This window comes from Mesoplodon bidens, assembly GCF_964165515.1.
Source record: "Mesoplodon bidens genome assembly, chromosome: 10".
NCBI classification, from domain to species: Eukaryota; Metazoa; Chordata; class Mammalia; order Artiodactyla; family Ziphiidae; genus Mesoplodon; species Mesoplodon bidens.
The window spans coordinates 105,649,956-105,792,917 of record NC_138172.1 but is presented as its reverse complement, the minus strand read 5'-3'; the positions used below and the strand labels follow the sequence as shown (position 1 = coordinate 105,792,917).

Below are 142,962 nucleotides of genomic sequence, written 5' to 3'. Positions count from 1 at the left end.
GACTGGGGCTAGGGCTGGGGCTGGGGCTGGGGCTAGGGCTAGGGCTAGGGCTGGACCTGTGGCTGGGGCTGGGGCTTGGGCTGGGGTGGGGGCTGGGGCTGGGGCTAGGGCGGGGACTGGGCCTAGGGCTGGGCCTGGGGCTGGGGCTGGGGCTGGGGCTGGGGCTGGATCTGTGGCTGGGGCTGGGGCTTTGGCTGGGGCTGGAGCTGGGGCTGGGGCTGAGGCTAAGGCTAGGGCTGGGTCTGGGGCTAGTGCTTGGGATGGGGCTGGAGCTGGGGCTGGGACTGGGGCTAGGGCTGGGGCTGGGGCTGGGACTGGGGCTGGGGCTAGGCATGGGGCTGGGGCTTGGGCTCGGGCTGGGGCTGAGGCTAAGGCTAGGGCTGGGTCTGGGGCGAGTGCTGGGGCTGGGTCTAGGGCTAGGGCTGGGGCTGCGCCTAGGGCTAGGGCTGGGGCTGGGACTGGGGCTGGGGCTAGGGCTGGGGCTTGGGCTCGGGCTGGGGCTGGGGCTAGGGCAGGGGCCAAGGCTGGGGCTGGGGCTACTGCTGGGGCTGGGGCTAGGGCTGGGGCTGGGGCTGGGGCTGGAGCTTGGGCTGGGGCTGAGGCTAAGGCTAGGGCTGGGTCTGGGGCGAGTGCTGGGGCTGGGGCTGGGGCTAGGGCTAGGGCTGGGGCTGGGGCTAGGGCTGGGACTGTGGCTGCGGCTGGGGCTGGGGCTAGGGCTGGAGATAGGGCTAGGGCTGGGGCTGGGGCTGGACCTGTGGCTGGGGCTGGGGCTGGTTCTTTGGCTGGGGCTGGAGCTGGGGCTGAGGCTAAGGCTAGGGCTGGGTCTGGGGCTAGTGCTGGGGCTGGGGCTGGGACTAGGGCTAGGGCTGGGGCTGGGGCTGGGGCTAGGGCTAGGGCTAGGGCTGGACCTGTGGCTGGGGCTGGGGCTTGGGCTGGGGTGGGGGCTGCGGCTGGGGCTAGGGCTGGGGCTTGGGCTCGGGCTGGGGCTGGGGCTAGGGCAGGGGCCAAGGCTGGGGCTGGGGCTACTGCTGGGGCTGGGGCTAGGGCTAGGGCTGGGGCTGGAGCTGGGGCTGGGGCTGGGGCTGGAGCTTGGGCTGGGGCTGAGGCTAAGGCTAGGGCTGGGTCTGGGGCGAGTGCTGGGGCTGGGGCTGGGGCTAGGGCTAGGGCTGGGGCTGGGGCTAGGGCTGGGACTGTGGCTGCGGCTGGGGCTGGGGCTAGGGCTGGAGATAGGGCTAGGGCTGGGGCTGGGGCTGGACCTGTGGCTGGGGCTGGGGCTGGTGCTTTGGCTGGGGCTGGAGCTGGGGCGGAGGCTAAGGCTAGGGCTGGGTCTGGGGCTAGTGCTGGGGCTGGGGCTGGGACTGGGGCTAGGGCTGGGCCTGGGGCTGGGACTGGGGCTAGGGCTAGGGCTGGATCTGGGGCTATTGCTGGGTCTGGGGCTGGGCCTGGGACTGGGGCTAGGGCTGGGGCTGGGGCTGGGTTTAGGGCTAGGGCTAGGGCTGGACCTGTGGTTGGGGCTGGGGCGGGGGCTGGGGCTGGGGCTTGGGCTGGGACTGGGCCTAGGGCTGGGCCTGGGGCTGGGGCTGGATCTGTGGCTGGGGCTGGGGCTTTGGCTGGGGCTGGAGCTGGGGCTGAGGCTAGAGCTGGGGATGGGGCTGCAGCTGGGGCTGGGACTGGGGCTACGGCTGGGGCTGGGGCTACTGCTGGGGCTGTGGCTGGGACTGGGGCTTTGGCTGGGGCTGGGGCTGGGGCTGGGGCTTGGGCTCGGGCTGGGGCTGGGGCTAGGGCAGGGGCTGGGTCTAGGGCTGGGGCTGGGGCTACTGCTGGGGCTGTGGCTGGGACTGGGGCTAGGGATGGGGCTGGGGCTGGAGCTGGGGCTGAGTTTAAGGCTAGGGCTGGGTCTGGGGCTACTGCTGGGGCGGGGGCGGGGGCTGGGGCTGGGACTAGGGCTAGGGCTGGGGCTGGGGCTGGAGCTGGGGCTGAGGCTAAGGCTAGGGCTGGGTCTGGGGCTAGTGCTGGGGCTGGGGCTGCGGCTAGGCCTGGGGCTGGGGCTGGGGCTGGGGCTACACCTGTGGCTGGGGCTTTGGCTGGGGCTTTGGCTGTGGCTGGAGCTGGGGCTGAGGCTAGAGCTGGGGATGGGGCTGCAGCTGGGGATGGGGCTGGGGCTGGGGCTGGGGCTCGGGCTGGGGCTGGGGCTAGGGCAGGGGCTGGGGCTAGGGCTGGGGCTGGGGCTATTGCTGGGGCTGTGGCTGGGACTGGGGCTAGGGCTAGGGCTGGGTCTGGGGCTACTGCTGGGGCTGGGGCTGGGCCTGGGACTGGGTCTAGGGCTGGGGCTGGGGTTAGGGCTAGGGCTAGGGCTAGGGCTGGACCTGTGGTTGGGGCTGGGGCTGGGGCTTGGGCTGGGGTGGGGGCTGGTGCTGGGGCTTGGGCTGGGGCGGGGGCTGGGGCTGGGGCTTGGGCTGGGACTGGGCCTAGGGCTGGGGCTGGGCCTGGGGCTGGGGATGGATCTGTGGCTGGGGCTGGGGCTTTGGCTGGGGCTGGAGCTGGGGCTGAGGCTAGAGCTGGGGATGGGGCTGCAGCTGGGGCTGGGACTGGCGCTACGGCTGGGGCTGGGGCTGGAGCTGGGGCTGGGGCTGGGACTGGGGCTGGGGCTGGGGCTGGGGCTAGGGCAGGGGCTGGGTCTAGGGCTGGGGCTGGGGCTACTGCTGGGGCTGTGGCTGGGACTGGGGCTAGGGCTGGGGCTGGGGCTGGGGCTGGAGCTGGGGCTGAGTTTAAGGCTAGGACTGGGTCTGGGGCTACTGCTGGGGCGGGGGCGGGGGCTGGGGCTGGGACTAGGGCTAGGGCTGGGGCTGGGGCTGGAGCTGGGGCTGAGGCTAAGGCTAGGGCTGGGTCTGGGGCTAGTGCTGGGGCTGGGGCTGCGGCTAGGCCTGAGGCTGGGGCTGGGGCTGGGGCTACACCTGTGGCTGGGGCTGGGGCTGGGGCTACACCTGTGGCTGGGGCTTTGGCTGGGGCTTTGGCTGGGGCTGGAGCTGGGGCTGAGGCTAAGGCTAGGGCTGGGGCTGGGGCTGGGGCTGGGGCTGGGGCTGGGGCTGGGACTGCGGCTAGGGATAGGGCTGAGGCTGGGGCGGGACCTGTGGCTGTGGCTGGGGCTGGTGCTTTGGCTGGGGCTGGAGCTGGGGCTGAGGCTAAGGCTAGGGCTGGGTCTGGGGCTAGTGCTGGGGCTGGGGCTGGCGCTGGGACTGGGGCTGGGACTGGGGCTACGGCTGGGGCTGGGGCTGGGGCTAGGGCTAGGGCTAGGGCTGGACCTGTGGCTGGGGCTGGGGCTGGGGCTTGGGCTGGGGCGGGGGCTGGGGCTGGGGCTAGGGCTGGGACTGGGCCTAGGCCTGGGGCTGGGGCTGGGGCTGGATCTGTGGCTGGGGCTGGGGCTGGGGCTTTGGCTGGGCCTGGAGCTGGGGCTGAGGCTAAGGCTAGGGCTGGGTCTGGGGCTAGTGCTGGGGATGGGGCTGGAGCTGGGGCCCTGACTGGGTCTAGGGCTGGGGCAGGGGCTGGGACTGGGGCTGGGGCTAGGGCTGGGGCTGGGGCTGGGGCTGGAGCTTGGGCTGGGGCTGAGGCTAAGGCTAGGGCTGGGTCTGGGGCGAGTGCTGGGGCTGGGGCTAGGGCTAGGGCTGGGGCTAGGGCTGGGGCTGGGACTGGGGCTGGGGCTAGGGCTGGGACTTCGGCTGCGGCTGGGGCTGGGGCTACGGCTGGGGATAGGGCTAGGGCTGGGGCTGGGGCTGGACCTGGGGCTGGGGCTTGGGCTGGTGCTTTGGCTGGGGCTGGAGCTGGGGCTGAGGCTAAGGCTAGGGCTGGGTCTGGGGCTGCGGCTGGGGCTGGGGCTGGGGCTGGATCTGGGGCTGGGGCTGGGGCTGGGGTTGGGGCTGGAGCTTGGGCTGGGGCTGAGGCTAAGGCTAGGGCTGGGTCTGGGGCGAGTGCTGGGGCTGGGTCTAGGGCTAGGGCTGGGGCTGGGCCTAGGGCTAGGGCTGGGGCTGGGACTGGGGCTGGGGCTAGGGCTGGGGCTTGGGCTCGGGCTGGGGCTGGGGCTAGGGCAGGGGCCAAGGCTGGGGCTGGGGCTACTGCTGGGGCTGGGGCTAGGGCTAGGGCTGGGGCTGGAGCTGGGGCTGGGGCTGGGGCTGGAGCTTGGGCTGGGGCTGAGGCTAAGGCTAGGGCTGGGTCTGGGGCGAGTGCTGGGGCTGGGGCTGGGGCTAGGGCTAGGGCTGGGGCTGGGGCTAGGGCTGGGACTGTGGCTGCGGCTGGGGCTGGGGCTAGGGCTGGAGATAGGGCTAGGGCTGGGGCTGGGGCTGGACCTGTGGCTGGGGCTGGGGCTGGTGCTTTGGCTGGTGCTGGAGCTGGGGCGGAGGCTAAGGCTAGGGCTGGGTCTGGGGCTAGTGCTGGGGCTGGGTCTGGGACTGGGGCTAGGGCTGGGGCTGGGGCTGGGGCTAGGGCTAGGGCTAGGGCTGGACCTGTGGCTGGGGCTGGGGCTTGGGCTGGGGTGGGGGCTGGGGCTGGGGCTAGGGCGGGGACTGGGCCTAGGGCTGGGCCTGGGGCTGGGGCTGGGGCTGGGGCTGGGGCTGGGGCTGGGGCTGGATCTGTGGCTGGGGCTGGGGCTTTGGCTGGGGCTGGAGCTGGGGCTGAGGCTAAGGCTAGGGCTGGGTCTGGGGCTAGTGCTTGGGATGGGGCTGGAGCTGGGGCTGGGACTGGGGCTAGGGCTGGGGCTGGGGCTGGGACTGGGGCTGGGGCTAGTGCTGAGGCTGGGGCTAGGGCTGGGGCTACACCTGTAGCTGGGGCTGGGGCTGGGGCTACACCTGTGGCTGGGGCTTTGGCTGGGGCTTTGGCTGGGGCTGGAGCTGGGGCTGAGGCTAAGGCTAGGGCTGGGTCTGGGTCTGGGGCTGGGGCTGGGGCTGGGGCTGGGACTGCGGCTAGGGATAGGGCTGAGGCTGGGGCGGGACCTGTGGCTGTGGCTGGGGCTGGTGCTTTGGCTGGGGCTGGAGCTGGGGCTGAGGCTAAGGCTAGGGCTGGGTTTGGGGCTAGTGCTGGGGCTGGGGCTGGGGCTGGGGCTGGGACTGGGGCTACGGCTGGGGCTGGGGCTAGGGCTAGGGCTAGGGCTGGACCTGTGGCTGGGGCTGGGGCTTGGGCTGGGGCGGGGGCTGGGGCTGGGGCTAGGGCTGGGACTGGGCCTAGGGCTGGGGCTGGGGCTGGGGCTGGATCTGTGGCTGGGGCTGGGGCTGGGGCTTTGGCTGGGCCTGGAGCTGGGGCTGAGGCTAAGGCTAGGGCTGGGTCTGGGGCTAGTGCTGGGGATGGGGCTGGAGCTGGGGCCCTGACTGGGGCTAGGGCTGGGGCAGGGGCTGGGACTGGGGCTGGGGCTAGGGCTGGGGCTGGGGCTGGGGCTTCGGCTCGGGCTGGGGCTGGGGCTAGGGCAGGGGCTGGGTCTAGGGCTGGGGCTGGGGCTACTGCTGGGGCTGTGGCTGGGACTGGGGCTAGGGCTGGGGCTGGGGCTGGGGCTGGAGCTGGGGCTGAGTTTAAGGCTAGAGTTGGGTCTGGGGCTACTGCTGGGGCGGGGGCTGGGGCTGGGACTAGGGCTGGGGCTGGGGCTAGGGCTAGGGCTGGGGCTGGGGCTGGGGCTACACCTGTGGCTGGGGCTGCGGCTGGGGCTTTGGCTGGGGCTGGAGCTGGGGCTGAGGCTAAGGCTAGGGCTGGGTCTGGGGCTAGTGCTGGGGCTGGGGCTGGGGCTGGGGCTGGAGCTGGGACTGGGGCTAGGGATAGGGCTGAGGCTGCGGCTGGGACTGTGGCTGGGGTTGGGGCTGGGGCTAGGGCTGGGACTGCGGCTGGGGCTGGGGCTGGGGCTTGGGCTCGGGCTGGGGCTAGGGTAGGGGCTAGGGCTGGGCCTGGGGCTACTGCTGGGGCTGGGGCTGGGGCTGGGGCTGGGGCTGCGGCTGGGGCTGGACTTGGGGCCTTAGAAAGTGTCAAGGCCTTAGTTACCACATTGTCAGGGGAAGGCCTAGGAGGATCGCAAGGGCCTCTATAGGATCAGCATAAGGGGCTAGGGCTGGGGCTGGGGCTGGCGTAGGGGTTGGGGCTAGGGCTGGGACTGCGGCTATGGCTAGGGCTAGGTCTGTGGCTGGGGCTGGGGCTGGGGCTGGGGCTGGGGCTGGAGCTGGGGCTGAGGCTAAGGCTAGGGATGGGTCTGGGGCTAGTGCTGGGGTTGGGGCTGGGGCTGGGGCGGGGGTTGGGGCTAGGGCTGGGACTGTGGCTGCGGCTAGGGCTAGGGCTGGGGCTAGTGCTGGGGCTGGGGCTAGGGCTGGGGCTGGGGCTAGGTTTAGGGTTAGGCCCTTAGTTAGGAATAGGGTCAAGGCCTTACTTAAGGACAGTGTCAGGGCAAGGCCTAGGAGGAGCACAAAGGCCTCTATACGATCAGCATCAGAGGATGGGGCTGCGGCTGGGGCTGGACTTGGGGCTTTAGTTAGAAATAGTGTCAAGGCCTTACCACATTGTCAGGGGAAAGCCTAGGAGGATCGCAAGGGCCTCTATAGGATCAGCATCAGGGGCTAGGGCTGGAGCTGGGGCAGGAGCTGGGGCTGAGGATATGGCTAGGGCTGTGTCTGGGGCTAGTGTTGGGGCGGGGGCTGGGCCTGGTGCTGGGACTGGGGCTAGGGCTAGGCCTGGGGCTGGGGCTGGATCTGGGGCTGGGGCTGGGGCTGGGGTTGGGGCTGGAGCTTGGGCTGGGGCTGAGGCTAAGGCTAGGGCTGGGTCTGGGGCGAGTGCTGGGGCTGGGTCTAGGGCAAGGGCTGGGGCTGGGCCTAGGGCTAGGGCTGGGGCTGGGACTGGGGCTGGGGCTAGGGCTGGGGCTTGGGCTCGGGCTGGGGCTGGGGCTAGGGCAGGGGCCAAGCCTGGGGCTGGGGCTACTGCTGGGGCTGGGGCTAGGGCTAGGGCTGGGGCTGGGGCTGGAGCTGGGGCTGGGGCTGGGGCTGGAGCTGGGGCTGGGGCTGGGGCTGGAGCTTGGGCTGGGGCTGAGGCTAAGGCTAGGGCTGGGTCTGGGGCGAGTGCTGGGGCTGGGGCTGGGGCTAGGGCTGGGGCTGGGGCTGGGGCTAGGGCTGGGACTGTGGCTGCGGCTGGGGCTGGGGCTAGGGCTGGAGATAGGGCTAGGGCTGGGGCTGGGGCTGGACCTGTGGCTGGGGCTGGGGCTGGTGCTTTGGCTGGGGCTGGAGCTGGGGCGGAGGCTAAGGCTAGGGCTGGGTCTGGGGCTAGTGCTTGGGATGGGGCTGGAGCTGGGGCTGGGACTGGGGCTAGGGCTGGGGCTGGGGCTGGGACTGGGGCTGGGGCTAGGCCTGGGGCTGGGGCTTGGGCTCGGGCTGGGACTGAGGCTAAGGCTAGGGCTGGGTCTGGGGCGAGTGCTGGGGCTGGGTCTAGGGCTAGGGCTGGGGCTGGGCCTAGGGCTAGGGCTGGGGCTGGGACTGGGGCTGGGGCTAGGGCTGGGGCTTGGGCTCGGGCTGGGGCTAGGGCTGGGGCTTGGGCTCGGGCTGGGGCTGGGGCTACTGCTGGGGCTGGGGCTAGGGCTAGGGCTGGGGCTGGGGCTGGAGCTGGGGCTGGGGCTGGGGCTGGAGCTTGGGCTGGGGCTGAGGCTAAGGCTAGGGCTGGGTCTGGGGGCGAGTGCTGGGGCTGGGGCTGGGGCTAGGGCTGGGGCTGGGGCTGGGGCTAGGGCTGGGACTGTGGCTGCGGCTGGGGCTGGGGCTAGGGCTGGAGATAGGGCTAGGGCTGGGGCTGGGGCTGGACCTGTGGCTGGGGCTGGGGCTGGTGCTTTGGCTGGGGCTGGAGCTGGGGCGGAGGCTAAGGCTAGGGCTGGGTCTGGGGCTAGTGCTTGGGATGGGGCTGGAGCTGGGGCTGGGACTGGGGCTAGGGCTGGGGCTGGGGCTGGGACTGGGGCTGGGGCTAGGCCTGGGGCTGGGGCTTGGGCTCGGGCTGGGACTGAGGCTAAGGCTAGGGCTGGGTCTGGGGCGAGTGCTGGGGCTGGGTCTAGGGCTAGGGCTGGGGCTGGGGCTGGGGCTGGGGCTGGAGCTTGGGCTGGGGCTGAGGCTAAGGCTAGGGCTGGGTCTGGGGCGAGTGCTGGGGCTGGGGCTGGGGCTAGGGCTAGGGCTGGGGCTGGGGCTAGGGCTGGGACTGTGGCTGCGGCTGGGGCTGGGGCTAGGGCTGGAGATAGGGCTAGGGCTGGGGCTGGGGCTGGACCTGTGGCTGGGGCTGGGGCTGGTGCTTTGGCTGGGGCTGGAGCTGGGGCGGAGGCTAAGGCTAGGGCTGGGTCTGGGGCTAGTGCTGGGGCTGGGGCTGGGACTGGGGCTAGGGCTGGGGCTGGGGCTGGGGCTAGGGCTAGGGCTAGGGCTGGACCTGTGGCTGGGGCTGGGGCTTGGGCTGGGGTGGGGGCTGGGGCTGGGGCTAGGGCGGGGACTGGGCCTAGGGCTGGGCCTGGGGCTGGGGCTGGGGCTGGGGCTGGGGCTGGGGCTGGGGCTGGATCTGTGGCTGGGGCTGGGGCTTTGGCTGGGGCTGGAGCTGGGGCTGAGGCTAAGGCTAGGGCTGGGTCTGGGGCTAGTGCTTGGGATGGGGCTGGAGCTGGGGCTGGGACTGGGGCTAGGGCTGGGGCTGGGGCTGGGACTGGGGCTGGGGCTAGTGCTGAGGCTGGGGCTAGGGCTGGGGCTACACCTGTAGCTGGGGCTGGGGCTGGGGCTACACCTGTGGCTGGGGCTTTGGCTGGGGCTTTGGCTGGGGCTGGAGCTGGGGCTGAGGCTAAGGCTAGGGCTGGGTCTGGGTCTGGGGCTGGGGCTGGGGCTGGGGCTGGGACTGCGGCTAGGGATAGGGCTGAGGCTGGGGCGGGACCTGTGGCTGTGGCTGGGGCTGGTGCTTTGGCTGGGGCTGGAGCTGGGGCTGAGGCTAAGGCTAGGGCTGGGTTTGGGGCTAGTGCTGGGGCTGGGGCTGGGGCTGGGGCTGGGACTGGGGCTACGGCTGGGGCTGGGGCTAGGGCTAGGGCTAGGGCTGGACCTGTGGCTGGGGCTGGGGCTTGGGCTTGGGCTGGGGCGGGGGCTGGGGCTGGGGCTAGGGCTGGGACTGGGCCTAGGGCTGGGGCTGGGGCTGGGGCTGGATCTGTGGCTGGGGCTGGGGCTGGGGCTTTGGCTGGGCCTGGAGCTGGGGCTGAGGCTAAGGCTAGGGCTGGGTCTGGGGCTAGTGCTGGGGATGGGGCTGGAGCTGGGGCCCTGACTGGGGCTAGGGCTGGGGCAGGGGCTGGGACTGGGGCTGGGGCTAGGGCTGGGGCTGGGGCTGGGGCTTCGGCTCGGGCTGGGGCTGGGGCTAGGGCAGGGGCTGGGTCTAGGGCTGGGGCTGGGGCTACTGCTGGGGCTGTGGCTGGGACTGGGGCTAGGGCTGGGGCTGGGGCTGGGGCTGGAGCTGGGGCTGAGTTTAAGGCTAGAGTTGGGTCTGGGGCTACTGCTGGGGCGGGGGCTGGGGCTGGGACTAGGGCTGGGGCTGGGGCTAGGGCTAGGGCTGGGGCTGGGGCTGGGGCTACACCTGTGGCTGGGGCTGCGGCTGGGGCTTTGGCTGGGGCTGGAGCTGGGGCTGAGGCTAAGGCTAGGGCTGGGTCTGGGGCTAGTGCTGGGGCTGGGGCTGGGGCTGGGGCTGGAGCTGGGACTGGGGCTAGGGATAGGGCTGAGGCTGCGGCTGGGACTGTGGCTGGGGTTGGGGCTGGGGCTAGGGCTGGGACTGCGGCTGGGGCTGGGGCTGGGGCTTGGGCTCGGGCTGGGGCTAGGGTAGGGGCTAGGGCTGGGCCTGGGGCTACTGCTGGGGCTGGGGCTGGGGCTGGGGCTGGGGCTGCGGCTGGGGCTGGACTTGGGGCCTTAGAAAGTGTCAAGGCCTTAGTTACCACATTGTCAGGGGAAGGCCTAGGAGGATCGCAAGGGCCTCTATAGGATCAGCATAAGGGGCTAGGGCTGGGGCTGGGGCTGGCGTAGGGGTTGGGGCTAGGGCTGGGACTGCGGCTATGGCTAGGGCTAGGTCTGTGGCTGGGGCTGGGGCTGGGGCTGGGGCTGGGGCTGGAGCTGGGGCTGAGGCTAAGGCTAGGGATGGGTCTGGGGCTAGTGCTGGGGTTGGGGCTGGGGCTGGGGCGGGGGTTGGGGCTAGGGCTGGGACTGTGGCTGCGGCTAGGGCTAGGGCTGGGGCTAGTGCTGGGGCTGGGGCTAGGGCTGGGGCTGGGGCTAGGTTTAGGGTTAGGCCCTTAGTTAGGAATAGGGTCAAGGCCTTACTTAAGGACAGTGTCAGGGCAAGGCCTAGGAGGAGCACAAAGGCCTCTATACGATCAGCATCAGAGGATGGGGCTGCGGCTGGGGCTGGACTTGGGGCTTTAGTTAGAAATAGTGTCAAGGCCTTACCACATTGTCAGGGGAAAGCCTAGGAGGATCGCAAGGGCCTCTATAGGATCAGCATCAGGGGCTAGGGCTGGAGCTGGGGCAGGAGCTGGGGCTGAGGATATGGCTAGGGCTGTGTCTGGGGCTAGTGTTGGGGCGGGGGCTGGGCCTGGTGCTGGGACTGGGGCTAGGGCTAGGCCTGGGGCTGGGGCTGGATCTGGGGCTGGGGCTGGGGCTGGGGTTGGGGCTGGAGCTTGGGCTGGGGCTGAGGCTAAGGCTAGGGCTGGGTCTGGGGCGAGTGCTGGGGCTGGGTCTAGGGCTAGGGCTGGGGCTGGGCCTAGGGCTAGGGCTGGGGCTGGGACTGGGGCTGGGGCTAGGGCTGGGGCTTGGGCTCGGGCTGGGGCTGGGGCTAGGGCAGGGGCCAAGCCTGGGGCTGGGGCTACTGCTGGGGCTGGGGCTAGGGCTAGGGCTGGGGCTGGGGCTGGAGCTGGGGCTGGGGCTGGGGCTGGAGCTTGGGCTGGGGCTGAGGCTAAGGCTAGGGCTGGGTCTGGGGCGAGTGCTGGGGCTGGGGCTGGGGCTGGGGCTAGGGCTGGGACTGTGGCTGCGGCTGGGGCTGGGGCTAGGGCTGGAGATAGGGCTAGGGCTGGGGCTGGGGCTGGACCTGTGGCTGGGGCTGGGGCTGGTGCTTTGGCTGGGGCTGGAGCTGGGGCGGAGGCTAAGGCTAGGGCTGGGTCTGGGGCTAGTGCTTGGGATGGGGCTGGAGCTGGGGCTGGGACTGGGGCTAGGGCTGGGGCTGGGGCTGGGACTGGGGCTGGGGCTAGGCCTGGGGCTGGGGCTTGGGCTCGGGCTGGGACTGAGGCTAAGGCTAGGGCTGGGTCTGGGGCGAGTGCTGGGGCTGGGTCTAGGGCTAGGGCTGGGGCTGGGCCTAGGGCTAGGGCTGGGGCTGGGACTGGGGCTGGGGCTAGGGCTGGGGCTTGGGCTCGGGCTGGGGCTGGGGCTAGGGCAGGGGCCAAGGCTGGGGCTGGGGCTACTGCTGGGGCTGGGGCTAGGGCTAGGGCTGGGGCTGGGGCTGGAGCTGGGGCTGGGGCTGGGGCTGGAGCTTGGGCTGGGGCTGAGGCTAAGGCTAGGGCTGGGTCTGGGGCGAGTGCTGGGGCTGGGGCTGGGGCTAGGGCTAGGGCTGGGGCTGGGGCTAGGGCTGGGACTGTGGCTGCGGCTGGGGCTGGGGCTAGGGCTGGAGATAGGGCTAGGGCTGGGACTGGGCCTAGGGCTGGGGCTGGGGCTGGGGCTGGGGCTGGGACTGGGGCTAGGGCTAGGGCTGGGGCTGGGGCTGGGGCTAGGGCTGGGACTGTGGCTGCGGCTGGGGCTGGGGCTAGGGCTGGCGATAGGGCTAGGGCTGGGGCTGGGGCTGGACCTGTGGCTGGGGCTGGGGCTGGTGCTTTGGCTGGGGCTGGAGCTGGGGCGGAGGCTAAGGCTAGGGCTGGGTCTGGGGCTAGTGCTGGGGCTGGGGCTGGGACTGGGGCTAGGGCTGGGGCTGGGGCTGGGGCTAGGGCTAGGGCTAGGGCTGGACCTGTGGCTGGGGCTGGGGCTTGGGCTGGGGTGGGGGCTGGGGCTGGGGCTAGGGCGGGGACTGGGCCTAGGGCTGGGCCTGGGGCTGGGGCTGGGGCTGGGGCTGGGGCTGGATCTGTGGTTGGGGCTGGGGCTTTGGCTGGGGCTGGAGCTGGGGCTGGGGCTGAGGCTAAGGCTAGGGCTGGGTCTGGGGCTAGTGCTTGGGATGGGGCTGGAGCTGGGGCTGGGACTGGGGCTAGGGCTGGGGCTGGGGCTGGGACTGGGGCTGGGGCTAGGCATGGGGCTGGGGCTTGGGCTCGGGCTGGGGCTGAGGCTAAGGCTAGGGCTGGGTCTGGGGCGAGTGCTGGGGCTGGGTCTAGGGCTAGGGCTGGGGCTGCGCCTAGGGCTAGGGCTGGGGCTGGGACTGGGGCTGGGGCTAGGGCTGGGGCTTGGGCTCGGGCTGGGGCTGGGGCTAGGGCAGGGGCCAAGGCTGGGGCTGGGGCTACTGCTGGGGCTGGGGCTAGGGCTGGGGCTGGGGCTGGGGCTGGAGCTTGGGCTGGGGCTGAGGCTAAGGCTAGGGCTGGGTCTGGGGCGAGTGCTGGGGCTGGGGCTGGGGCTAGGGCTAGGGCTGGGGCTGGGGCTAGGGCTGGGACTGTGGCTGCGGCTGGGGCTGGGGCTAGGGCTGGAGATAGGGCTAGGGCTGGGGCTGGGGCTGGACCTGTGGCTGGGGCTGGGGCTGGTGCTTTGGCTGGGGCTGGAGCTGGGGCTGAGGCTAAGGCTAGGGCTGGGTCTGGGGCTAGTGCTGGGGCTGGGGCTGGGACTGGGGCTAGGGCTGGGGCTGGGGCTGGGGCTAGGGCTAGGGCTAGGGCTGGACCTGTGGCTGGGGCTGGGGCTTGGGCTGGGGTGGGGGCTGCGGCTGGGGCTAGGGCGGGGACTGGGCCTAGGGCTGGGCCTGGGGCTGGGGCTGGGCCTGGGGCTGGGGCTGGATCTGTGGCTGGGGCTGGGGCTTTGGCTGGGGCTGGAGCTGGAGCTGGGGCTGAGGCTAAGGCTAGGGCTGGGTCTGGGGCTAGTGCTTGGGATGGGGCTGGAGCTGGGGCTGGGACTGGGGCTAGGGCTGGGGCTGGGGCTGGGACTGGGGCTGGGGCTAGGCCTGGGGCTGGGGCTTGGGCTCGGGCTGGGGCTGAGGCTAAGGCTAGGGCTGGGTCTGGGGCGAGTGCTGGGGCTGGGTCTAGGGCTAGGGCTGGGGCTGGGCCTAGGGCTAGGGCTGGGGCTGGGACTGGGGCTGGGGCTAGGGCTGGGGCTTGGGCTCGGGCTGGGGCTGGGGCTAGGGCAGGGGCCAAGCCTGGGGCTGGGGCTACTGCTGGGGCTGGGGCTAGGGCTAGGGCTGGGGCTGGGGCTGGAGCTGGGGCTGGGGCTGGGGCTGGAGCTTGGGCTGGGGCTGAGGCTAAGGCTAGGGCTGGGTCTGGGGCGAGTGCTGGGGCTGGGGCTGGGGCTAGGGCTAGGGCTGGGGCTGGGGCTAGGGCTGGGACTGTGGCTGCGGCTGGGGCTGGGGCTAGGGCTGGAGATAGGGCTAGGGCTGGGGCTGGGGCTGGACCTGTGGCTGGGGCTGGGGCTGGTGCTTTGGCTGGGGCTGGAGCTGGGGCTGAGGCTAAGGCTAGGGCTGGGTCTGGGGCTAGTGCTGGGGCTGGGGCTGGGACTGGGGCTAGGGCTGGGGCTGGGGCTGGGGCTGGGGCTGGGGCTTGGGCTGGGACTGGGCCTAGGGCTGGGCCTGGGGCTGGGGCTGGGGCTGGATCTGTGGCTGGGGCTGGGGCTTTGGCTGGGGCTGGAGCTGGGGCTGAGGCTAAGGCTAGGGCTGGGTCTGGGGCTAGTGCTTGGGATGGGGCTGGAGCTGGGGCTGGGACTGGGGCTAGGGCTGGGGCTGGGGCTGGGACTGGGGCTGGGGCTAGTGCTGAGGCTGGGGCTAGGGCTGGGGCTACACCTGTAGCTGGGGCTGGGGCTGGGGCTACACCTGTGGCTGGGGCTTTGGCTGGGGCTTTGGCTGGGGCTGGAGCTGGGGCTGAGGCTAAGGCTAGGGCTGGGTCTGGGGCTGGGGCTGGGGCTGGGGCTGGGGCTGGGACTGCGGCTAGGGATAGGGCTGAGGCTGGGGCGGGACCTGTGGCTGTGGCTGGGGCTGGTGCTTTGGCTGGGGCTGGAGCTGGGGCTGAGGCTAAGGCTAGGGCTGGGTTTGGGGCTAGTGCTGGGGCTGGGGCTGGGGCTGGGGCTGGGACTGGGGCTACGGCTGGGGCTGGGGCTAGGGCTAGGGCTAGGGCTGGACCTGTGGCTGGGGCTGGGGCTGGGGCTTGGGCTGGGGCGGGGGCTGGGGCTGGGGCTAGGGCTGGGACTGGGCCTAGGGCTGGGGCTGGGGCTGGGGCTGGATCTGTGGCTGGGGCTGGGGCTGGGGCTTTGGCTGGGCCTGGAGCTGGGGCTGAGGCTAAGGCTAGGGCTGGGTCTGGGGCTAGTGCTGGGGATGGGGCTGGAGCTGGGGCCCTGACTGGGGCTAGGGCTGGGGCAGGGGCTGGGACTGGGGCTGGGGCTAGGGCTGGGGCTGGGGCTGGGGCTTCGGCTCGGGCTGGGGCTGGGGCTAGGGCAGGGGCTGGGTCTAGGGCTGGGGCTGGGGCTACTGCTGGGGCTGTGGCTGGGACTGGGGCTAGGGCTGGGGCTGGGGCTGGGGCTGGAGCTGGGGCTGAGTTTAAGGCTAGAGTTGGGTCTGGGGCTACTGCTGGGGCGGGGGCTGGGGCTGGGACTAGGGCTGGGGCTGGGGCTAGGGCTAGGGCTGGGGCTGGGGCTGGGGCTACACCTGTGGCTGGGGCTGCGGCTGGGGCTTTGGCTGGGGCTGGAGCTGGGGCTGAGGCTAAGGCTAGGGCTGGGTCTGGGGCTAGTGCTGGGGCTGGGGCTGGGGCTGGGGCTGGAGCTGGGACTGGGGCTAGGGATAGGGCTGAGGCTGCGGCTGGGACTGTGGCTGGGGTTGGGGCTGGGGCTAGGGCTGGGACTGCGGCTGGGGCTGGGGCTGGGGCTTGGGCTCGGGCTGGGGCTAGGGTAGGGGCTAGGGCTGGGCCTGGGGCTACTGCTGGGGCTGGGGCTGGGGCTGGGGCTGGGGCTGCGGCTGGGGCTGGACTTGGGGCCTTAGAAAGTGTCAAGGCCTTAGTTACCACATTGTCAGGGGAAGGCCTAGGAGGATCGCAAGGGCCTCTATAGGATCAGCATAAGGGGCTAGGGCTGGGGCTGGGGCTGGCGTAGGGGTTGGGGCTAGGGCTGGGACTGCGGCTATGGCTAGGGCTAGGTCTGTGGCTGGGGCTGGGGCTGGGGCTGGGGCTGGGGCTGGAGCTGGGGCTGAGGCTAAGGCTAGGGATGGGTCTGGGGCTAGTGCTGGGGTTGGGGCTGGGGCTGGGGCGGGGGTTGGGGCTAGGGCTGGGACTGTGGCTGCGGCTAGGGCTAGGGCTGGGGCTAGTGCTGGGGCTGGGGCTAGGGCTGGGGCTGGGGCTAGGTTTAGGGTTAGGCCCTTAGTTAGGAATAGGGTCAAGGCCTTACTTAAGGACAGTGTCAGGGCAAGGCCTAGGAGGAGCACAAAGGCCTCTATACGATCAGCATCAGAGGATGGGGCTGCGGCTGGGGCTGGACTTGGGGCTTTAGTTAGAAATAGTGTCAAGGCCTTACCACATTGTCATGGGAAAGCCTAGGAGGATCGCAAGGGCCTCTATAGGATCAGCATCAGGGGCTAGGGCTGGAGCTGGGGCAGGAGCTGGGGCTGAGGATATGGCTAGGGCTGTGTCTGGGGCTAGTGTTGGGGCGGGGGCTGGGCCTGGTGCTGGGACTGGGGCTAGGGCTAGGCCTGGGGCTGGGGCTGGATCTGGGGCTGGGGCTGGGGCTGGGGTTGGGGCTGGAGCTTGGGCTGGGGCTGAGGCTAAGGCTAGGGCTGGGTCTGGGGCGAGTGCTGGGGCTGGGTCTAGGGCTAGGGCTGGGGCTGGGCCTAGGGCTAGGGCTGGGGCTGGGACTGGGGCTGGGGCTAGGGCTGGGGCTTGGGCTCGGGCTGGGGCTGGGGCTAGGGCAGGGGCCAAGCCTGGGGCTGGGGCTACTGCTGGGGCTGGGGCTAGGGCTAGGGCTGGGGCTGGGGCTGGAGCTGGGGCTGGGGCTGGGGCTGGAGCTTGGGCTGGGGCTGAGGCTAAGGCTAGGGCTGGGTCTGGGGCGAGTGCTGGGGCTGGGGCTGGGGCTAGGGCTAGGGCTGGGGCTGGGGCTAGGGCTGGGACTGTGGCTGCGGCTGGGGCTGGGGCTAGGGCTGGAGATAGGGCTAGGGCTGGGGCTGGGGCTGGACCTGTGGCTGGGGCTGGGGCTGGTGCTTTGGCTGGGGCTGGAGCTGGGGCGGAGGCTAAGGCTAGGGCTGGGTCTGGGGCTAGTGCTTGGGATGGGGCTGGAGCTGGGGCTGGGACTGGGGCTAGGGCTGGGGCTGGGGCTGGGACTGGGGCTGGGGCTAGGCCTGGGGCTGGGGCTTGGGCTCGGGCTGGGACTGAGGCTAAGGCTAGGGCTGGGTCTGGGGCGAGTGCTGGGGCTGGGTCTAGGGCTAGGGCTGGGGCTGGGCCTAGGGCTAGGGCTGGGGCTGGGACTGGGGCTGGGGCTAGGGCTGGGGCTTGGGCTCGGGCTGGGGCTGGGGCTAGGGCAGGGGCCAAGGCTGGGGCTGGGGCTACTGCTGGGGCTGGGGCTAGGGCTAGGGCTGGGGCTGGGGCTGGAGCTGGGGCTGGGGCTGGGGCTGGAGCTTGGGCTGGGGCTGAGGCTAAGGCTAGGGCTGGGTCTGGGGCGAGTGCTGGGGCTGGGGCTGGGGCTAGGGCTAGGGCTGGGGCTGGGGCTAGGGCTGGGACTGTGGCTGCGGCTGGGGCTGGGGCTAGGGCTGGAGATAGGGCTAGGGCTGGGACTGGGCCTAGGGCTGGGGCTGGGGCTGGGGCTGGGGCTGGGACTGGGGCTAGGGCTAGGGCTGGGGCTGGGGCTGGGGCTAGGGCTGGGACTGTGGCTGCGGCTGGGGCTGGGGCTAGGGCTGGCGATAGGGCTAGGGCTGGGGCTGGGGCTGGACCTGTGGCTGGGGCTGGGGCTGGTGCTTTGGCTGGGGCTGGAGCTGGGGCGGAGGCTAAGGCTAGGGCTGGGTCTGGGGCTAGTGCTGGGGCTGGGGCTGGGACTGGGGCTAGGGCTGGGGCTGGGGCTGGGGCTAGGGCTAGGGCTAGGGCTGGACCTGTGGCTGGGGCTGGGGCTTGGGCTGGGGTGGGGGCTGGGGCTGGGGCTAGGGCGGGGACTGGGCCTAGGGCTGGGCCTGGGGCTGGGGCTGGGGCTGGGGCTGGGGCTGGATCTGTGGTTGGGGCTGGGGCTTTGGCTGGGGCTGGAGCTGGGGCTGGGGCTGAGGCTAAGGCTAGGGCTGGGTCTGGGGCTAGTGCTTGGGATGGGGCTGGAGCTGGGGCTGGGACTGGGGCTAGGGCTGGGGCTGGGGCTGGGACTGGGGCTGGGGCTAGGCATGGGGCTGGGGCTTGGGCTCGGGCTGGGGCTGAGGCTAAGGCTAGGGCTGGGTCTGGGGCGAGTGCTGGGGCTGGGTCTAGGGCTAGGGCTGGGGCTGCGCCTAGGGCTAGGGCTGGGGCTGGGACTGGGGCTGGGGCTAGGGCTGGGGCTTGGGCTCGGGCTGGGGCTGGGGCTAGGGCAGGGGCCAAGGCTGGGGCTGGGGCTACTGCTGGGGCTGGGGCTAGGGCTGGGGCTGGGGCTGGGGCTGGAGCTTGGGCTGGGGCTGAGGCTAAGGCTAGGGCTGGGTCTGGGGCGAGTGCTGGGGCTGGGGCTGGGGCTAGGGCTAGGGCTGGGGCTGGGGCTAGGGCTGGGACTGTGGCTGCGGCTGGGGCTGGGGCTAGGGCTGGAGATAGGGCTAGGGCTGGGGCTGGGGCTGGACCTGTGGCTGGGGCTGGGGCTGGTGCTTTGGCTGGGGCTGGAGCTGGGGCTGAGGCTAAGGCTAGGGCTGGGTCTGGGGCTAGTGCTGGGGCTGGGGCTGGGACTGGGGCTAGGGCTGGGGCTGGGGCTGGGGCTAGGGCTAGGGCTAGGGCTGGACCTGTGGCTGGGGCTGGGGCTTGGGCTGGGGTGGGGGCTGCGGCTGGGGCTAGGGCGGGGACTGGGCCTAGGGCTGGGCCTGGGGCTGGGGCTGGGGCTGGGGCTGGGGCTGGATCTGTGGCTGGGGCTGGGGCTTTGGCTGGGGCTGGAGCTGGAGCTGGGGCTGAGGCTAAGGCTAGGGCTGGGTCTGGGGCTAGTGCTTGGGATGGGGCTGGAGCTGGGGCTGGGACTGGGGCTAGGGCTGGGGCTGGGGCTGGGACTGGGGCTGGGGCTAGGCCTGGGGCTGGGGCTTGGGCTCGGGCTGGGGCTGAGGCTAAGGCTAGGGCTGGGTCTGGGGCGAGTGCTGGGGCTGGGTCTAGGGCTAGGGCTGGGGCTGGGCCTAGGGCTGGGGCTGGGACTGGGGCTGGGGCTAGGGCTGGGGCTTGGGCTCGGGCTGGGGCTGGGGCTAGGGCAGGGGCCAAGCCTGGGGCTGGGGCTACTGCTGGGGCTGGGGCTAGGGCTAGGGCTGGGGCTGGGGCTGGAGCTGGGGCTGGGGCTGGGGCTGGAGCTTGGGCTGGGGCTGAGGCTAAGGCTAGGGCTGGGTCTGGGGCGAGTGCTGGGGCTGAGGCTGGGGCTAGGGCTAGGGCTGGGGCTGGGGCTAGGGCTGGGACTCTGGCTGCGGCTGGGGCTGGGGCTAGGGCTGGAGATAGGGCTAGGGCTGGGGCTGGGGCTGGACCTGTGGCTGGGGCTGGGGCTGGTGCTTTGGCTGGGGCTGGAGCTGGGGCTGAGGCTAAGGCTAGGGCTGGGTCTGGGGCTAGTGCTGGGGCTGGGGCTGGGACTGGGGCTAGGGCTGGGGCTGGGGCTGGGGCTAGGGCTAGGGCTAGGGCTGGACCTGTGGCTGGGGCTGGGGCTTGGGCTGGGGTGGGGGCTGGGGCTGGGGCTAGGGCGGGGACTGGGCCTAGGGCTGGGCCTGGGGCTGGGGCTGGGGCTGGGGCTGGGGCTGGATCTGTGGCTGGGGCTGGGGCTTTGGCTGGGGCTGGAGCTGGGGCTGGGGCTGAGGCTAAGGCTAGGGCTGGGTCTGGGGCTAGTGCTTGGGATGGGGCTGGAGCTGGGGCTGGGACTGGGGCTAGGGCTGGGGCTGGGGCTGGGACTGGGGCTGGGGCTAGGCATGGGGCTGGGGCTTGGGCTCGGGCTGGGGCTGAGGCTAAGGCTAGGGCTGGGTCTGGGGCGAGTGCTGGGGCTGGGTCTAGGGCTAGGGCTGGGGCTGGGCCTAGGGCTAGGGCTGGGGCTGGGACTGGGGCTGGGGCTAGGGCTGGGGCTTGGGCTCGGGCTGGGGCTGGGGCTAGGGCAGGGGCCAAGGCTGGGGCTGGGGCTACTGCTGGGGCTGGGGCTAGGGCTGGGGCTGGGGCTGGGGCTGGAGCTTGGGCTGGGGCTGAGGCTAAGGCTAGGGCTGGGTCTGGGGCGAGTGCTGGGGCTGGGGCTGGGGCTAGGGCTAGGGCTAGGGCTGGGGCTGGGGCTAGGGCTGGGACTGTGGCTGCGGCTGGGGCTGGGGCTAGGGCTGGAGATAGGGCTAGGGCTGGGGCTGGGGCTGGACCTGTGGCTGGGGCTGGGGCTGGTGCTTTGGCTGGGGCTGGAGCTGGGGCTGAGGCTAAGGCTAGGGCTGGGTCTGGGGCTAGTGCTGGGGCTGGGGCTGGGACTGGGGCTAGGGCTGGGGCTGGGGCTGGGGCTAGGGCTAGGGCTAGGGCTGGACCTGTGGCTGGGGCTGGGGCTTGGGCTGGGGTGGGGGCTGCGGCTGGGGCTAGGGCGGGGACTGGGCCTAGGGCTGGGCCTGGGGCTGGGGCTGGGGCTGGGGCTGGGGCTGGATCTGTGGCTGGGGCTGGGGCTTTGGCTGGGGCTGGAGCTGGAGCTGGGGCTGAGGCTAAGGCTAGGGCTGGGTCTGGGGCTAGTGCTTGGGATGGGGCTGGAGCTGGGGCTGGGACTGGGGCTAGGGCTGGGGCTGGGGCTGGGACTGGGGCTGGGGCTAGGCCTGGGGCTGGGGCTTGGGCTCGGGCTGGGGCTGAGGCTAAGGCTAGGGCTGGGTCTGGGGCGAGTGCTGGGGCTGGGTCTAGGGCTAGGGCTGGGGCTGGGCCTAGGGCTAGGGCTGGGGCTGGGACTGGGGCTGGGGCTAGGGCTGGGGCTTGGGCTCGGGCTGGGGCTGGGGCTAGGGCAGGGGCCAAGCCTGGGGCTGGGGCTACTGCTGGGGCTGGGGCTAGGGCTAGGGCTGGGGCTGGGGCTGGAGCTGGGGCTGGGGCTGGGGCTGGAGCTTGGGCTGGGGCTGAGGCTAAGGCTAGGGCTGGGTCTGGGGCGAGTGCTGGGGCTGGGGCTGGGGCTAGGGCTAGGGCTGGGGCTGGGGCTAGGGCTGGGACTGTGGCTGCGGCTGGGGCTGGGGCTAGGGCTGGAGATAGGGCTAGGGCTGGGGCTGGGGCTGGACCTGTGGCTGGGGCTGGGGCTGGTGCTTTGGCTGGGGCTGGAGCTGGGGCTGAGGCTAAGGCTAGGGCTGGGTCTGGGGCTAGTGCTGGGGCTGGGGCTGGGACTGGGGCTAGGGCTGGGGCTGGGGCTGGGGCTAGGGCTAGGGCTAGGGCTGGACCTGTGGCTGGGGCTGGGGCTGGGGCTGGGGCTTGGGCTGGGGCGGGGGCTAGGGCTGGGGCTAGGGCTGGGACTGGGGCTAGGGCTGGGGCTGGGGCTGGGGCTAGGGCTAGGGCTAGGGCTGGACCTGTGGCTGGGGCTGGGGCTGGGTCTTGGGCTGGGGTGGGGGCTGGGGCTGGGGCTAGGGCGGGGACTGGGCCTAGGGCTGGGCCTGGGGCTGGGGCTGGGGCTGGGGCTGGGGCTGGGGCTGGGGCTGGATCTGTGGCTGGGGCTGGGGCTTTGGCTGGGGCTGGAGCTGGGGCTGAGGCTAAGGCTAGGGCTGGGTCTGGGGCTAGTGCTTGGGATGGGGCTGGAGCTGGGGCTGGGACTGGGGCTAGGGCTGGGGCTGGGGCTGGGACTGGGGCTGGGGCTAGTGCTGAGGCTGGGGCTAGGGCTGGGGCTACACCTGTAGCTGGGGCTGGGGCTGGGGCTACACCTGTGGCTGGGGCTTTGGCTGGGGCTTTGGCTGGGGCTGGAGCTGGGGCTGAGGCTACGGCTAGGGCTGGGGCTGGGGCTGGGGCTGGGGCTGGGGCTGGGGCTGGGACTGCGGCTAGGGATAGGGCTGAGGCTGGGGCGGGACCTGTGGCTGGGGCTGGGGCTGGTGCTTTGGCTGGGGCTGGAGCTGGGGCTGAGGCTAAGGCTAGGGCTGGGTCTGGGGCTAGTGCTGGTGCTGGGGCTGGGGCTGGGACTGGGGCTACGGCTGGGGCTGGGGCTGGGGCTAGGGCTAGGGCTAGGGCTGGACCTGTGGCTGGGGCTGGGGCTGGGGCTGGGGCTTGGGCTGGGGCGGGGGCTAGGGCTGGGGCTAGGGCTGGGACTGGGCCTAGGGCTGGGGCTGGGGCTGGGGCTGGATCTGTGGCTGGGGCTGGGGCTGGGGCTTTGGCTGGGCCTGGAGCTGGGGCTGAGGCTAAGGCTAGGGCTGGGTCTGGGGCTAGTGCTGGGGCTGGGGCTGGGACTGGGGCTAGGGCTGTGGTTGGGGCTGGTGCTGGGGCTGGGGCTGGGGCTGGGGCTAGGGCTGGGATTGCGGCTGCGGCTAGGGCTCGGGCTGGGGCTGGGGCTGGGGCTTGGGCTCGGGCTGGGGCTGGGGCTAGGGCAGGGGCTGGGGCTAGGGCTGGGGCTGGGGCTACTGCTGGGGCTGGGGCTGGGACTAGGGCTAGGGCTAGGGCTGTGGCTAGGGCTGGGGCCTTAGTTAGTGTCACTGTCAAGGCCTTAGTTAGGTTTAGCATCAGAGCTTTCGTTAGGTATAATGACAGGGCCTGAGTTAGGAGTAGTGTCAAGGCCTTAGTTAGGGTCAGTGTCAGGGGCTTAGTTAGGAGTACTGTCAAGGCCTTATTTAGGATTAGTGTCAGAAATTTAGTTAGGATTAGCATCAGAGCCTTCATTAGGTATCGTGTGAGGGCCTGAGCTTCTAGTAGTGTCAAGGACTGAGTTAGGAATAGAATCATTGCCTCTCTTAGGAACAGTGTCAGCGTCTGTGTTCAGTGTAGTGTCAGGGCATAAATTAGGACAGTGTCAGGGCCTTACTTAGGACTAGCAACAGAGCCTTGGTTAGGATTAGCATCAGAGCCTTCATTAGGTATCGTGTCAGGACCTGAGCTTGGAGTAGTGTCAGGGCCTTAGTTAGGGACAGTGTCAGGGCCTGAGTTAGGATTAGCATCAGAGCCTTGGTTAGGTATCGTGTCATGGCCTGAGTTAGCCGTAGTCTCAGGCCCTACTTTGGGACTGTGTCAGGGCCTTGGTTAGCACTACCATCAGAGCCTTTGTTAGGGACAGTGTCAGGGTCTTGGTTAGGACTGGCGTCCGGGCCTTCTGTTAGGTACACTGTCAGGGCCTGAGTCAGGCATAGGGTTACGGACTTTGTCAGGGACAGTATCAGGCCCTGATGCTCTCCCCTATAGTCTCAGCTGTCACTAAATAATGCCCTGATCCTGTCCACAACTAAGGCCCTGAATATGTCCCTAAGTGCATCTCTGACGATGTCCTTAACAGCCTGAACTCTCTTCAAGTTATCTCTGAGGCTCTGACACTGGCCCTTCCTAAGGCCTCACCCCGGGGTTGTCCCAGGCTGCTGGGCAGTTTTCTCTTGTCCGCATCTCTGGCCAGCGGCCTGCCATTGGCCACTCTAAGATTCTGCGATGCAGTGGTCCCACGTGGGATGTGCCTGTGTAGGCTCACCTGTGGGAGGAGAGTCATGGCCACTCCGCCCTCCAGGGGACTGCGGCTCAGGGTAGGAATCTCTCAGCCAGTGTCTGGAGAACGGGTTCTGTGTCCTTGTTTGTTGTAAATCCCTTGGAGTTACCTCTAACATTTTTTAAATGGATATCCCCCTCAGGATAATTTGATAATAATTTGATTATATCAATAATCAAATTACTGATAAATAATATAAATTACTTACCACATAAAAATTCAGGAATGACATTATGAGAATGAGCAGGAAAACACTGGATGCCCCCCACCCCCAATGATCTATTACTTGGAGGATTTAAAATTCTAATGAGAAAACACTCACTCTCCTCACCCCCTTGGGTGTCAGCACAAGGCGGAAATCAGCTGCATCCTTTATTTATCCCTCTGATTTTCCAGAACCTTTCCTTCAAGGAGAAATCTCTGGGCTCTGCGGGAGCTGTGAGTGGTGACCATCAGGTAAATCTGACACTGAAAAGCAAGAGGAAAAGAGATAGAGGAGGAGATGAGAATCGGTGATGGGGAGAAGCAGGGGCATCCCCGTTCAATCGCAGGCCGAGGGTCTGGGTTAATCTCCAACGAAGCTAAGGACCACCAGGATCTGGCCCCACTGGCCTTCTCACCTGGTGTGGGGACTGGGGACAGCCAAACCACCATGGCCACTCTCAGAGAAATAAAGAAGGTGGGAGGGCACCCCGAGAGCCAGATTGAAAATGGTCATGCTGTGAGATAGTAAGATGCCCTTTTCAGAAAAGTGAAGACTGTTCTCTTGGCTCTCAAAGACTTGCAAATACTCTGTGTCCTTCTGGAGGCATGCTGAAGGCTTCAGCCTTTGAGGGCAGTAATGGGAGTGCATCGGGGCTCAACACCATCCAGCACTCACTCACTCCTTGAGGGTGCCGAGGATGACCAGTGACCACCCCTCGGGTGCCGTGGGGCCTGAAATTCCCTGATCACCGAGGACGGGAGGGGCCGCACAGACACTCCACTGGACAACCGGGGGCTTGGCCGGTGGGCTACATACAGTCCTTTATCAGATACATGGTCTGCAAACATCCTGCGCCATTTTGGATGGTGGCTTATCTTATTCCTTGCTCCTTTTACACACAACTCCTTTTCATTTTGAGGAAGTCTAATTCATCTATTTTGTCTTTTGTTGCTTGTGTTCTCGGTAGATCTAAGATATCATGACCAAATCCAAGGTCGTGAAGATTTACTCTCATGTTTTCTTCTACGAGTTTTATAATTTTGGCTCTTGCACCTAGGCCTTTGGTCCATTTTGTGTTGATTTTGTATATGGGGTGGGGGGAGGTAAGGGTCCAACTTTACTCTTCTGCATGTGGGTATCCAGTTGTTCCACTACCTGTGCTAACTGTTTGGGAGAAAATACCTGCAAATGATGCGACCAACAAGGTCTTAATTCTAAAATATACAAACGGCTCATACAGCTCAAAAAAGAAAAAAAAATCAAAAAATAAGCAGAAGGTCTAAACAGACATTTCTCCAAAGACATACAGATAGCCAACAGGCACATGAAAAGATGCTCCACATCGCTAATTATTAGAGAACGCAAATCAAAACTACAGCGAGTTATCACCTCATAGTGGTCAGAATGGCCATCATTAAAATGTCTAGAAAGAAATGCTGGAAGGGGTGTGGAGAAAAGGGAACCCTACTACACTACTGGTGGGAATGTAAATTGATGCAGCCACTATGGAAAACAGTATGGAGGTTCCTCAAAAACTAAAACTAGAATTACCATATGACCCAGCAATCCCACTCCTGGGCACATATCCAGACAAAACTATAATTCGAAAAGATACACGCACCCCAGCATTCACAGCAGCACTATTCACAATAGCCAAGACGTGGAAGCAACCTGAATGTCCCTCAGCAGATGAATGGATATAGAAGATGTGGTACATATATACAACGGAACATTACTCAGCCATAAAACAGAATGAAATAATGCCATTTGCAGCTACATGGATGGACCTAGAGATTATCATACAAAGTGAAGTCAGTCAGACAGAGAACAACAAATACCATATGATATCACTTATATGTGGATTATAAAATGAGACCCAAATGAACCTATCTACAGAACAAACACAGACTCACAAATATAGAAAACAGACTTGTGGTTGTCAAGGGGAAGACAGGGGAGAGGGATGGATTGGGAGTTTGGTATTAGTAGATGCAAATTATTAGATATAGGATGGATACGTAAGGTCTTCCTGTACAGCACAGGGAACTGTATTCAATACCCTGTAATGAACCATAATGGAAAAGAATATGAAAAATATGTATATATGTATGTACGTATATATGAATCACTTTGCTGTGCAGCAGAAATTAACACAACATTGTAGGTTAACTATACTTCAGTATCAATTAGTTTGAAGGCACTTTTATAAATTAGGTCTTCGTTCTCTTGTCCTTTCATCCTGGGACAAATGTATCACAGAAACTAACCTGGATTACTCCCGGATGAACTCATATCACACAGAACTTTAACTGTTGAACAAACCATGAATACCAGTTACACCAGGGGATGTCCTGATCCAATATGAAGTTTGTAAACCTTGTAACAAGCCTGCAGAATCCACTAAATTTGGAAATTCAAACTGAAATGAAGCCACCTATCCCATGACTTCTCCACAACTAGTTATACAACATCAATTGGAAACCATATACAATCAAATGAATGTAGACAGAAACAACTATAGCCTTCCTTTTTTTCCCTTTTAGATGAAGACGGTACTTAAGGTGATGTCTTGGGCCGTTTCAGGGTGTTACTCCATTTCCTGGGTATCTGCCATGCACACAGGAGGTACACATGTTAGTTAACTTGTTTGTGCAACTAAATGAAGGTAGTTAATACAACAAAACTGTATACATAAAGTGAATTAAATGCTAAAGTCGTGTTTTGTATTTCTAATGACAATGAAAAAAAAAGTGTAGCGCTGATATTTGTTACAAAAATGAACGTTAAAAACATTCTTAGTGAAAAAAGCCATACAGAAAAGGCCCCCTAGATCCCATACTCATCTTGTCTGCTTCAAATCCATCAAGGTTGTCCAAATGAGGGAGAAACTCAGTCATGGTTCCAGAAAAAGAAAACTGGATCAGGATGGAAAAAGACATTTTCATACCGTTCGGACAGTAGGTGAAGGTTGAAGTGGGGCTGAGTATTAAATTATAACGTGGACATCAGGATTTCTTCATTTAGGGGTTATGTGCTGGTGCCTTGGGCAAAACACACTGAGCATTTTGTGTCAAGTGGCAAATGTGAGTACTTTTTGACATTATTGCAACTTTTCTGTACATTTTAAATTGCTGGAAAGTAAATTACTTTTCTAGACAACCATGTCAGTATCATGCCAGAAAATCAGAGAAGACAGACATCAAATTTTTCTTATAGAGGCCAAGACTTACCCAGACCACGTTCAACCAAAGTTGTGATACTTATTTCCCTTGTAGGAGTCCGCACGGGATTAAGAGGCACCGTGGGAAGAGTGTATTAGTAGCTACCATGTCGTGGGTCCTGTGGATCACCTGGGGGGCAGTAGAAACGGTGAGATTTTAGTATTGCAATTTTTCACATTACTTCAAAAAATATGTTAAAAAATAAATTCAGTAAAGTTGCAAAATATGCACTCAATATACACACATCAGTTTCGTTTCTATACACTAATAATGAACCACCAGCAAGAAACATTAAGAAAACAATCCCATTTACAATTCCATCCAAAAGAACGAACTATTTAGCAATGAACTTAACCAAGGACACGAAAGACCTATACTCAGAAAACTATAAAGCACTGGTAAAGAAACTGAAGGCACAATAGGAAACAATATTCCATGCTCATGCGTCAGAAAAATTACTATTATTAAAATGTTCGGGAGAGGGGGAAGATGGCGGAAGAGTACGACACGCAGATCACCTTCCTCTCCACAGATACATCAGAAATACAGCTACACGTGGAACCACCACTACAGAACACCTACTGAACGCTGGCAGAAGACCTCAGACCTCCCAAAAGGCAAGAAACTCCCCACGGGGCTTCCCCGGTGGCGCAGTGGTTCACGGGTTCATGCCCCGGGCCGGGAAGATCCCACATGCCGCGGAGCGGCTAGGCCCGTGAGCCATGGCCGCTGAGCCTGCGCGTCCGGAGCCTGTGCTCCGCCACGGGAGAGGCCACAACAGTGAGAGGCCCGCGTACCGAAAAAAAAAAAAAAAGAAAGAAAGAAACTCCCCACGTACCTGGGTAGGGCAAAAGAAAACAGAATAAACGGAGACAAAAGGATAGGGCCGGGACCTGCACCAGTGGGAGGGAGCCGTGAAGGAGAAACGGTTTCCACACACTAGGAGCCCCTTCGCGGGCGGAGACTGCGGGTGGCAGAGGGGGAAAGCTTCGGAGCCGCGGAGGAGACCGCAGCCACAGGGGTACGGAGGGCCAAGCAGAGAGATTCCCGCACAGAGGACCGGTGCCGACCGCCACTCACCAGCCCGAGAGGCTTGTCTCCTCACCCGCCGGGGCGGGCGGGGCTGGGAGCTGAGGCTCGGGCTTCAGTCAGAGCGCGCTGGCGGCGTGAACACAGCCTGAAGGGAGTTAGTGCGCCACGGCCGGCCGGGAGGGAGTCCGGGGAAAAGTCTGGAGCTGCCGAAGAGGCAAGAGACTTTTCCTTCCCTCTTTGTTTCCTGGTGCGTGAGGAGAGGGGATTCAGAGCGCTGCTGAAAGGAGGCTCCAGAGACGGGCGCGAGGCGCGCCTGAAAGCGCGGACCGCAGAGACGGGCGTGGGACGCTGGGGCTGCTGCTGCCGCCACCAAGAAGCCCGTGTGCGAGCACAGGTCACTCTCCACACCTCCCCTCCCGGGAGCCTGTGCTGCCCGCCACCGCCACGGTCCCGGGCGCCACAGACAACATCCCCGGGAGAACGCACGGGCGCGCCTCGTGCTGACGCAACGTCACGCCGGCCTCCGCCGACGCACGCTCGCCCCGCCTCCGTGCCCCTCCCTCCCCCGCGGCCTGAGGGAGCCAGAGCGCCCGAATCAGCGGCTCCTTTAACCCCGTCCTGTCTGAGCGAAGAACAGACGTCCTCCGGCGACCTACACGCAGAGGCGGGGCCGAATCCAAAGCTGAGCCCCGGGAGCTGTGCGAACGAAGAAGACAAAGGGGAATCTCTCCCAGCAGCCTCAGAAGCAGCGGATTAAAGCTCCGCAATCAACTTGATGTACCCTGCATCTCTGGAATACCTGAATAGACAACGAATCATCCCAAATTGAGGAGGTGGACTTTGAGAGCAAGATTTATTATTTTTTTCCCCTTTTCCTCTTTTTGTGAGTGTGTACGTGTATGCTTCTGTGTGAGATTTTGTCTGTATACCTTTGCTTTCACCATTTGTCCTAGGGTTCTATCCGCCCGTTTTTTGGGGGGTTTTGTTTTTTTTACTTAAAAAATTTTTTTCTTAATAATTCTTTATTTTAATAACTTTATTTTATTTGACCTTACTTTATTTTATCCTCTTTCTTTCTTCCATTCTTTCTTTCTTTCTCCTTTTTCTCCCTTTTATTCTGAGCCGTGTGGATGAAAGGCTCTTGGTGCTGCAGCCAGGAGTCAGTGCTGTGCCTCTGAGGTGGGAGAGCCAACTTCAGGACACGGGTCCAAAAGAGACCTCCGAGCTCCACGCAATATCCAACGGCGAAAATCTCCCAGAGATCTCCATCTCAACACCAACACCCAGCTTATCTCAATGACCAGCAAGCTACAGTGCTGGACTCCCTATGCCAAACAACTAGCAAGACAGGAACACAACCCCACCCATTAGCAGAGAGGCTGCCTAAAATCATAATAAGTCCAAGACACCCCAAAACACACCACCAGACGTGGACCTGCCCACCAGAAAGACAAGATCCAGCCTCATCCACCAGAACACAGGCACCCTCCACCAGGAAGCCTACACAACCCACTGAACCAACTTTAGCCACTGGGGACAGACACCAAAAACGACGGGAACTACGAACCTGCAGCCTGCAAAAAGGAGACCCCCCCCCCAAACACAGTAAGAGAAGCAAAATGAGAAGACAGAAAAACACACAGCAGATGAAGGAGCAAGATGAAAACCCACCAGACCTAACAAATGAAGAGGAAATAGGCAGTCTCCCTGAAAAAGAATTCAGAATAATGATAGTAAAGATGATCCAACATCTTGGAAATAGAATAGAGAAAATGCAAGAAACATTTGACAAGGACCTAGAAGAACTAAAGATGAAACAAGCAACGATGAACACCACAATAAATGAAATTAAAAATACTCTAGAAGGGATCAATAGCAGAATAACTGAGGCAGAAGAACGGATAAGTGACCTGGAAGATAAAATAGTGGAAATAACTACTTCAGAGCAGAATAGAGAAAAAAGAATGAAAAGAACTGAGGACAGTCTCAGAGACCTCTGGGACAACATTAAACGCACCAACATTCGAATTATAGGTGTTCCAGAAGAAGAAGAGAAAAAGAAAGGGACTGAGAAAATATTTGAAGAGATTATAGTTGAAAACTTCCCTAATATGGGAAAGGAAATAGTTAATCAAGTCCAGGAAGCACAGAGAGTACCATACAGGATAAAGCCAAGGAGAAACATGCCAAGACACATATTAATCAAACTGTCAAAAATTAAATGCAAAGAAAACATATTAAAAGCAGCAAGGGAAAAACAACAAATAACACACAAGGGGATCCCCATAAGGTTAACAGCTGATCTTTCAGCAGAAACTCTGCAAGCCAGAAGGGACTGGCAGGACATATTTAAAGTGATGAAGGAGAACAACCTACAGCCAAGATTACTCTACCCAGCAAGGATCTCATTCAGATTGGATGGAGAAATTAAAACCTTCACAGACAAGCAAAAGCTGAGAGAGTTCAGCACCACCAAACCAGCTTTACAACAAATGCTAAAGGATCTTCTCTAGGCAAGAAACACAACAGAAGGAAAAGACCTATAATAACCAACCCACGCACATATGGTCACCTTATCTTTGATAAAGTGGCAGGAATGTACAGTGGAGAAAGGACAGCCTCTTCAATAAGTGGTGCTGGGAAAACTGGACAGGTACGTGTAAAAGTAGGAGATTAGATCACTCCCTAACACCATACACAAAAATAAGCTCAAAATGGACTAAAGACCTAAATGTAAGGCCAGAAACTATCAAACTCTTAGAGGAAAACATAGGCAGAACACTCTATGACATAAATCACATCAAGATCCTATCTGACCCACCGCCTAGAGAAATGGAAATAAAAACAAAAACAAACAAATGGGACCTAATGAAACTTCAAAGCTTTTGCACAGCAAAGGAAACCATAAACAAGATGAAAAGACAACCCTCAGAATGGGAGAAAATATTTGCAAATGAAGCAACTGACAAAGGATTAATCTCCAAAATTTACAAGCAGCTCATGCAGTTCAATAACAAAAAAAGTAACAACCCAATCCAAAAATGGGCAGTAGACCTAGACATTTCACCAAAGAAGATATACAGACTACCAACAAACACATGAAAAAATGCTCAACATCATTAATCATTAGAGAAATGCAAATCAAAACTAGAATGAGATATCACCTCACGCCAGTCAGAATGGCCATCATCAAAAAATCTAGAAACAATAAATGTTGGAGAGGATGTGGAGAAAAATGAACTCTCGCACTGCTGGTGGGAATGTGAATTGGTACAGCCACTATGGCGAGCAGTATGGAGGTTCCTTAAATAACTACAAATAGAACTACCATATGACCCAGCAATCCAACTACTGGGCATATACCCTGAGAAAACCATAATTCAAAAAGAGTCATGTACCAAAATGTTCATTGCAGCTCTATTTACCATAGCCAGGAGATGGAATCAACCTAAGTGTCCATGATCAGATGAATGGATAAAGAAGATGTGGCTCATATATACAATGGAATATTACTCAGCCCCCAAAAGAAACGAAATTGAGCTATTCGTAATGAGGTGGATGGAGCTAGAGTCTGTCATACAGAGTGAAGTAAGTCAGAAAGAGAAAGACAAATACCATATGCTGACACATATATATGGAATTTAAGGAAAAAAATGTCATGAAGAACCTAGGGGTAAGACAGGAATAAAGACACAGACCTACTAGAGAATGGACTTGAGGATATGGGGAGGGGGAAGGGTAAGCTGTGACAAAGTGAGAGAGTGGCTTGGACATATATACACTACCAAACGTAAAATAGATAGCTAGTGGGAAGCAGCCGCATAGCACAGGGAGATCAGCTTGGTGCTTTGTGACCACCTAGAGGGGTGGGATAGGGAGGGTAGGAGGGAGGGAGACGCAAGAGGGAAGAGATATGGGAACATATGTATATGTTTTACCGATTCACTTTGTTATAAAGCAGAAACTAACACACCATTGTAAAGCAATTATACTGCAATAAAGTTTTTAAAAAATGTTTATTCTACCTAAAGCCATCAACAACCAGTGCCTGGAAAACTAGACACCGGACTCCAAAGAACGACAGTGGTCACCATCTACACTGCATATAAAGCTAACTAAAAGCACACAGTATTCCACATTAAACTCTTTCTCTCCTGTGTCCCCTGAAGATGCACCCACCCAGCCAGCAGTCAGTTGCACAGGAAGATTCTCCACACTTGCTTATTTTTTCCTCTTGCGGAGTCTCCTCACCAGTGGCTCCTGAGAAAACCCAGCCCCTGTCAGTGTGGACAATGCCTCATGTTCCAGAAACCTAAGCCCTGACAGGAGACAAAGCTCCCGTCTGCTTGTCACAGAGCAAAGTCTGTGGGCAGGGTGCACCTGTGCCCCCAGGGTCAGACAGGTTGGTTTGGCGCCCCCTGTGGCACGTGAGAAAAGTGCCGGGAGTGCCGCACTCACAAACCCAGAGGCCTCATCCGGAAGGCAGTTCTGCTGTATATACTAAGTTTGGAAATCCAAACTGAAATGGAGCCAAGTGTCTCACTGTATCTTCTCTAAAATTGGTTAAGGAGCAATTAATTACAAACCATATGTAATGAAATGAATGTAGACACAAACATTACAACTTAAACCAAAATTCACTCAAAATTGCCCATAGACAAATTTAAATTACCAAACTATAAAAATGCTAGACAAAAAAGATAATCTACATGATTTTGGGTCTGGTGACCTTATTCAGAAAACAGGAAGACAAACCACAAACTGCAAGAAACTATTTCCAAAACACATATCTGATAAAGGATTTGTACTCAAATTATGCCAACAACGCCATTAAAATTTAGTAAAGATTGAAACACACACCTAGCCCAGGAAGATAAACAGGCAGTAAATAAGCATACAAGAATATACTCAAGATACTGGTGGAATGCATGTACAACCAACTTTGGAAGACAGTTTGGCAGTTTTTTCCAAATCTAAAAAGTCTCACCTTAGGATCCAAGAAGTGTACCTCTTGTATTTAGACAACTGCTTTGAAAAACTGTGTTCAAACCAAAACTAGCATCAAGTAATGCACAGCAGCTCTATTCATAATGGCTAAAAACTTAAGATATCAGGATGTCCTTCTGTAGATGAATTCATAAGCAAATTAGGGCACATACATGTCAAGGGGAGCAGAATACACCACCCCAAAATATGCCCATTTGACAAAAGGATTATTTTGGACTGGTTAATTTAAGAAACAGCAGACCCAGGAGAATCTTTCAAAACCAAGTAGATGGCTTCCCTGGTGGCACAGTGGTTGAGAGTCTGCCTGCCGATGCAGGGGACACGGGTTCGTGCCCTAGTGTGGGAAGATCCCACATGCTGCGGAGTGGTTGGGCCCATGAGCCATGGCCGCTGAGCCTGCACGTCCAGAGCCTGTGCTCCGCAACGGGAGAGGCCACAACAGTGAGAGGCCCATGTACCGCAAATAAATAAATAAAGTAGAAAATGCCCTTTTAGGAGGTAAATTTCCATTTATTAAGGATATCTCCATTTGTAAGCGTATGTCCCTCTTTGGACCAGGAATTGAAAGATGACTAAATATCAAGAAAAGTTTGTTGGGACTTCCCTGCTTGTCCAGTGGTTAAGACTCCACACTCCCAATGCAGGGGACCAGGGTTCAATCCCTGGTCAGGGAACTAGGTCCCACATGCTGCAATTAAGGGCCTGCATGCCGCCACTAAAGATTACACAGGCTGCAACTAAGACCCAGTGCAGCCAAATAAATAAATGTTTAAAAAAAAAAAAAGCTTGTCAATGAAATAGGCCTGGATGTAAATCTGTGTAACAACCATACCCTTGTTTACTGGGCTTTGACTAATAACATCCCTTAAATGGCTTCCTCCATTCCCTAACATCTTTCTTTTGTTCTCAGCAGAAGATAGCATTTAAGGTAATGGCTTGGGCCATTTCAGGGAGTGACTCAGTTTTCCTGGGTATCTTTCAAGTATACAGGAGGTACGCATGGTATATATTAAACTTCTGATTGTTTTCTCCAGTTCGTCTCTTTTTCATTACAAGGGAGATCTCAATAAAGAACATAGAAGTGTAGAGGGAAAATTATTTTTCCTCTCATATACATGCAGTGCAATAGTATTCAGAGATATAAAGGAATGGATCATCAACCCATGCAAATATATATAGATAGATATAGATGCAACTAACATGTACATTGCTAAGTGAAAGAATCCAGTCTGAAGTGCTACACACTGTATGACCTCATTTATATGACATTCTAGAAAAGGTAAAACTGACACTGGTAAACAGTTTAAGGAATATGTGGTAGAAATAGTCCATATGATACTTTAGTGGTGAATACCTGTCACTATGCATTTGTCTACACCCACAGATTTTTACAACACAACAAGTAATTTACAATCTATTCAAACTTAGCTACTTAGGATATGGGAGTGTCAAAGACTGGAATACAGAATGTAACAAAGAATCTAACTGTTTCAGAAATGTATGGAAAAACTCACTGTTGGTAGTGGGACAAATGGGCTGACCTAAGTTAACTTTGGAAATGTACAGAATCTGTAGACCAAAGACAAAATGTGCCATACATACACAGTGGACTCTAAGTTCTTTCCCATGATGGGTAGTAGCTAACAGTACTGAAACTACTATATCAGTAATCTAATGGAACAAGCACTGAATTTAATAAATGACAAATGGTGGAAGCCAGGTTTCTTACCACTGGAGTGGGATGTTACAGTCAAACAAAGGGAGAAGGTTACGATATCCATGTCATAACAGATCCGGTTGGAGACATCGGTATAAACTGTCTTTAGCCTACACATAGTTCCATATGGATATCTTTATAATTATGTGTATATGCATAGGCTGGGATACATGCATGTACTTCTATGTACTGTCAGCTGAGCATATTTAGCTCCCACATGTAAGTTTTTAATACCATTCTCTAATAAAAGGAACAAGGGCTCTTTGAAGAAAGGGCTGATGCTAGGACTGAGACAGTAAATATATGAAGCAGCGTAATCTTAAAATATCAGAAAGTAAAGAAGTACCCAAAATTTTAAAAACCCACAAAAGAAAAATTATGTAAAATGAAAACAGGAGCAAATGGAAAAAGCTCTCAACAGCCAAAGCAAGAATGAACTAAGCAGTCTAATAATGTAGTGCTGGATTATAACCAAAAGTTTACAGTAATCATTCACGTGTCCAAACTGGTAAAAATAAATTACATAGTTTTCGATGAATGGTGTTAAATAGAAATCTCCTATGCGCAAAGCTTCTAAACAATTCATATAGACACTCAGCTGTCCATCAAGGATGTGAAGCTAACCCCTCTCTCCTCAAGTGTGGCTTCTGCATTATGACTTCCTCCTAAATAACACACACAGGAGGGACATGGGAAAAAAATTAACCTGTGGGAAAACTTGACAAACACTACTTCAGCTAGGTGACCAAAGTTAAGAATATAAGTGAGAAGTTTCCTTAAGAGCCTGTCCTCTTGATATATAGTGAAGAGGAAGCACTTCACCTCTGTGATCTGCTTTTTCAAAGCCAAGTCTAACCACGACAAAAACACCAAGCAAATCCCAGTGCCCGGGAGTCTATATAATACCTGACCAGTCCTCCTCCTCACTGTCAAGGTCATGGAAACAAGGAGAGTCTGAGCAACTGTCAGAGCCCAGAAGAGACTAAACAGACATGATGACCCCATGTCCTTTGAGACACTGGAACAAGGAAAGGTATAACAAAGGAACGTGAATAAGGACTTCAGTTAATAGTAAAGTATCAGTATTTGTTCATTATTTGTCATGATTCTGTAGAAAATTAGACAGGAAAAAGTAAACATCAAATAAGAGAAACCTACTGTAACAAACTGGAAACCTAGAGGAAAAGGGGGATTTCTTTGTAAAAACACATTACCAAAATGGTCCCTAAATTAAGGAAAACACACAAAGGCCAATTAATCACTGAGGAACCTCTTCCTCTACTGGTTATCCTATCACTCTTCCAGGGTTTCCCCCTCCTGGGACAGGGAAGGAGCAGGGACAGAGATGTCTGGCAGCTCCCCTAGTATATGACCCCACCCAGTGTCTTCACCTCCCCCAGCCACGCCTACCCAGTGAGGACACCTGAGGAAGGATCAGGGATTATTGACTCAGATGTATCAACCAGGACTTTTTCTTTTCCCAGTGACTGGACACACTTACGGAAGTAAAATAAATTAGTATTTATTGTAAGGGTAGAAATACATTAATACTTGCAAGTGACAAGTTGAAGAATGGGTTTGGACCTGGCAGGTCCAGCGGCTCACACTGTCTCAGTGTGATCTTGCTTCTCTCCAAACCTTTGTCCCGCTCAGTGCCTTTGGGGGACCCCATTCACAGGCACAGGCTCTCTCACTGCCCTTGGGCCAACAGCAGTTCTAGGCTGACAACCACTCACCATCCATTTTCCGAGAAAGAGTTTCTCCTTTTCTTGGATTCCAAAAAGTCATGGTTTTAAATGCCTTTGATCTGGCTTGGGTTGCATTCTCATCATTGACCCAACACCAGAAGATGGAAAATGGGACTGGCTAGATGTGGGTTGTAAACCCTTCTTCGAGCTGGGTGGAACATGGGGTCATCCTTCTGCAACTGTTTGGACTGGAAGCAGGTGAGATGTAATTCCCAAAGGAAAACTGAGGCACTTGGGCCTGAGAACAGATGTTCGCTGGGAGAAAGCAACAGATTCTAAGTCAATGACAGCTCACTGCACAGCACAGAATCTGACACAAAAGGAAAAAAGGGGTTCACTTAGGGTCAGGGGCTGCAGCTATGTATCCAGTGCTCTTACTGTCCCTCCCAAGACTGCAAGAAGTTCTTTCACTTGCTGAAAAGTCAGGATCATTGGTGGTGGTAAACTCAAGTCTCTTTCCTTGGGCATCAGGTCCTCACATCTCAGAGGCTGGCCCAGAACAGCCCATGTGCCCTCAGAAGACCCACAGACCTCATTCCTGCCCCTGAGATGTGGGAGCCCATGAGTTATGCCATCTCCCTGGCCATATTAACTACCCATCCCTGAAAAACAATACTGCTCCTTTTCCAGTTTCTTCTCTCTCCTTTTCTAAGGGAAGAAACCAAATGCTAGGGTGGTAAGGAAACTCTTGTGCAATGAAGTAACGGGAGGCTCAAGAATTATTCCATGCCATGGAACCCATAATTGGCAGGCTTCCAGAGGCCACATGGATGCATATGGCTCTCCAAGACAATGGCAGTGTCAGTGTAAACCTCCCACTGGGAGGTCCAGGTGCTCCCATATCTTTGATTCTTAATGAATATGCATGTCAAAAGTTTCTAACGACTGAAAGGACAAAGGATTGCAGGGCCATGGTCTACTGTACGGGTGTTGTGTCAAGGACACACTCCAATGTTTAGAGGATTATTACTTCTCTTGGCAGCCTATGAGGCTGTGAGCGGGAGGCCTTTTTCTCAGCCACATGCATGTTAGTAGTTGAAACTTCTCAAAGAAATGTCTACACTGCCCAGGTAGCTCTTGAATTGCCCAGCATCATGGTCAGCTCCGTAACTGTACATGAGGGCCTGACAATGCCCAGGCTGGACTGAGCTAGAGGACCACAGATGCCTGCCTGGATAGTCAGAGGTCAAAGGCTGTCCTGCCTGAGACTTGATCATCTATTCATGCCCATTCAGATGGAACAAAGGATGCCTCCAGGGCCAGGAGGGCCCCACCAGCCCTTAAGAAGGCGGCATCTGGGGGCTGGCAGGTCACTGCCCCCAGTCCTGTATAAATCCACACGTGTCCGCTGAGTGCCCTCCTGTCTTGGCTGTGCTGGAACCTGGGGCTGCCCAGGCAGAGTAGGGCCAGCATCACCCTTCCCAGGTAGGAGGGCAGAAGGAAACCATACATGACTTCTGACACCCTCCCCAATCCTTGACAGAGGTTGAGTTGGATAAGAAACAGTCCGAGACAAGAACAGACATTTCATTCTTCTCTCAGAGCCCAGGACTGGGGGAAGGGAGGCCAGAAAAACAGTTATTGACCTCAGCTCCCTGACTCCTGTTTGACCCTGGGCAAGTCCTATCCATTCTGGAGGCTTCAGAGAGAAAGAGAGGGGAGGGCAATGAGGGCCAATTGTGCTTAAACCTAACTCTAACCTTTACCCTAATAACCCTAACCTCTAACCGTAACCCCCTAACAACCCTAGCCCCAGACCCCTAGACCCTTGCCCCGACCCCTAAACTCTAACCCCTGACCCTTTAGCCACAGCCCTCTACCAGGACTCTCCAACAATGACCCCTAACCCTAAACCATGACCCCTGAACCCTCACACTGACTCAAACCTAGGCCTAAAGCCTGGCCTAGTGGGTACCGAGGGATGACTGTATGAACTCTCAAATAAACCAAGGAATTAAATCTTCCTGACCATGAATTTACCAATGGTTTCTTAGATTTGACAGTAAAGCATAAGAAATGAAAGAAAAAAATAGATAAATTGGCTTTCCTCAAAATTACAAACCTTTGTGCATCAAAAGAGGCTATCCAGAAAGGAAGAAGACAGCCCACAGAATGGAAGACAATATTGGCACATTCTATATCTGATAAGACTCTTTACCTAGAATATACCCAGGACTTTTCCAACTCATCAACAAAAAGACAATAACATTTTTGAAACAGACAAATGGCTGCATGGACTGCTCTCCAGGCAAGATGTACAAATGGTCAACAAGGACATGGAAAGATGTCAAACGTCAGTAGTCATGATGAAAATGCAAATGAAAGCCACAGTGTGATGCCCCTTCACACACACTAGAATAAAAATAAACTTTAAAATCAATTTTAAAATATATAAATAAAAATAACAAATGTTGGCAGCAATGCAGAGAAATTGGAACCCTTAAAAGTTACTTGTGGAGATGCACAATGGTGCAGTCTATGCGTACAAACCTTTACCATTTACTTAAAAATATAAAATATAATTACCATGTGGTTCAACAACTCCACTCCTAGATATATACCAAAAAAATGGAAAACAGGCATTCAAACAAAAACTTGTACACCAATTATTCATAGCAGCACTGTTCACAATAGCCCAGGGTAGAAAAGATTTAAATGTCCATCAGCAGGTAAACGGATAAGCAAAATAAGGTAGATTCATAAGCTACATTATTCTGTCATATAAAGGAATAAAGTAAAATTATACAGCCGCTGTGGAAAACTGTATGGTGGCTCCTAAAACACATGGATGTGATCCCTTGATTCCACTCCAGGGTGTACACCCAGAATATTAGAAAGCAAAGGCTGGAACAGACATTTGTACCCCATATTCATAGCAACATTATTCACAATAGCCAAAAGGTGGAAGCAACACAACACATCCTTCAACAGATGAATGGATAAGTACAGTGTAGTATATACACAATGGAATATGATTCAACCTTTAAAACTAAGGTAATTCTCACACATGCTACAATGTGGACGAACCTTGAAGTCATTGTGCTAAGTGCAACCAGCCAGACACAAAAAGGACAAATATTCTATGATTCCACTAGTATGAGGTATCCAGATAAGTCAAACTCAAAGACAAAGTAGAATAAGGTTGCCAGGGGTTGAGATGAGTTCGTGTTTAATGGTTACGGTTTCACATGGGGAAGATAAAGCTCTGGAGATGGATGGTGAGGATATTTTTACAGCAATGTGAATGTAGTTAATGCCACAGAACTGTGTACTTACAAATGGTTTAAATGGGGCTTTCCCCATGGCACAGTGGTTAAGAATCTGCCTGCCAACGCAGGGGACACGAGTTCAAGCGCTGGTCCTGGAAGATCCCACATGCCGCAGAGCAACTAAGCCCGTGAGCCACAGCTACTGAGCCCTCGTGCCACAACTACTGAAACCTGTGCGCCTAGAGCCCGTGCTCCGTAACAAGAGAAGCCACCGCAATGAGAAGCCTGCACACAGCAACGAAGAGTAGCCCCGCTCGCCGCAACTAGAGAAAGCCTGCGTGCAGCAACAAAGACCCGACACAGCCAAAAAATAGAAAATAAAATAAAATAATTTTTTTAAAAGTTTTTAAAAAATGATTTAAATAGTAAATGTTATGTGTTTTTAATCACAATGGAAAAAATGAATGAAATAATGATCAATGTTACAATGTGGATAAACACTGAAAACATCCTAAGTGAAAGAAGCCATACAGAAAAACCACCCAGATCATGCTCATCTTGTACACTTTAAACCCAGCAAGGTTTTTTAAGTGAGGAAAAGCCCCAGTGATGGTTCCAAGAAAAGAAAACTGGATTCGAATAGAAAAATACATTTCCACAAAGCGGGGGCAGCTGGTGAAAGTTGAAGCAGGTCTGTAGATAGGATTATAATGTGGAAACCATAATTATTCCTCATTTTGGGGTTATGTGCTCGTTCCCTGGGAGAGTGGCCCTCCTACTCTCACAGGGTAAAACAAACTGGAGTATTTTGTGAATGTGGAAAACTTTATACTGCTATTTAAAGTTTTTTATACACTTGAAATTTACTAGAAAATAAAGTACTTATCAAAACAGCCATGTCATACCATGCCAGAAATACAGACAGAGCTATAGGGACTTGCCTGGGGGCGCGGTGGTTAAGAATCCAACTGCCAATGCAGAGGACATGGGTTCGAGCCCTGGTCCAGAAAAATAACACATGCTGTGGAGCAACTAAGCCCGTGCACCACAACTACTGAGCCTGTGCTCTAGAGCCCGTGAGCCACAACTACTGAAGCCCAAAGCCTAGAGCCCATGCTCTGCAAGAAGAGAAGCCACTGAAATGAGAAGCCCATGCACTTCAACGAAGAGTAGCCCCAACTTGCTGCAACTACAGAAAGCCCACGTGCTATAACAAAGACCTAACACAGGCCAAAAAAATTAATTAATTAAAAAAAATAGAGCTACAGAGCATACAGCACTTCCACTCCTGGGTGTATATCTCGGGATAACCATAAATCCATAAGACACAGGCACTTCAACTATTAGTGCAGCCCTTTTGCAGGAGCCTCGACTTAGAAACAATATAAATGTCCTTGGAAGGAAAAAATGGATAAAGATGATATGGTACTTATGTACAATGGAATATTACTCAGCCATGAGTCAATGAAATAAGGCCAGTTGCAGCAACTCAGGTGAACTTAGGTACAATCATTCTAAGTGACATAAGTCAGACACAAAAAGACACTTAGCATAAGATATCACTTATAGGTGGAATCTAAAAATGGCTACACATGAACTAAATTACAAAAGAGAGTCACACATTTAGAAAACAAACTTAAGGCTGCTAAAGGGGAAAGGTGGGGTGGGGTGAGGCATAAACCAGAGGGTTGAAATTAGCACAGATAGGGTTCCAAAGACCAAATAGGTAATTGACAAGACCTACTCTATAGCTCAAAAAACTAGACTGGGCACACTGTAGTCACCATAAAAGAATATATACGACTGGTAAGAATCTGGAAAAGAATTTATGGATGTCTCTCTGTAAGTGAATCAAGTGGATGTGCAGCAGCATTGAAAATCAGCTATACCCCATTATAAAAATAAATTACAAAAAAAAAAAACCAAGGAGAAACTGTTACAAAATTCGTTCAGGGGCTGTGATGAAACCTGCATTGACCCCATCTAGATCCACAGCTAAACGGGACAAGAGCAGAGGGCTCCATCTCTGTCTTTACGTTTACAGTCTAATGCGAGCTCAAGTCATTTTACCTCTGTTCATACACTGCTGATTATTTTCAACAAATCACAAAGATATTGGTGTTTTATATTTACTATTTGGTGCTTGAGCTGGAGTAGCAGGCAGCGCCTTGAGGATATTAATCCTGGCTGAGCTATGTTAACCTGGAGCGCTACTTGGAGATGCCCAAATATTTAACGTAGTCATAACAGTCCCTGCACTTGTAATAATTTTCTTTATAGTTGTACCCATTATACTGCAGGGTTCAGAAACTGACTTGGGCCACTAATAACTGGGATACCTGAGGTAGCATTTCCCCAAATAAATCATGTAAACTTTTGACTACTTCCCCCATCATTCTTACTCCTACTCATATTACCAATAGTAGAAGCTGGTTCTGGTACAAGTGGAACTGTATATTCAGCTCTAGCCTGCAATCTGGCCCACGCAGGAGCCTCTGTCGACCTAACCATTTCCTCCTTACCTTTAGCAGGTGTCTCTTCAATTCTTCGTGCTATTTCTTGTATTACTATAGTCTTTAATCCAAAACCAGCAGTCAAATCCCAATACCAAACACCATTATTTGTTTAGTCTTCCCTAACTATAGCCATATTACTATAATTACCACTCTCAGTCCAAGCAGCCAGAATTGCCACACTGTTAAGAGATAGAAATCTCAACACTACATTCTTTGACCCTGCAGGAGGAAACCGAATCCTATAGCAACACCTAGTTTGATTCTTTGGTCACCCTGAAGTGTGTATTCATGGCCTACCAGGGTTTGTTATAATTTCACATATCATTACGTACGATTTAGGACAAAAACTGCCTTTCAGCTATTTGGGAATATTATGAGTCATGTCCACTGGCCTTTCAGGATTTCTCTCGTGGGCCCATCTCATATTTACCATAAGGGTAGCTGTCGACTCAGTAGCATACTTTGCATCAGCTACCATAATTACTTCTATCCCTACAGGAGTAAAAGTATCTAGCCGACTAGAAACTCTTTATTTAATTTTTTAATTTTTTTATTTTTGGCTGCGTTGGGTCTTCGTTGCTGCGCACCGGCTTTCTCTTGTTGCGGTGAGCGGGAGCTACTCTTCGTCGCCATGCGCAGGCTTCTCATGGCGGTGGCTTCTCTTGTTGCAGAGCACAGGCTCTAGGCATGTGGCCTTCAGTAGTTGTGGCTCACGGGCTCTAGAGGTCAGGCTCAGTAGTTGTGGCGCACGGGCTTTTTGCTCCGCGGCATGTGGAATCTTCCTGGACTGGGGATCAAACCCATTTCACCTATATTGGCAGGCCAATTCTTTACCACTGCATCACCAGGGAAGTCCCTGATTAGCAACTCTTCACGGAGGTAATATTATATGAGATCCCACTCTATTATGAGTTTTAGGCTTTATTTTCCTTTTTACAGTAGGTGGTTTGACAGGAATCATCTTAGCCAAATCATCCCCAGACATTGTCCTCCAGGATACATACTATGTAGTAGCACACTTCCATGACGTAGTGTCCATGGGAGCAGTCTTCACTATTATAGGAGGCTTCCTACACTGATTCCCACTATTCTCAGGTTACACAGTTAACTCAGCAGTAGCAAAACTCACTTCACAGGTATATTTGTAGTAGTAAATATGACTTCCTGCAGCACTTTCTTGGCCTCTCAGGGAGGTTACTATATTCTTCTGAGGCACACACAACATGAAATATTTTGTCTTTAGGCTCATTCGTCTCAGTAGCAGCAGTAATGCTAATAATCTTCATACTGTGAAAACCATTTGTGTCCAAACGAGAAGTCTCAGCAGTGGAAACTGCTGCTCCTAACCTAGAATGGTTGCACGGATGCCCTCCACCATATCCTATATTTGAAGTCCTACCTATGTAAATGTAAAATAAGGTAGGACTCAAGTCCTTTTCAAGCAGTTTGAAGCCAACAGCATAACAATTATGTCTTTCTCAATAAATGAGATAAAAGTAAAAAGTGATGTAAAATTTTCAAAGTGAAATTATAGGCTAAAATAGTGTATATCACAAAGGCATATCAATTTCATCTAAGCTCTCAAGATACAACATCACCGATTATGGAAGAACTTTTACATTTTCATCACACACATTAATAGTGATTTTTAAAAGAAGTTCTCTAGTCCTCTATATTATTTCACTAATATTGACAATTAAACTAACTCATATATGTACAATAGATGCACAGGTAGAGAAAATTTGAACATTTTACCAGCCATTATTGTAATCTTAGCTGCTCTATCATCATTGTGAATCCTTTACATGATACATGAAATCAATAACTCTTCCCAAAGCATAAAAACTATGGGTCAGTAATGATACTGATGCTACAAATACACAGATTAAGAAGATTTAAATGTTGACTGCTCTGTAATCCCCACATCAGAGCTAAAACCAGGAGAATAGTGATTAATAGAAGTCAACAACCTAGCACTATAGAGATAGTCATTGAATATTAGTTTCATCTGAAATTGTTGTATACTCCTGAGCTGTTCCTTCTCAGGCCTAAAAAGAGCTGCTATCCCAGGATGCCTAAATTAAAGAATCCTAATACCGACAGGACCAGGCCTATGTTGTGGACAATGATCAGTAGAGGTCGTTTTCCTGAGGTCAAAGACAGGACAGAGGGATATGGCTGAGATATGGGGTGAATCTGGAGCCCATGGGGATGCACCCTCCAAGCTCCAGGATAGGAATGGGGCCTCTGGGATCCCAGGCCACCCACCACGCCCTCCCGAGCAGGATCTTGGCGTCAGTGATAAGGCAACCCTAGCACTTGTCACGCCCCAATGCTGTGTCCTATGTGGGTCCCATGCTCTTGGGACCACACCCACACTCTGCAGGTCCACGCTGCAGGGTCCTTCCTGCCTCAGGAGTACAGACCCCACAGCAAGCAGTTTCCTCCCCAACCAGCAGGAGGAGGGGAGGAGAGCAGGGGCACCAGGGGAATCTCACTCAGACAACACCCCAGGGGTGCCAGCGGGAACAGTGATGATGCAGATGAGGCACAGACCAAGAGATGGATCCAGAGGACCCAACAGGCAGCTGGTCAGGTCCTGGCTCATCTGTACCCTAGACACCTTTGTCCCTCATACAGCCCCTTCCTCATACACCCTCTCCTTAAATGCAGATTCTTCAGATGCAAACAGGCAGAGCTTCAGGCTGAAAGTCAGCTCTTCCAAAGTGACCCCTCAGCAAACACTGCAGGATTCCACTCCAGTGGGTGCCCTGGAGTCCACAACTCAGGGACTGAAGTGGATATCGGTGCCAGGGGCAGTGGGAGAGAATGGGGAGTGAGACGTTCGTGGTTGTGGAATTTTGGTTTTGCAAGATGAAAAGTCCTAGGAATGGTGGTGATGGCTCCACGAGAAAGTGAATAGATCTGATGCCTCAGAAACGTGCACTTAAAATGGTGAAGATGGTAAAGGGTATGTGACGTGTGTTTTATTTCACTTAAAATAAATTCTTAAAATAATGTCTTGTTCACTGTGATTCCATTTCGACTCCCCTTCATCACAGATGTCGGAGGCCCAGACACAGTCCCCTACCTTAGGGGCCATCACGGTACCCTCACATGGCACATGGGAGACCATTCTTAGGGGGGGCTAGTCTGTGCTCACCTGACCTCTGTCCAGGGGGACCCAGGCAGTGGTGACCCCCATAGATTAGACATATGATATGATATGTTATTAATATGATACCACCAAGCATTGTCACTCACCAGAACACAGAGCAGCAACCCACTCAAACATGCCTGACCTCACATGAATGTGAGAAGACTAAGAGAAGAAAAGGTACCACAGGTTAATCAGGTCAACACCCTTAATGCAGAGGTTGGAAATCATAAAGGGGAAAAGACACACTGCAGGCAAAGAGCACATATGGGCTCTCCCCGTCCATGTGATCCTGACCCATGCAGATGTGGTGAGAGCCACACAGTCCCCACACCCTTTACCTGGGGTCGCACGTCCACACTCACCACGGTGACCCCACCTCCCTAGACCCTGCACCTAAAGTCACACGTTCTCTCTCAACAGGTGACCCCTCCTACCCAGACCTCTCCACCTGAGTCACATGTCCACAGTCCCAGGGTGAACCACCCTCCCCAGACTCCCCCAACTGGGGTCACACGTGCACAGTCTCCAGGGTGACCTCACCTCCCCAGACCCTGCACCTGGGGTGACATGTCCCCTTGGTCAGGACACCATGGCTCTGCTGGTGGATCCCCTCATGTGGAAACAAGCTGTGTTCCTGGGGCCTCCTGGGATGGGAAAATGTGGCAGGTGGGTCTCCTCTCCCCACACTTGTACCAGAGAAGTCCTCCTCTTTTCAGTTTGATTCTGTTGATTTTACTTGTTTTTAAAGCTTTCATGCTGAAGTTGAGCACACTACTTGGTTCTGGCAGGCTCAGTCCTTTCTTGTCTCACATGCTTGTTGAGATAACTCACAGGACAGCAGGGCTGAAAGCAGGGGGGCAGCTCTGGACGCTTCTGAGTAGGGACGGTAGAATGGAAGGAGAGCTCAGCAGCAGCCTCAGCTGTTACCCATCGGGCTTTTGCCCGATCTGCGTGCCCTGCAATCAATTCACCAGCTAAACCTGCCTCCCTACGCACCATGCACGTGCTGGTGAATTGGAATTATTGCCAGGTAGCCCTCCTGTGGATTCTCCACGAGCCCCAGGGAAGGTGAACCTTACAGGGATTAAGACTAAGGCCCCGACCACAGCACTGACCCTTGGGAGGACCAAGTAACCACACTCAGAAGAGAGGCTGTTACTTAGAGAAGCCCACCTCAGTTCCAGACCCCAGACATTTAAGCACTCACCTTCAGATGCAGGCACGGGGCTTCCCAGTCCTGAGGCCAGGCCGGGTTTCTACCCAGGTTCCCATAGTCCTAGCATACACAGAACATGGTCAGGCCTAAATCTTCTTCTTATAGACAACACATGGTCAGCTCTGAACATAACCAGTAGAAAGGACATGCAGAGGTCTAAATCTACCGTGTAGACAGAACTTGACCATGTTTAAACTAGCTTAGGGCTGATCTCATAGGAGGTACAGATCACACACATGGGTCTCTCATCTTTGGACACCCACATCAGGAAACTGAACAAAATCTTTGTCATTAAACATTTCAACAGGCAAAACAGAAATGTTACCAGTTTCTTTGGCCACCTGATGGTCAGGATCCATGGGTGAGCCATGAACTTCTGAGAGTGCAGCCCGGTCTGCTGCCAGGACAGACAAGAAGTGGCCTGATTCCAGCCTCCCAGGCTTCCAGAAGGAGGCAGCCACACTGGAACCCAGGCAGGACAGTCCTGCATGGTCCGGGCTGGGAGATCCGGTCTGTCCATTCCACTGGCCAATTCCTGGCGGGGCGCTCAGGGCCGCTGAGAGCCCTGCACTCAGGTCCTGCTTCCCTGCAGCGTGTGCATGTGCATGTGCGTGTGTGTGTGTGTGTGCGTGTGTGTGTGGGTGTGTGTAGAGGGGGCGGTGGCTGACGGCTCCCATGGCTCCCGTCCCGGGCACCGCGCTGTTTTCGAGGGGAGTCACGGGGAGAGGTAGGGGCACAGAAGCTGTTGGAGAGGAGAACCCACCGCGGAGCTCCTTGCACACTGGCTCGCCCCACCTGGTGACCCGCCTGCCCATCGTGGGCCGCATGTCACCCCCCAGCCCCCACCCCCGAGGGCAGGGCGCCTGCTCTTTCAAAAGGACAAGGTCTCACATGAAGGAGACCCAGTGGGGACTGTCACGCCCCCACTCCTGATGCTGACTTTGGGAGAATGAACCCCCTTGACTGGGCGATGGGACACTGTGAGGAAAGAGGTGGCGGCCCCATCCAAGTCGGGGCCTGGCTGAGAGATGGGAACACAGGAGCCAAGTGCAGGGCCTGGAGGCCAGGCCAACAGGAGGGACATCCCCAGCCTTGGCCGGACTCTCCAACTGTGACATTGTAGCTTTAGGGGACCTGGGGCAGGTGACTGAATGTAATGGGGGTCTAAACTGCACCCTGAATGGGGCTTAAAGAAGGTGTGAAGCATGTTACTGAGACCGTGACAGTCATTGGAAGACAGACTCTGTGTCAGGACATCCTGCTCCATCCATTTAAATCCCTGAGATCTGTGACCTTTACGTGGCTACGCAGGATTGTTAGAGCAGCTGCGTGTGGATATATCTGCAAGTGGTTCCAGCAAACACACAGTTGTGCACACAGGTGGGCACAGCACACACACAAACATATGTAGGTGCACAGCACAAATATATTCACACACTAGCATATGAACACACATGCACGCATATGCCCATGCACACACTAACGTGAGCAAGTGCACACTAACGAACGTGTGCAAGTGCACATACCTATGCACACGCACAGCATAGGTATGCAAACAGGCACATGCACACGCATGTACATAGCACACACACAGGGAATAAAGTGAATCCATAAAGTGAGTCCGTAAAGCATTAAGTCCTGAACACAAGTGAAGCTGACATGTATTTTTCCCTTTTCTTAGCTTTGATGTTTTTCACAATAAAAAGTTTAAGGAAAAAGTTAATGGCAAATGACTTTTGATTCATAGGACTTTCTGACGTTATTCCACAAATATTATGACAGGAGAAATGAATGTAGATAGTACATGTGTCCACTAATGGATGAATGGAGAAGAAAAACATGGTCCATCAATACAAGGGAATGTTATTCAGCCTAAAAGGGAAGGCAATTCTGACACAGGCTGCAGCAGGGATGAACCTTGAGGGCATTAATGCTCAGTGATGTAAGCTAGACACAAACAAACAAACAGTGCTTGATCCATTCATACAAGGCCCCTAGAGCAGTCGGAAACATAGAGACAGAAAGTAGGATGGTGAGTGCCAGGGGCTGAGGGAGGGACAATGGTGACTGAGTGTTTAATGGGGACTGTTTCAATTTTGCAGGATGAAAAAATTCTGGAGGACGATGGCGGTCAGCTTTGCACAACAGTGCGAATTACTTCTGGACCCTGAAATGTGCACTTAAAAACGGTTAAGATAATAAAGTTTATGTTTTGTGTATTGGACCACACTTTTTAAAACTTTTTAAAAAAAACAACAGGAAGTAGTCCGTGAATAACACAAGATGCACAACTTCACTAACAACCGAGGGATTAAAACCGTAAGGAAACTACTGTGCACACACCTACCAGAATGGCAGACATGAAGACACAGTATCAAATATCAGCAGGATGTGGAGCAATGGAAAGCCTGGTGCGCAGCGGGGGGTGCAAACACTTCTGAAACAATCGGGCCTCAGAGAGCGAAGTCCGTGCACACAGACCCACAGTGTTCCTCCCAGCTGAACACAACCCCCCCAGCCCTGCACCAGGACACACGGACATGGACTCTGCAGCCACAGGAGCCAAACCTGAAAGAACCTGAAGACCATCACAAGCAGATGCACAAATGAACCATGCACGCTCCTATGAAGGAATATTCCACAGCAATGGAGTACATTTTGTTTAAAGGCAATAAAACTATAAAAAATTATTTTTTAAAAAAAACTATATTCACAAGATGAAAGAATCTATAATTCTGGCACCTAAGGATTGTCGAATGCTCCTAAAAGTAGATTGTTGTGGAAACGTTTATTATAAGGAAATTAACATATTCTCTAGGAAGGACGGGGTGAATGGGCCTGCTACATTTTCTACATTGAAGACATATACAGGTTTTGATTCTACTTCTGTTAAATCAAGTGGGACTTCATTGGATTTCTGCTACCGCGGAGATAAATTCTGGGTAGGGGTCAGGAGAAAACTAGTCATAGGCGTTCTCGTGTAATAATTACTGTTGAAAGTGTAAATGATCCATTTATCAGTAAGACTGAGAATAGAGTAACTGCTACATTACTTCATATGGGATTGTGTCTGCTACTGTCCCTAGGGCTCCAGTGAGTGAGTATTTTGAATGTGAAGCTCATCCAGATCTGAGAATGGAATAAATGGCTAAGTGTGATATGGCTAATATAAATAATATGCCAACATTTATATTAATTAGTGGGTAAGATATGGGAAGAGGAATTCATGTTTTGAGAGCCAGGGTTAAGGTTAGCATTGGGGCAATAATATATAAATTGATGATGTTGATGGACATAGCGGTTCTTTAATAAGTAATTTGTATGCCTCAGCAATGGTTTGTAATCATCCATGGGGGCTGAGGATTGTTGGCCCTTTCTGGATTTGTATATAGCCTAGGATTTTCCATTTAATTAATATGAGGAATGCTATGGTGAATTAAATTGGGTCATTTGTGAAAGAATGTTGATTATAAACATATTCTTAGGAAGAGGACTTGAACCAGTGCAGATAAAGGTTTCAGTTTTACATAATTACCGGGCTCTGCCACCTTAACAAACATGGTTCTACAGTAGGGTATGTATAAATTAATTGAATGTAGATTATATCATCATTTAGTTTCCAGACATTTTGTAAAGTAAGCCGTAATGCCCTTGTCCTTTCCTACTGGCAGAAATCTGCAATAGACAGAAAGCAACCAGGATGACTCCAGTCTGAACTCAGATCACGTGAGACTTTAATCGTTGAACAATTAAAAGCAGTTATACCATTGAAATGTCGTGATCCAGCATCAAGGTCATAAACCATATTGCCGCTATGAACTCCAGAATACAATTACACTGTTATCCCTAGTAAAACTTGTTCTGTTGATCAGTGTTTTAGAACAGGTGATAAAGCATTTTGACTAGTTGGTCTAAATTTTGATCACTCAGAGGTAGTTGCTTCTCCAAAAAATAAATGGCACACGGGCCCAAGGCGCACCAGCTTCAGTAGTTGTGGTACACAGGCTCAGTAGTTGTAGCCCACTGGCTTAGTTGCTCTGTGGCAAGTGGGATCTTCCCAGACCAGGGATCGAACCCGTGTCCCCTGCATTGGCAGGCGAATTCTTAACCACTTCATCACCAGGGAAGTCCCAGAATTGCAGTCTCCCTTTTAGTATATCTTAAGCCCAAAGAATCCATGGAGAATTGTTACAGAAAATAAGACAATAAAATATTGTAAGGACTGTGACAGAAGCATATAGTACACAGTTCATATAGACACAGCCCAAGCAGTTACAAAGTATATTAAAAGGGAGGCTGCAATTTATTATTTTTATTATTTTTTTTATTATTTTTATTATTATTTTTATTATTTTTTAACATCTTTATTGGAGTATAATTCCTTTACAATGATGTGTTATTTTCTGCTTTATAACAAAGTGAGTCAGTTATACATAAGCATATGTTCCCATATTTCTTCCCTCTTGCATCTCCCTCCCTCCCACCCTCCCTATCCCACCCCTCTAGGTGGTCACAAAGCACTGAGCTGGTCTCCCTGTGCTATGCGGCTGAGGGAGGCTGCAATGTTAAAAGAATAAGATAAATTATACCCACAAACTCCCAATCTTTCCTGAAACGTTGCAATCTGGAACCCTATTGTAGGAAGCAGAAGATTCCAGGAGACATTCTACAAATGAAGGACTCTAAACCCTGTGGTTGTATAAGGAATTCTGGAAGGAAGGTATCCTCACCCGAGGAGAGCAGGTTCCTATACTTGTCTAACATCACATACCTGGACAGTTCCCACTGATCTTGGTCCAGGCATTGCCTGTCCTCTTGAGAGAAAACTATGGCTATATCCTGGAATGTCAGCAGTCCCTGAAATTAAAAGTATACATACCGTGTGGCCACGGGAAGAGTTCATAATGTGACCCAAGAAGAAAAGAGCAAGTTAAGAGAACTGGTTTTAATTTAGAAGTGTCTTCAATTACCCACTTATATATATATATATATATATATATATATATATATATTTTTTTTTTTTTTACAAAGTAAGTTTCTCTATCTTATTTCTAACTACAAGAAAAGAGTGTGGCATGTGATCCACAAAACCAGTATAGAGACTATACTTATCTGGAAAAGAAATGATAAAATGATGGTTTCAACACAGGCATATGCATTTTTGAGTGTTTTATTTATATCAAATTGGATAAAATGTGTGTATTTCTCAGACAGAAAAGACGTGTCGAGGTAGAAATGTACCTTTCAACTATTCATGGGTACACAAGTACACTGGGGAGATTGTAAAAGTTCAGATTGTGATTCAGTAGGTCCGGTGGGCCTGAGTTCTATTTTTTTAACAAGCTCACTTTTAACTAGTGATGCCACAGTCTCTGATTCATTAACGACAATTGTGAATAGCAGAGACATAATTAGAAAGGTAAAAATTCATATTTAATTTTGAACTTAAAGTGTTTTATGGATTTTACACCTTTAATAGGATAGTAAGCACAGCAGCAACAATCATTTGTGAATATTTACTATAGACCGTGTATCTTTCTAACTTTGTAGTGTAGGACTCCAGGAAAAATGCCTGGGCTGCGGTCACAGTGGGCGGGGCCCTCAGGCCGGGCCGCCTCTCCAGGACCCCCGACGGGGCCCTGCGCTCCTGGCGGCTCCCTCCCCCGGCGCCTCCGTCCCTCCCAGAAGGCCTCGGGGCAGAGCGGTCCCACCCCCTGCGCGCAGAGCGGAGCCCGCGTTTCCGCAGAGCTGGAGCTCCCGGCTCGGGGTCTCTTCCCTCCGCCTTCACGGAACTGCCCCGGAGCCCGCGGCGAGGGCGGCCTCACTGACGCTGCCGGCTCTGGAGGGGCCCCGGAGGCCGAAGCCGCGACAGTCGTGCGGACGGCGGGCCGGGTAAGTGGGCGCCGACCCTCCGCCTGGTACGGTGCCCTGGCGGCAGGGCAAGACCAGCTTCTGAGGGGCAGGGGTTCGCTGCCACCCGCCGCTGCTGTGCAGAAAGGGCGGCCCCCAGCGTCCGGTCCCGGGAACTTCGGTCCCTCCTCTCGCCGCTGCCCTCGGCCTGGCTCGCGGGGCCTGGGGGACGTGGGGAGGGGGTCGGCCTGAGTGTCCTGAGGGGAAACGGGGCAAGGGAGGCGCAGGGCCCGGCTGCAGCGTCAGCGCGTCTCCCCCCGACTGCGGGGAAAGCGGCTAAAAACTCCTCCCGAGGCTCGCAGGCCCCTTATTCAGCGGAGTCCCTCTGCCCTCCTTCCTCCCTGAGCTAAAGTACCGGGGGGAGGGGATAGGGCAGGGCACTGGCGCAGGTAATGGGGACCATCAGCAGGTGATTGTTAACTAAGGAAAACCGGCTCTCCCCACGTGAGGAATGCAGCGCTTTTCTTTGTTTGCGGAGATGCCAGAGTCTGGGCTCTCTGAATTCCTTCCTTTCATATGCACCTCAGCGCTCTGGGGCCTGCATTCTGTATTTGCATATCCTGAGATCCTCAGGGCTCGCGGCTCACACTGGAGGGCTGCAAGGGCTGATGACTGTGATATCCTTTGTTTACTGAGATGGCAAGAAATATTCCATTTCTCACCGGCTTGAGGGGCACAGAGTGAAAAGGGTAGGAGAATCTCACTCGGCATGTACTTTGGTTTACACATAGATAATATGTACACTTAACTGTGCTACTAGAGGTTCTCAAGTGTGATCAATTGTACTACTGCCCTCTATGGATGCATTTCATGAATATCATAAGATACATGCCTATAGAATTGACTTAATCCATTTAAATAGGATAATGGTTTTTAAAGGAAACATAATAGAAATATAACAAAAAACCCCTTACCACTAAAGGCTGGGTCTGGAGCAACCTAAATAAATGTTCCATTGTTAAAATTTTGAAAGATGTATTCAATAGAAATATCAACAAAAATGACAAATAATGAGGGCAGCAGAATGTTGAAATGTTCTATCTTTATCCTTAAAGTGGCAGAACATCATGTATTAGTAGGCGCTAGGGGCAGAAGATGCCTGATTTTATACCTTTGTCATATTTGTACAGTTGTTTCAACAAGTAACTTAAAGACCAAATGGAAAAAAAGGAGGTTTGTGCCTGAGATCATGTTGATGTGAAACCAGGGATGGCCACCTTGTTCCAGGTGAGTTAAGTTTACCTGGCAGGTAGACCACAGAGCTCCTGAGAAGCAAGGGTTGGAATTTTTCTGCTGGGTGCCCCTTAGGTTCTGTGACTTGACTGATTGTGAGTCATGTTTCGGGAAAGACCTGATCACAGGAAAAGGGTGGGGAAGAGTGATTTGGGGAGCAGCTAACAACATGCATCACGGCTCATGGCTTGAATGAATTTTAAAGAAACAGGAAAACAAATGCTTCTTATGGAATCAGAGAATGTCCAGCCGGACAATCCCAGAAAATGAGGAACACCCATCCCATTTTCCAGATGAGAAAACAGAGGCCCAGCAAGGTGAAATCCCTCACCCAAGTTGCACCCGTCTCTCCTCCCCACTACATGGTTCATGAAAGCACGACTTTTCCTGTCGTGATCACTGCTGAACCCCAAAAAGGACCAGGCATCTAGCCGCTGCTCCAAAAATTTTGGTTGACTGTAGGAACAATGCTATTTCTTTCTTTCTCACTCTTATTCAGGATTGTGCCAAGAACTCCCCAGGCTGCAATGTAATTCGATAAATGTAAATATTAATTGAGTTTTGTTGTGATGAGGACTTAGGCTTTGGAGGGAACAGACTTGGTTCAGATCTTGGTTCTGCCACTCAATAGCTGTTTGGCTTTGGGAAAATTACTAAACCTCTCTGAGCTTATTTCCTCCTTTGTGAAGTGGGGATAAATGTATCTGAGCCAGCAGAGCACCTGCATGAGAGATGTGCACTAAATATTGGTCTTTCTCACTCTCCCACGCCATCTCTGTGCTTCCCAGAGAAGTTGTACAGAAGGATATAGTACTTTTTAAAATTAATTAATTAATTAATTAATTTTTGGCTGTGTTGGGTCTTCGTTGCTGTGCGCGGTCTTTCTCCAGTTGCGGCGAGCGGGGGCTACTCTTTGTTGTGGTGCGCGGGCTTCTCATTGCAGTGGCTTCTCTTGCTGCGCTTGTTGTGGAACACCGGCTCTAGGCACACGGGCTTCAATAGTTGTGGCCTGCAGGTTCACTAGTTGTGGCGCATGGGCATAGCTGCTCCGCAGCATGTGAGATCTTCCCTGACCAGGGCTCGAACCCATGTCCCCTGCGTTGGCAGGCATATTCTTAACCACTGCACCACCAGGGAAGTCCAATATAGTACTTTATAAAGAGGGGTTTTAATTGATTTCAGATAGTGTACCTGTTTCTTGTAGAAAAGATTTTTCCACTATAGAAACATTAACATGCAATAGCACTACAAATGCAGTATTCTATGGGTTAGATATTATCAGTAAATTTTATAAGTAATTGGGCAAAGGCCAAAGCACTAGGTACTGGGGAGTAAGAAGTCTCAAGTCTGGGGTGCCCCCCCACCCCAATTTCAAGGGCAGGGTGTGTTTTTCAAATCCATATTTCATCTGGTCTTTGTTTCTCATCCATCCTCTGTGTCTGCCTTTCACAAAAGGCTCAGATCCTCCACTTTCACACCCTCCTGGCTGGCTGTGCCCCAGCTCCCGTCCTGGAACCTCTGCACGCATGGGTGTGTCTGCTCTCCCTGGGCCTCACCAGCTTTGCCAGGGAGCTGCTGTATCGTGCACTGCTAGCTGTACCCCAGGGTGCCTAGACCCTTCTGGTACATGAAGTACACCCTCATCACCATGAGTGCACGCCCATCCCCTTACCTTATATCCTGCCTCTAAGCCAGGCTTGGGGGTGACTAGTGTGCATTAAGCTATGTGAGGTGCTGGGATCAAAGTGAAGTTCCCAACTTTTGAAGTTGCAGGCTTGAGGGGCACACAGTGATTTAAAGTCGGGTCACCTGACCTAAAGGGGGTGCTGATTGCTTTAAAGCCAGGGCAGCTGACTTAAACCCTGCGTCCCTCCGCTGCAGGACGAGACCAACTTTGGCGCTGCTCGGGTTTGCTCCAAGCCAGCACTGCTGTGCAGGAAGAGCTTCCAGTAGTGCCTTAGTGCGGGGGGGGACTTGGTCTGTTGTCTTGCCGCTGCCCTCAGAGCGGGACCACCTGCTCTTCTGGAGGAGAATCAGGGAGGGGGAAGTGCAGAGTCCCGGCTGGAGTTGCGGCACCCCTTGTCTGATGGCAGGGAAGGGGGGACGGGGCTGTGTGGTGTCCTGGGGCTGGACTCACCAGGTCGACTCAGCCTCTCAGCCTCCTAACCTCACCCCACACACCCCACAAGAGTCTCCAATAATATGTAATTGTGCCTTAGGTTCTCGGTCTTCAAACTCATACCCAGGCTCCCAGGTCCCTTGATTTAGCCAATTCCTCTGTGCTCTTTCTTCTATTAGATACAGTCCCAGAGGGAGGGGCTGGGGGATGGGACTGGAGGGACCCCGGCAGCACTGGCCTAGGCTGACTAAAGAGATCCAGGGCCAGCGCTATCACACATGTGCGAGGACCCTTAAGGCACAATCGAGGGGGCCAGTTAGAGGCAGTCCTTGTTGCCTCAAGTGAGTATGGATCACTGTTGGGTGGGGAGCATGCTGACCCCTGAGAAGTACTGTTAGAAGGATGTGTTCCTCCCTCGGCTTCAAGGACGTGGGTGGGCTTCAGGGCTCCATTTCCCCTCCAGACCTCCAGGGCTGACTGCACCCCAGCGGCCTTGCAGACCTGGCTTCCTGTCCCAGAACTTGCCAGGCTCCAGAAGAATCCAGACTGCAGAGATGGTGCTTGAGCGCTCCAGCTTAAGAAGTGCTGTCCCTGGGGACCCAACAGTGGAGGGAGGAAGGGTGAAGGGAGTAGGGGGGTGGGGTTGGGAGGGGTGGCTGCCCTGGGAGATGTTGAGAGAGAAATATCGCCCCCCACACCCCCTGCTCCCTGCAGCTGACTGACCCACTGATGCCATAGGATCTCAGGCCCTTTTAGTCAGAGATGCCTCGGTTTCTTTACTCCTGCGTTCAAAACTATGCAAAACCAACTCTTCATCCTCTTGCTGCCTGGCCAGGACTTGTAAAGCACTGTTCTTTTGGAGCACTCGTTCCCTAAACTGCAGTTTGGAGCTGTCCCAGCTATTTAAAGGTGTTCTCCTTAAACTGAGACTAAATCCTACTCTTTTGGAAAAACGCCCTGCACTTCCGAGGAGATCATGTTTTCTGCCCATTCCTTCCTTCTACTTCCCTCTTAAGAAGCCCTGTGCTCAAAGGGCTTGGTGACTTATTTTTTGCTTGATGTCAAAAAGAAACCTTCCCCATGCACCACAAAAATCTTTCCTGGAGCATAGGTGTTTCAAAACCATGACCGTGTTTTGCAGTCAGTATACACTGGGTAGACTGCCTAGCAGTCCCTCCAACAGCCAGAGGTGAGCGTAATCAACTTATCTGATTGGATGCCCTTCAAGTTTAGGAAGGTCCCATTCTTATGCCCCAGCAGATAAGACAGGGCCCTGGATGGCTGTGGCTGTGATTAGATAACTTCTGATGATTTTATTTCCCTTACTGAGCTGCTGCTTCTAGGTTAAATTCATTTTATTACCTGTCCTTTTTTTTTTTTTTTTTTTTTGCTGTACGCGGGCTGCTCACTGTTGTGGCTTCTCTCGTCGTGGAGCACAGGCTCCGGACGCACAGGCTCAGCGGCCATGGCTCACAGGCCTAGCCACTCCGCGGCATGTGGGATCCTCCCGTACTGGGGCATGAACCTGTGTCCCCTGCATTGCAGGCGGACTCTCAACCACTGCGCCACCAGAGAAGCCCTACCTGTACATTTTTAAAGAAAGACTGAAAAAGTCACTGTAATAGGTCAGGAGTCTGAGCTCAGGGTTAGTCAAAGGTACTCACAGGGAGGAAGGTGGATAAACATAGGTGCGTAAAATAGGAGGGTTGGCAAGTACAGCCAGGACGACCGGGTTCACCGTGCGCACTAATAAAGGCCAGAATCTCCTCATTTATCTCTGGTGGGAAGTTCTGATGGTTTCTCAGGATCAAACTCAAATCATATTCAAACTAGGGGGCTTCCCAGAAGGCGCTGAAGCACCGGCAGAGCCCACCTGCGCTCCCACCTTGGCACTCCAGGATCAGAGTTGGGTTTGGAGATGGGGTTGCTGTAACCCCAAGGAGGTGAGCAGAGAGGAGGAGTTGATTACCGGTCTCCTCTGACTCTCTGGCCCAAATTGCCTGGCTTCACGGGGGGGCAGAGTTTTGCTTTGAGCAACTTATGGGGCACTTCCAGACTGGTGGGGTTGCCCAGTGGCCCGACAGTCTGACAGGCTGGCTGCGGTGTGACCGCCCTTTGTTTCTTCAGAATCTGTTCATCAGGAGGTGCATGGTTGCGGAAGCCCATTCACCGCCCCCCACCGAGGGTGATGGCACCTTCCCTGGCTGTACCCTATGATCACCAGGTACTTGAAATGAATGCAAGGTTTTTGACTTCAAGGAAGAGCTCACATAACCCCTTCTGCCTCATAATGTGTGGGATTTACTATAATGGAAGGACATTATAAAGAACAGGTAGAAAACTCACCTGTTGGTCTCCATGTAGGAGTTTATTTTGCATGAATCTCTCCTACTCGAGTAGATAGCAGAGGTTTATTTTTGTTCCCGTGTGTGTAGTTGTGGCAGAGGACGTAGGTATGGTGGTTTGAAGCCCTCAAAGAAATATTCTCAGAATTCTCAAGACTTCTCTTGATTGGAACCGAAAGAGACCTGGAAAAGGAGGAAAAGCAAAGGAGGAGGGAGAACGAATGGCTGTTTCTCAGTAAATTCACCTTCCTGGTTGATTTTTCTGTCTTCTCATTTCTTTTAACTTCTATGTATGTCTAATGGAATGATGTAGAAAGGCTGATTTTTATGCTTTAAAAGATTTTACATCACAAAGAAACTAGAAGTGGCTAACAGAACTTATTCACATCAATGTTACATAGAGACTTTGATATTAAATTTGTATACTAAAATGGGTTAATCCAAATTTTCTCTTTCTTTTTGAGTGAATATTTCTAACATATTTTTGTAGATAATAATTTATCCTAGATATACAAAATTGTGAGAATGGGTACCATTTTTCACCACTTAAATGATTTCTTTTAAATGAATAGATCGTACACTTTAAAGGCCAATGTTGTCTTACATGTTGTTTTTTAATTCCTTGATTTCCAAAACTTGTGTTTATTTAATTGATTTCTATCTAATAATCTGTCTCTCCTTTATTGTTTCTTACTTTATATTTTATTGATCTATAGTTAATTTACATTATTATATTAGTTTCAGAGGTACAACATAGTGATTCATAAATGTTTAGGTTCTTCTCCATTTATACTTATTTTAAAAGAGTGGCTCTATTCCCCATGCTATACAGAACGTCACTGTAGATTATTGATTTTATACATAGTGCATTCTTCCTCAGAATCTCCTACCACTATTTTGCTCCTCCACCCTGTCTCTCCCTGCTGGTAACCACTAGTCTGTTCTTTAATCTGTGAGTCTGTTTCATTGTTGTTGTTGTATTCAATGTTTTAGATGCCACGTGTAAGTGATAACCTACCAGGCTTGTTTTCTCTGCGGCTTATTTTACTAAGCATAATACCCTCCAAGTCCATCCATGTTCTTGCAAATAGCAACATTTCATTTTTTGCTGAAGTCATCATAAATATCATTTTTTTATCCCCTAACCTATTGATGAACACTTAGTTTGACTCTATATCTTGGCTATGGCAAATAACACTGTTATGAACATTGGTGTGCAGTTATTTTTTTTTTAAATAGTGTTTTTGTTTTCTTCTGATATACCCAAGAGGGAAATTGTTGGATATTATGGTAGTTCTATTTTTAGTTTTTTGTGGAACCTCCATTCTTCTTTCCACAGTAGCTGCACTACTTCACATTCACATCAAGAGTTTACAAGAGTTTCCCTTTCTCCACATCCTCACTAACCTTTGTTATTTGTGACCTTTTTGATGACAGCCATTCTGACAAGATTGAGGTGATATATCTCATAGTTTTGATTTGCATTTTATTGCCGATTAGCTATGTTTAGCATCTTTGTGCATTCTGGCTGTCTATCTGCATTTTTTCCTTGGAAAAATGTCTATTTAAGTCTTCTCATTTTTTAAAAAAATATTTTGGGTGCAGTTCTGATATTGAGTTGTATGTGCTGTTTCTGTAGTTTAGATATGAACCCTTGCTTGGTCATCTTTTTGGTGTTAACCTCTTATCATGTGCAAATATTGTCTCTCCTTCAGCAGGTTGTCTTTTCATTTTGTCTTTGGTTTCCTTTGCTGTGCAAAATCTTTTAAGTTTAGTGAAGTCCCATTTGTTTATTTTTGCTTTTGTTTCATTTGCCTTAGTAGACTGAACGCAAAACTGTTGCTATCATTTATGTTGAAGAATGTTCTGTATTTTCCTCTCGGGGTTTTATGGTCCTACATTTAGGTCTTTATTCAGTTTTGCGTTAATTTTATATACGGTGTGCTAAAATACTCTAATTTTATTCTTTTCCATGTAGCTGACCAGTTTTCCTAGTACCACTTATTGAAGAGACAGTTCTTTCTCCATATTGCCTGCTTTGTCATAAATCAATTAAATATACGTGTGTGGGCTTATTTCTGGGATCTCTATTCTATTCCAGTGATCTTTGTGTCTGTTTTTGCTCCGGTCCGATGCTCTTTGATTACTGTCGCTTTGCAGTATAATCTGAAGTAAAGGTGCCTGATGCCTCCAGCTCTGTTCTTTCTCAAGATTGTTTGGCTATTTGGGGTCTTTGTGTTTCTATACAAATTTTAAAATTACTTTTTCAAGTTCTGTGAAAATGCTTTGGTATTCTGATAGGGATTGCATTAAATCTGTAGATTGTCTTTGGCAGTATGGTTATTTTAACAGTATTAATTCTTCCAGTCCATGCACCTGCTATATTTTCTCATCTTTTTCTGTTGCCTTCAACTTCTTTCACCAATGGCTGATACATTTCTGAGTACATGTCTTTTACCTGCTTAGGTGTGTTTGTTCTTAGGTATCTTATTATTTTTAGTGTGATTGCATATGGTATTGTTTTCTTAATTTTTTTCTTTCTGACAGCTTTGAGTTTTGTTTTTTTCTTCTTTTTCTAATTCCTTCAGGTGTAATGTTAGGTTGTTTATTTGATATTTTTCTTGTTTCCTAAGAATAAGCTTGTATCACTATAACTTCCCCCTGTGAACTGCGTTGGCTGTGTCCCATAGATTTTGGATCACTGTGTGTTCATTTTCATTTCTCTTGGGTATTTTTAGAATCCCTCTTTAATTTCTTCACTGTTCCTTTTTTCCCCTTTTATTCATCTGTGATGTGAGGACTACCTTTAATATGATGTTTGGATTTCTTTCAGGTGTGTGTGTGTGTGTGTGTGTGTGTGTGTGTGATTATTTAAGTTGCTGAGCTCTTAGTTTCACATGGACACTAACAACCCTGCATTGTTACTCTGCTCCCCCACAGTTACTGAATTTGACCTTATATTTTACATCTACTTGTTTTGTGTGTCCCTTAACTTCTTATTGTGAATATAGATGATTTTATTACTGTTTTCTTTCATCCTTCCTATTAGCTGTGTACGTGGTTGATTTACCTCCTTTGTTGAATATTTGCCTTATCCAATGAGGTTTTTCCGTTAGTAAGTTTCCTTTTCTAATTTTTATGTTTCAGTCATGGCCTTTTCTTTTTCACTGAGAAAAGCCCCTTTAAGATTTCTCATAAAGCTGGTTTGGCGATGCTGTGCTCTTTTAGTTTTGCTTCTCTGTAAAACTTTAGATCTCACCATCAAATCTGAAGGAGAGCCTTGCTGGGTAGAGTATTTTTGGTTATAGGCTTTTCCCTTTCATGACTTTAAATATACCATGCCACTCCCTTCTGGCATGCAGAGGTTATCCTGAAAAGTCAGCTGATAACTTAATGCAAGTTCCATGTTTGTAACTTGTTGCTTTTCCTTTGCTCCTTTTAATAGTGTCTTTTTATCTTTATTTTTTTGCCATTTTAATTACAATGAGTCTTGGTGTGGTCCTCTTTGGGTTGATCCTGTTTTGGCCTTACTGTTTTTACTGGACTTGGATGTCTGTTTTCTTTCCCAGGTTATGGAAGTTTTCAGCTCTTATGTCTTCAGGTATGCTCTACACTGCTTTCTCTTTCCTTTTTGCTTCTGGGACCAGTATAATGCAAATATTAGTACACTTGATGTTTCACATGTCTGTTCAACTTTCTTCATTTCATTTTAATCTATTGTTTTACAGTTCATCTTCAGTGATTGCCAGTACTCTGTCCTTCAGTTTTCTGATTCATTCCTCTGTCATTTAGTCTACAGTAGTTTCCTTTTAGTGTATTTTTCATTTCAGTTATTGTATTCCTCATCTCTGTTTTGTTGTTCTTTAATGCTCTAACTCTTTTTAAAAAAATTCTACCTTCTTGCTCTGGTCGTCCATTCTTCTCCTGAGTTATTTGATCATCTTTATAGTCATTACCTTGAACTATTTTTTGAGGAGATTGGCTACCTCCACTTCACTTAGATCTTCTTCTGAGTTCTTATCTTGTTCTTTCATTTGGATCGTGTTTCAGTGTCACCTCATTTTTCTTAACTTGCTGTTTTTATTGCTATGTATGTAGTATGTTCGTTACATTTCCTGACCTTCTAGAAGTGGCCTTTTGTAGGAGAGGTCCTATGTGTCCCAGAAGCCCACTGTCCCCTGGTCACTAGAACTATATGTTCTAGGTGTACCCCCTATGTTGGCTACTTGGGCTCTTCTATTGTGGTGGGCTGACTACTGTGGGTGGTCTGGTAGGCTTGGCTGCCCCCAGACTGCTTGTTTGACAGACTCTGCCTTGTATGGAGGCTGTCTGTGCTGCTTGGTGAGGCTAAATCATAAGGCAGTTGGCTGCACGACTCTGTGGGACACCAAATCTATTGCTCGTTCACTTATGGGTAGAATTGCAGTCCAGGTGATATCAGGGCTAGTGCCCAGTCACTGCGGTGATGCTGGCTACTGGGAGGAAGACACAGGTCCTGAGTTCTGGCTGCAGGGCCCAGGAGTCTCAGAGTTGGTGTTGGATCACTGTTCCTGACACAGCTGTCTGCAGGGTCTGGGGTATCCCTAATCTTGTGCTGTCATTCTGATGGGCAGGGTCGAGACCCAAGTGAGTGCATGGCTGCTTGTGGCCTGCAAGTGAGTGTTCTGGTCACGCAGGCTGCTGGGCTGTGGTATTCCTGGAGCTGGTGTGTACCTGTTGGTGTATGAGGCTGATCCCACTGCTAGAGCAGATTTGCTGTTGGGTAGGTCCAAGCTCCATCCAGTCCCTGTGCAGTAATCACCTGCCGACGGTGAGACTGATTCCAAGGCCAGAGCAGGCTCACTTGTCAGAGGGGCCAAGGACTCTGGGGCTGGTGCCTCTCCACTTAGGTGTGGAGGCTGGTCCTGGGGCTTTTGGTTGCTGGGCCCATGTCCAGCGGCAGCTGTGCATTGAGAGGGTCTGAAAGCAGCCTGTTTGCTGGTGGATGGGGCTATGCCCCTGCTCAGTTAGTTGCTTGGCCTGCAGCATCCTAGTACTTGTGTCTATAGTCTGGTGGAAATGGGTAGGGCTAGACCCTGAGGCTAAAAAGATAGAGGGAGGACTCTGAAATTATGCTTGCTGGTACCAGTGGCCACGAGGTAGAAGGAGCTCCCCCAAGTGGCTGCTGCCAGTGTCTATGTCCCTGAGGCTGTGCTGTAGTTGCCTCTGGACTCTCTGGGAGACTCTCCAAGATCAGGAGGTAGGTGTGACCCAGGATCCGTTCAAATGAGTCATACCTGAGGTTTCTAAGGAGTTATATACACAGTTGCTATTTGGATTGCTTGTTGATGAAGATAAGTGGGAAAACTAGAGTTGTTTCCAAGTGTAGGTAAGATATAATGAGAGGATGGAGGTGGGAAGTAGGGAGGCCCAGAGAAAAGTGGGAAGGTCATACTGGGCCAAGATGGTGGTAATATCCAGCAGAATGGATGGTAGGGCAGACTGTGGTTTCATCTTTTTTATTTCGGCTCCCCACCTCATCCTTAATAATTCTTTGGCAATATTTCATTGCTCTGTGATGCAGGTACAGAATTCGAGTGAGGAGACTACACCCTCAGGGTCCAGCTGTCTGAGTCCTCAGTGTGCTTCAAATGATGGAGAACTATTGCTTCTTTATGAGAAGAGTTAGTACCTCGTAGCTAAGCTTTAGCTGGAGCTTATGCAGGATTGATTCCAACTTATATATACTGTTGGCATGGAGGTTCCTCCTCCTCTTTTCTTGACCATTATGAAATGAATCTATACTTCTCAATATTTGTGTATATCAGATAAATACATTAAGTAAAGGAATCTTATATATTGCTCCCTGCATAGTTTGCTCTTTCTTGTTTCTCTTTTACCTTTACTAAATTAGCACAGTGAGAGACCGTGCAGTGTTCTAATCAGGAGAGATTAGAACATCATATTTCTAGAGAGGTTGGTTGGACAGAGCAGGGGTCCCAGTGAGAATCAAAGCTTCTGTTTCTACTTGGAAGTGTACCTGTATAGAGTAGAGGGCTCCAGGAAATATCCTAGAATATTGCAATGTCCCTGCGGGAGATCATTAAGAGAGGCAGGATCTGGTCCCAGATCACTGTACTATGACATGTTTGTCAGTCATCTGGTGTGAGATTCTCAGAGCCAATCCCATATGGTAAGGCTGAGTGCAGAGTATGAAGCACCTGTGAAAGCCTTTGATTGAATGTTAAAGATGAAGCTCTGATTTTGGGGAGAATTTTCTTACCTGACTGAATGTCACCCTTCTGTGGGGATGAGATTCTGTGCTTTTCTTCTCTTGATGACCACTGACTGAAAGTCATTAGAGGATCATGTCTAGACAGCATTCTTTATTTAATTTCTTAAAGAAGAAAACATAGAAAACATTTTTATCCACTTTCAAATTGAGGATCAAGGGGAATGACATCAGTGAAAATGTCACAGTAGGGAGCTCTAGCTTGTGTCCATCACCAGAAACACTGACATATGTGGTAAAACCTGTCAGAATGATCTTATCAACACATGTAAGTTTTCTTTTCTTTTCACCCTGTAGATTCATCTTTCACTGAAACTTAACTTACTACAAGATGTGGAGAATAAACAGGGAAGTAGAAACTGCATTTCCTGATGAGAGAATCACTAAGTCACATTAGTTGTTCTGAGCTATGTCTTACTCACCGTGACTGTAATTAAAACAAACAAACAAACAAAACACTTTTTTTTGGTAAGTCAGTTCTGACATTTCCTCGTTAAAGACAAAGTAACAGATACAGATTTAGATCTACCAGAATTGAGCAAAATGTTGATTGTACCTGTGCTGCATATATGAGCATGACCTGCTACAAATCTTCATTATACTTATTGCCACAACTGACAAATTCACTTTGGCCACTCCTGATATGTTGCATGTAAGGAATGCATAGGACACTAACCCCAGCTGGTCACAGGTAAACTCTGCCACGTGGATTACCGCATGTTTTCCTGCTGGAAGACCACACATTCTCGAGTATCATGACTGCAGAGTATGTGGGCTCTTCTTTTTTCTGGATAAAGGTTAGATAATCACCTAATTTTATGAGAAATATATAAATTGTATTTGCATATTCTTCAGGTTTTTATTTATCCATTCTCTTTCAAGTCCTAAGTGCAAATATTAAAGTGACTTCCAAGAGGGTGGTAAATAAGACAGCTACGTTGATGCTCCAAAGTTAGCAATAAAGCATAATACAATTGTAAATGCATTAATGTGTGATTAATATGTAGATACTATGTAAATGCAATTTTAGTAATGCTTTGTGGAGAGCTTCAGAATCTAGGGATTTAAAAAAAAAGAAGAAGGAGTTTTTGAAACTCTCAGGGAATTATATAGAAGTTTTTGTGTCTATAATTATCAATCTGGAATAATGCATTTTCTCAGAAATAAACTAGGCATAAAATTGTAGGAAAAAACTTCATGAAATGAAAGAGCATGTGAGATGGGCATACAAGAAAAAGAATATTCTCAGAGAATAATGAACAGTGTGAAGTTCAGCAGAAGTGTAATACAGATTCAAAGAGTAAAACTTTGGAGAGCCTACTTATGAGTTCCTCATATTGCATCTTTGGAGAGACGGTAGTCATTTGAAATATGATGTTATAAGATGACGTTAACATACTTAAATACTTTCGTTTAGAAATGACCACTTAGAACCAGAATAAATGAAAGAGAGCACAAAATTATGTTTTTGTTGATTTTTGAAGATCTCAGGTGAGTGCTGATAATTTAAATATATATGATGTCAGGCTTCCCTGGTGGTGCAGTTGTTGAGGGTCCGCCTGCCGATGCAGGGGACACGGGTTCGTGCCCCGGTCCGGGAAGATCCCACATAGCACGAAGCGGCTAGGCCCGTGAGCCATGGCCGCTGAGCCTGCACGTCCGGAGCCTATGCTCCACAATGGGAGAGCCCACAACACTGATAGGCCTGCGTACTGCAAAAAAAAAAAACAAAAAAAAAAACCCCCAAAAAACATGGTGTCTTTCACTGCAAAATAAAGGAGCTTTGGAGGATTCCTGGAATGAATGTCAATATTATGACAATAGTATGAGTGTGTTTCATGTTTGGTAATTACAATCATTGTTGCTTTTGCTGTGGTCATCCATTTACAATGTTTGGTGTCAGTTGATTTTTCTCTTGTAAAAATAAAATACAGTCTGTGTGTGTGGAAAAAAAACATACGTGATGTCGTGATAAAGTTGTATGTAATTTGAGATCTGGCAAAAAGCATTTCTTTTCTGTAATGCTAGGATGCTAATTGGACATTTTTGCAAGAAAGAGATTTCAGGATGCAAATCTCGTGTCTCTAAGGTAGGAAGCCAGTTCATGATGGAACATTCTATTAAACTTGTGTGAGTGCAGAAATATTTCTTTGGAAGAAAGAGGTCATGAATCCCTTTTTAACAGTTAGTGGTTTATAGTATACCGAATGAGCAAAATGGGTATTTCTGAACTTTAGAAAAAAATAATATAGTTTTTCTGCATTTATATTATGCAGCTGATGTAGAATATCAAAAATTCTTTATTTTGAAAAACAATGTAATCAATTTGACATAATTCATATATATTGAACCTGTGGTACACACACACAATAAAACATACATTCAAAAAATCTTTTTCACTTAAGAAATATTTTCTAGTGTAGTTGATTTACAACGTTGTGGTATTTTAAAATACATGTTTATTAGAGTATAATTGCTTTATAACACTGTATTAGTTTCTGCTTTACAACAAAGTGAATCACCTATATGTATACATATATCCCCATATCCCCCCGTCTTGAGGCTCCCTCCCAGACTCCCTATCCCACCCCTGTGGGGGACATAAAGCACCGAGCTGATCTCCCTGTGCTATGCGGCAGCTTACCACTAGCTCTTTTACATTCGGTAGTGTATATATGTCAGTGCTACTCTCTCACTACGTCCCTGTGTCCCCTTCAGCCCTGTGTCCTGAAGTCCGTTCTCTACATCTGTGTCTTTATTCCTGCCCTGTCGCTAGGTTCGTCAGTACCATTTTTCTGAATTCCATATATATGTGTTCACATACAGTATTTGTTTTTCTCTTTCTGACGTACTTCACTCTGTATGACAGACTCTAGGTCCAACCACCTCACTACAAATAACTCAATTTTATTCCTTTTTATGGCTGAGTAATACTCCATTATATATATATAGGCCATATCTTCTTTCTATATTCATCTGTCGATGGACATTTAGGTTGGTTCTATGTCCTGGCTATTGTAAATAGTGCTACAGTGAATATTGTGATACATGTATCTTTTTGAATTATGGTTTTCTCCGGGTATATGCTCAGTAGTGGGATTGCTGGGTCATATGGTAGTTCTATTTTTAGCTTTTAAGGAACCTCCATATTGTTCTCCATAGTGGCTGTATCAGTTTACATTCCCACCAACAGTGCAGGAGGGTTCCCTTTTCTCCACACCCGCTGCAGCCTTTATACATTATTGTATTAATTTCTGCTGTGCAGCAAAGTGATTCAGTCATATATATATATATATATATATATATATATATATATATTCTTTTCCATTATGGTTTATCAGAGGATACTGAATATAGTTTCCTCTGCTGTACAGTAGGTCTTTGTGGCTTGTCCATCCTATGTAGAATAGTTTGCTTCTGCTATTCCAAAACTCCCAATCTTTCCATCACTCTCTCCTTGGCAACCACAACTCTGTTTTCTATATCTGTGTGTTTGTTTCTGTTTTGCTGACATGTTCATTTGTGTCCTGTTTTCGATTCCACATGTAAGTGATATTATATGGTATTTGTCTTTCTCTTTATGACTTACCTCAGTATCATTATCTCTATGTCCATCCATGTTGCTGCAAATGGCATTATTTCATTCCTTTTTATGTCTGAGTAATATCTATTGTATACGTATACCACACTTTCTTTATACATTCATTTTTTAATGAACATTTAGGTTGTTTCCATGTCTTGGCTATTATAAATAGTGCTTCTATGAACATAGGGTTTTATATATTTTTTGGAATTATAATTTTGTCTAGATATATGTCCAGAAGTGGGATTGCTAGATCAGATGGCAACTTTCTTTATAGTTTTTTTGCGGAACCTCCATACTGTTTTCCATAGTGGCTGCACCAACTTACATGGCCACCAACAGTGCTGAGGGGTTCCCTTTTCTCCATACCCCATCCAGCATTTGTTAATTGTAGATTTTTTTTAATGATGGCCATTCTGATCAGTGTGAAGTGATACCTCATTGTAATTTGGATTTGCATTTCTCTAATAATTAGTGATGATTAGCATCTTTTCATGTGCCTATTGGCTATCTGTATGTCTTCTTTAGAGAAATGTTTATTTACGTCTTCTACCCATTTTTCCATTGAGTTATTTGTTATATTGTTATTGAGTTGTAGGAGCTGTTTGTATAGTTTGTAAATTAAGCCATTGTCAGTCTCATCATTTGCTAATATTTTCTCCCAGCCCATAGGTTGTATTTTCATTTTGATTATGGTTTCCTTTGCTGTGCAAAAGCTTATAAGTTTGATTAGTTCCTGTTTCTTTTTTGCTTTTACTGTAAGTCCGCTACGTATGAACAAGTTCTGTTCCAAGAGTGCGTTTGTAAGTCCAATTTGTTTGTAAGTCCAACAAAGTTAGCCGAGGTACCCAGGTTACACAGTCGGCTATATGGTATTGTACCATAATGGGTTTATAATACTTTTCACACAAACAGTATATAAGAAACAAACACAAAAACAAAGAAGACATTTTTAGTCTTACAGTACAGTGACTTGAAAAGTACAGTAATACAGTACAACAGCTGGGATACTGGGGCTGGCATCGAGGGAACAGGCGAGAAGAGTTACTGATTGGAGGAGGGGGAGGAGGTGGGAGATGGTAGAGGTGAAGGGTTATCAGCAGTGGGAGACAGGGGGCAAGCTCCAATTTCACTCATACCTGACATTGATGACACAGGTTCTGGTTCCTTGCTGGATTTAATTCTATCTACCCTCTTGAAAAACTGATCCATTGATGTCTGGGTTGTAGCTCGTTTCTTCTCATCATAGATGATGACACGGTAGCACTGGTTTGCCTTCTGAATGGCTGCTGCCACCTTTGGGTACCATTGTAGGTTCGAGCCCTGTGCCTCAGAAACTAACAGTGCCTCCTCAAATTTAGAAGATGCCCTTGGCATTTTCTGTGTCGTGAATCTCTTCAGTTCTTCAGTTACTTCTTCTTCCTCCTGTCCCTCTTCATCCTTTCTCTGCGCCTCCAATTCCATCAGTAAGCTCCTCATGTTGCACAGCAAGGAGTTCAATGAAACCGTCCTCTTGCAGATCTAGCTCCAGCTTCTCGCTGAGGGTCACTACGTTGCTGAAGACCTTTTCAGACTTCTGATCTGCCTTCTCAAGTCCACAAACATCATGAACAAACTGTGGGCAAAGGTTCTTCCAAACCCCATTCATGGTGACCAACATACACTCACACCATGCAAAGTCAATGTTTTTTATGGCCTTGTAGATGTTATAGTCCTTCCAAAATTGTCCCTAGGTTCTTCCTGATTTCTCACTTACCTTTACTGCCTGACAAAAAGTGTGACATAAATAATATTTCTTGAAAGTCGCTATAACTTCCTGGTCCATAGGATGGATGAGCAATGCAGTATTCGGTGACAGATGCACTACTTTGACGTTGGGAAAAGTCATCCATGAAAGGGGGGTGGCCCAGAGCATTGTCAAGCAGCAAAAGAATGTTTTTCTGGGACGTCCTTCTCCGAGCAATATTTCTCTACATCTGGGATAAAGTGTTGGCAAAACCAATCCTGGAACGTGGCCTGTGTAATCCAGGATTTGGGGTTACACTTCCACACAATAGGAAGAGAGTCATTGGCTATGTTTTTAAGGGTTCTTGGGTTCTCTGAATGATGAACTAAGAGAGGCTTCAGCTTCATATCACTGGAAGAATTGCCACCAAACAACAGTTAGCCTATCTGTTTCTGCTTTACAGCCCGGCATCAAGTTTTCCTTCTTACTGATGTAACTTCGGTCTGGCATCCTCTTCCAGTACAGTTGTGTCTCATCCACATTAAACACCTGGTTGGGTAAATGCACACCATTATCAATAATTTCTCAAAGTGTTTCAGGAAGTTCCTGGACAGCTACCCTATCTGCACCTGCTGCCTCTCCACTTACTTTTACCTTGTTGAGGTTGGCTCTACCCTTGAACCGATGAAAACAGCCATGGCTGGCATTAAAAAATATGCCCTCTGATTCTTTCCCGTGTTTCTTCTTCAAGTCTTCATAAAGGCTTTTAGCTTTCTCTTGAATCACCATAAGCTGAGCAGGATTTAGCGCTGATATTGATCCTGCACCTGCACACTGAGAAGTTTCTCCATCTCCTCCATCACTTTTCCGTGCTTCTTTGATATTTTGTCATGAGCATTGAATATTATATTGGCTGTGGGTTTGTCATAAATAGCTTTTATTATGTTGAGATGTTTCCTTTATACCCATTTTAGTAAGCGTTTTTTATCATGAATGGATGTTGAAGTTTCTCAAATGCTTTTTCGGCATCTATTGAGATGATCATTTGTTTTGTGTTTTTCCTTTGTTGATTGAGTGTATCATGTTGATTGATTTGCATATGTTGAAACAACTTTGTGACACGGGGGTGAATCAGATTCGATCATGGTGTATGATCCTCTTATGTGTTGTCAGATTCGGTTTTCTAATATTCAGTTGAGAATTTTTGCATCCATATTTATTAGAGATATTGGCCTGCAATTTTCTTTTTTGCTAGTGTCTTTCTCTGTGTTGTTTTTTTTTAAGTCTTTATTGAATTTGTTACAGTATTGCTTCTGTTTTATGTTTTGGTTTCTTATTTGTGAGGCATGTGGGATCTTAGCTCCACCACTAGGCATTGAACCCACACCCCCTGCACTGGAAGGCAAAATCTTAACTGCAGGACCACCAGAAAAGTCCCCATCTGTGTTTTTTTATTTTTCAGTAAATTTATTTATTTATTTATTTTTGGATGCATTGGGTGTTTGTTGCTGTGAACGGGCTCTCTCTAGTTGTGGCGAGTATGGGTTACTCTTCGTTGTGGTGTGCGGGCTGTTCACTGCACTGGCTTCTTTTTTGCAGAGCCTGGGCTCTAGGTGCGTGGGCTTCAGTAGTTGTGGCTATCAGGCTCAGTAGTTGTGGCTCGTGGGCTTTAGAGCACAGGCTCAGTAGTTGTGGCACACAGGCTTAGTTGCTCCACGGCATGTGAGATCTTCCCGGACCAGGGCTTGAAACTATGTCCCCTGCATTGGCAGATGGATTCTTAACCACTGTGCCACCAGGGAAGTCCCCCCCCCATCTGGTTTTGATATCAGAGTGATGGTGGCTTCATAGAATGTCATTGGATGTATTCCTTAATCTTCAATCTTTTCGAAGAGTTTGAGAAGAATCAGTGTAAGTTTTGCTTTGTATATTTGGTAGAATTTGCCTGTGAAACCATCTGATCCTGGATTTTTGTGGGTAGGGAGTTTTTGTAAATTACAGTTTCTATTTTGCTTGTAGTGATCAGTCTGTTCAAGTTATCTATTTCTTCTTGATTCAGTTTTGTTTGGCTGTAAAAAACAAATATTTTAAAGTTATGTTAGCAGCTAAATACTTACCATGTATTAGACCACAAAAGAGCAAAGAAAAAAATATTAAAGTATTTTTTCAAATAGAAAAAGTATTGAAATATTTTTAAGAAATTGGGATAATAGTACTAGTTACAATATTGACAAATTGTTCTGAAATTAAACACTACTTTATCTAAGATGCATATCATATGCTTATCGTTTTACTGTTTTTAAATACATGGAATGTTTTCACCTTTCTAAAGTAATTATTTTATTTTACCTGTATATTGGGAAAAATTTTAGTTGCACATAATATAAAAAATTACACTTTAATAGGAGACATTAATCCATTTACCTTTGCTGTAGTATTGAAAATACTTAGGTTTAGAGTTACCATGTTATTGAGTACCCTTTTTTATTTGTTTGTTTGTTTGTTTGTTTGTTTGTTTTTTGCGGTACGCGGGCTTCTCAATGTTGTGGCCTCTCCCGTTGCAGAGCACAGGCTCCAGACGTGCAGGCTCAGCAGCCATGGCTCACGGGCCTAGCCGCTCCGTGGCATGTGGGATCTTCCCAGGCCGGGGCACGAACCCGCGTCCCCTGCATTGGCAGGCGGACTCTCAACCACTGCGCCACCAGGGAAGCCCTATTTATTTATTTTTAAAAAAACTTAATCTGGGGGAGGTATAAATTATTTATTTATTTATTTATTTTTAGCATCTTTATTGGACTATAATTGCTTTACAATGGTGTGTTAGTTTCTGCTGTATAACAAAGTGAATCAGCTATACATATAAATATATCCCGATTTCTCCTCCCTCTTGCATCTCCCTCCCACCCTCCGTTTCCCACCCCTCTAAGTGGTCACAAAGCACTGAGCTGATCTCCCCATGCTATGCAGCTGTTTCCTACTAGCTATCTATTTTACATTTGGTAGTATATATAAGTTAATGCCACTCTCTTACTTCGTCCCGGCTTACCCTTCCCCCTTCCCATGTCCTCAAGTCCATTCTCTACGTCTGCGTCTGTATTCCTGTCCTGCCCGTAGTTTCTTCCCAACCATTTTTTTTTCTTTTTTAAAATTCCATATATATGTGTTAGCATACAGTATTTGTTTTTGTCTTTCTGACTTACTTCACTCTGTATGACAGACTCTAGGTCCATCCGCCTCACTATAAATAACTCAATTTCATTTATTTTTATGGCTGATAATATTCCATTTTATATTGAAGATGTGCAAAATCTTTTTTATCCATTCATCAGTTGATGGACACTTAGGTTGCTTCCATGTCCTGGCTATTGCAAATAGAGTTGCAATGAACATTGTGGAACATGATTCTTTTTGAATTATGGTTTTCTCCAGGTATATGCCCAGTAGTGGGATTGCTGTGTCATATGGTAGCTCTATTTTTAGTTTTTTAAGGAACCTCCATACTGTTCTCCATAGTGTCTGTGTATCAATTTACATTCCCACCAACGGTGCAAGAGGGTTCCCTTTTCTCCACACCTCTGCAGCATTTATTGTTTGTAGATTTTTTGAATGATGGCCCTTCTTACCTGTGTGGGATGATACCTCATTGTAATTTTGATTTGCAATTCTCTAATGATCAGTGATGTTGAGCATTCTTTCATGTGTTTCCTGGCAATGTGTATATCTTCTTTGGAGAAATGTCTAATAGGTCTTCTGCCCATTTTGGATTGGCTTGTTTGTTTCTTTGATATTGAGCTGCAGGGGGTGCTTGTAAATTTTGGAGATTAATCCTTTGTCAGTTGCTTCATTGGCAAATATTTTCTCCCATTCTGGGGGTTGTCTTTTCATCTTGTTTACGTTTTCCTTTGCTGTGCAAAAGCTTTTAAGTCTCATTAGGTCCCATGTTTTTATTTTTATTTTTATTTCCATTTCTCTAGGAGGTGGGTCAAAAAGGATCTTGCTGTGATTGATGTCATAGAGTGTTCTGCCTATGTTTTCCTCTAAGAATTTTATAGTGTCTGGCTTTACATTAAGTCTTTTATCCATTTTGAGTTTATTTTTGTGTATGGTGCAAGGGAGTCTTTTAATTTAATTCTTTTACCTGTAGCTGTCCAGTTTTCCCAGCACCATTTATTGAAGAGGCCGTGATTTCTCCATTCTATATTCTTGCATCCTTTATCAAAAATAAGGTGACCATATGTGTCTGGGTTTATCTCTGGGCTTTCTCTCCTGTTCCATTGATATATATTTCTGTTTTTGTGCCAGTACCATACTGTGTTGATTACTGTAGCTTTGTAGTATAGTCTGAAGTCAGGGATTCTGATTACTCCAGCTCTGTTTTTCTTCTCAAGATTGCTTTGGCTGTTCGGGGTCTTTTGTGTTTCCATACAAATTGGGAAATATTTTGTGGTAGTTTTCTGAAAAATGCCATTGGTATTTTGATAGGGATTGCATTGAATCTGTAGATTGCTTTGTGTAGTATAGTCATTTCACAGTGTTGATTCTTCCAATCCAAGAACATGGTATATCTCTCCACCTGTTTGTGTCATCTTTGATTTATTTCATCAGTGTCTTATAGTTTTCTGAGTAAAAGTCTTTTGTCTCCTTAGGTAGGTTTATTCCTAGATATTTTATTCCTTTTGTTGCATGGGTAAATGGGAGTGTTTCCTTAATTTCTCTTTCAGACTTTTCATCTTTAGTGTATGGGAATGAAAGGGATATCTGTACATTAATTTTGTATCCTGCAGCCTTACAAACTTCATTGATTAACTCTAGTAGGTTTCTGGTAGCACTTTTAGGATTCTCTCTATATAGTATCATGTCATCTAGTGGCAAACAGTGACAGCTTAACTTCTTCTTTTCCGAGTTGGATTCCTTTTATTTCTTTTTCTTATCTGATTGTTGTAGGTAAAAATTCCAAAAGTGTGTTGAATAATAGTGGTGAGAGTGGGCAACGTTGTCTTGTTCCTGATCTTAGTGGAAATGGTTTCACTTTTTCACCATTGAGAACAATGATGACTGTGGGTTTGTCATATATGGCCTTTACTATGTTGAGGAAAGTTCCTTCTATGCCTACTTTCTAGAGGTTTATCATAAATGGCTGTTTAATATTGTCGAAAGCATTTTCTGCATGTATTGAGATGATCATATGGTTTTTATCCTTCAGGTTTTTTAATATGGTGTATCACATTGATTTGCATGTATTGAAGAATCCTTGCATCACTGGGATAAACCCAGCTTGATTATGGTGTATGATCCTTTTAATGTGCTGTTGGATTCTTTTTGCTAGTATTTTGCTGAGAATTTTTGCATGTATGTTCATCAGTAATATTGGCCTGTAGTTTTCATTATTTGTGACATCTTTGTCTGGTTTTGGTATCAGGGAGATGGTGGTCTCATAGAATAAGTTTGGGAGTGTTCCTCCCTCTGCTATATTTTGGAAGAGTTTGAGAAGGTTAGGTGTTAACTCGTCTCTAAATATTTGATAGACTTTGCCTGTGAAGCCATCTGGTCCTGGGCTTTTGTTTGTTGGAAGATTTTAATGACAGTCTCAATTTCAGTGCTTCGGATTGGTTTGTTTATAGTTTCTATTTCTTCCTGGTTCAGTCTTGGAAGTTTGTGCTTTTCTAAGAATTTGTCCATTTCTTCCAGGTTGTCCATTTTACTGGCATATAGTTGCTTGCAGTAACCTCTCATAATCCTTTGTATTTCTGCAGTGTCAGTTGTTACTTCTCCTTTTTCATTTGTAATTTTATTGATTTGAGTCTTCTCCCTTTTTTTCTTGATGACTCTGGCTAATGGTTTTATCACTTTTGTTTATCTTCTCAAAGAATCAGCTTTTAGTTTTTTGATCTTTGCTGTTTCCTTCATTTCTTTTTCATTTATTTCTGATCTGACCGTTATGATTTCTTTCCTCTGCTGACTTTGGGTTTTTTTTTTCTTTCTTTCTCTAATTGCTTTAGGTGTAAGTTTAGTTTGTTTATTTGAGATGTTTCTTGTTTCGTGAGGCAGGATTGTATTGCTATAAACTTCCCTCTTAGAACTGCTTTTGCTGCATCCCATAGGTTTGGGGTCGTCATGTTTTCATTGCCATTTGTTTCTAGGTATTTTTTAATTTCCTCTTTGATTTCTTCAGTGATCTCTTGGTAATAAAGTAGTGTATTGTTTAGCGTCCATGTGGTTGTATTGTTTTACAGATTTTTTTCCTGTAATTGATATCTATTCTGATAGCGTTGTTGGAAAAGATACATGATACAATTTCAATTTTCTTAAATTTACCAATGCTTGATTTGTGACCCAAGATATGATCTATCCTGAAGAATGTTCCTCAAACACTTGAGAGTGTATTCTGTTGTTTTTGGATGGAATGTCCTATAAATATCAATTAAGTCCATCTTGTTTAATGTATCATTTAAAGCTTGTGTTTCCTTATTTATTTTCATTTTGGATGATCTGTTCATTGGTGAAAGGGGGGTGTTAAAGTCCCCTACTACGATTGTGTTACCTTCGATTTCCCCTTTTATGGCTGTTAGCCTTTTCCTTATGTATGGAGGTGCTCCTGTATTGGGTGCATAAATATGTACAATTGTTAAGTCTTCTTCTTAGGTTGATCCCTTGATGATTATGTAGTGTCTTTCTTTGTCTCCTGTAATAGTCTTTATTTTAAAGTCTCTTTTTTTCTGATATGAAAATTGCTACTCTAGCTTTCTTCTGATTTCCATTTGCATGGAATATTTTATTCCATCCCCTCACTTTCAGTCTGTATGTGTCCCTAGGTCTGAAGTGGGTCTCTTGTAGACCGCATATATACCGGTCGTGTTTTCAGATCCATTCAGCCAGTCTATGTCTTTTGGTTGGAGCATTTAATCCATTTACATTTAAGGTAATTATTGATATGTATGTTCTTATTACCATTTTCTTAATTGTTTTGGGTTTGTTATTGTATGTCTTTTCCTTCTCTTGTGTTTCCTGCCTAGAGAAGTTCCTTCAGCATTTGTTGTAAAGCTGGTTTGGTGGTGCTGCATTCTCTTAGATTTTGCTTGTCTGTAAAGGTTTTAATTTCTCTGTCGAATCTGAATGAGGTCCTTGCTGGGTAGAGTAATCTTGGTTGTAGCTTTTCCCCTTTCTTCACTTTAAATATGTCCTGCCTGTCCCTTCTGGCTTGCAGAGTTTCTGCTGAAAGATCAGCTGTTAACCTTATGGGGATTCCCTTGTATGTTTTTTGCTGTTTTTCCCTTGCTGCTTTTAATATTATTTCTTTGCATTTAATTTTTGATAGTTTGATTAATATGTGTTTTGGCATGTTTCTCCTTGGGTGTATCTTGTATGGGACTCTCTGCACTTCCTGGACTTGATTAACGATTTCCTTTCACATATTAGCAAAGTTTTCAACTATAATCTCTTCAAATATTTTCTCTGTCTCTTTCTTTTTCTCTTCTACTTCTGTGACCCCTATATTCTAATGTTGGTGTGTTTAACATTGTCCCAGAAGTGTCTCAGATTGTCCTCAATTCTTATCATTCTTTTTTCTTTATTCTGCTCTGTGGTAGTTATTTCCACTATTTTATCTTCCAGGTCATTTATCCATTCTTCTGCCTCAGTTATTCTGCTATTGTTTCCTTCTAGAAAATTTTCAATTCCATTTACTGTGTTGTTCATCATTGTTTGTTTGCTCTTTAGTTCTTCTAGGTCCTTGTTAAACATGTCTTGTATATTCTCCATTCCAGTTCCAAGATTTGGGATCATATTTAGTATCATTACTCTGAATTCTTTTTCAGGTAGACTGCCTATTTCCTCTACATTTGTTTGGTCTGGTGGGTTTTTACCTTGTTCCTTCATCTGCTCTGTGTTTCTCTGTCTTCTCATTTGGCTTTGTGGACAGTGTTTGGGGTCTCCTTTACGCAGGCTGAAGATTCGTAGTTCCCGTTGTTTTGGGTGTCTGCCCCCAGTGGCTAAGGTTGGTTCAGTGGGTTGTGTATGCTTTCTGGTGGAGAGGACTGGTGCCTGTGTTCTGGTGGGTTTGTCTGGATCTTGTCTTTCTGTTGGGCAGGTCCGCATCCGGTGTTGTGTTTTGGGGTGTCTGTGACCTATTATGATTTTAGGCAGCCTCTCTGATAATTGGTGGGCCTGCATTCCTGTCTTGCTAGTTGTTTGGCATTGGATGTCCAGCACGGGATCTTACTGGTCTTTGAGTGGAGCTGGGTCTTAGCATTGAGACGGATATCTCTGGGATGCTTTCGCCGTTTTGATATTACAAGGTGCCCAAGGTCTCTGGTAGACCAATATTCTGAACTCTGCTCTCCCAACTCAGAGGCACAGGCCTGACACCCGGCTGGAGCACCAAGACCCTCTCAGCCACACAGCTGGGGGTGAGAGCAAGAGCTAGCTTTGGTACATCTCAAAGAACACCAATGAGATTCACTCACCATTTTCTCTCCATCAGTGAAGAAAACAAAATTCAGTGTTCGGTGAGTCAGCCACCTTGGTAGCCAGCCTCCAAGAAGGCCCTAATCATACCCTAATTATCTCCCAGTCATCATGCACCTGTGTGCCTCCTCACAGTTGAAAAGGGCTGATGTTTTAACTAATAAGACATTGCAGAAATGACAAAGTGCAGCTTCCAAAGGTATAAAAGATATTGGAGCTTCTGCTTTGGTTTCTGCTAGATCACTCATCCTGGGGTAAGCCAGCTGCCATGTCATGAGGACACTCAAGCAGCCCTAAGGAGAGATTCATGTGGCAAGGAGCTGAGGCCTCTTACTTACAGCCACATGAGTGAGTCATCTCACAAGTCACAATACTTAATTTTATTTATTTATGGTTGTGTTGGGTCTTCGATGCTGCACAGGGTTTCTCTAGTTGTGTCGAGCAGGGGCTACTCATCATTGTGGTGCATGGGTTTCTCCTTGCTGTGGTTTCTCTTCTTGTGGAGTATGGGCTCTAGGTGCATGGACTTCAGTAGTTGTGTCACGCAGGCTCAGTAGTTGTTGCTTGCAGGCTCTAGAACGCAGGCCAAGTAGTCGTGGCACACGGGCTTAGTTGCTCTACAGCCTGTGGGATCTTCCCAGACCAGGGATTGAACCCCTGTCCCCTGCATTGGCAGGCAAATTCTTACCTACTGAGCTACCAGGGAAGTCCAGTGTGCTCTTTTTTAAACCTAGTCTGTTTTCATTATTTTCTATTTTAACTGTTCTATATTAAATAAAAAATAATAATACTCTTTTCTACCCCTCCTCTTTGAGGATGATATATGAAGAAGTATGTCTTATTTATTAATCTGAAATTTTCACCTTACTTTTAAGAAGTAATCACAATGTCAAGTATTTAATACCTTTCACTTCCACCTTGAAAAGCATGGATATTAAAGTGCTAATATAATTACCTTCCCTAGTCTATCATTTTTACTTTTTGTTATGTATAAAAAACAAGGGGCTTCCCTGGTGGCGCAGTGGTTGAGAGTCCGCCTGCCGATGCAGGGGACACGGGTTCGTGCCCCGGTCCGGGAAGATCCCACATGCCGCGGAGCGGCTGGGCCTGTGAGCCATGGCCGCTGAGCCTGCGCGTCCGGAGCCTGTGCTCTGCAACGGGAGAGGCCACAACAGTGAGAGGCCCGCATACAGAAAAAAAAAAAAAAAAAAAAAAAACAACAACTAAAAATATGCATGGTTTGTAAGGAAATGACAAATTTCAGAAAATTCAGAATCTGCATACACTCTATACATAGCTTCTAGATACAGACACAGAAAATTGCCAGATACTCAGAGCCCCCCTTGTCCAATTCTAGTGACTCCCCTTAAGGTTTAATATTGTTCTGGTATCTAACAAAAAGATCACTTTACCTGTATTTTGTATTTTATATAAATGTAATGGCACAGTAAAATCACTTTTGGATTGGGCTTTTTAATTTTATGTTGTTTATGAATACGCCTATATGGTTGCCTGTTGTTGTTGTCATGCACTGACACTGTTGCATAGGATTCCATAGTGTAAATATTTATTAATTAATTTTTTCCAAAATGTATTACAATATGAGTGATTTTCAGTTTGGGTCTATTGAGAATTGCACTGGTATATACATACTAGAACTTGAGCTTTGGTGGCATGTGTATAAATTATTGTTCAATATACATGTAGTAGTAAAATTTTTGACTCATAGCTTTCATCTGTTTATCTTTTTAGATATTTCTAAATATTTTCAAAACATTTGTATGATTTTTCATCCTCAGCAATAGTGAATGAGATTCAAGGATTACACACATTCTTGTCAAACTTGATAATACCTGTCATTTTCATTTGAACTTTCTTGTTGGGGAGTGATAATTCCAGGTATGACTTTTTTGCATTTAATTGACTACTAAGAAGCCAAGCATCTTTTGATATGTTTACTTAACGTTCTGTACTCTCTTTCTTGAAATATCTTTTGGTATATTTTTCCCATCTTTGCTATTACATTATCTTCTTATTGAAGACTTTTTTTTTAACATCTGAAGACTTCTTATTTAGGAGTTTTAAATATATACTTGATATAAGTTCTTCTCTCTTTCTGTCTCTCCTCTTTATTTAGATGAGTGTCAGTTTTTAATGTTAATAACATCTAATTTGTTATTTTCCTCTAGTCTTATTTCTATTTATTTATGTAATCTTCTTATCTGTTGCAGAACACATTATATATTCTAAACCACAAATATGTTTTCGTTTCTTCAATAAATCTAATTGTTAAGCTTTAAATTTAAGTTAACTTTCTGAACTAAATATGTTGTATCATAGTGAGCATTAATTTGTCTATGACAGCTGAAAGGTTACATTTATTCAGAAAATGTTGTATTCAGCTTTCTTTTCATTTGCTCCTATTTCTCATTGATTCACAGAGGTAAACATCACTTCATCCATGGATCTGACTTTTCTTGATTTCTCATGGTCATTCTCATTAATTCTTCTTGCCTCATGAAATCTTTAGGCATTGCATTATTCCACAAAAGCAAAAAGCTTCCTTGGGCCTTTTTCCTCAGAAGATTGATTATTCCCACGTTTTAAATGGGAGATTGCAATAAGTTAGGAGAAAATGCCACAGGGGTCTCTCTCTTTTTTTTTTTTCTTTCACATCTTGTATCAGCCTCTGCTTGCACTCTGTGTTCAAAGATTTTTGTACAACACATTGATAGAAATGCCAGGTGTTTCTCTCCTTGGGGCAAAAGACAGATTAATTACCTGACAAATAAAATAAAGACAGTGTCCTTCTCTGTTCACATGTTGGAAAGGATTGCTTGCATCCTAATTTAAAAGTTTCAGGTGAGTGAAGCTTAAGATTCCAAAGCTTTAATCCATATTTGCACCATGCACAGCATCCAACAGGACTGCTTTACAAAACCCCATGAGACTTTTGTGTGCAAGTGAAATAGATAAAAATATAAAACTATTGCTGTCTTTTTGGGTCATAAAAAAGATTTTTTGTCTCATTTAAAATATATTTTTTTCTAAAATCCAAAAACGTGTCAGGCTAAAATATTGGAATTTCAAACATGGTAAAACCCCTTTTGAACGATGCGAAGTGAGACTTCTTTGTAGTGCTGATTTGCATTGCCCACTTGCTTGGTTGGCCAAAAAGGGCCTACGCGTTTTTTCCTTAATATATTCAGGAAAAAAAAACGTACGCCCATTTTGGCCAACTGCATCATTGTCGAAGTTCTGCCGCTTTTCATGTGCTTTAAAGGCAACTCCGATCTACCTCTTGAAAACGGTTTCCTGCAATTCTGCCTTGTTTTCAAATCCTCTTCGTTGCCTTACCTCAATAAGGTACGAAAGTTATCATTTATTATCCTGCAGGTTTGTGAATTTTAGTGCCTCTGAGATCCATTTTTCAACTCGCCTTTTTGGGAGCTGGCCTCCAAACCGCAGGATTGCTTCAGGCCCTATTCTGGTTCCGGGGGTGCAGGCAGAGCCTTCGGTTAATTCTTCTTCCTGATTGGAAATTAGAGTGACATGTGTCTGTCCAAACACCTAGAGGTGATCTCTCATTGGTTCCCCCTCTACCCGTTCAACCTCTGGACAAATTGCAAACTGTACGAAACTGGAGGTTAAAGGTGCTGATTCTCCAAGTGGGGAGATTGTTGGTAAAGCAGCTGGAATGGCGAACCCGAGCACCACGAGATGAAAAATGAGGTGCATTTTAGAAACGTTTCCCGATCATATGGTGTACCATCCTCTGGGTTTCCCATGCATTTTTTAGCTGTAGGAAGATTCCCTTGAACCTGGAGATTTCTGACCCATGGAATGGGTAGCACGCAGTATTACTTTAAAGGGTCTGCATTTGCTCACGCAACCTCACCAATCCGGTCGCCCCCAAGAGTGTCCATCCTTATGTCTCTTCCAGCTGTGGGTCTAGATGTGGTCAATCCAGGTTGCATCACAGCCACTGAACGAATTTTGTAAGAATTTCTCTCTCTTTCACTATCTTTGCTTTTTTTTGTAATTTGTATTTATAATGGGATTTAGCTGATTTTCAATGCTGTGTTTGTGCCTCTTTACACCCACTATATTCACTTACCGAGAAATATCAATAAATAGTTTTTAAGATTCTTACTACGCGGATATATTCTTCTGTGGTGAATAAGGTGTGTTGAGTCCAGTTCACTGAGCAATGAGTATGTCTTCTCTATTACATATTTGGTTGATGGAACGGTATCTGTGCCAATTTCAAACTGTTGTTTTGTGCATCACCCCACCTCACCTTTCCCCTTAAGCAGCCATAAGTGTGTTTTCTAAATGTGTGACTCTGTTCTGTTTTGTAATTTAGTTCATATAGCGATTTTTACATTCCGTCTATAACTGATATCTTATGATAAGTTTCTTTATCTGTGTGACGTATTTCTCTTAGAATCATCGTACCTAAATCCACTCATTATGCTGCTACTAGCCTTAGGACATTGATTTCATGGCTGAGTGATATTCCGTTGTACATAAGTACTACAACTTGTTTATCCATTTTTCTCTTTCATGAGATACTTAAGGTGTACCCGAGTCGAGGATTTTGTGAACACAGCAGCCCTAAAATTTGGGGTGCCTGTGTCCTGTCGATTTTTGGTTTTCTCAAGATATAAGCCCATGAGTGGAAGTGCCCTGTGCTCTGTAGCTCTGTTTTTTAGATGTTTTAGGAAACACCATACAATTTTCGAGAGTGGCCGTTGGCAATTTATATCACGCCCATCAGCGTAAAAAAGCTCCCTTTTCTCCTTGACTTGCCCTGCATTTGTGGTTTTTACACTTTTTCAGCATGGCCCTTTTGACCAATGCCTAGTGAGACTTCTTTGCAGTGTTGATTTGCATTGCCCGCTTGTTTGGTTGGCCAAAAAGGGCGAATGCGTTTTTTCCTGAATATATTCAGGTGCTCACCAGGGCATGTAGCAGGTGTGGGTGAGTGTCACGTAGCGCACACCCAGCGCATAGAAGGTACGCAAGATGGAGAGGCTACTGTCCAGTGAGTGCCCGCCCTCCACACCAGTAAGGCAAGCCAGCTTCCGGGTATTGTTGAGAGCTGGGGGCACATAGGTCAGATGATCATTTTCAGAGGCAGGGGTAGCTTACTGAAGTCCCTAACACCCACTACCACCAGTCTGTTTACCTTTTTTTTTGGCCATGCCACGCAGCATAAGGGCTCTTAGTTCCCCCACCGGGAATCAAACCCGCCCCTCCTGCAGTTGAAGCGTGGAGTCTTAACCTCTAGACTACCAGGGAAGTCCCCCGTCTACCTTTAACTGAGGTCACAAGCTCCAGCTCAGAATAGGAGGCACACATGAGGCGGATGAGGTCAATTTGTTCCAGGATGAGGCGCACAGCATCCCGTTCGTGGGTCTGGCATGGGACGTAGGCTGACCAGAACTGAGGGAAGGCCAGGGCTTAGTTTGGGCTTTGGAACTCCTTGGGCTTCTCATAGCCTCCTCAGCTGGCACAGCACTTACTGTGCCCAGAAGTCACATGTAATGCGTTGCTTTTTCTGTGGTACTTGGAAGCCCGTCAGGTGGGCTCACTGTGACCCCTGTAGCCCCCAGCATCCATGGCATGGCACTTTCTAGGTCACTATGGTAACTTCGTTCCAATGTGACTAACCTGTGGTCTCTGTGGCCCCCAAACTGCCCCACATTCCCCAGCAGCCATGGTGGCACCTTGTGTGTCCCTTTGGTACCTGGCCACCCACGAGACCATCTTTCAGCCTGTCCAAGCTGGTCTAGCCATGGCTGAAATTGCGCAGATTACCATGCTATATAGCCCATTGTGGACCAGGGGCATGTTGTTGTGGCTGGAGGGAGGTCAAGGCAAATGGGTGGGCTCCTTAGGTCTTGGGATCGGGCAGGACACATTGCCTGGCCTGGGCCAGCCTGGGGGTCCCCCACCTCACACTGTCACACAGACTATACTAGGAGCAGCTGAGGCCTGGGCTGAGGGTTTCCCGCCAGGGAGGGGATGACAGAGAAGGGGAAGGGCATCCATAGATGATGGAGAGGACATCCAGGGGTGGTGTGAGGGAGCCTCCCCACTAGCGCTACATGCTCCGGACCTCCTCCCCTGCCCAGGGCCAGGCTAGGCCCCCAGCAGCCCGCACACACTGCAGCCACCCTTCCACAAGCGGGAAGTCCCGCATCAGGGCCCGCGTGCGCTCCCGCGGACTTGGGGTGCTGGAGGTGCCCAGCGTGGTCTGCACGAGGGTTACCGATCACAGCAGCAGACCCAGCAGGAGCAGCAGGCACAGCAGAGGCCGCTGGCTGCGTGCACGGGGACCTTCGAGGCCCCCGGGCCGCAAGCTGCGCAGGGCAAGGCAGGCGGGCAGAGGCGGGTCTGAGAGGGGCGGGCTATGGGGTTCTGCCCGTCGACACAGGCCACCCAGCGGCGCGGCCTCGCGAGGGGGGCGGGGTGAGGGAAGGGATACAGAGTCACAGGACCCTGCGAGCCGTGTGCGGAGAGCCGCGATCCGGATCCGGGAAGCCCGGCAGCCACAGGGGGGCACTGCCCTCCCGCCCCCTGCTCAGAGGCAGCTCCCGCGGGCTAAGCTGGCCTCTGCTGAGAGCCCACTCGCCTCCCATCGCGGGTTCCCTCCGCCCCCGCCCCTCTTCCCACACCCACTGCTCCGAGGGGGCGCCCTAGGGTGCTCTCCCCCGCCTCTAAACTTCCTGTCCAAAATGGGGTGCTTCTCTCAGAGGGCCACCTGCAGCCCGTGTCCTCCCGGGAGCACACCTCGTCCCCATCTGCCTGCAGCCGGCCCCACCCACCCCGAGGGCTGCGTGCGAGGGTCTCTGTGGCCACAAGTGCTCTGGGCTCCCGGTTTCCCGGTACTGGGCCATGGGGGCTGGTGTGGGGGAAGAGATAATTTCTGGAAATGGGGGGGTAACCTTGTGAGCTCTGGATTCAGGAGGGGGCCCTCTGCCCCCGACCTTCTCTCTCCTCCTACTTGACTCCCCAACCTGCATGACCATTCTCTGGGGACTTGAACCAGCACCTGGGAACTATCAGGAACCTCCCCCACTTCTGTCAGCCAGCCTCAGGAGAGCGCCCTCAGGAGCTGCTACACCTCCCCAGGGCCTGAATAGAGGGACTTTTGGGATGTGAACTGAACAACCTTCTGGGGAGAGTCAACACCCTTTTACTCAACAGAGCAGGAACTCAGTCAGTAGGCTATTCGTGTGGAAGGAAATGAAGTCGCTTCCATGGCAGAAGAGCCCCCACCGCAGCAACCTTCGTCCCAGAGCTGCTGGCTGACCTTCTGGCCAGGATCCCTCCTACCTCAGCGTGGAAGGCCCGGCCTCGTGGAGAAGTGTAGGTTCTGAAGAAAGACCTGGCACCTGGATTCTGCTGCTACACTTGCCTTATCTCGTGGCCCTTGTGGCTCTAGCTTTCCCAGAAACCTCAAGGGCTAAGTGCCTGTGCTTGCTCAGAGGCCGCACGCCATTCCCCATTTCCAGCCTCAGGCCCTCCCTCTAGCTGCCTCCTCTAGGGACCCCCTCCCCCCAACACACACACACACACACACACACACGCACACTGGGGATGTGCCTTCTCACAGCAGCTCAACCACTGAGATGATTTAGGGACTGTGCCCAAACTCCTGCATCCCCAGCCTCTCAAGTTTTTGCTCTGATCCCTGGCACCCCCTGGAGCTGTTCCACCTTTGGAACCTTTCCCAGGTGGCAGGAGTGCCTAGCACAGGGGTAGTGACCTAAGTCTGAGCACTGGCGACCCTACAAATCTATTACAGAAAAACATTTTATTGAGCAGTAAGGGACCCCACTGGGGACAGAAAGGGCTGGCAATAAAGGAGCATGTGAACCTCGGGGCGGGGTGCGTGCTGCTTGACTCTCCATCCTGTTCTTGCTTCAGGGAGCAGGGCTTCCTGGGCCTCTCTGTCCTGCCTCCTGAGACCCCAGGCAGGAGGCTCTTTGGGAAGCCACAGATTGCTGCTTTCAGTTTCAAAAAGCCCAGCTCCCCCCTGGTTTGTGGTGGTGGCCGCTGACAATGGCTCAGGGCAGGAGCCCATGTGGTAGACTGCTAAGGCTTCTCTGCACCCTGTCTCTGCTCCTGCATCCTCCTCGGCTCGCAGAGTGCAGACTTCACTTTCTTCAGCTCACAAAGGGGCCCGTGAGGATTCAGCAGAGGAATGCCAGGTTTTCTTCCAGGCCAGCTTCCGCCCTGGGATGTTCAGGGCAGACTCTCATTTCAAACCTCACTTTCTGAGGCTCCTGGCTTATGGCCATTTAGTGTGCAGGGAGGCTCCTGGCTGAGGAAGGCTCAGACAGAACGACGCAGGTTCTAATCTGTGGTAGTGGACAGTGGGGGGGGGCGGGAGGGGTCACTGCAGGAAGAGGCATTCGCTGTCTTAGGCAGTTAAACCATTACCCTGTCTTCAGAATGGTTCAGCCAGCAAGATTCTGTGGAGTCCGCCTCCTGGCACCATGCTACAATCGCCGGATTTTGGGTCTGGAGCAACCGAGATCTTCGTCCGACTCTTCCGGAGTGTGCTTTCTCTCGGGAGCACATCTGGGGACTGGCTTCTCGGCTTCCTCCTTTGCTGGCATGGCCAAAGGAGCATCCCCGTAGGCCCGGTAGCCACCAACCAGGCAGTATGTCTCCCCATGCCGGCCCAACTGCGTTTCTCCACACCCTCGGTTAAGGACATGGTAGTGACCAGGTTTAGGAGGAGAAATGGGAGCCACAGCTGCTGCAAAGAAAATCAGAACTGATCAGTTACTTCTGCTGTACACAGTCTCCTGCCAGAATTTCCCTCTCTCATGTCTCTCCCAGTTTCTGGCTGAAGACCTTTAATCTACTTGACATCCAAAACACAGACTTGGCCCATCACCTCTATGAGTCCCTAGAGAAGGGACACTGGCTGCAAAAGCAATTCCTAGAGCCTACGGCTGCATCAGGTGAGGTAGTCTCTTCACCGTTGCCAGGGAAAACAGTAGAACCCGAAAGAAATTGCAATCATGATCCTCTCCATCTCTCCCTTCCACAACAGAGAAAACATTTCTTGCAGTGTGTCACTTCTGAGGCTTTAATGGAAACGTCTTTCAAGTTTTGGAAAAAGATAACCTAATATAAATTGGTTAAGGACCCCTCCCACCTTGGCAACCCCTCTTGGGCCCCATTTATAATGCCTGTTACAACCACACTGAACTCTAGCCCTCTGATACTTTTATCTAGATTAGAACAAGGCCAAGTACTGAGGCAGAGTGATCAGGAGAGTCAGAACCGGGTTCTGGGTACCAAGTGTAGGCTCACATCCACCCAGCCTCCTGGGACACCATCTGCTCAGCCCTCCAGTCTCACTAGCGCTTCATCACCCCCCTTGGTCCTTCCGGTCTTCCCATGAATAGGGCACCACCCTCTCCCCTAGTACTCAGCAGCTCAGTATGGGATGTGTCTGAGGGGACCGATATAGATGTGTACATGACAACACAGAGGTGCCTGGGTTTGAAGGTGCGGTTCAAGAGTGGCCCTCTTCCTCAAACTGCTCCGTTTACCATCTGCCAACAAAAACGCACTTGCCTTTTGCTAAGAGGCCAATCAGGAAAGGGTCTGAATGGAAGCATCCTGTAGCCCAAAGCGGAAGGCAACATTTATAAAGATCAGAAGCTTCCTGAACACTAGTTCAGGGATGACCTTTCACTTGTCCTCAGCAGTGAGCACTGTGGGACCCTGAAGGTGTCCCAGGTCACTGGTATTACTTACAGCTGGGAAAGCGCTGAGGTTTACGTAGTGGGCAAGCCCCACAGGAACATGTGGCAGCCAGGTGAGGTTGTGTGTACACCATGCCTCTTCTACAGGTGCCCGGTCTCGGTGTACCTGCTGCACTGCCCAGCCAGGGAACAGAGCACAGGTTTGAGTAAATATAGACGATCCGGTCAGACATTCTCTCTCAGACAACCAAAGAGATTGGTATCTGGTGGAGAACTGGTAGGGAAGTTTCTCTGAGGGCAGCACGTTTCCATAGTTATGCTGCCATGGAAACTGTGAGAAGGCCTGTGAGGTCATCACTACCCAGTGAGGTCATAATAAGGAACCTGTGACTTGCGGTCAGGCTTCAGGAGGAGGGGCAGTTTTGTGGAGGAGAGCAGGGTGGAGGCAAAGGTACTCTGCCTGGCCCCTCACACCTGGGCCTCCCCACCCATGCCCTAGTCTAGTAGACACCCCACGTGGGGCATGCAGGTGGGCTGGTACAGCCCCAGGGGCCCCAGGAGGGCAAGAGAGACCCACATTCTAAAACTGGCTTGAGAGGCAAGATTAACGTTAAGAGACAGCTAGGTTGTATGGCACTGACCCTAAAAGGCAGAGAATTGTGTGGACTGGGGAATCAGGGAAGGCTCCTTGGCAGTGGGCCTGAAGGACAAGTGAGATTTGGACCCATGGGGAAGAGAGGGAAGACATTCCAGTTTGGAAGAATACAAGCAAAGACACACTCTTCTCGACCTTGTCCTGCCCCAAATATAAATTCATAGAACCCTCACATTTTTACACCTGAGGGCTTAGAAAAACCAAGATGTTAAGGAGCCTACCCAGTGTTACACAGCTAGTGAAGAGGGGTTCTGCTCAATGGTTACGTTCATGTTGGGGCTCCGGATTTACAGCTGATAGGAATGTGAGGACGAGCTCAAGCCGTTTCAAACATTTCCAAGTGATACTGAGAGAGATGTTAAAGGTGCAAAATGAGGGTGCTGAATGACCTCACAAAGTGGGAATGGCGGGCCCATTTTAATATGAAATTCAAAACAAATTCATGACAAAAGGACATAATACAAAATGACAACATAATCATTACACTCCCCTCCCCCCTAGAAGTAAAAATCATTATAATCCTCTCTCTCTCCACCATGAAAGGATGAGATAAAGACTCAGCAGCAGCCCCCGTGAAAATCATGGTCAACACTGTGAAGAGGGGTTAGTAAGACAACTTGGTCTGACTCAGAGAAGGAAAGAGACAACTCTGCCCTTAGCCTGATCAGGCCCACAGGAAGGAACCACATTTGGGGCAGCTTTTGATAGTGTGGCAATGAGAGAGAACCTTCTTTAGGAGGGGACTCCCTGTTGCCGACCTTGAAAAAGCAAAGATGGGACCTTCGTTTACTGGGGCTGTTGCAGAGGGGATGTGCCCAGGAGGTAGAGACTGCTTGGACTACCCTTTTAGAGGTTGGGCCACCCTGGTTGAGAACCACAGCACCTTCTATCCCTAAACTGCTTGAATCAGTGGGTGCCCGTTAGGACAGACGAAGTCAGGCCTCATTGGAGCAGACTGCCTTTGGGAGTGGTAGAAGGTAAAATGTGAAGGGGAATGCTTGCTCTGGCGGAGGTTTGTCACGGCAGGTGGGCCAGCATGAGACCATTCAGAATCTCCAAGGCTCCGGAGATTACTTGGCTGGGAGCATCCCTCTGATGTGGTGTGGGGACTCCTACCTTAACAGGACCTGGCTGGGCATCTGGGGGAGGCAGAATAAACGGTTTATTAACTTAAGAGAGCGAGAGAATCACCTGGGGGGTTCCACCAAACCACTTAAAAAGCCTTGTACCTGGATTCTTGAGCCAACCCTCAGAAAACTTATCTAGATCTGGAGTAGGGCTCAGGAAGCTGCACTTTTCATAAGCTTCCTGGGCAGTCCCACCACAGTGGTCCATGGATAGAGAGACCAAATTATTGTGTATTCTCGGTTGCTTTTGGGAGTCAAAGTGGGCAATATTAAAAACTGCAGCAGGGCTTCCCTGGTGGCGCAGTGGTTGAGAGTCCGCCTGCCGATGCAGGGGACACGGGTTCGTGCCCCGGTCTGGGAAGATCCCACATGCCGCGGAGTGGCTAGGCCCGTGAGCCATGGCCTCTGAGCCTGCGCTTCCAGAGCCTGTGCTCTGCAATGGGAGAGGCCACAACAGTGAGAGGCCCGCGTACCGCAAAAAAAAAAAAAAAAAAAAAACTGCAGCAGGCATATGTATAAACAGGGAATATTCAAGGCAAGCAGAGGTGTGTAGTTATTCTATGCCTGAATCAGATTTGAGAAAAGCTAGCCTGGTGGTTAAAGAACACAACCCTGAGGACAGACAAACCAGATTCTTTCCTACTGACTTGTGTGATTTTGACCAAGTTCTTTTATCCTTCTGACTGTTTCTTCATATGGAAAAGAGCTATGACTGTACATTTAGCACAATATTCTCTTTCGGCAAAGGTTGCTCTGGGTCCATTTGTGTTCTCTGCAACTTAACCCTTTCCAGTGCGCAAGCATTTTTAAGTTGTTTGGTGAAGTATTACATTTGACTTTCAACAGTTCATTACTTTGGGCAAAGCTTATATAATGCTGCAGAGACTAGAACCTATGCAGAGATAGTGAGAGGATGTTATAAGCTTATTCTGCTGGTTTATAAAAAAGTTTAACCTTTTCTTCTCTTCCTCCACCTGCCACCAAGAGATGAGAAAGAAGGCAGAGCCTGGAAATGCACACCAAGCAATATTTCTGTGTCAGTTTGCCTTTGATTCCTCTGCCAGTACTTCCCAGAGAGATTTCACCAAAAGTGCCTAAGCTTGCCATGGCCAAGAAAATTTCTTGTGAAGAAAATTTCTCTTTATTGCTAGTCACATCCCCTTTTCCTTCTCCTGGAGGCTTAATGGATGTTTGGGGGCAGGAAACAAAATTTAAACTAAAACATCAATTGCAAGAGCCTTCGTCCTAAGTGTGGTAGTTTGGAGTGTGAATCTTCTCAGGGTCTACTGAATTCTGCCCCAGTGGAAACTGTTAAGGGGCACCCATAGAAACATCGCTTATTGTTAGAAACCATGACATAATACAGAGCCAAGATCGACATTATTCTTCACGTGAAAGACTACAGAGAGCCAAGCTCAGTAGTTCACCCTCAAGTGTTGGCCAGCAACTTACCTTTTGAAGCCAGACAGCAGCCCGGGTCTTCAGAAGGTGACTAGGCAGCCCAGAGCACCCTACTGACAAGTGTGCTCACCCATCCAGCACAGAGGGAAAGGTCCCTGTCATGGCATCATATATAAGCCTGCTGCAATAAGGTTTGCTGGTGCAAAGGCTCTCTCACTGAGGACCCCAGTCCTGGAAGGCTTCTCCTCTGGCGAGCTGCCAGTTCAATCTTCTGGGCCAGGCTCACGTCCCAGGGATGGGTCACAAAGCTGATGACAGTGACTGGCACCTCGATCCCCACCCGGCCCACCCTCCCTGCTCTGTGGATGTAGTCTTGCAGGGTGAGAGGGAAATCATAATTGATGACTAGCTCCACCTGGGTGCTGTCCAGGCCCTGAGAGGCGATGTCTGTGCAGAGAAGAATGTCTCGGGAGCCCTTCTGGAAGGACTGGAAGATGCCTGCTCTCATTGAGGCTGGCATTTGTCCCTGCAGTCTTAAGTGTTGGATTTTGTGGTCATCCAGAATATATACCCCAGCCAGTTCACAGCGCTGTAGCAATTACAGAACAGAAGAATAGTTCCTGCGGGGCCAGTCCTATATGCTCTGTCATGCTGCTTGAGGATCTGCACCAACCCAGTCACCTTCTCTGTTCCCTTCGGCCTCATGAACGTCTGTCTGACGTGAGGCATGATGCAGTGGAGCTTGTCACTGGTAACGGGGGTTAGAGAGTCTAAGCTGGCAACTTTACTCAGCAGCTGGCCTATACCTTCGGGAAATGTGGCACCCACCAGCACTAACTGAGCTTTGGGACTGAAGGGGTCTTTTATGTCAGCTGAGCCTTCTGCTATATGGCTCCCCTCCAAGATGTAATCCACCAGTTCCAGGAAGATTTCATCCAACAGCATGTCTGCATCATCCAACACCAAGAAGGAGAGCTGCTCCAGGCTGATCAGTTGAGTTTTCAGGGCCTTCCACAGAGCCCCCGGAGTGGCCACCAGAATATCTGCTGGAGGTTGTTTGGACAGTTGCAGCCTGATCCTCCTCATGCCATGGCCTCCCCCTAACTCCCGCACCTGGAGGTCCAAGGAGCTGCCCAAGGCCTGGGCCACGGCACTCACCAGTTCGGCTAATTCTCGAGAAGGCACAAGAACCAGGCCTCGAGGAGCAGGGATACGACAGGGGTCCAGCCTTGGCTGGCCCAACAGCCGTTGAAGGAGAGGTAGCATGTAGCTGAGAGTTTTGCCACTGCCGGTTTCTGCGGCGCAGAGAATGTGGCGGCCGCGAAGAAGTGGGGGAATGGTACTCGACTGCACGTTTGTGGGCCGAACAACTTCGGGAGCAGCCTCCTGTAGAGCGCTCAGAACGGGGAGCTCCAGACACAATTCAGTGCAGCTGCCCTTGGGCGAAAGGTTCCGCAGCGCTGGAGCCTCATGTTGCGCGCACTCGATGGAGAAATGGTCCGCGTGGGTGCACCGATTCCTCCAGCCGCACGAAGAGAGTGGCACGGGTTCCAAGAGCCCAGCGTGAGGTGAGCCGGCTGGTTCAAGTCGGGTCGCCGCACTGACATCAGCGTCAGCCCAGGACGCGGCAGCATCGGCCGCGGGAGGGTTACGCTGGCCGCTATGCCGCTCTTCCTGCCGCCGCTGTAGAGCCCGCGGGATGCGCACCACGGGCAGGGGCTCGATGGTACCGCAGACCGTCAGGTCCCGGCGAGGCGCCAGAAGCAACCGAGCCGCGAGCGACAACAGCCGCAGCCGCCGTGCGAGAGCCATACGCCCCTCGTTGCGGGAGAGGCGCACGACAGTGACGTCACCGGCGCGCCAAGGCCTCGCGGACGGTGGCCGGCGCGGCTCAGTAAGGCCCGCGGACTCGGCGAACTGTGTGGAAGGAGCGGGATCTGTAGAGCTCAGCAGCGGCGAGGTCTGTAGGTCCGAACCGGGGATGGTGACTCCAGACCCCCGCCAACCTTGGGGAAGGGTGCGCGACGGAGGCAGGACCGGGGTCCGGCGATACGCGGCGATACGCGGCGATGGGGCCCTGGCATTACGAACCAGGAGGGCGGAGGGCTTCTGGCGATCCGATGTCCGATCCCTGCCGTGCTCTTTTGTCGCCCTCACAGCTCCTGTCATGGCTTGGCCAGTTCGGGTCTCCCCCTGTGACTTACGATGAGGGTGCGGCGATGTTTTCCCAGATGTGGTCCCCGTGTAAGGTCTTTGAATACAAGTATTTATTGAGAGTCTGAGTGAATGGGGTCAGGCCTGGGGGCCGAGACCAGGAGTCCGGAGTCGTAGGTCCAGGCTCACCCTTCCCTTAGAGCTCCCCAGAGAGCTGAGGGCCCCGAGGGCAAGCTGATGGCTTTCAGCGTATCTTCTCTTCAGTCAAGAGAACTCATCTCTTGGTACTTTTCCCCTTTCTTTTTAGCTGAGGTTCATTCTCCCCTCCCTTGTCACCCTTTCCAAATTCTCATCCTGAGCCCACTGCTTTCTTGGGTAGTTCACCTCCAACGGCTTTCCAGTCAGATACCTCAATTCCGTAAACAGCAGAGAGGAGGGTCCTGCTACAGGTTTGTGTCTTGTCTCACAAAGCCACGGTCAGGCAGAATATTTTACTTTAATTCAGTTGTTCAGGTTGCCAAAAAGCCTTAGACAACAGGTCTTCCTGAACGATTCCCGAAAATGGGTGTCTGATCATTTCTGTAATTTCCAGTGTCTTGGGTAGGAGATAAGGTAAACGTGGATTAATCACCTGGGAAGTTCTTAACATCTGGAGAGAGTTTTACTTTCATCAGATACCGTTATAGAGATAAATACTATCTAATTTCAAAGAGCATTTTGATACTCGATAAACTTTCTGGAGAGTTACCTGTTAAGCCAGCGGAGGAGAGAGTTTTGAGTACTCATGGGTGAACAGAGTCATTGGAAAGAGCAGTGGCTCCTGAGTGAGGGTGATTTTGCCCTCACCCTTCCTCCAGGACGTTTGACAATGGCTGGAGACAATTTTTATTGTCACGTCCGGGGTGTGGGGATGGTGGTGCTGCAGACATCGAGTGGGTAGTGGCCAGGATGCTACTACATATCGTACAAGGCATAGGACAGCCCTCCCCACCACCCCAAAAGAATTATCTGGCCCAAAATGTCAATAGCGTGCTATGGAGAAACCTTGGATAGAGGCTGAGGACTGAAGAGAGGCTGAGGTTGTCACATGTACTCTCCCTTCAGGTAGTCAGTCACATTTGCCAGACTCTTGTGTGGCCCTGCCCCTTTCCCAGAATCTGTAGCAGGCACACTGATGCCATTGCTCGTCACGGCCTTGGGATGAGAAAACCTTGGGGGCTCCTCAAAGTCATAAACACAGGAAGGAAGGAGTGATTTAGGAGGGTGACGTGGGAGAAGAGAGCTTTAGGAAGAACAAAATTGTCCTCATGTGTTTGGGAAATGTGCCAGATGGAAAAGAGATGAGGTGTGCCATGGGGTGTACCATTGCAGAAGGCAGACAGGGACTGATGCGTGACAGGGAGTCAGATTCTGAACTTGATATAGACTGCTGTAGCAACTAGAAGTGCCTAGACCTGTCTAGACAGTGCTGGGTTTCCTGTCACTGCAAAGTTCACGTATAGGCTGATGACCGGTGACTGGTGATATGAAAGAGGGGATTTCATATAAAGGATGCTCTAAGATATTGTGATTCTACACCACTTTTACGATTCTTTCCCAGAACTCGGAGCTCCTCGTTCGTTAGCTGAAGAGCTCCTTGGATGTCTGCTCTGACAAGTTTCATCCATTTACATGTGCCACTCATTTTTCAGGTACAAAACGAAGAATCGCTTTGCACAAAGCCAGAAGGGCTACACTGAAAGAATGATCAGAAAAGAATAATACATAGGTAAGCATTTACATTGACTTTCTCCACATATTTGAGACAGGGTAGCTGGTTAGTGGCTGCTTTCTCGTGCTCGAGCCCTTACAAAGTGAATCTCCTCAGCATGTCATAGAGGTTGGAGCCTGTCTGAGCCTGTGTGTCTCTGCCCGTGGCCCCTAGTTTCTTCGTGTCATTGCTTTAGATACTGTGTAAGGCCCTTCTCTTTTCCTCCGATCACAGCAGACACTCAGTAACCTCTAGTTCTGACTGAGATGCATATTTCACATTATAGTACTTTGAAATGAGAAAGGTTTACCTATTGTGGAAACAAATGTAGGCTCCTGGGAATGTTCGTGTCACATGGTAATGTTTTTCCCAGGGCTGCCATGGTAACTGACGTTGCCTGGTTACTCCCTACGTTTTCCATTCGATGCAGCAGGCCCACCGCTAGGCCTCTCACCTGAGAAGTCCAGAATCGGGAAGACACAGGCTGTATCAGTTGCACTGCGGCCTTATTCACAATAGCCAAGATGGTGAAGCAACCCAAATGTCCATCAACAGGTGAATGGATAAAGAAGAAGAGGTCCATGTATACAATGGAATATTCACCATGGAGACAATGAATTACTGCTCTTTGAGGCACCACAGATGAGCCTAGAGATAATCATGGAACATGAGGTAAGTTGGAAATCAAAAGACCTATATCCTATGATATTACTTATAGGTGTTATCTAATAACTGACCCACAGGAAAATATTTCCACAGAGAAAGACACTCACAGATGTAGGAAAAAACTATACTTATCTAAAAGGAAAGGTGGGAGGAATGGATAAATTAAGATCAGTTTTACATATACCAATACATATTATATACATGTGTCACAAAGACCGACCATATAGCAAGGGAGGTCTACAGAACACTGTGTTATATTTTGCATGGGAAGAGGATCTGTATATGAATAGACATATATAATGTACAAATGAGCCAGATTGTGTACAACTAGGGCAAACAATATTCTAATCATTACCCCGATTACAAAAATTAAGACAACCAACAAGAAGTAATGAGACATAAACGTATGGGGGTTTCTCCTGGCACATTCCTTCCCAATTTACAACCTAGGAACACGACTTCCAGAAAGGCTCTCCTGCCCTACTACCCAGATTGGGGAATGGAGAAATGCTGCCTCCTTGTGACCGTTTCACACAACAGCAGCTTTAAACCCACTGCTAATGGTCACTAACTATTCACCAAACGTGCAGTTCTGTAATGGCACCTGTCCACCAAAAAATTCCTGGGGTCGAAAACCGAATAAGAAATTCAAAAGAGGGCAACCTTCCAAGAAGACAATTTCAAGAGGTATATTGTATGCACACTTTGTTCTCCTTTTTTTTAAACAGAAACAAAAACGGCTTGGAAAAATGATGAATTTTGGGTATTTGTAAAGACACGCAAACCCAAATTACAAAAACCTATCAGCTCACAGCAGTCAGAATGGCCATTAGCAAAAATGCTACAAGCAATAAATGCTGAAGCGATTGTGGAGGAGTGCGTACCCTCCGTTCTAAGGGGGACGTGGTAAGGGCCACTAATGAAAACACAATGGAGGTGCTTTGAAAAGGGAAACATTGTGCTACCAGGCAATCAGTCATACCCACTGCTGGACCTGTCACCTGAGAAAATGAGAATCAAAACCTCACAGACTGGCAATTCTGCACTCCAGCAATACTTACCATAGCCAACACTTGGAAGCAACGAAAATGTTCATCAACAGAGGAGTGCACCAAGAAGCAGTGGTCCATGTACACAATGGAATATTACTCCAATAAAAAGTTTAAATTAAATTTAAAAACAAACATAAGTAAGGAGACGTAAGCATTTGGGGGTTTATCTGGGCACATTCCTCTCTAATTTATAACCGAGGAACACCACTGGCAGGAAGGTCTGTTTCCCTAGTACCAGCGTGGGGAACTTAGAAAGGCTGCCACCCTCTGGCCGTTACCTGCAAAAGCAGCTTTAAAGCCTGTGCTAATGGTCACTTCATGTGAACAAGTACTGCAGGGCTGTAAATGAAACCTGCCCTCAAAATGTCTTGAGGGAGGTAATGGCCAAAAAATTTCAAAATGTGACACATACTTTAAGAAAACACTTTGAAGAGCTAAGCTGTAATCACAATTTGAAAAATAAGAAGGACATGCCTTAAAGCTTAATGTCAAGGGATTATGAGACACACGGAAATTCAACCACAAAGAGGTATCAGTTCACACCCCTCAGAATAACCTTCAGCACGAAACCCATAATCAATAAATGCTGGGGCTTCCCTGGTGGCGCAGTGGTTGAGAGTCCACCTGCGATGCAGGGGACGCGGGTTCGTACTCCGTTCTGGGAAGATCCCACATGCCGCGGGTGCCTGTGCTCCGCAATGGGAGAGGCCACAACAGTGAGAGGCCCGTGTACCGCAAAACAAACAAACGAAAATAAATGAATGAATGAATGAATGAATGAATGCTGAAGGTGTTGTGGAGAAATGCATACCCTCAACTTTCAGTGGGATGTACCCTGGAAAGAGCCACTAATGAGTACAGAATGGAGATGCCTTTAAAAGGTACACATTGAGCTACAATATCATTCAGCAGGCCCATTCCTGGACCTATAACCAAAGAAGACAGAATTGGAAAGGCACAGGAAGGCAAATGTGCACTGCACAGTATTACAATAGCCAAGATATGGAAGTAACCAAAAAGTCCAGCAACAGATGAGTGGACAAAGAAGAACTGGTACCAGTACAGACAAAATACTAGCCAAGGAAAAAAAGGACACATTGCCCTGTGCAGCACCGTAGATGATTCTAGATGTAATCACACAACCTGGAGTAAGTCAGAAATTCTGAGAAAGACACATATCGTATGATATCACTTATAGGTGTTACCTAAAAATTGATACCAGTGAAGATATTCCCACAGAGAAGGGCTATCAGAGATTCATTAAACAAATTTATGGTTCACCAATGGAAAGGTGTGAGGATTGGATACATTAGGATATTGGGGTTAACAGACGTATACAAACACAGGTGAAATATATAATCACCAAAGACCTACGGAATACCAAGAGAAGACTACTCAACATTCTGTCATAACGTACATGGGAAAAGGATCCCAGGAAGAACAGACATATGTTTATGTATAAAAGAACCACATCTTGCACACCTAGAACAAGCCAAACCCTGTAATCAAACTTGCTGTGATAAAAAATAAAAATTAAAAACAATGAACAAGAAGTAGTGAGACAAACTTGAGGGGCTTTCTCCTGGCACATTCCATTCTAAATTCCAATCTAGAACACGACTTCCATTGAGGCTCTGTTGCCCTAGTAACCGGATTTGGTGAGGGAGAACTGCTGCCCCCTTGTGGCCGTTTCACACAACAGCAGCTTTAATCCCAGCGCTAATGGTCAGTTGATATTCAAAATAAGTGCAGGCCTGTAAATCACACCTGCCCTGAAAACAAATCCTGGGGTCACATATCGACCAAAAAATTCAAAAGACGTCCATATTTCAAACCGACAGTTTCAAGAGGCATAATTTATGCACATTTGGCTTCTGTTTCTTTTTGAACATCAGGAATTAATAAAGCCATGCAAGTCCACTGTACGAAAACGGTCACCTCACAGCCGTCAGAATGATTATCAGCAAAAAAAAGTCTAAAAGAATAAATGCTGAAGGGGTTTTAGAGAACTGTGTACCCTTTAGCTGCTGGTGGGATGAAACCTGGTAACAGCCAGTAGTGAGACCAGATTGGAGGTGCGTTTAAGGGTAAAAATGGAGCTAGCTACCATGTGATCTGGTAGGCCCACTAATGGGCCTATCACATGAGTAGACCAGAATCAAAAAGACACAGGCTGGCAATCCTGCACTGCAGCAACATGTACCATCCCAAGACCGGGAAGAAACCAAAATGTCCATCAACAGAAAAATGCACCAAGAAGAAGTCGTCCATGTACACAATGGAATATTAGCCATGAAAAAGCATGGAACAGTGCCGTTGGCACCACCATAGAAGGATCTACAGATAATCACCCAACATGAAGTAAGATAGAAACCGAAAGACAGACATCCTATGACATCACTTATAGGTGTTACCTAAAAATTGATACCCATGAAATAATTTCCAAGAGAAGGACACACATAGATTCAGAAAACCAAATTATGTTTAACCAAATGGAAAGGTGTAAGGAATGTATGAATTAGGATATGGGGGTTAACAGACATGTACTAATACATATGAAATATATAATCACCAAGTACCTATGGGATACGAAGAGAGGTCTACTCAACACTCTATAATAACATACACGGGAAAGGATCCAAAGAGGAAGAGACAGATACATTGATAGGATGAACCAGAGACTGTACACCTAGGAGAATCTACATTTTTATCAAATTTGCTCTGATAATTAATAAAAATTAAATTTAAAAAACAAACAATAATTTAGGAGATATAAACTCTTGGGGCTTTTCGCTGGCACATTCCACTCTAATTTGCTGCTTACTAACACAATTTCCAGGAAAGCTCTGTTGCCCAAAAACCCAGAGTTGGAAATGTAGAAATGCTGCCGCCTTGTGGCCATTTCCCACAAGAGCAACTTTAAACCCACAGCTAATGGTCACTTAACATTCCCAAGGACTCAGGGCTGTACAGGACACCTGCCCTAAACAATTGTGCGGAGGTAGGGAATGGCCAAAAAAATTCAAAACTGGCAAATTTTCAAGGAGATAGTATGGAGGGGTAAGTTTTACTCACTCATTTTCAAAAAAGAGGAAAATGGGTAAAAGCTCAACATCACGAATTATTAGACTCATTCAAGTCTAACCTCCAAAAATTTTCAATTCACACATGTCAACTACCATCAGCAAAAAGTCTACAAGCAATAAATGCTGAAGGGGTTTTAGAGAACTCTGTACCCTCTAGCTTCTGGTGAGATGTAAAGTGGTAACAGCAAATAATGAGAACAGAAAGGAGCTGCGTTTAAACGTAAAAATTGAGCCACCATTCCATTCAGCAGGCCCACTGCTGAGCCTCTCACCTGAGAAGTCCAGAGTCGAGAAGGCACAGGCTTCAACAGCTGCACTACAGGAATTTTCACAATAACCAAGACATGGAAGTAACCAAAATGTCCATCACCAGATGAGTGGAAAAAGAAGGAGTGGTCCATGTACAAAATGGAATATTCGCCGTGGAAAACAATGAAACACTGCTCTTTGAGGCACCATAGTTGATACTGGAGATAATCACAGAACATGAGGTAAGTCGGAAAGCAAAAGACATATCCTATGATACCACTTATAGGCGTTATCTAACAACTGACACAAATGAACATATTTCCACAGAGAAAGACACTCACAGACTTAGAAAACAAACTATGCTTATCTAAAAGGAATGGTGGGGTGAATGGAAAAATTAAGATTAGGGTTACCATACGTGTACAAATACCTATTAAATACATATATTAAAAAGACCGACCATATAGCAAGGGAGGTCTATGGAACACTCTGCAATAATTTACATGGGAATTGGCTCTGTACAGGAATATATATATATATATATGTATATGTATATATATATATATGTATATGTATATATATATATAATGCACAAATGAACCAGATTGTGTACACCTAGGCCAAACAATATTCTAATCATTACCCTGATTAAAAAACTAAAACAACGAACAAGAATTAATGTAAGATAAACTTATGGGGGTTTCTCCTGGCACATTCCATTTTAATTTACAACCTAGGCACAGGACTTCCAGAAAGGCTCTGCTGCCCTAGTAACCAGATTTGGGAATGGAAAAATGCTGCCGCCTTGTGGCCGTTTCCCACAACAGCAGCTTTAATCCCAGCGCTAATGGCCGTTTCCCACAACAGCAGTTTTAATCCCAGCGCTAATGGTCAGTTGATATTCAAAATAAGTGCGGGCCTGTAAATCACACCTGCCCTGAAAACAAATCCTGGGGTCGTATATCGAACAAAAAATTCAAAAGGCGTCCACATTTCAAAACGACAGTTTCAAGAGGCATATTTTACGCACATCTGTGTTCTGTTTCTTTTTCTTTCTTTTTTTGTTAAAAAAACAGGAATGGAAAAAGGCTGAACATCAGGAATTAATAAAGCCATGCAAGTCCAGTGTACAAAAACTTTCACCTCACAGCCTTCAGGATGATCATCAGCAAAAAAAAAGTCTACAAAGAATAAATGCTGAAGGGGTTTTAGAGAACTGTGTACCCTTTAGCTGCTGGTGGGATGTAACCTGGTAACAGCCAGTAGTGAGAACAGAATGGAGGTGCGTTTAAGGGTAAAAATGGAGCTACCATGTGATCTGGTAGGCCCACTAATGGGCCTATCACATGAGTAGACCAGAATCAAAAAGACACAGGCTGGCAATCCTGCACTGCAGCAACATGTACCATAGCCAAGACCTGGAAGAAACCAAAATGTCCATCAACAGAAAAATGCACCAAGAAGAAGTCGTCCATGTACACAATGGAATATTAGCCATGAAAAAGCATGGAACAGTGCCGTTGGCACCACCACAGAAGGATCTACAGATAATCACCCAACTTGAGGTAAGAAACCGAAAGACAGACATCCTATGACATCACTTATAGGTGTTACCTAAAAATTGATACCCATGAAATAATTTCCAAGAGAAGGACACACATAGATTCAGAAAACCAAATTATGTTTAACCAAATGGAAAGGTGTAAGGAATGTATGAATTAGGATATGGGGGTTAACAGACATGTACTAATACATATGAAATATATAATCACACAATACCTATGGAATACAAAGAGAGGTCTACTCAACACTCTATAATATACACGGGAAAGGATCCAAAGAGGAATAGACAGATACATTGATAGGATGAATCAGAAACTGTACACCTAGGAGAATCTACATTTTTATCAAATTTGCTCTGATAATTAATAAAAATTAAATTTAAAAAGCAAACAATTTAGGATATATATGCTCTTGGGGCTTTTCGCTGGCACATTCCACTCTAATTTGCTGCTTACTAACACAATTTCCAGGAAAGCTCTGTTGCCCAAAAACCCAGAGTTGGAAATGTAGAAATGCTGCCGCCTTGTGGCCGTTTCCCACAAGAGCGGCTTTAAACCCACCGCTAATGGTCACTTAACATTCAGAAGGACTCAGGGCTGTAAAGGACACCTGCCCTAAACAACTGTGCGGAGGTAGGGAATTGCCAAGAAAATTCAAAACTGCAAATTTTTCAAGAAAATAATATGAAGAGGTTAATTTGGCTCACTCTCTTTTAAAAAAAGGAAAATGGATAAAAGCCCAACCTCAGTAATTATTAGACTCGTGCAAATCTACTCTACAAAAAGGTTTCAACTCACACCAGTCAACTGGCCATCAGCAAAAAGACTACAAACAATAAATATTGAAGGGGTTTTAGAGAACACTGTACCCTCTAGCTTCTGGTGAGATGTAAAGTGGTAACAGCCCATAATGAGAACAGAAGGGAGCTGCAATTAAAATAAAAATTGAGGTACCATTCAATCCAGCAGTCACACCACTGGGCCTCTCACCTGAGACCTGAATCGAGAAGACCCGGGCTGCAAAATCTGCACTGCAGCCTTATTCACAATAGCCAAGACAGTGAAGCAACCAAAAGGTCCATCAACAGATGAACAGATAAAGAAGAAGTGGTCTATTTATACAACAGAATATTAGCCATGGGAAACAATGAAACACTGCTATTTGAGGCACCATAGATGAGCTTGGAGATAATCACAGAACATGAGGTAGGTCAGAAAGCAAAAACCTATATCCTATGGTATCACTTATAGGTGTTAACTAATAACTAACACAAATGAACATATTTCCACAGAGAAAGACACTCACAGACTTAGAAGTATGCTTATCTAAAAGGATAGGTGGGGTGAATGGAAAAATTAAGATCAGGGTTACCATACGTGTACAAATACCTATTAAATACATATATCAAAAGACCGACCATATAGCAAGTGAGGTCTATGGAACTGTGGAGACGTCCCAATCACCTGACTGCCCTCCGACCTGCCGTGAATTGGAGACTGAGACCAGGCACGCCTCTCTCCTTCTCCATTCACTCAGGGACAGACTGGGGGTCATGGGAACCTCAGAATCGAAACCAGATTCTAAGACACCCCTGGGGTGTCTCCTAGCCAATTTTACAGCCCTCGGTTTCTCCCAAGTTCTCCGTTGCCGACGGCTTATTTTCCATTCCACTGTGGCCAGGCCACAATATCCTCTAGACAATCAATACAAATGGCCTCCTGAAGGGACTTTCAATTTTAACATCCTCCGTGATCTAGATAATTACTGCCGCAGGATGGGCAAATGATCCGAGGTCCCCTATGTTCAGGCCTTCTGGTATTTACGCTCCCGCCCCTCCCTCTACGTCGATTGTTCCACTTCCCAGATCTTTCCTGCCAAACAGGCATCTCCTACATCCAAGCCCCTAATTTCCTTTGACGATGACCCCTCTCCACTAGGCGACCCACCCGAATCTCTCACCTCTCCCCCCTCCAGAGCTCCTCTCCAGCCTCCACCCAACCCTGAAGCGGTCCCTCCTCATCCCGCAGCTGCTCCGGCCCATCCAAACGCTCCCCCGCCTCCCTCAACGGTTTCTCCTCCCTCGCCCCTTGCTTCGCCAATTAGTGCACATACACGCTCTCCCGACTCCCAAGATCCAAATCTTCTCTGCCCTCTGAGGGAGGTAGAAGGAGCGGAAGGATTAGTTAGAGTTCATGTTCCCTTTTCCCTCCAAGTTCTCTCTCAAATAGAAACGCGATTAGGCTCCTTTTCGGCGGACTCTTCCCGCTACATCAAATAATTTCGCTACCTCTCTCAAGCTTACGATCTAACCTGGTATGATATCTCTGTGATCCTATCTTCTACTCTGACCCCTGACGAGAGGGAAAGAATTCAAACTGCTGCCCGAAACCATGCAGATCAGGTTCACCTTACCGACAACTCCATGCCTGTCGGAGTGACTGCTGTACCTGGTACCAATCCAGGCTGGACTTCTCAGGATGGCCAAGATGGCCGTCATAAACACGACCTCATGATCCAGTGCCTCCTGGCTGGCATGCAGGCTGCTGCTCATAAGGTAGTCCATTTTGAAAAACTAAAAGAGATAATCCAAGAACCTAACGAAAATCCAGCTATCTTTCTCAATCGCCTTACAGCGGCCTTAACTTTCTACACCCAGCTGGATCCCGACACCCCGGCAGGGGCAGCGGTCCTAGCCACCCATTTTATCACCCAATCAGCCCCGGACATCCGAAAGAAATTAAAACGGGCAGAAGACGGCCCTCAAACCCCTATTCGAGATCTGGTAAAGATGGCCTTTAAAGTCTACAATGGCCGTGAGGATTTAGCAGGATCCAGCTGACAGGCTCGGATGCACCAGAAGGTGGCCCTCCAAACCCAACCTCTTGTAGCCGCCCTAAGGCCGGCCATCTCCCGTGTATCACAGCATCCATGGGGTCCGCAAAAGGCAACCCCGCCGGGGGCCTGCTTCAAATGCAGAAAAGAAGGCCACTGGGCTCGCCAATGTCCCAATCCCCGACCTCCTTCTAAGCCCTGTCCCAGCTGCGGGTTAACGGGCCACTGGAAGAGTGACTGAGCTACGACTGGCCCTCCCTCAGCGTCTCCACGTGGGGGGCGGGCCGACCCAATGGCATTACCACTCGAACTGCTGGGATTGGCTGACGACTGACGGCACCCGGACTCGAAGACCCCCATCACCCTCACCGAGCCCAAGGTAAAGCTACAGGTAGCGGATAAGTCCATTTCATTTCTGGTGGACACGGGGGCTGCCTCTTCGGTCCTGCCTACTTATTCCGAGCCAGTTTCTCCTTCCCAGATCTCGGTCATGGGTATTGATGGCAAACCATCCTTCCCACTCCAGACCGGTCGACTCCCATGTCATAACAAAGGACTCCCTTTTACTCATTCCTTCTTAGTCATACCATCCTGCCCAGTTCCCTTGCTAGGCCGAGATGTCCTTTTCCACTTAGGGGCCTCCCTCCAGCTGGATAGACTTGACCCTAAGGTCCCCTCCTCCCAACTCCTGCTTCCTCTTCTCGGCCTGTCTCTAGAACCCTCCCCCTCCTATCCCCCTCTTCCAATCACACGGAACCCAATCAATCCCCATGTCTGGGATGCTTCTAAGCCCATAATAGCAACACACCATTCCCCCGTCCTCATCCGCCTAAAGGACCCCTCCAAATTTCCATCAAGGCCCCAGTTTCCCATCTCTGAGACTCACCTTAGGGGCCTACAACCTATTATCACAGGACTCCTAAACCAGGGACTCCTTATCCCCACTGACTCTCCCTGAAACACCCCCATCCTGCCTGTCCGCAAGGCCTCTGGGGATTATCGCCTGGTCCAGGACCTCCTACTAATCAATGAAGCCATAATGCCTCTCCACCCAGTAGTACCAAACCCATACACCTTGCTCTCCCATATCCCCCCATCCACAACCCACATTACGGTTCTGGATCTCAAAGATGCCTTTTTCACTATCCCCCTACATCCCGACTCCTATTTCCTCTTCACCTTTACCTGGACGGATCCGGATACTCATACTTCGGGTCAGCTCACCTGGACAGTTCTTCCCCAGGGCTTCCGCGACACTCCTCACCTCTTCGGTCAGGCGCTGGCACAGGACCTCACTTCCTGCTCCCGTACCCCCAGCACACTCCTTCAATATGTAGATGACCTCCTCCTTTGTAGCCCATCTCTCAGCCTCTCAAGTCAACATACTGCAGATCTCCTCAATTACCTTGGCTCTCGCGGTTATCGGGTCTCCCCAGCCAAGGCTCAGTTATCTGTATCTTCTGTAACCTACCTGGGGCTCCATCTTACCCCTACCACAAAAGATCTAACAGCCGATCGCACCCGGATTATCCGTGAACTCCAGCCTCCGGAAACAGCGGAACAAATTCTCTCCTTTTGGGGCCTTATAGGATTTTTCCGACACTGGATACCTAACTTTGCTCTTCTCGCTAAACCCTTATATCTAGCCGCTAAGGAAACCCCTCAAGGACCCCTCACCTCTCCTTCCGCCGTTCAACAGGCCTTTCTCACCCTCCGTAACGCTCTGATATCTTCTCCTCCCCTTTCTCTGCCCAACCCAAACCGACCTTTTCACCTTTTTGTGGATGAACGGGCCGGAATAGCCACTGGACTCCTTGCCCAGCCTGTAGAGCCTTCCTACCGCCCCGTGGCTTACCTCTCCAAACAGCTAGACCCAACCATTCGGGGATGGCAACCATGCCTTCGGGCCCTAGCAGCAGCAGCCGAACTGACCAACAAACACTACAGATACTCAACCACACAGGAATAGGTAACATCTCTGACTGCTTTCTATGTGCCTCGCTTGGCCGGCCACCCTTGGCTGCTGTCCCACTCGACCAGCCCTTCAATTCTACTTCCTACACAACCCCAAACCCACCTTTTTCCCCGTTAAAAGTCCCCATATTCCTTGATTCAAAAATATCTCACCATCTGTTACGGCAGCCGTCCAAATCTACCTGATACTGGGTTTCTTTGCAACACATCCCTCACGGTAAACACATCAATTGAAGCACCACCAGGCATGTTTTTGTGGTGCAATGGTTCCCTCACAAAAGAGATCAATTCTTCCTCCCCCTTCCCATGTATCCCCATTACTCTCGTCCCACAACTCACACTGTATAGCCAAGACGAATTTTCCTCGCTAATCACGCCGCCCTTTACCCGACGGAAAAGAGCTATCTTTCTTCCTCTGGTCGCAGGCATCTCTCTCGCCTCCTCCCTGGTCGCTGCAGGCCTCGGGGGGCGGGGGGGAGCTCTAACACATAGTGTTTCAACATCCCGCGACTTAGAACATAAACTCCAGCTAGCCATTGAAGGCTCCGCCGCCTCCATCTCCTCTCCAGTGCCAAATCACCTCCATAGCCCGAGTCGCTCTCCAGAATCGACGAGCCCTGGACCTCCTGACGGCCGACAAAGGAGGTACCTGCCTCTTCCTACAGGAGGAATGCTGCTGTAAACGCCCTCCATCGCTTAAGAGAAGAACTCCAACGCAAACACCAACAGTCCGCCTCCCCAATTCCCGATTGGGGGCGATCCACCCTCTATACCTGGCTAACACCAATCTGAGGCCCCTTAATTCTCATCTGTATCTTGCTCATGTTTGCCCCCCGTTTTCTTAGGTTCCTTCGCCGGCGCATGGAGGAAGTCTCTCGGGTGGCCACAAACCAAATGTTCCTCAGTCCTTACACCTTGCTTCCTACAGAAACCCCCACTGGTCTCCCCTAAGCCTCGGACCTCTGGTCGCCCGACTCCCCTTTCGACGCCCCCATTCAGCATGAAGTAGCCAGAGATCGGAACGCCGCCCCATTACACCAAAGATGTCGGGATGTAAGGCCAACTGGCCCGAGGCAAGGGAACGCAATCAGATTCACAGGTTGCATCAGACCGAAACTCTCCGGACCACCCAGTTCCAGAAACTGACCTGGAGACATTCCGGACCACCCAGTTCCAGGAACTGACCTGGGGGCTTTCCACCCGGCCCAGCCTTCCCGCCTTTCGAGGGACGGGACTAGCGGTCCCGAGACTGATGTAACCGGCACCAGATAGTGCCACGACACCCGAAGAGACCACCAGATAAGGAATTCCCTGCGCCCTCCCAGATTCACCACACCCCTTTCCCTTCTTCCCCTATAAAATCTTGCCCAGCCCTCGCCCGGGGGCGACTTCTCTGGTCCCTTTCTCTCGGACCAGTGAACCTCACCCGGGAGCGCCCCCTAATAAAGCTCACTTGAAGCGTTCCTCTGTTTCGCGATGCCATTTGTTAAGATCCAGCCTTACACTTACACATCAAGGATGGCTCTGAGCTGAATTTCTGCAAAACAAGACTATCCCATGCAAAGAACAACCCAGTAGAGCTTTGTATCCCATCAGCTACAGAAGAGAATGGCGGCAGGCTACTGAAAGCCAGCAGCATTTACAACTTAACTCCCATGGCCTCTGCAGTGCTACGTCTGAGTTTTCTGTTTCTGCCCCTGTACCAAACAGCTCTGGTGTAATTCCTCGTTCCTTCCTCCACCCACCCCCACCAACCCCCGTCCCCTTACCTGCGGTCCGCAGCCCTCCGCTCCGCGCTCGGATGCCAGGGACCCACGGGACGGGTCGTTCCCAGCCGCCGAGCGCTGGCTTCCTAGACCCCCGCAAGCTCGTGTGGCGCTAACAGCTAAGCCCCAAGGACGCCCCGTGCCAGATGCGCTCTGGCCGGGACGCCCACTTCCGGGACACGCTCCTCCAGGAGAGGCGCGCAGACCGCCGCCGCGCTCAGGTGACCCACAGCCAATGCCGAGCAAGACCCGCCCCGCCGGCGCCGCGTCCGCGCGGCGCAGCACAATCACGGCGCTCCAGGCACGGGCGCCGGAACGCCCACTTGCGGGACATTCTCCTCCGGGAGAGGCGCGCAGACCGCCGCCGCGCTCAGGTGACCCGCACCCAATGCCTAGCCAAGACCCGCCCCGCCGGCGCCGCGTCCGCGCGGCGCCGCACAATCTCGGCGCTCCAGGCACGGGCGCCGGGGGGCGGGGGTCTCCTCTCCTGAGAGGCAGCTAGCGATGCCCCGGGGCGCGGGCCCCTGCGGCACGGAGACCGCTCCAGGCTGGACTCACCGACACCAACGCCGCCAGGAGGAGCGCTTGGCGGGACTCGGCAAACAACCCAATGTTTTAAATGGAAAAAGGGCTTCAAAACAATCAAGAAAGCTAAAAATAACAAATGTTGGCAAAAATTTAGAGAAACTGATACAGAATTTTCCATAGGGAAAATGAATAACTTCCGGAGGTGGATGCTGAGAATACTTGTACAACAACGTGAATGTAATTAATGCCATAGAACTGAATGCTCAAAATGATTTAAATGGTAAATGTTATGTGGGGGGTTTTAACATAATTTAGCCCCTGCTTTATACCAGACCCCAGAGTCGAAGCTTCTCATCCATTTTCTCACTTTTACTTAACCTCCTAGGATCTTCACACTCCAATTTAACAGACGAAGCTGAGCCTGAGAGGTTAAACTAAGTGACTTGCCCAAGGCTCACTCGGCCAAGTCTACACTGTTCAACGTTGCTGTATTTACTGAGCACCTACTAGAGCACCTACTGAGCAATACCTCCAGCACCTGCCAGAGACATTGTGGAAAGACCAGGATGAACGGGGGCTGAAAGCAGATTACAAAACATGGGTAGATCCTGGGGCCCTGCTCTCAAACACTGAAGTTTCTTGGAGTGGAGGGGATGGCCTGTGTCACACTTGTGGAGCCTTTTATTCCACCCCACCGCACCCCCACAGAGGAGGGAAGCAGCTGGCCTGATACTGAATATTAGCTCAGCTGGGGAGGAGTCCTGGGGCTTTGAAGAAGGCATCTCCTGCCCCACTCCCCACATTGCCCCCTAGAGTCCAGTATGTTGGCACAAGCATCCCTGTGGCGGGGCAGGAGGCACGTCTCATGGCACCCCTCTCCTCCTGCCCTGCAGGAATGACACTGTACCCATACACCCGCCAGAAGGACAATGAACTCTCCTTCTCCGAGGGCACCATTATCTGCATCACCCGCCACTACTCCAATGGCTGCTGTGAGGGCATCGGCTCAGAGGGGTCTGGATTCTTCCCCGGGAACTATGTGCAGCCCAGCTGCTGACAACCTGGGATCTCTGGGATGCTGACCCAAGCACCGCCTTGAGTGAGCCTCTTGAGTCCCACACCAAAGCCTGCTCCAGTCAAGAATGGACCAGACAGGCACGCCTCCTGGGCTGTGAGCTGTGTCTCTTCCTTTCCCCCACTGCAATGGGAAGGCGTCCGGGTAAAGACAGAGGAGGCACCCAGAGGCCTGCTGGAGACAGGAAAGAACTGGAAGCCAAGGAGCTTGGTGACCTTATCCACAGGGAACCCTTACGCCATGCAAGACAGGGTCTCCAGCTGCAAGTGCCAACTTTGAATAAAATTTTGATGACCTCCTGATGATTGCCCTGCAGGGCTAGCGGGCCGAGGGACTGAAAGGCAACCCACCTGTAAGGCTCCCGCTCATTGAGCCTCCTCTGCCTGTCCTAAGCAGCAGTATCTCCCATCTCCTCGGTGCTCACTGAGCCCTCCACACTAGACCCCTGTGCCCCTCTGCGAAGGTGGGCCGCACCCTGCTCTTTTGCCTGTTGCCTGCTTTGTTGTGTATTCAGTCTTGGTGCCCCAGGCTGGGCACTCCTCCAAGAGTGGGGACCAGCTCCCTCACTTAGGTGGGGCTCTCTGAGAGCAGAGCTCACCTCGCCCTCATCCCCCAGACGGCAGCATGAGACACCTCGCTCACCTCTGCCCCTTCACCTCCTTCACAGCTCTGAAACCCCAGAAGAGGGAGGTGGGCCTTGGGTTTCCACTGGCTCTGCTTTAAAGCATCATAGCTTTCTCTTCCATACGGGAGGAGGGGGGCTCAAAAGGGCCCAGTCAGTGGGGCGACTTTGATTAAGTCCCTGGTTTCTTGCTGCATACATAGACGAGGCTGGGGTGCAAGGAGACATCTTCGGGCTCTGTGAGGTCCCTGGCTGGCCAGACCCGAGCCCCGGAACAGTGTGCTACCTCTTCCACCAACAGGAGGTGACCGTTCCCTCTAGCTTTTTATCCTGTGGGGATGCTAACAGGGTCGGGGGGCGGGGGGCAAGGATTGTAGTGTAGAGTCACAGTAGGTAACGCAAGATCTAGGCCTGGGACCATCAGCAAGGAGCGCCACCTCTCTCCACGGGGAGTCCGGTGCGGGGGAGGTCGGGGGGGTACATTTCGGGGCCTGGGTCCCCTGGACAGAAGACTGGAGGAGGGAGGCCACGCAGCCCAAGGCAACAGTTAACCACAACGCGGCGGGACATGTTCCTTCTCGACCCTGACAGGGAACCCCGTCCTCCCAGCTGAGAGGACAAGGTTTGTGGAAACACTGCTGCCTGCTCAGATATGCGTGCCACGCTGCTGCGGCCGGACTCCAGAATTCGCTTGCAGTGGAACTGGGGGAGGCAGCTGAGCTCGGTTAACTGCACAGATGGGGACAGCTCCCAACTCCCTCCTCCAGTCCCCAAATGGACCAACCTGGGATTCCGGGAAATCCTGGAGGGATATACCAAAACGAAAGGGAAAGGGAATAATAAAACTAGCTTTCTCTTTCCCGACCCCCACCGCCCCACCCCCTCCCCGCCCGGGTGGCCCCTGCAGGCCACGTCCTCAGCACCTGATGCAGGTGTAGGCGCACTTCGGTGGAGGTTTCCCAGGGCACCACCCTGGCGCGGAAGAAGCTGGGCTCGGCCTTCTGCGCCTCCTGCATAAGGCGGTGCATGGGGTAGTGGCGGCGCGGGAAGGCCACGTCGCCGCCTGCCAGCAGCCCCATGGGACAGAAGTCGTTGGCGCCGTCGCTCACGTAGAAAAGGTGCTCGAAGGGCAGGCCGTCGTGGGCCTGCTCGCGCAGATAGTCGCTGAGCACCTTGTGCTGGCACATGTTGGCGGGGCAGTGAGCGCAGCTGTCCGCGTGGAAGGGACGCAGCGCCAGCAGCCCCCAAGGGTCGGGCCCCAACGGGTTGCTGAAGATGCGGCAGAACAGGCCGTGGTGGCCGGCGGCGCGCAGCGCACTCTCCACGCCAAAGGTGTTGGCGTCTGAGATGAGAATAACCTCAAAGCAGGCGCCCTGCTTGGCCACAAACTGCAGCAGCTCGCCCGTGCCGGGCGACGGGGGGATGGCCTCGTAGATGGCGCGCAAGTCCCGCGGCCGCACGCCCTGCTCGCCCAGGTACTGGAAGACGTGCTGCATGTACTCGTTGTAGAAGCCCTCGCGCTAGGTGGCACGCAGGCTCTCAGGCTGCCGCTGGCCCGCCGCGGCACGCGCACGACGGAGTCGTCGCTGTTTTCGTCCACGATAGTCTCGTCCAAGTCGAAGGTCAGGAGGAAGTGTGGCGCGCCGGGCGCAGCCATCCCGCTGTCCTCTACCAGCTTTGTCCTGAGCGACCAAATCCTTTTGTGGTCACCAAAAAGAGTCCCTCAGAGGAAAGGGGGACAGGACCTCTGAGCTTCTCCTGCATGGTGGGGAGCGGCAGCTGCGGAGTTCTGTCCCGGCTGAGTCTGGAGTGTCAAGAGTGGGGAGAGGGCCTAGCTGAGGTATTTGGGTGCAGGATGGAGCAAGGGGCGCTTACGGGAATTGGAGGGGATGCTGCATCTTACCCATCCCCGGATTTCTGGGCTCCGGCTCTCACGAGTCCTTCCAGTCCAGAGGGTCCGTGAATGGTGTGCATCTGGGCCGTTCCCTCCACTTGCCCCCCATCCCCATGTTATGTATTTTTAACCACAATAAAAAAATGAATGAAACACTGATAATGCATGTTACAACATGGATAAACATTGAAAACATTCTAAGTCAAAGAAGTCATACTGAAAAGGCCACTCATATCACAACCATCTTGTGTGCTTTAAATCCATAGCAGTTTTGAAAATGAGGGAATGGGACTTCCCTGGTGGTCCAGTGGTTAACACTCTGAGCTCCCAATGTAGGGGGCACAGGTTCAATCCTTGGTCAGGGAACTAAAATCCCGCGTGCACAGCATGGCCAAAAAATAAAATAAAATAAACGTCATTGGCCTGGTTTGGATCATAGCATCGTCCTTGAACCCATCAGAGCACCCATAGGATGGAACATGGGATTGGCTAAATGTGGATCATATGCCCATCTTCAAGGTGGGTGGAACGTAGCATCAGCCCTCTGGAACTGTTTGGACTGGAAACAGGTAAGAAGTTCCCAAAGGAAAGCTGAGGTTCTGGACTTTGGCATGAGAACAGATACTGGCTTGGGGAAAGCGGCAGATTCCACACCACTGACGGCCCACTGCACAGCTGTGGGATCTGAAGGCCAAGGAAGGAAGGGGCTGATTTAGGGTCAGGGGCTGCAGCCACCCATCCAGTGCTCTTGCTGTCCGGCCACAACAGCAAGAACCTCTTCCTCTTGCAAAAGGCGCAGGCCTCCTTGATGTCTCTGGTGGCGGGAGCCCAGGAGTCACACCTGCCCCCTGGCCACATGACTCACCCATCCCCCAAGAACAATACTGCTCATTTATCCAGTCTCCTCCCTCCTTTACAAAGAGCAGAGACTAAATGCTATGGTGATTAAGAAATTCTTGCTCAATGAAGCAGTGGGAGGCTCAAGAATTATGCCGTATCATGGAATCCATCATTGGCAGCTTTCAGAGACCACATGGGTGCATGTGGATCTCCAAGATCATGCAGCCTCAGTGTGAAACTGTCCATTGGGTGGCCCAGTTGCTCCCGTATCTTTGACTCTTAATGAGTATGAATATCAAAAGTTTGTTACAGCTGGAAGCCCAAAGGATTGCAAGGCCATGGTCTGCTGTATGGTTGTTGTGTCAGGGACACACTCAAATGTTTAGACGGTTATTACCTCACTTGGCAGGCTATGGGCCTGTGAGGGGGAGGACCTTTTCTCAACCACATGCATGTTAGTAACTGAAACATCCCAAAGGGCTGTCTGTGCTGCCCAGGTAGCTGTTCAATTGCCAGCAGCAAGGTAAGCTCAGTAATTGGCCACAGGGGCTTGACAGGGACCAGACTGGCCTGAGCTGGAGGACCACAGATGACTGCCTGGATGGTCAGAGGTCAAGGACTGTCCTGAGACTTGATGTCTATTGATGCCCACTCAGATGGGACAAAGGATGCCTTCAGTCTCAGGAGGGCCCCACCAGCCCTCAGGAGGCAGCACCTGGGGGCTGGTAGGTCGCTGCACCAAGTTCTGTATAAATTCATAACATGACCATGGAGTGAGCTCAGTCAGGCCTCTGCTGGACCCGGGCTGCCCAGGCCAAGTGGGGCCAGCACTACTCTCTCCAGTTCAGATGGTAGGAGGAAACCCTGTGGGCTTCTGAGGCCCTAACAGCCGTTGACTGAGGTTGAGGTGGATTTGAAACAGTCAGTGACCAGAGCAGACGTTTCGTTCTTCTGCTCTCAGGTTCCAGGATGGGGGTAGATAACCAGCGGTCCAGGTGAACCCCCACTCGTGAGTGACCCCGGGCAAGTCCTGTCCACCCTACAGGACTCAGAGGTGTGGGGTTAGGGGGGCCGTGAGCCAGCTGTGCTTAACACTAACCCACTAACCCTAACGCCCAAATCTCTACTGTTCACTCCCTAACCCTAACCTCCTCATCTCTAATCCTAAACCCTAAGGCTCCTAACCCCTAGCCCCTAGATACTCGACTTTGACCTGTAAACTCCCAACCCTTACCCTGACCCTGACTCAGACCGTCTAACCTGATCCTCTAACCTTGACCCTCTAGCCTGCATCCTTTAACCCTAATCCCTCAAAACCTGGGCTCACCTGAGTGGCTCCATCCAGAGGTTAAGCAAGACCTGTCTTTGGGGCCCCACTGCCTCTGCCCTCTCCTCCCCCCAGGAATCAGAAAGCCCTGGGTTGTTGGACTCTCCTGACCAGAGGGGCAGCTGCTCCTGGTCTACCTGCGCCCACACCCCCCTCCTCTGGGGCCCTTGGCCTCTGGACTGTCTGACCTTCAGTCCACCTTCAAGAGCCCGGAGACAAATCCAGGTGAGACGCCTGCTTCATTGGCACAGGTGGGACCTGGTCCCCATCCTCACAGCCCGGCCAGAAACCTTTGTGTGCACTGTCTCATGAGGCTGCAAGTCCCCAACCAGCTGGAGGGGTCGGGAGTCAGATGCGGAACCGAAGTGTCCTTGAGGTTGGAGTGTGGGCAGGACAGGGTAGGAGGGGCGAGAGGTGAGGTGTCATCATTCCCAAACCAGGCAGGGAGTGTGTGCTGTGTTTGCATTTCGGACAGGGAAGAGTATGTCAGATGGAAGCTCTGAAGTAGCACACCTTGCAGGCCAACCTACTAGGAGAGTTCTTCCCTAAGCCAACGGGTGGCGCAAGACAACGCAACAAACTGTACATATATCCTTATAATGAATCTGGAAACTGGAAAGGAAACGTTACAGGTCATGGCAACCGAGGCACGAGGAGCCCGTCCCGCCCGCCCAGGCTTGCGCAGTCTAGAGGTGGAGCCAGGGTAGGCTGGACAGGCAGCTCCTGGCTAGGGCCTGGGCCGGAGTGCCCCAGAAGGTGTGGCAACCCGCAGACAATTTCCAGAGCCTACTGCAGCCAGGAGACGTTCCCTACAGAAGAGCCTCTGGCCCTGTGTGTCCACCCTGCACACAGCACGACCGTTGGTCCGTCGACCCCTGGGCCTAGTTCACGGCTGTCTGGCCGCCCCTCCCCTCACTCCCTGAGTGTCTGAGCCCCCAGGGCCCCCTTGGCCAAGCCTTCTCTGCACACCTGGCTTTCCTGACTATCCCTGCCTCTCTGAGCACACCGTGTCCTTCCCCGGGGTCTGCGGGTCTGGCTAAGGGTCCCCCTTGTCCCCGGGTGGGCACCCCAGCCAACGCTGACGCTTGCCTTTCCTGAAAGATGGCCCCCTCAGTCTCACCAACTCCAAACTGTGTTGCGTTTACTTCTGGGAAAGAGGGAATGAAGAGGAAGCCCCATTCCGGCCTCACACAAGGTGCGTGCTAACCTTGTGGACCCAAGGGACCACCACAAAGAGGCTGGAAGCCTGGCGGAGGCACAGCCCTCACCATCATCCCTGTTCCTCGGCCCATCTCCTCTCTTCTGCCATCAAACCCCTCAGCCGCCACCAGAGGAAAAATGTGGGCCTAATCCTGTCACTCTGGTTCCAAAACTGTTCTGTCTATAAAACGAAGTCAAAGCTAGCTGTCTGGCCACCCTTGCAGCCCCTCTGCAATGCGTCCTCCCCACGAGCCAGGCACCCAGCCCCTTCCCCTGCCCCCTGCCCCCACCCTCCTCTAGAGCGAGCTCTGTCCATCCCGCTCCTTCAGTTCAGCTCAGCTGCCACCTCCGCTGACTCACCAGCCAGAGGTAACCTCTCCCTCCGCAGACACACCTGGCCTGCAGCTTCTCTGCTCCGCGCCCGGCTGGGCTGAGCAGAGCTGAGAGCATGCGCCTGCTTCACTGTGGACCCCAGGCCCCAGCACATGGCACAGGCTCAGGAATGTTTACTGGACAGATGGATGACCGTGAGGATGAGCAGGCATATCACTGACGGTAGCGGGTAGTGGTCCTCCTTCTGAGTCTCTACACTTCACCACAAAGTGCTGAGGCCACAGCAAAAGGGAGGGTGGGGGAAGGCGGCACCAGAAAGCAACAACCCCGTGCCTTCCTCATCCCCCCACAGCACGCATGTGTACACACATATGTGCACGAACATGCCCAAGCATACCGGCATTCACACACATGTACACACACACATGAAAAGATGGACTGCAGTCACACACAGGCACACAATCACACGGGCTGCGCATGCAAAAACACGTGCATACACACATGTGCCTGCCTGCACATAAACACACTCACATGCACTCGGGTGTACACAGACCTGTGCACAGACAGCACACACATGCACATGCTTGCGCACACTCACGTAATACACACACATATACACAAAAGCTCAGGAAATTTCACAAAGTTTGTTTTTGTTTCACCCTCCCCAAGAACGAGGAGACACCAGATGGTCCCTGGGAAATAAAGATGGTCACGGCCCTGCACCTGTCACTGAGGCTTGTTGAAGCCTCAAGCACGCTCTGCCCTGCCCAGTCGTGGGGTACAGACCCAGCCTGCTCAGCTGCCTCAGCCGAGCCTTCCGCTGCCCCAGCCGCTCGCGGGAGAAGCAAGTCTGAGTGTCAGTTGCAGGTCATGTCTGTGCTACTTCCGGACTGGGGGTCTTGTGTTATCTTGCATGGTATCTTGCTCTGGGCTGAGGCTTACATTTTGCTAACTACTCTTCCATAATCACTTCACCATATTCCTGAATGCCTATGCCCTCCAGAGGCCCCAGTTCTAGAACACTGGCGTTGGGAAACAGTCAGCCGTCTCTGTGCGCAATCACAAAGCTGCAGTCTGACCCAAGTCCACTTCTTCTACGTCTTAATGCTGCTCCACCTGGGGCTGATTGCAGAGGTGCTGGGTCTACAGTCCATGAAGATCTGGGAGACATGATCCCCCCTCTCGCAGGCCTGCACGGACTTGCCTTTGCCTGTTAGTCCAAGTCATGCTCTATACAACATCTGTTTTTCTCCTCTAGAAAAAAATATTCCCAGAAGCAGCAGCATCTCTTTAGACCACAGTCAGGATGACCCTCCTGGAATGAGCCTCAATCCTACCTCAACTGGACTCTCTCCTGCCCTCTGCCTGACAAGGACCAGGCCTTGGGTGTGGTCAGTCTCCCCTCCAGTCTGACTGGGCCTTCCTGACCAGAGAACCCAGGAATACCCCCTGAGCCTGTGGACTCAAGCACGTGCTGTGGGAAAATGTGCTGATGCATTAAAAAAAATGATAGGACTCTCCAAGACCATGAAAAATCACACACAACACGAACCATAAATAACAGCCAGGCCTGTTCTACACTGTGTGAAAACTGTCAATTTTTCACTACACTAGAACACACTCAGAGATGCTCTGGGCCTGGAAGAGCCCCAGGGCCCTGGTGCTGCCCAGACTGGAAAGGGCCTCACATAGCACCTTCTGGATCCTCACTGTGGTGGGATGGGGGATCCAGGGAGACTGCGTAAGAAGTGGGTACGGGAGCCCAGCCAAGCTCCCAGGCTTCTGGTGCCTGGAGGGTCAGAAAGTTCCAGAGTATTCCCCTTGCTGAACTTGGATTCAGAGTCCCAGGTGCTCTGTGGGCAGCAGGATCCTCCCATGAGGACATTGACCATCTCCTCCAGGCCTCTACCACACAAAGGGTGACCAAACACAGAGCTGTGCCACAGGGACGCGGGCAGGCCAGGGAGCCTGAGGGAGAGGAGGCGGGAAGCGGTAGCAACCCAGTTGCATGGTCTTCTCGTCCCCCTGGAGCCCCTGCCCTGGTGCACAGTTCACTCCCGGGCTCACCGTGAGTGACGCGCTGAGCAGGCCTTAGTCTTACCGATGGCCAGATCTCTCGGGCCCTCTGCATCCTGTGTTTGCTGCAGACAGTACACCCTTAGTACCTGCTCAAGTCACGGATCGAGAGGGTGAATGAATGAATGAGCAGGGGAATGAGTGAGCGATGAAGGAACAGAGAAATGGGCAGATGGTGGATCCGCGCTGCCGTGCTGACCCCGAGAACAAAATGTCACAGGTGGGCAAGACTCTCCCACGAAACACAGTCTCCACCGCCTCCTGACCCCAAGCCACTCCCTTCAGGACACCCTTGCTCCACACCCTAAACTGTACCCTAGCCCTAGCCCATACCCTAACCCATACCCTAACCTGTACCCTAACCCAGACCCTAACCCTAAAACGTACCGTACCCTAACACATACCCGAATCATAAAACTAAGGCATACCATACCCTAACCCATACCCTAACCCTAACCCGTACGCTAACACTAAACCATAACCTAACCTATACCCAAACCCATACCCTAACCCTAACCTAACCCTAACCCTGAACCTGACCTTAACCCAACACTAACACTAACCCTAACCTTAACCCTAACCCGTAACCCTAACCCTAAACCTTACCCTTACCCTAAACCTAACCTTAACACTACCCTAACACTCACCTTTACCATAAACCTTACCCGTTCGCTAACCCTAACCCTAACCTTAAACCTTAAACCCTAACCCTAACCCGACCCTGACCCTAACCCATACCCCAACCCTAAACCATGCCCTAACCTTAAACTGTACCCTAACCTGTATCCTAACCCTAAGCCATACCCTAAACCTAACCTGTACCCTAACACATAACCTAAGCCTAAGCCGTAGCCATACCCTAACCTGTACCGTAACCCATATGCTAACCCTAAGCCTACCCTCTTACACAAACCCTCACCGTAACCCTTAAGCCCTAACCCCAAAACCCTAGTCTTGACCCTGACCCTGACCCTAAACCCTAAACCTAAATCCCTAACCCTAAACCTAACCCTACCCCAACCCTAACCCTAACTAACCCTACCCATACCTAACACTAACACTAACCCTAACACCTAACCCTAAACCTCTAACCCAAAAACTCTATCCATAACCTTAACCCTAACCCTAACCTAACAAAAGCACCGATGCTACTCCTATCTCAGGCCCTGACCCTGTCCCTATATAAAGACTTGCTGCTGTCAATATCTATATCCTGACACAATCCTAAGCTTATATCCTGACCCATCTCTTACTGAAGTCCTGAAACTCTCCCTAAGTGAACCTTGACGCTGTCCCTAACTGAGGCCTGGAGGTTGTCCGTAACAGACACCCCGATAATATCTTTAACCAACACCCTGATGCTGATCCTACAGAGGCACTTGTGGTGCTACTAAGCCTTTCCCGGACACTGTCCCTAGATAAGGCCCTGATGCTGCTTCTAAATAAGGCCCTGATGCTCTGAGTAACTAAAGCCCTCAAACTACCCCTTGCTCATTTACTGACATTATCCCTAGCCCTTAACCTGACTCGATCCATAGCTAATGTCCTGCCTCTGATCCTACCTGAAGCCCTAATGCTGTCCCTAACTAAGGCCCTGACTAGTCCTAACTCAGGCCCTGACACGATACCTAACAAAGGCTCTGATGATACTCCTAAGGCCTTGACACTCTCCGTAACTAAGGCCCTGAACCTACTCCTAACTCAGGACCTGAACATGTCTTTAACTAAGACCTTAATACTGATCCTACAAAGGCCCTGATGCTGCTCTGAAGTCATGACCTGACAGTGTCCCCAGCTAAGGGCCTGACGCTAGGCCTCACTCAGGCCCTGTCACTCTCCCTAAGTCAGGCTCTCACGCTGTCCATACCTGAAGCCCTGACATTCCTTCTAAAAATGGCCCTGGTACTCTCAGTAACTAACGTCGTGACACGATCCCTAGATGTTAATCTGACCCTGTCACTAGCTAATGTCCTCCCTCTGATGATAACTAAAGCCCTGATGCTGCGCCTAACTCAGGCCCTGAATTTAGTCCCAAGTCCGTGACACTGTCCTTAATTAAGGCCTAGGTGCTTCTCCTAGGTCAGGGCTTGATACTGTTCCTAACTAAGGCCCTAACACTATTCCTAACTCAGGTTCTGACACTGTACGTAACAGAAGGCCCTGACGCTAGTCCTAAGGCCCTGACACTACTCCTAACTCAGGCTCTGACACTAGACCTAAGGCCCTGACACTGTCCCTAAGGCCCTGACACTACACCTAACTCAGGCCCAGGCACTGGCCCTAACTAAAGCACTGACACTACTCCTAACACAGGCCCTCACACGATTCCTTTGAAGGCTCTGATGCTAGTCCTAAGGCCCTGACACTGACCCTAACTAAGGCCCTGCTGCCGTCAATATCTAAAGTCCTGACACTATCCTGAGAATATATTCTAACAAATGTCTTAATAACTCTCCTGATGTAAGCCTTGACGCTGTCCCTAAGTGAGGCCCTGAGAATGTCTTTAACAAAGACCCTGATGCTCATCCTACAGAGGCAATTGTGCTGCTCCTAAGCCTGGCCTGACGCTTTCCCTAGATAAGGGCCTGACGCTGGTCCGAAATAAGGCCCTGATGCTCTGAATAACTAAGGCCTTCAAACTATCCCTCGCTCATTTCCTAACATTTTCCCTAGCCCATAACCTGACTCGATCTGTAGATAATGTCCTGCCTCTTATCCTACCTGAAGCCCTAATGCTGTCCCTAACTAAGTCACTGACTACTCCTAACTCAGGCCCTGACACTGGCCCTAACTAAAGCCTTCAAACTACTCCTAACTCAGGTCAGACACTGTCCCTAACAAAGACCCTGACACTACACATAACACAAGCCCTGACATGATGCCTAACAAAGGCTCTGATGCTAGTCTTAACTAAGGCCCTGACACTCTCCCTACCTAAGGCCCTGAACCTACTCCTAACTCAGGCCCTGATCATGTCTTTAACAAAGACCCTAATGCTCATCCTACAAAGGCCCTAATGCTGCTCCTAAGTCATGCCCTGAGAGTGTCCCTAGCTAAGGGCCTGATGCTAGGCTTCACTCAGGCCGTCGCTCTCCTTACGTCAGGCTCTGACGCTGTCCCTACCTGAAGCCCTGACACTGGTTCTAAACAAGGCCCCTGGTACTCTCAGTAACTATGGTATTGACACTACCCCCAGGTCATTTCCTGACACTATACCTAGATATTAACCTAACTCTATCTTTAGCTAAAGTCGAGCCTCTTATGCCGACTAAAGCCCTGATGCTGTGCCTAAATCAGGCCGTGAATTTAGCCCCAAGGCCATGACACTGTCCCTAACTAAGGCCTAGATGCTGGTCCAACGTCAGGGCCTGATGCTGTCCCTAACAAAGGCCCTAACACTATTCCTAACTCAGGCCCTGACACTGTACCTAACAGAAGGCTCGGATGCTACTCCTAACCAAGGCCCTGACACTGTCCCAAACTAAGGCCTAGATGCTGATCCAAACTCAGGACCTGATACTGTCCCTATCTAAGGACCTGGCACCATGGCTAACTCAGTCCCTGACACTACCTAACAGAAGGCCCTGACCCCAGTCCTAACTAAAACCCTGACACTGTCCCTAACAAAGGTTCTGATGCTAGTCCTAACCAAGGCAATGACACTGTCCCTAAGTAAGGCCTGAGATTACTAATAACTCAGGCCATGACACGATACCTAAAAAAGGCTCTGATGCTGTTCCTAACTAAGGCACTGACACTGTTCCTAACAAAGGCACTGATGCCACTCCTAACTCAGGCCCTAACACTGTCCCCAATGAAGGGCCTTGTACGACTCCTAATTCAGGCCCTAACACGATACCTAACAAAGGCTCTGATGCTAATTGTACCTAAGGCTCTGACACTGTCCTTAACTAAGGCCTGGACACTACCACTAACTCAGGCCCTGATACTGTCTCTACCTAAGGCCCTGACACTACACCTACCTCAGGCCATGACAGTGTCCCTAACTAAGGCCCTGACACTACTCCTAACTCTGCCCTGACATTATAACTAACAAAGGCTCTGATGCTAGTCCTAACTCAGGCCCTGACACGGTACCTAACGAAGGCTCTGATGCTAATCCTAACTAAGGTCCTGACACTGACCCTAACTAAGCCCTTGACACTACTCCTAACTAAGGCCCTGATGCTACACGTAACTCAGGCCCTGACACTGTCCTTAACGAAGGCCTTGACACTACTAATGACTCAGGACCTGACACTGTCCCTGAGGCCTTGACACTACTACTAACTCAGGCCCTGACACGATACCTAACGAAGGCACTGATGGTAACCCTAAGGCCTTGACACTATTCCTAACTAAGGTCCTGATGCTACACTTAACTCAGGCCCTGACACTGTTCCTAACAGAGGCACTGATGCTGTCAATATCGAAAGTCCTGACACTGTCCTAAGCTTATATCCTGACCAATCTCTTACTGAGTTCCTGAAACTGTCCCTAAGTGAGGCCTTGACGCTGTCCCTAAGAGAGGCCCTGAGGCTGTCCCTAACAGAGGTCCTGATAATGTCTTTAACAAAGACCCTGATGCTGATCTTACAGAAGTACTGGTGCTACTCCTAAGCCTTGCGTGGACACTGTCCCTAGATAAGGCCCTGACGCAGGTCCTAAATAAGGCCCTGATGATCTGAATAACTAAGGCCTTCAATCTATCCCTCGCTCATTTCCTGACGTCATGCCTAGCCTGTAAACTGACTCAATCCGTAGCTAATGTCCTGCCTCTTATCCTACCTGAAGCCCGAATGCTGTCCCTAACTAAGGCCCTGACTACTGCTAAATCAGGCCCTGACACTGGCCCTAACTAAAGCCTTCACACTACTCCTATCTCAGGTCCTGACACTGTCCCTAACTAAGGCCCTGACACTACTCATAACTCAGGTCCTGAGACGATACCTAACAAAGGCTCTGATGCTAGTCTTAACTAAGGCCCTGACACTCTCCCTACCTAAGGCCCTGAATGTACTCCTAACTCAGGCCCTGATCATGTCTTTAACTAAGACCCTACTGCTCATCCTACAAAGGCCCCAATGCTGCTCCTAAGTCATGCCCTGAGAGTGTCCCTAGCTAAGGGCCTGATGCTAGACCTCACTCAGGCCCTGTCGCTCTCCCTAAGACAGGCTCCCAGGCGATCCCCACCTGAACCCCTGACAATGGTTCTAAACAAGGACCTGATACTCCCAGTAACTGTGGTATTCACACTATCCCCAGGTCATTTCCTGACACTATACCAATACCTTAACGTAACCCTGCTTTAGCTAAAGTCGAGCCTCTTATGCCAACTAAAGGCCTGATGCTGTGCGTAACTCAGGCCCTTAGTCCCCAGGCCTTGACACTGTCCCTAACGAAGGCCTAGATGCTGGTCCAACGTCAGGGCCTGACACTGTCCCTAACAAAGGCTCAGATGCTAGTCCTAGCTAAGGCCCTCACACTGTCCCTAAGACCCTGACAGTACTCCTAACTTAGGCCCTGACCCGATACCTAACAAGGCTTACTTATTAAGTAAGTAATAATTAGCCTACCTGAAGGCCTAACTCTGTCCCTAAGGACCTGAATAGTCCTAACTAAGGCCCTGACACTGTCCTCACCAAGGCCTTCACCGTACTCCTAACTCAGCCCCTGACACTGTACCTAACTAAGGCCCTGACAGTACTCCTTAGGCCCTGACACGATACCTAACAAAGGTTCTGATGCTATTCCTAACTAAGGTGCTGAAACAGGACCTAACTAAGGCCCTTGACTTAGGAGTAGTGTCAAGGCTTTAGTTAGGGACAGTGTTGGGCCTTAGTTCGGACTAGCATCACAGCCTTTGTTAGGTATCATGTCAAGGCCTGAGTTAGGAGTAGTGTCAGGGTCTTAGTTGGGGACAGTGTCAGGTCCTTACTTAGGACTAGCAACAGAGCCTTTGTTACTAATCGTGTGAGGGCCTGAGTTAGGAGCAACGTCAAGGCCTTAGATAGGGACAGTGTGTGTCAGGGCCTTGGTTAGGACAAGCATCAGAGTCTTTGTTAGGTATCATATCAGGGCCTGAGTTAAGAGTAGTATCAGAGCCTTAGTTAGGAACAATGTCATGGCCTGAGTTAGGAGTAGTATCAGGGCGTTATTTAGGGACACTGTCAGGGCCTGAGTTAGCAGTAGTGTCAAGGACTTCGTTAGGGATTGTGTCAGGGCCTCAGTTAGGAATAGTGTCAGGGCCCTAGGTAGGGACAGTATGAGGCCCTGACTTAGGATGAGTATCTAGGCCTTAGTTAGGGACAGTGTCACGGCCATGGGATTAAATTCAGGGCCTCAGTTAGGCACAGCATCAGGGCTTTAGTTGGCATAAGAAGCTCAACTTTAGCTAAAGAAACGGTTAGGTTAAGGTCTAGGTATAGTATCAGGAAATAACCTACGGATAGTGTCCAACTTTAGTTACTGAGAGGATCAGGGCCTTGTTCAGAATGAGTGTCAGGGCTTCCGGTAGGGACAGTGTCAGAGCCTGACAGAGAGACGGTCAGAGCATGACTGAGGCCTAGCGTCAGGCCCTTAGCTAGGGACACTGTCAGGGCATGACTCAGGAGCAGCATCAGGGCCTCTGTAGAATCAGCATTATGGTCTTAAGACATGATCAGAGACTAATTTAGGGAGAGCGTCAGGGCCTCAGTTACGGGTAGCTTCAGGGCCTATGTTAGCGACAACCTCACGGCTTTATTTGGGGACAGCGTCAGGGCTGACTTAGGAATAGTGTCAGGACCTTGGTTAGACATGGGTCAGTATATTAGCTCAGTATAGTGTCAGGCCTTTAGTTATTACTATCGGCAGGGCCTACATTAGGGACAGCTTCCAGGCCTTACTTACAGACAGTGTCAGGGCCTTAACAGGACTATTCAGGGCCTTAGTTAGGGACAGCATTAGGGCTTTACGTAGGATGAGAGACAGGATATTAACTATGGACTGAGTCAGGTTACAGGCTAGGGATAAAGTCAGGAATGGACCGAGGGACAGTTTGAAGGCCTTAGTTACTGAAAGAACCTGGGCCTTCTTTACGACCAGTGTCATGGCCTTCGGTAGGGACAGTGCCAGGGCAAGGCCTAGGAGGAGCATAAGGGCCTCTGTAGGATCAGCATCAGGGTCTTGGTTAAAGACATTCTCAGGGCCCCACTTAGGGACAAGCTCAGGGCCTCACTTAGGGACAGCGTCAAGGCTCATGTAGGGACAGTTTCAGGACCTTAGTAAGAGATGGGACAGGATATATGCTCAGGATAATGTCAAAACTTTAGATATTGATGGCAGCAGGGCCTTTGTTAGGGACAGTGTCAGGGCCTGAGTTAGGGACAGTGTCAGGGACTGAGATAGGGTCAGTGTCAGGGCCTTAGTTAGGATTAGCATCAGAGCCTTCGTTAGGTATCGTGTCTGGGCCTGAGTTAGGAGTAGTGTCAGGGCCTTAGTTATGGACAGTGTCAGGGCCTTAGGAAGGTATAGTGTCAGGGCCTTAGTTCGGACAGTGTCAGGACCTTAGTTAGGACTAGCATCAGAGCCTTCGTTAGGTATTGTGGCAGGGCCTATATTAGGAGTACAACAAGGGCTTTAGTTGGGGACACATTCACGGGTTGTGCTAGGAGTAATGTCAGGGCGTTATTTAGGGAGAGTGTCAGGGCGTGAATTAGGAGTAGTCTCAGGGCCTTAGTTAGGAGTAGCACCAGAGCCTTTCTTAGGAATAGTGTGAGGGCCTGAGTTACGACCAGCATCAGAACCTCTGTTTGGTATCGTGTCATGGCCTGAGTTAGCCGTAGTCTCAGGCTCTACTTAGGGACAGTGTCCGGGCATTGGTTAGGAGCAACAGAGCCTTTGTTACGGACACTGTCAGGACCTTGGTTGGCACTAGTGTCAGAGCCTTCTGTTAGGTACACTGTCAGGGCTTTAGTTAGGAATAGTATTACGGCCTTAGTTAAGGACAGTTATCAGGAGCTGACTTAGAGCATCAAGGCCTTAGTTAGGGACAGTGTCACAGCCTTGGGGCTGAATTCAGGGCCTGAGTTAGGGACAGCATCAGTGCTTTAGTTGCCATAAGAGGCCTGACATTACCTAAAGACAGGGTTAAATTATGATCTAGGTATAGTGTCAGGAAATGACCCAGGTATAGTGTCAACACCTTAGTTACTGAGAGTATCAGGGCCTTGTTTAGAACCAGTGTCAGGGCTTCAGGTAGGGACAGCGTCAGAGCCTGACGTAGGGAGAGCGACAGGGCCTGAGTGAGGCCTAGCGTCAGTCCCTTAGCTGGGGACACTGTCAGGTCATGACTCAGGAGAAGCATCAGGGCCTCTGTAGGATGAGCATTACGGTCTTAGTTAAAGACAGGGGGGCTTCCCTGGTGGTGCAGTGGTTGAGAGTCCGCCTGCCGATGCAGGGGACACGGGTTCGTGCCCCGGTCCGGGAGGATCCCACATGCCGTGGAGCGGCTGGGCCCGTGAGCCATGGCCGCTGAGCCTGCGCATCCGGAGCCTGTGTTCCACAATGGGAGAGGCCGGTGTACCGCAAAAAAAAAAAAAAAAAAAGACATGGTCAGGGCCTGAGTTAGGCGGAGCGTCAAGGCCTCAGTTAGGGGTAGCTTCAGGGCCTGTCTTAGGGACAGCCTCAGGGATTTAGGGCCAGCATCACGGCTGACTTAGGGATAGTGTCAGGACCTTGGTTAGAGATGGGTCAGTATATTAGCTCAGGATAGTGTCAGGCCATTAGTTATTGCCGGCAGCAGGGCCTGCATTAGGGACAGCTTCCGGGCCTTACTTACAAACAGTGTCAGGGCCTTACTGATGACTAGTCAGGAACTTAGTTAGGGACAGCATTAGGGCTTCAGGTAGGGTAAGAGGCAGGACATTAACTACGGACTGAGTCAGGTTACGGGCTAGGGATAAAGTCAGGAACGTAGCGAGGGACAGTTTGAAGGCCTTAGTTACTGAGAGAACCTGGGCCTTCTTTAGGACCAGCGTCACAGCCTTCGGTAGGGACAGTGTCAGGGCAAGGCCTAGGAGGAGTATGAGGGCCTCTGTAGGATCAGCATCAGGGTCTTGGTTAAAGACATTCTCAGGGCCTCACTTAAGGACAGGCTCAGGGTCTCACTTAGGGACAGCGTCAAGGCTCACTTAGGGACAGTTTCAGGACCTTAGTAAGAGATGGGACAGGATATATGCTAAGGATACTGTCAAAACTTTAGATATTGACAGCAGCAGGGCGTTTGTTACGGACACTCTAAGGGCCTGAGTTAGGACTAGCATCAGTGCCTCTGTTAGGAACAGTGTCAGGGCCTGTTGTAGATGTAGTATCAGGGCCTTATTTAGGGACAGTGTCAGGGCCTGAGTTAAGTGTAGCTTCAGGGCCTAGTTAGGAATAGTGTCAAGGCCTTAGTCAAGGTCACTTTCATGGCATTAGTTAGGGTTAGCATGAGAGCCTTCGCTAGGTGTAATGTCAGGGCCTGAGTTACGAGCAGTGTCAGGGCCTTAGTTAGGGACAGTCTCAGGGCCTTGGATAGGACTAGCATCAGAGCGTTTGTTACATATAATGTCAGGGCCAGAGTTAGGAGGAGAGTCAGGCCCTTAGTTAGGGACACTGTCAGGAACTTAGTTAGGGACAGTATCACGGCCTGAGTTAGGAGTAGTGTCAAGGCCTTAGTCAAGGTCACTGTCATGGCATTAGTTAGGGTTAGCATCAGATCCTTTGTTAGGAATAATCTCAGGGCCTGAGTTAGAAGTTGTATCAAGGCCTTAGTAAGGGACAGTGTCAGGGCCTTGGATAGGACGAGCGTCAGAGCCTGTATTATGTAAAATGGCAAGGAAAGTGTTAGGAGGAGAGTCAGGCCCTTAGTTAGGGACACTTTCGGGGTCTTAGTTAGGGACAGTATCACAGCCTGAGTTAGTAGTAGTGTCAAGGCCTTAGTTAAGGACAGTGTCACGGCAAGACCTAGGAGGAGCATAAGGGCCTCTTTAGGATCAGCATCAGGGGCTGGAGCTCGGGCTGGGGCTGGCACTAGGGCTGGGGCTGGGGCTAGGGCGATGGTTAGGGCTAGGGCCTTAGTTAGGAAAAGTGTCAAGGCCTTAGTTAGGGTCACTGTCAGGGCCTTAGTTAGGGTTAGCATCACAGCCTTCGTTAGGTATAATGTCAGGGCCTGAGTTAGAAGTAGTGTCAGGGCCTTAGTGAGGGACAGTGTCAGGGCCTTAGTTAGAACGAGCGTCAGAGACTTTGTTATGTATAATGGCAGGGCCAGAGTTAGGAGCATAGTCAGGCCCTTAGTTAGGGACACTGTCAGGGCCTTAGTTAGGGACAGTATCATGGCCTGAGTTAGTAGTAGTGTCAAGGCCTTAGTTAAGGACAGTGTCAGAGCCTTACTTACAACTAGCACCAGAGCCTTTATTTGGTATTGTGTCAGGGCCTGATTTAGGAGTACTGTCAAGGCCTTAGTTAAGGACAGTGTCAGGGCAAGGCCTACAAGGAGCATAAGGGCCTCCGTATGATCAGCATCAGGGGCAGGGTTAGGGGCAGAGGCACGGGCAGAGGCACGGGCAGGGGCAGGGGCCGGAGCCGGGGCCGGAGCAAGTTCTAGGACTAGGGTTAGGGCTAGGGCTTAGGAATACTGTCAAGGCCCTAGTTAGGGTTACTGTCAGGGCCTTAGTTAGGGTTAGCATCAGAGCCTTCATTAGGTATAATGTCAGGGACTGACTTAGAAGTAGTGTCAGGGCCTTAGTGAGGGACAGTGTCAGGGCCTTGGTTAGGACGAGCGTCAGAGCCTTTGTTACGTATAATAGCAGGGCCAGATTTAGGAGGAGAGTCAGGCCCATAGTTAGGGACACTGTCAGGGCCTTACTTAGGGACACTATCACTGCCTGAGTTAGTAGTAGTGTCAAGGACTTAGTTAAGGACAGTGTCAAGGCCTTACTTACAACTAGCATCACAGCCTTTGTTCGGTAACGTGTCAGGGCCTGATTTAGGAGTAGTGTCAAGGCCTTAGTGAGGGACAGTGTCAGGGCCTTGGTTAGGACGAGTGTCAGAGCCTTTGTTATGTATAATAGCAGGGCCAGATTTAGGAGGAGAGTCAGGCCCATAGTTAGGGACACTGTCAGGGCCTTAGTTAGGGATACTATCACCGCCTGAGTTAGTAATAGTGTCAAGGACTTAGTTAAGGACAGTGTCAAGGTCTTACTCACAACTAGCATCAGAGCCTTTGTTCGGTATCGTGTCAGGGCCTGATTTAGGAGTAGTGTCAAGGCCTTAGTTAGGGTCAGTGTAAGGGAATTAGTTCGCAGTACTGTCAAGGCCTTACTTAGGATTAGTGTCAGAGACTTAGTTAGGATTAGCATCAGAGCCTTCATTAGGTATCATGTCAGGGCCCGAGCTAGGAGTAGTGTCAGGGCCTTAGTTAGGGACAGTGTCAGGGCCTGAGTTAGGAGTGGAATCAGTGCCTCTCTTAGGAACAGGGTCAGGGTATGCGTTAGCTGTAGTGTCAGGGCGTAAGTTAGGACAGTGTCAGGGCCTTAGGTAGGACTAGCATCAGAGCCTTTGTTAGGGACAGTGTCAGGGTCTTGGTTACGACTGGCGTCAGGGCCTTCTGTTTTGTATACTGTCAGGGCCTGACTCAGGCATAGTGTTAGGGACTTTGTTAGGGACAGTATCACGCCCTGATGTTGGACCAGCATCTAGGCCTTAATTAGGGACAGTGTCACGGACTTGGGGCTAAATTCAGGGCATGAGGTAAGTAGAGCATGAGGGCTTTAGTTGCCATAAGAGGCTCGACTTTAGCTAAAGAAAGGGTTAAATTATGATCTAGGTGTACTGTCAGGAAATGACCCAGGTATAGTGTCAACACCTTAGTTACTGAGAGTATCAGGGCCTTGTTTAGAACCAGTGTCAGGACTTTAGGTAGGGACAGCGTCAGAGCCTGACGTAGGGAGAGTGACAGGGCCTGAGTGAGGCCTAGCATCAGGCCCTTAGCTGTGGACACTGTCAGGTCATGACTCAGGAGAAGCATCAGGGCCTCTGTAGGATCAGCATTACGGTCTTAGTTAAAGACATGATCAAGGCCTGAGTTAGGCGGCGCGTCAAGGCCTCACTTAGGGATACCTTCAGGACCTGTGTTAGGGACAGCATCAGAACTTTATTTAGGGCCAGAATAAGGGCTAACTTAGGGATAGTGTCAGGAACTTGGTTAGAGATGGGTCAGTATATTAGCTCAGGATAGTGTCAGGCCTTTAGTTATTGCTGGCGGCAGGGCCTGAATTAGGGACAGCTTCCAGGCCTTACGTACAAACAGAGTCAGGGCCTTAGTGATGACTAGTCAGGGCCTTAGTTAGGTACAACATTAGGGCTTCAGGTAGGGTAAGGGGCAGGACATTAACTACGGACTAGGGATAAAGTCAGGAACGGAGCGAGGGACACTTTGAAGGTCTTACTTATCGAGAGCACCTGGGCCTTCTTTAGGACCAGTATCACGGCTTTCAGTAGGGACAGTGTCAGGGCAAGGCCTAGGAGGAGCATAAGGCCCTCTGTAGAATCAGGGGCTGGGGCTAGTGTCAAGCACTTAGTTAGGGTCACTGTTAAGGCCTTAGTTAGGAACAGTATCACGGCCTGAGTTAGTAGTAGTTTCAAGGCGTTAGTTAGGGTCACCGTCAGGGCCTTAGTTAGGTTTAGCATCAGAGCCTTCGTTAGGTATAATGTCAGGGCCTGAGTTAGAAGTAGTGTCAAGCCTTAGTTAGGGACAGTGTCAGGGCCTTAGTTAAGACGAGCGTCAGAGCCTTTGTTATATATAATGGCAGGGCGAGAGTTAGGAGGAGAGTCAGGTCCTTAGTTAGGGAAAATGTCAGGTACTTAGTTAGGGACAGTATCATGGCCTGAGTCAGTATTAGTGTCAAGGTCTTAGTTAAGGACAGTGTCAGGGTAAGGCCTAGGAGGAGCATAAGGTCCTCTGTAGGATCAGCATCAGGGGCTGGGACTGTGGCTGGGTGTGGGGCTGGGGCTGGGGCGAGGGCTTGGGCTGGGGAAGGGGCTGTGGCTGGGGCAGGGGCTGGGTCTAGGGCTAGGCCCTTAGTTAGGAATAGTATCAAGCCCTTAGTTAGGTTCACTGTCAGGGCCTTAGTTAGGGTTAGCATCAGAGCCTACGTCAGGTATAACTTCAGCGCCTGAGTTAGAAGTACTATCAGGGCTTTAGTGAGGGACAGTATCAAGGCCTTGGTTAGGACGAGCGACAGAGACTTTTTTTTTTTTTTTTTTTTTTTTGCGGTATGTGGGCCTCTCACTGTTGTGGCCTCTCCCCTTGTGGAGCACAGACTCCGGACGCCAGGCTCAGCGGCCATGGCTCACGGGCCCAGCCGCTCCACAGCATGTGGGATCTTCCCGAACCAGGGCACGAACCCGTGTCCCCTGCATCGGCAGGCGGACTCTCAACCACTGCGCCACCAGGGAAGCCCAGAGACTTTTTTATGTATAATGGAAGGGCCAGAGTTCGAAGGAGAGTCAAGCCCTTAGTTAGGTACACTATCAGGGCCTTAGTTAGGGACAGTATCACGGCCTGAGTTACTAGTAGTCTCAAGGCCTTAGTTAAACACACTGTCAGGGCAAGGCCTAGGAGGAGCATAAGAGCCTCTGTAGGATCAGCATCAGGGCCTGGGGCTGGGGCTGGGGCTGGGGCTGGGGCTTGGGGTGGGGCTGGGCCTGGGGCTAGGGCTGGGGATGGGGATGGGGCTGGAGCCTGGGCTACGGCTAAGACTGGGCTAGGACTAGGCCTGTAGTTAGGAATAGTGTCAAGGCCTTAGTTGGGGTCACTGTCAGGGCCTTAGTTAGGGTTAGCACCAGAGCCTTCCTTAGGTATAAAGTCCCGGCCTGAGTCAGAAGTAGTGTCAGGGCCTTAGTGAGGGACAGTGTGACGGTCTTCATTAGGTCGAGCGTCAGAGCCTTTTTTATGTAAAATGGCAGAGCCAGAGTTAGGAGGAGAGTCAGACCCTTAGTTAGGGACACTGTCAGCGCCTTAGTTACGGACAATATTACGGCCTGAGTTAGTAGTAGTGTCAAGGCCTTAGTTAAGGACAGTGTGAGGGCAAGGCCTAGGAGGATCAGAAGGGCCTCTGTAGGAACAGCATCAGGGGCTGGGGCTGGGGCTGCGGCTAGGGCTAGGGGCATAGTTAGGAATAGTGTCAAGGCCTTAGTTAGCGTCACTGTCAGGGTCTTAGTTAGGGTTGGTATCAGAGCCTTCGTTAGGTATAATGGCAGGGCCTGAGTTAGAAGTAGTGTCAGGGCCTTAGTGAGGGACAGTGTCAGGGCCTTGGTTACGACGAGAGTCAGAACCTTTTTTATGTATAATGGCAGGGCCAGAGTTAGGAGGAGAGTCAGGCCCTTAGTTAGGGACACTGTCAGGGCGTTAGTTAGGGACATTATCACAGCCTGAGTTAAGGACAGTGTCAGGGCAAGGCCTAGGAGGAGCATAATGACCTCTGTAGAATCAGGGGCTGGTGCTGGGACTGGGGCTAAGGCTAGTCCCTTAGTTAGGAATAGTGTCAAGGCCTTAGTTAGGGTTAGCATCAGAGCCTTCCTTAGGCATAATGTCACTGCCTGAGTTAGAAGTAGTGTCAGGGTCTTAGTGAGGGACAGTGTCTGGGTTTTGATTAGGACGAGCGTCAGAGCCTTTGTTATGTATAATGGCAGGGAAAGTGTTAGGAGGAGAGTCAGGCCCTTAGTTAGGGACACTGTCAGGGCCTTAGGGACAATATTACGGCCTGAGTTAGGAGTAGTGTCAAGGCCTTAGTTAAGGACAGTATCAGGGCAAGGCCTAGTAGGAGGATAAGGGTCTCTGTAGGATCAGCATCAGGGGCTGGGGCCGGGGCCGGGGCTGGGGCTGGGGCTTGGGCTGAGGCTGGGGCTCGGGTTTGGGCGGGGGCTGGGGCTCAGGTTGGGGCTAGGGCTAAGGCTGGGGCTGGGGCTAGGGCCTTAGTTTTGAATAGTCTCAAGGCCTTAGTTAGGGTCACTGTCAGGGCCTTAGTTACGGTTAGCATGAGAGCCTTCGTTAGGTATAATGTCACGGCCTGAGTTACAAGTAGTGTCAGGGACTTATTGAGGGACAGTGTCAGGGCCTTGGTTAGGATGAGCGTCAGAGCCTTTTTTATGTATAATGGCAGGGCCAGAGTTCGGAGGAGAGTCAAGCCCTTAGTTAGATACACTATCAGGGCCTTAGTTAGGGACAGTATCACGGCCTGAGTTACTAGTAGTCTCAAGGCCTTAGTTAAACACACTGTCAGGGCAAGGCCTAGGAGGAGCAAAAGGGCCTCTGTAGGATCAGCATCAGGGGCTGGGGCTGGGGCTGGAGCTAGGGCTTGGGCTGGGGCTGGGGCTGGGGATGGGGCTGGAGCTAGGGCTTGGGTTAGTCATGGGGCTAGGATGGGGCTGGTGCTGGGGTTGCGGCTAGGGCTGGGGCTGGGGCTAGGGCTGCGGCTGGGGCTAGGGCAATAGTTAGGAATAGTGTAAAGGCCTTAGTTTGGGTCACTGTCAGGGCCTTAGTTAGGGTTAGCATCAGAGCCTTCGTTAGGTATAATGTCATGACCTGTGTTAGAAGTAGTGTCATGGCCTTAGTGAGGGACAGTGTCTGGGTCTTAGTTAGGACGAGCGTCATAGCCTTCGTTAGGTATAATGGCAGGTCCAGAGTTAGGAGGAGAGTCAGGCCCTTAGTTAGGGATACTGTCAGGGCCTTAGTTACGGACAGTATCACGGCCTGAGTTAGTAGTAGTGTCAAGGCCTTAGTTAAGGACAGTGTCACGGCAATACCTAGGAGGAGCATAAGGGCCTCTGTAGGATCAGCATCTGGGGCAGGGGCAGGGGCTGGCTCTGGGGCTACGGCTGGGGCTGGGGCTAGGGCTGGGGCTAGGGAAAGTGATGGGGCTAGGGCTGGGGCTGCGGCTGGGGCTGGGGCTGCGGCTGGGGCTGGGGCTGGGACTGGGGCTAGGGATGGGGCTGGGGCTAGGGATGGGGCTGGGGCTAGGGATGGGGCTGGGGCTGGGGCTAGGGCTACGGCCATATTTAGGAATAGTGTCAAGGCCTTAGTTAGCGTCACTGTCAGGGCCTTAGTTAGGGTTGGCATCAGAGCCTTCACTAGGTATAATGTCAGGGCCTTAGTGAGGGACAGTGTCAGGGCCTTGGTTAGGACAGCGTCAGAGCCTTTTTTATGTATAATGGCAGGGAAAGTGTTAGGAGGAAAGTCAGGCCCTTAGTTAGGGGCACTTTCAGGGTCTTAGTTAGGGACAGTATCACAGCCTGAGTTAGTAGTAGTGTCAAGGCCTTAGTTAAGCACAGGGTCAGGGCAAGGCCTAGGAGGAGCATAAGGGCCTCTGTAGAATCAGGGGCTGGGGGTGGACTGGGGCTGCGGCTGGACTGGGGCTGCGGCGAAGGCTAGGCCTTTAGTTAGGCATAGTATCAAGCCCTTAGTTAGGGTCACTGTCAGGGACTTAATTAGGGTTAGCTTCAGAGCCTACGTTAGGTATAATGTCAGGGCCTGAGTTAGAAGTAGTGTCAGGGCCTTAGTGAGGGACAGTCTCAGGGCCTTGGTTAGGACGAGCGTCAGAGCCTGTTTTATTTATAATGGCAGGGCCGGATTTGGGAGGATAGTCAGGCCCTTAGTTAGATACACTCTCAGGGCCTTAGTTAGGGACAGTATCATGGCCTAAGTTAGTAGTAGTGTCAAGTCCTTAGTTAAAGACACTGTCAGGGCAGGGCCTAGGAGGAGCATAAGAGCCTCTGTAGGATCAGCATCAGGGCCTGGGGCTGCGACTGGGGCTGGGCCTGTGGCTGCGGCTGGGGCTGGGGCTGGGGCTGGAGCCAGAGCCTGGGCTACGGCTAAGACTGGGCTAGGACTAGGCCTGTAGTTAGGAATAGTGTCAAGGCCTTAGTTGGGGTCACTGTCAGGGCCTTAGTTAGGGTTAGCATCAGAGCCTTCGTTAGGTATAATGTCACGGCCTGAGTCAGAAGTAGTGTCAGGGCCTTAGTGAGGGACAGTGTGACGGTCTTCATTAGGTCGAGCGTCAGAGCCTTTTTTATGTAAAATGGCAGAGCCAGAGTTAGGAGGAGAGTCAGGCCCTTAGTTAGGGACACTGTCAGGGGCTTAGTTAGGGAATATATTACAGCCTGAGTTAGTAGTAGTGTCAAGGCTTTAGTTAAGGACAGTGTCAGGGCAAGGCCTAGGAGGAGCATAAGGGCCTCTGTAGGATCAGGGGCTGCGGCTGGGGCTGGGGCTGGGGCCGGGGCTACGGCCTTAGTTAGGAATATTGTCAAGGCCTTAGTTAAGGACAGTGTCAGGGCAAGGCCTAGGAGGAGTATAAGGGCCTCTGTAGAATCAGCATCACGAGCTGGGGCTGGGGCATGGGCTGCGGCTGCGGCTGGGGTTGGGGCTGGGGCTTAGGCTAGGGCTAGGACTAGGGCCTTAGTTAGGAATAGTTTCAAGGCCTTAGTTAGGGTTAGCATCAGAGCCTTCGTTAGGTATAATGTCAGGGCCTGAGTTAGAAGTAGTGTCAGGGCCTTAGCGAGGGACAGTGTCAGAGTCTTGGTTAGGATGGGCATCAGTGCCCTTTTTATATATAATGGCATGGCCAGAGTTAGGAGGAGAGTCAGGCCCTTAGTTAGGGACACTGTCAGGGCCTTAGTTAGGGACAGTATCACGGCCTGAGTTAGGAGTAGTGTCAAAGCCTTACTTTCAACTAGCATCAGAGCCTTTGTTCGGTAACATGTCAGGGCCTGATTTAGGAGTAGTGTCAAGGCCTTAATTAGGGTCAGTGTGAGGGGCTTAATTAGGAGTACCGTCAAGGCCTTAGTTAGGATTAGTGTCAGAGACTTAGTTAGGATTAGCATCAGAGCCTTCATTAGGTATCGTGTCAGGGCCTGAGCTTGGAGTAGTGTCAGGGCCTTAGTTAGGGACAGTATCAGAGTCTGAGTCACGACTAGCATCAGAGCCTTGGTTAGGTATCGTGTCATGGCCTGAGTTAGCCGGAGTCTCAGGCCCTACTTAGGGACAGTGTCAGGGCCTTGGTTAGCACTACCATCAGAGCCTTTGTTAGGCACAGTGTCAGGGTCTTGGTTAGGACTGCCGTCCGGGCCTTCTGTTAGGTACACTGTCAGGGCCTGAGTCAGGCATAGGGTTAGGGACTTTGTTAGGGACAGTATCAGGACCTGATGCTGTCCCTTATAGTCTCAGCTGTCACTAAATAATGCCCTGATCCTGTCCACAACTAAGGCCCTGAATATGTCCCTAAGTGCATCTCGGATGATGTCCTTAACAGCCTGAACTCTCTTCAGGTTATCTCTGAGGCTCTGACACTGGCCCTTCCTAAGGCCTCACCCCGGGGTTGTCCCAGGCTGCTGGGCAGTTTTCTCTTGCCCGCACCTCTGGCCAGCTGCCTGCCATTGGCCACTCTAAGATTCTGCGATGCAGTGGTCCCACGTGGGATGTGCCTGTGTAGGCTCACCTGTGGGAGGAGAGTCATGGCCACGCCGCCCTCCAGGGGACTGCGGCTCAGGGTAGGAATCTCTCAGCCAGTGTCTGGAGAACGGGTTCTGTGTCCTTGTTTGTTGTAAATCCCTTGGAGTTACCTCTAACATTTTTTAAATGGATATCCCCCTCAGGATAATTTGATAATAATTTGATTATATCAATAATCAAATTACTGATAAATAATATAAATTACTTACCACATAAAAATTCAGGAATGACATTATGAGAATGAGCAGGAAAACACTGGATGCCCCCCACCCCCAATGATCTATTACTTGGAGGAGTTAAAATTCTAATGAGAAAACACTCACTCTCCTCACCCTCTGGGGCATCAGCACAAGGCGGGAATCAGCTGCATCCTTTATTTATCCCTCTGATTTTCCAGAACCTTTCCTTCAAGGAGAAATCTCTGGGCTCTGCGGGAGCTGTGAGTGGCGACCATCAGGTAAATCTGACACTGAAAAGCAAGAGGAAAAGAGACAGAGGAGGAGATGAGAATCGGTGATGGGGAGAAGCAGGGGCATCCCCGTTCAATCGCAGGCCGAGGGTCTGGGTTAATCTCCAACGAAGCTAAGGACCACCAGGATCTGGCCCCACTGGCCTTGTCACCTGGTGTGGGGACTGGGGACAGCCAAACCACCATGGCCACTCTCAGAGAAATAAAGAAGGTGGGAGGGCACCCCGAGAGCCAGATTGAAAATGGTCATGCTGTGAGATAGTAAGATGCCCTTTTCAGAAAAGTGAAGACTGTTCTCTTGGCTCTCAAAGACTTGCAAATACTCTGTGTCCTTCTGGAGGCATGCTGAAGGCTTCAGCCTTTGAGGGCAGTAATGGGAGTGCATCGGGGCTCAACACCATCCAGCACTCACTCACTCCTTGAGGGTGCCGAGGATGACCAGTGACCACCCCTCGGGTGCCGTGGGGCCTGAAATTCCCTGATCACCGAGGACGGGAGGGGCCGCACAGACACTCCACTGGACCACCGGGGGCTTGGCCGGTGGGCTACATACAGTCCTTTATCAGATACATGGTTTGCAAACATCCTGCGCCATTTTGGATGGTGGATTATCTTATTCCTTGCTCCTTTTACACACAACTCCTTTTCATTTTGAGGAAGTCTAATTCATCTATTTTGTCCCTTGTTGCTTCTGCTCTCGGTAGATCTAAGATATCATGACCAAATCCAAGGTCGTGAAGATTTACTCTCATGTTTTCTTCTACGAGTTTTATAATTTTGGCTCTTGCACCTAGGCCTTTGGTCCATTTTGTGTTGATTTTGTATATGGGGTGGGGGGAGGTAAGGGTCCAACTTTACTCTTCTGCATGTGGGTATCCAGTTGTTCCACTACCTGTGCTAACTGTTTGGGAGAAAATACCTGCAAATGATGCGACCAACAAGGTCTTAATTCTAAAATATACAAACGGCTCATACAGATCAAAAAAGAATAAAAAAATCAAAAAATAAGCAGAAGGTCTAAACAGACATTTCTCCAAAGACATACAGATAGCCAACAGGCACATGAAAAGATGCTCCACATCGCTAATTATTAGAGAACGCAAATCAAAACTACAGCGAGTTATCACCTCATAGTGGTCAGAATGGCCATCATTAAAATGTCTAGAAAGAAATGCTGGAAGGGGTGTGGAGAAAAGGGAACCCTACTACACACACTACTGGTGGGAATGTAAATTGATGCAGCCACTATGGAAAACAGTATGGAGGTTCCTCAAACACTAAAACTAGAATTACCATATGACCCAGCAATCCCACTCCTGGGCACATATCCAGACAGAACTATAATTCGAAAAGATACACGCACCCCAGCATTCACAGCAGCACTATTCACAATAGCCAAGACGTGGAAGCAACCTGAATGTCCCTCAGCAGATGAATGGATATAGAAGATGTGGTACATATATACAACGGAACATTACTCAGCCATAAAACAGAATGAAATAATGCCATTTGCAGCTACATGGATGGATCTAGAGATTATCATACAAAGTGAAGTCAGTCACACAGAGAACAACAAATACCATATGATATCACTTATATGTGGATTATAAAATGAGACCCAAATGAACCTATCTACAGAACAAACACAGACTCACAAATATAGAAAACAGACTTGTGGTTGTCAAGGGGAAGACAGGGGAGAGGGATGGATTGGGAGTTTGGTATTAGTAGATGCAAATTATTAGATATAGGATGGATACGTAAGGTCTTCCTGTACAGCACAGGGAACTGTATTCAATACCCTGTAATGAACCATAATGGAAAAGAATATGAAAAATATGTATATATGTATGTACGTATATATGAATCACTTTGCTGTGCAGCAGAAATTAACACAACATTGTAGGTTAACTATACTTCAGTATCAATTAGTTTGAAGGCACTTTTATAAATTAGGTCTTCGTTCTCTTGTCCTTTCATCCTGGGACAAATGTATCACAGAAACTAACCTGGATTACTCCCGGATGAACTCATATCACACAGAACTTTAACTGTTGAACAAACCGTGAATACCAGTTACACCAGGGGATGTCCTGATCCAATATGAAGTTTGTAAACCTTGTAACAAGCCTGCAGAATCCACTAAATTTGGAAATTCAAACTGAAATGAAGCCACCTATCCCATGACTTCTCCACAACTAGTTATACAACATCAATTGGAAACCATATACAATCAAATGAATGTAGACAGAAACAACTATAGCCTTCCTTTTTTTCCCTTTTAGATGAAGACGGTACTTAAGGTGATGTCTTGGGCCGTTTCAGGGTGTTACTCCATTTCCTGGGTATCTGCCATGCACACAGGAGGTACACATGTTAGTTAACTTGTTTGTGCAACTAAATGAAGGTAGTTAATACCACAAAACTGTATACATAAAGTGAATTAAATGCTAAAGTCGTGTTTTGTATTTTTAATGACAATGAAAAAAAAAGTGTAGCGCTGATATTTGTTACAAAAATGAACGTTAAAAACATTCTTAGTGAAAAAAGCCATACAGAAAAGGCCCCCTAGATCCCATACTCATCTTGTCTGCTTCAAATCCATCAAGGTTGTCCAAATGAGGGAGAAACTCAGTCATGGTTCCAGAAAAAGAAAACTGGATCAGGATGGAAAAAGACATTTTCATACCGTTCGGACAGTAGGTGAAGGTTGAAGTGGGGCTGAGTATTAAATTATAACGTGGACATCAGGATTTCTTCATTTAGGGGTTATGTGCTGGTGCCTTGGGCAAGACACACTGAGCATTTTGTGTCAAGTGGCAAATGTGAGTACCTTTTGACATTATTGCAACTTTTCTGTACATTTTAAATTGCTGGAAAGTAAATTACTTTTCTAGACAACCATGTCAGTATCATGCCAGAAAATCAGAGAAGACAGACATCAAATTTTTCTTATAGAGGCCAAGACTTACCCAGACCACGTTCAACCAAAGTTGTGATACTTATTTCCCTTGTAGGAGTCCGCATGGGATTAAGAGGCACCGTGGGAAGAGTATATTAGTAGCTACCATGTCGTGGGTCCTGTGGATCACCTGGGGGGCAGTAGAAACGGTGAGATTTTAGTATTGCAATTTCTCACATTACTTCAAAAAATATGTTAAAAAATAAATGCAGTAAAGTTGCAAAATATGCACTCAATATACACACATCAGTTTCGTTTCTATACACTAATAATGAACCACCAGCAAGAAACATTAAGAAAACAATCCCATTTACAATTCCATCCAAAAGAACGAACTATTTAGCAATGAACTTAACCAAGGACACGAAAGACCTATACTCAGAAAACTATAAAGCACTGGTAAAGAAACTGAAGACACAATAGGAAACAATATTCCATGCTCATGCGTCAGAAAAATTACTATTATTAAAATGTTCGGGAGAGGGGGAAGATGGCGGAAGAGTAAGACACGCAGATCACCTTCCTCTCCACAGGTACATCAGAAATACAGCTACACGTGGAACCACCACTACAGAACACCTACTGAACGCTGGCAGAAGACCTCAGACCTCCCAAAAGGCAAGAAACTCCCCACGGGGCTTCCCTGGTGGCGCAGTGGTTGAGAGTCCGCCTGCCGATGCAGGGGACACGGGTTCGTGCCCCGGGCCGAGAAGATCCCACATGCCGCGGAGCGGCTAGGCCCGTGAGCCATGGCCGCTGAGCCTGCGCGTCCGGAGCCTGTGCTCCGCCACGGGAGAGGCCACAACAGTGAGAGGCCCGCGTACCGAAAAAAAAAAAAATTAAGAAAGAAACTCCCCACGTACCTGGGTAGGGCAAAAGAAAACAGAATAAACGGAGACAAAAGGATAGGGCCGGGACCTGCACCAGTGGGAGGGAGCCGTGAAGGAGAAACGGTTTCCACACACTAGGAGCCCCTTCGCGGGCGGAGACTGCGGGTGGCGGAGGGGGAAAGCTTCGGAGCCGCGGAGGAGACCGCAGCCACAGGGGTACGGAGGGCCAAGCAGAGAGATTCCCGCACAGAGGACCGGTGCCGACCGCCACTCACCAGCCCGAGAGGCTTGTCTCCTCACCCGCCGGGGCGGGCGGGGCTGGGAGCTGAGGCTCGGGCTTCAGTCAGAGCGCGCTGGCGGCGTGAACACAGCCTGAAGGGAGTTAGTGCGCCACGGCCGGCTGGGAGGGAGTCCGGGGAAAAGTCTGGAGCTGCCGAAGAGGCAAGAGACTTTTCCTTCCCTCTTTGTTTCCTGGTGCGTGAGGAGAGGGGATTCAGAGCGCTGCTGAAAGGAGGCTCCAGAGATGGGCGCGAGGCGCGCCTGAAAGCGCGGACCGCAGAGACGGGCGTGGGACGCTGGGGCTGCTGCTGCCGCCACCAAGAAGCCCGTGTGCGACCGCAGGTCACTCTCCACACCTCCCCTCCCGGGAGCCTGTGCTGCCCGCCACCGCCACGGTCCCGGGCTCCACAGACAACATCCCCGGGAGAACGCACGGGTGCGCCTCGTGCTGACGCAACGTCACGCCGGCCTCCGCCGACGCACGCTCGCCCCGCCTCCGTGCCCCTCCCTCCCCCGCGGCCTGAGGGAGCCAGAGCGCCCGAATCAGCGGCTCCTTTAACCCCGTCCTGTCTGAGCGAAGAACAGACGTCCTCCGGCGACCTACACGCAGAGGCGGGGCCGAATCCAAAGCTGAGCCCCGGGAGCTGTGCGAACGAAGAAGACAAAGGGGAATCTCTCCCAGCAGCCTCAGAAGCAGCGGATTAAAGCTCCGCAATCAACTTGATGTACCCTGCATCTCTGGAATACCTGAATAGACAACGAATCATCCCAAATTGAGGAGGTGGACTTTGCGAGCAAGATTTATGATTTTTTTCCCCTTTCCCTCTTTTTGTGAGTGTGTACGTGTATGCTTCTGTGTGAGATTTTGTCTGTATACCTTTGCTTTCACCATTTGTCCTAGGGTTCTATCCGCCCGTTTTTTTTTTTGGTTTTTGTTTTTCTTACTTAAAAATTTTTTTCTTAATAATTCTTTATTTTAATAACTTTATTTTATTTGACCTTACTTTATTTTCTTTTATCCTCTTTCTTTCTTCCATTCTTTCTTTCTTTCTTTCTCCTTTTTCTCCCTTTTATTCTGAGCCGTGTGGATGAAAGGCTCTTGGTGCTGCAGCCAGGAGTCAGTGCTGTGCCTCTGAGGTGGGAGAGCCAACTTCAGGACACGGGTCCAAAAGAGACCTCCGAGCTCCACGTAATATCCAACGGCGAAAATCTCCCAGAGATCTCCATCTCAACACCAACACCCAGCTTATCTCAATGACCAGCAAGCTACAGTGCTGGACTCCCTATGCCAAACAACTAGCAAGACAGGAACACAACCCCACCCATCAGCAGAGAGGCTGCCTAAAATCATAATAAGTCCAAGACACCCCAAAACACACCACCAGACGTGGACCTGCCCACCAGAAAGACAAGATCCAGCCTCATCCACCGGAACACAGGCACCCTCCACCAGGAAGCCTACACAACCCACTGAACCAACTTTAGCCACTGGGGACAGACACCAAAAACGACGGGAACTACGAACCTGCAGCCTGCAAAAAGGAGACCCCCCCCAAACACAGTAAGAGAAGCAAAATGAGAAGACAGAAAAACACACAGCAGATGAAGGAGCAAGATGAAAACCCACCAGACCTAACAAATGAAGAGGAAATAGGCAGTCTCCCTGAAAAAGAATTCAGAATAATGATAGTAAAGATGATCCAACATCTTGGAAATAGAATAGAGAAAATGCAAGAAACATTTAACAAGGACCTAGAAGAACTAAAGATGAAACAAGCAACGATGAACACCACAATAAATGAAATTAAAAATACTCTAGAAGGGATCAATAGCAGAATAACTGAGGCAGAAGAACGGATAAGTGACCTGGAAGATAAAATAGTGGAAATAACTACTTCAGAGCAGAATAGAGAAAAAAGAATGAAAAGAACTGAGGACAGTCTCAGAGACCTCTGGGACAACATTAAACGCACCAACATTCGAATTATAGGTGTTCCAGAAGAAGAAGAGAAAAAGAAAGGGACTGAGAAAATATTTGAAGAGATTATAGTTGAAAACTTCCCTAATATGGGAAAGGAAATAGTTAATCAAGTCCAGGAAGCACAGAGAGTACCATACAGGATAAAGCCAAGGAGAAACATGCCAAGACACATATTAATCAAACTGTCAAAAATTAAATGCAAAGAAAACATATTAAAAGCAGCAAGGGAAAAACAACAAATAACACACAAGGGGATCCCCATAAGGTTAACAGCTGATCTTTCAGCAGAAACTCTGCAAGCCAGAAGGGACTGGCAGGACATATTTAAAGTGATGAAGGAGAACAACCTACAGCCAAGATTACTCTACCCAGCAAGGATCTCATTCAGATTGGATGGAGAAATTAAAACCTTCACAGACAAGCAAAAGCTGA

General features: G+C 50.6%; 1 long non-coding RNA gene and 2 pseudogenes across 5 annotated transcripts; 1 reads left to right on the top strand and 2 right to left on the bottom strand.

Moving 5' to 3' along the window:
• Positions 1-51,654: 51,654 nt before the first annotated feature.
• Positions 51,655-107,282, top strand: LOC308623584. Of its 3 annotated transcripts, none has more exons than XR_014016850.1 (6): positions 51,655-51,815; positions 94,339-94,415; positions 94,828-95,069; positions 99,453-99,692; positions 100,527-102,218; positions 106,389-107,282. It is a non-coding gene; the product is annotated as an uncharacterized lncRNA (long non-coding RNA). The 3 variants fall into 3 exon arrangements; XR_014016851.1 differs by having other exon boundaries at positions 99,450-99,692; XR_014016849.1 differs by lacking the exon at positions 99,453-99,692.
• LOC308623583 (putative ATP-dependent RNA helicase DDX28) lies at positions 85,166-92,335 on the bottom strand (annotated as a pseudogene). The gene is made up of 2 exons (XR_014017905.1): positions 90,545-92,335; positions 85,166-86,349 (listed from the first exon to the last, which is right to left on the bottom strand). The product of XR_014017905.1 is annotated as a putative ATP-dependent RNA helicase DDX28 (transcript).
• A 2,994-nt stretch (positions 107,283-110,276) lies between the features above and the next one.
• On the bottom strand, positions 110,277-111,904 carry LOC308623984 (phosphoethanolamine/phosphocholine phosphatase-like; annotated as a pseudogene). The gene has a single exon. The product of its transcript is annotated as a phosphoethanolamine/phosphocholine phosphatase-like (transcript).
• Between the last annotated feature and the right edge of the window lie 31,058 nt (positions 111,905-142,962).